This window comes from Epinephelus fuscoguttatus, linkage group LG14, assembly GCF_011397635.1.
Source record: "Epinephelus fuscoguttatus linkage group LG14, E.fuscoguttatus.final_Chr_v1".
Classification (NCBI taxonomy): Eukaryota; Metazoa; Chordata; class Actinopteri; order Perciformes; family Serranidae; genus Epinephelus; species Epinephelus fuscoguttatus.
Window position 1 is genome coordinate 38,866,911 of NC_064765.1, and position 144,179 is coordinate 39,011,089.

At 40.3% G+C, this 144,179-nt stretch overlaps 4 protein-coding genes across 9 annotated transcripts in view; 3 read left to right on the forward strand and 1 right to left on the reverse strand.

The window, feature by feature from the left end:
- LOC125900320 (uncharacterized) overlaps positions 1-10,907 on the forward strand; it is a 22,983-nt gene extending 12,076 nt beyond the window's left edge. The window contains exons 2-4 of the mRNA XM_049595220.1: positions 939-1,897; positions 3,964-4,015; positions 4,863-10,907. Coding sequence (XP_049451177.1) covers positions 939-1,897; positions 3,964-4,015; positions 4,863-5,626 — 1,775 coding nt within the window. The 3' untranslated portion in view covers positions 5,627-10,907. The remainder of the gene's footprint in view (positions 1-938; positions 1,898-3,963; positions 4,016-4,862) is intronic.
- A 4,426-nt stretch (positions 10,908-15,333) lies between these two features.
- Positions 15,334-52,230, forward strand: galcb (galactosylceramidase b). Of its 2 annotated transcripts, none has more exons than XM_049596267.1 (17): positions 15,334-15,525; positions 15,640-15,708; positions 15,793-15,856; positions 19,700-19,813; positions 25,428-25,567; positions 27,783-27,821; positions 28,036-28,163; positions 35,855-36,010; positions 37,113-37,237; positions 42,500-42,627; positions 42,959-43,048; positions 43,135-43,224; positions 43,311-43,455; positions 49,511-49,691; positions 49,856-50,019; positions 50,269-50,345; positions 50,946-52,230. In XM_049596267.1, the coding sequence occupies exons 1-17, from the start codon at positions 15,379-15,381 to the stop codon at positions 51,090-51,092; spliced, it is 2,004 nt and encodes a 667-aa protein (XP_049452224.1). In that variant the 5' UTR covers positions 15,334-15,378; the 3' UTR covers positions 51,093-52,230. The 2 variants fall into 2 exon arrangements, with proteins under 2 accessions (XP_049452224.1, XP_049452223.1); XM_049596266.1 differs by lacking the exon at positions 28,036-28,163 and adding an exon at positions 31,917-32,047.
- A 139-nt stretch (positions 52,231-52,369) lies between these two features.
- On the forward strand, positions 52,370-83,317 carry ak7b (adenylate kinase 7b). Of its 5 annotated transcripts, XM_049596254.1 has the most exons (18): positions 52,370-53,883; positions 54,097-54,261; positions 56,781-56,889; positions 61,276-61,370; positions 61,944-62,045; positions 62,126-62,209; positions 63,191-63,279; positions 63,474-63,564; positions 64,414-64,491; positions 66,211-66,360; positions 70,161-70,289; positions 70,410-70,515; positions 73,682-73,810; positions 73,923-73,988; positions 74,166-74,363; positions 74,745-74,965; positions 81,817-81,975; positions 82,070-83,315. In XM_049596254.1, exons 1-18 carry the CDS (start codon positions 53,737-53,739, stop codon positions 82,106-82,108), a joined length of 2,157 nt encoding a protein of 718 aa, XP_049452211.1. In that variant the 5' UTR covers positions 52,370-53,736; the 3' UTR covers positions 82,109-83,315. The 5 variants fall into 5 exon arrangements, with proteins under 5 accessions (XP_049452211.1, XP_049452214.1, XP_049452213.1 ...); XM_049596257.1 differs by lacking the exon at positions 70,161-70,289 and having other exon boundaries at positions 82,070-83,317; XM_049596256.1 differs by lacking the exon at positions 64,414-64,491 and having other exon boundaries at positions 82,070-83,316.
- A 40,162-nt stretch (positions 83,318-123,479) lies between these two features.
- si:dkey-288a3.2 (protein phosphatase 1 regulatory subunit 37) overlaps positions 123,480-144,179 on the reverse strand; it is a 111,858-nt gene continuing 91,158 nt past the window's right edge. The window contains exon 11 of the mRNA XM_049596302.1: positions 123,480-123,629. Within this exon, the coding sequence (XP_049452259.1) occupies positions 123,486-123,629 (144 nt within the window). The 3' untranslated portion in view covers positions 123,480-123,485. The remainder of the gene's footprint in view (positions 123,630-144,179) is intronic.

A 144,179-nucleotide genomic window follows, 5' to 3' on the forward strand; every position in this document is an offset into this window, starting at 1 on the left:
CCAAAAAGTTACACAATGAACACACCACAAAGATTACAGCCAGCAGTCAACCAGCACACAGTTCTGCGCCTGCGTGAGAGTAAATAACTCTCCACACCAGCAATTAGTCTGTATTTGTCATTCAAAAATGGACACCGGAAGACCGTCTTGACACTAGTTAGCACATTAACAACATAATCCAATGTTAAAACAATAGAGCATATTTATCGTGCACAAGTGAACAATACCACAAACCATCAGGAAACATTTTTAAAGAAAAATATTCTTACCATATACCCTCATTTGACTTTACTTTCCTCACTTTCTCTTCTTGTGTGCTGTACTGATCTGCCAGTCAGAGTGATTTCATTCACTGATTGGCTCCTCTGTCACCAACGCTGATTCAGTAGTCTGAATCAACCAAAAAAAAAAAAGCCGCCGGTGCCAACAACGGGCAATGGTGCAGGGCACACCCCACCGACTAAGGTGACAGATGCTCAACGATGGCTGAACATCAGCTTGGTGTGTCAAGGTCTTTACAGACTCAGATTCATAAATTTATCCTATGTGTGTCTTTTTTAATTATCTTTTTATTTTGCCTCGTGCTAATGTTATATCTTGTATGAAAGTCCTTTTGGGTCTTATGTGAAGGACTTAATGGCCTGTTGTTGAAATGTGCTATATAAATAAAACTTCCTTGCTGTATGCCAACAGATTCTCTGAGTAGAGAACATTTTTTGAAATGTTGGATCTTGGAACCTTTCCAGTCCTGTTGGATCAAATATGCATTGTCATCTGCCTTAACAAAGGCTGTTTATTCAGCCTTGTAACCTGAACGTGAGAGGTGATAAAATGAAGTCAGCTGAGAGCTTCTTTTTTTTTCCATCTGGAGTGTGCGCACATCCTCTCTGTTTGGCAACGCAGCTCTGAATGACAAACGGTATATTTCTGTCCAACAGGGTTCGGAGATGCCACATATCCAGATGAAAGGAGGATTGTTCTAGTCGGGAAGACCGGAGTGGGGAAGAGCGCTGCAGGAAACACCATCCTGGGGAGGGAAGCTTTTGAATCTGAGCTGTCGCCGGCTTCCTTGACGTCTGAATGCCAGAAAGCTAAGGGAGTTGTCGAAGGTCGAAAGGTTGCCGTCATCGACACTCCTGGGCTGTTTGACACTAATTTCAACCAAGAAGAAGTGTTAAAAAGGATCAAGATGTGCATCTCCCTGTCTGCTCCTGGTCCTCACGCCTTCCTGGTGGTTCTTCATCTGGGCAGGTTCACCCAGGAGGAGAAGGAAACAGTCAAGATGATTCAGACCACTTTTGGTGAAGATGCAGCTCATTTCACAATGGTGTTGTTCACACATGGAGACCAGCTGAGGAAGCAAACCATTGAAGGCTATATTTCAGAGAGTCCTGACCTACAAGCCCTCATTCGGAGGTGCAACCATCGGTATCATGTCTTTAACAATGAAATCAAAGACCCTGAACAAACCAGTCAGCTCCTGGACAAAATTGACAAGATGACGATGGCTAACGGTGGAGGCTTCTACACCAACGAAATGTTCATGAAAGCAGAATCAGCAATAGAGAAGGAGAAAGAGCGACTCCTGAAGGAGATGGAGGAGAAGAAGCAGAGAGAGTTGGATGAACTGAGAGCCAAATATGCAGGACGGGTCTACCGCAGGGAGGAGAAACGGCTGCATGTAAGATATGAGTGTGAAGCCAGAGCCCAAGCTGAAAGATCAAATGAATTTGTCGCTGCTCCAGTAATAGCTATAGCAACAGCCTGTGGTGCTGCTGTCGGAGGTGTGCTTGGAATTGCAGGAGGCCCGATTGGTGTTGCCATTGGAGTTGCTGCTGGAGCAGCTTTTGGAGCTGGCATTGGTGCACTTTCACTGAGAGTTTCAGATCGTTGCCATGTGCAATAAGAGCACATAAGATAAGGACTATACAGTTAATTAATGGTGTATAAAGTTGATTATTTTCCAGGAGAGATCTCGTCCTTTAGTCACATATAACCTGCAATTGTTTCTTACTCAACTCTTTCCATATATACAGTATATATTTATATACATTTATATATTTGCATTAAAGATGACTCTCATAATCACTTTTTGTTGATAGCTGAAATAGGTAGAGCTGATTTATTTGTCTTGACTATATAATATTGGGTAATATATATTATTGTACTTACCATGATGGATTGTGACTGATTGATTATACTTGTGTAGATTCTTAATAAATTGTATTAAATTGAATGTGGATTCTGTGCATTCATTTTTTATTTTTATTTTTTAATTCATTTGTAACAATAGATGATGAGACATAGAGTGCTCATTTTCAGGTTTTACTTTACATTTTGGGTTTCTACTAGAATATGTTAATATGGTTTGATATTAGATATATTCAAAAAATACTACTGTCTGTGGTGAAGCACTGCAGAGATGCAATATTCTGTAAGCTGACATGGAAGTTAGCGTCACTTGGGTTCCCTTCACAAAAAGCCAATGGGATTTTTCCACTGGATTTTGGATTACTGCTGAAAAAAACAACTGCGTCAGAAAAAGTTTATAATACTTACATGTTTTGTTTGAGATAATCTTTACAAATGAACACCACTTTTATGATTTTTGAAGCATAAATGCAATGGCTTAAAGTGAAAAATTAACATTAGGCTATACACAAACTACACCATGGTCGCATGACTAACGTCACCACACAACACATTTTCATCCCAAGTTGTCACATTTGTCAGTGGACTTTCACATCCACAAATTACACACTTGGTATCCTCTTGCATCTGCTGTTGACACTCCAGGATGCCGCAACCAAAGAATGTAAACAAAAGCACATGGTTAGATTTAGAAATAAACATCATGGTTTGGCATTACATTCATACAGGGAGCAAACATCGGGCTCCCAGCCTGATGCTGTCTGGTAGCTTTTGGCATCTCGTGTCTAATGCCGAAAGCAATGAAGGGACCGTATCTGATGACTCTGGAATGAGAACAAGCTGCAATACCACAACACAGCTGTAAAGCCGTGGTTGCCGTGATAACATTCTGTAGTCTCATTTAGCAAACTGTTATCAACCTTTTTCTAAGACGCATTAAAATTTTAAAATTCATGGTGGGGATTTACTGATAGGTTGTTGTGTTTTGGGAGTTTAACCAACAATTCATGAAAAAAAACCATTGACTTTGAGATGAGGTAACTGGGTGTGCTAAAATGCTAACTCATTTCCAGGTTTTAGGACTCATTCCTGGGGCAATATATGGACAGAATCATATTTAGCCTATGGGTTTATTATACGTGTGTGTGATGTAACGCTGCTGATCATATTTGGTCAGGTGTTATAATATACCTAATATACCTACCTATATATGACTACATGTCATCTTTGACACTGTGATGTCCATAACATCACATCAGCTGATGTGCTTGTAAAATAATGGTTCTCAATGAGTTACCTTGACAACACAGTATGTTTACATCGCTTTTGTAGACTACTCACCATCACAAGTCAGCTCAGCTGCTACATTTTCCCAGATGTTCTCTTTCTATCCATTTTCTTTATAATCTTTACTTTATTTGTCAGAGGTCACTATATTGTGAGCTCAGTATGCATATTGTTGTTTTACAGCATGAAGAGAATTATGACATTGATTTATGAAAAACGGGTGTCTGATCAGATGAGCAAAACTCTGGCTGGCTTGTTTTTATTGCCATCCAAAATTCATTGAAATTGAAACAATGGTGGGAAAAGAAACCCGCACTGCAACATAAAAAGTGTTGGATTCAGTGTACATGGGTTCACAGTGATGATCTCCTGAAACTGTCAGTATATTCTAAAAGTAGTACATGAGGCAGTCTGTGAAAAAAAATCATGTCCATCTTCCACACCTTCTCATCCAAAATTGTTACATTACCGTTTTGTCAGTGGCTGTCTACATGTGACGCGTTAGGTATTCTCCTGCATCTGCAGCTGACATTCTGGAACACCACAACCAATGCTGGGACGTCAGCACTGGGTGGTGGTTAGGTTTAGGCAACAAAAGTATATTCTTAATTTTACAAAAAAATAGTCAAAATTATAGTTTGGCTCAACATTCACACAGAAAGCAGACAATGGGCTCTTTGTTGGACCCATCCACCACCCTTCCCGGCCATCCTATAGGGACTTTCCAGCTCTTTATATTACGTTGTCACCGGCAGTGGTTCAATCTGACACTATCCATCTGCGTATCATACTGCTGTGACTGGTACCATCCGGCCATGTTACAAACTGATGCCACCCAGTGGTGTATCTGCGAAAGGCAGCTTTTGGCGTTGGTGTCTGACGATGAAATCACTGACAAAGCAGTGGTATTTGATGACCTCAGAATGAGAACGGGCTGGGTTGTAGACCCCTCCGCTCTGATTGGTTGTTTTTGTTCACATGCAGTGATGCCAGTAGAAATGCTACAAGGCAATAGAGTAGGCAGAGGAGTGATTTCTTCCAGAAATCTCATTTAGTGCTTTGTGCATAAGCAACAATTTCAGCAAATATGCAAAAACCTATTTTTTTTTTTTATAAAAGTTATCAGCTGCAGCTTTAAGGCTGCCTAATATGTATATTTTCAATTAGCCTACCTTAAATTAGAGCTACAAAAAATTGTATGCCTTGCTGTGAATTTTTTTTTTTTTATCTCCAAAGTACTGTGTCAATGGGTTTTCTACTGTATATAGCCTACTTTGAAATACAGATGATGATGATAATAATAATATGGGATTTGTTGCATAGTACAAATCTGCATCTACTGTAAGTTTGATGTTTTATGCAGTGCCAGTGGCAAAAGAACAAAAAGCTGAAAACAAGGTTGGTACTGTGCTTTATCTCTACAGGCTCTCGGAAGGAGAAGAAAAGTGATGAACTCCGAATCATTTTGGTGGGGAAGACAGGAGCAGGAAAGAGTGCAGCAGGAAACACCATCCTGGGGAGAGAAGCGTTCCAGTCTGAACTGTCTTCTTCTTCCTGGACAATTCAATGCAAGAGAGAAGATGGAGCAGTAGGCGGTCAAAAGGTTGCCGTCATCGACACTCCAGGACTGTTTGACACTAACTTCAGCGAAGATGAAGTGCTGAAGAAGATCCAGATGTGCATCTCTCTGTCTGCTCCTGGTCCTCACGCCTTCCTGGTGGTCCTTAAGCTGGGCAGGTTCACCAAGGAGGAGAAGGAAACCATCCAGATGATCCATAGTACCTTTGGTGAGGAGGCAGCGAAATACTCACTCGTGCTGTTCACACATGGAGACTATCTAAAGAAACAAACTATTGAAGGCTTTCTTTCAAAGAGTAAAGAGCTCAGAGAGCTCATAGAGGCATGCTACGGAAGATATCACGTCTTCAACAACCAAGTAAAAGACCAGGCACAGGTCGATCAGCTCCTGGAGAAAATTGTCACAATGACATTGGAGAACGGTGGAGAGCACTACACCACAAAGATGTTCAAGAGAGCAAAAAAGGCCTCAAAGAAAGAGAAGAAAAGACTTTCAAAGGAGCTGAAGGCAGCAGAACAGGAGAGGAGTCAAACCCTAAAGGCTGAGGTTGAAAGAGAAATTAAATTAGCACAAGGGTCAATGAAACACAACAAATGTCTTCTGCAGTAGGAGATGGAGGTATTCTGGTTATTCAGAAGCAGATGAATTTGGTGATCAGACATAGCTGAACTTTAGGACTGAAGGTCCTTTCATCTGCTGATTAAAAGTCACTTTTGCAAACCTACATACAGTCAGGAAGCTTTGGTCTAACTATGTCTGCAGGATTTCTTTGTACTCCATTTAGTGTAGCTGCATACACATTTACATGCTGAGTCATGGTGTGTTTAAAGGCGGTTTAGCAGCTGCAGTCAGATGTCGGGGAGTTTGATTTTTCACTTTTCCACCAAATCAGCTCTGGTTCTAGGTTCAGGTCCATTCAAGATTCTTGGAGCCTTGGAGTTTTCCAGTTATCCCACCTGTATTTCCACCAGTTTTGCGCAGAGCTATTGTAACCAAAAATAGGTCATCAATGGAGGACATTGCACAAAGCACACGGGAAGTAAACAGCAGCAAAATCACGTTACATTGATTACATGCAAACTTTAGTTCTGTTAGTACAGATATTTCTTTTTAACCCAAAAAAAACCAAGCATGGACCAACTATTAATAAGAAACTATTCAAAATTTGGTGCGTGAACCAGAACGGAACCAGTTCTATGATGGTAAGAAAGGGTTTTCACGAATTCTGTGCAAAACACTAAATCACATGCCGAGTCCTCAGAGTACAGCCAACTAATATTACCATAGCACCAGCTCAAATGTTACATTTGAACAATATTTCCCTGGAGAGCGGCAATGCAGCATGAATGCTAATGAACTCATTGCCAAACACATAATTGATTAAACAAACCCGTGGTAGAAACAGAGGGAGAAAATGAAAACTAATGCGATAAAGTACAGTCACAATGATCCTTTTGTGTACAGCCCAGTTCAGACCAAAGATTTGCAACAAAACAAGTTAAAACAGGCACAAAACCAGCCGCCCATGATTTGGCCATGTAAGTTGCAGGTCACACCATCAGCCGGCTTGAGTTGTGCTTACACCGGCCAGTTCACACCGCTGAAACTTTTCTCTGCAATATTATTAAACGATTTTGTCTTGTCACCAATCATTGGTCTGAACTGGGTTTAAGAATGCAGGTTCACTGTGAAGTCAACATTACTGTACTGCATTATTTATAAATTGCATTTAAATTCATGTTGCTATTTCTATAATTTTGAGGAAATTACCATTCTGTAGAGAATTAGTTAGTTTACATTATTATTTTACCATTTTATTTAGATTTGCAATAATTATCCAAATTTAGTGATGAACATACACTCAGAACATTTACATGCACAGTTAAGTCGAGCTATGTTTATAGCTCGACAAGGCTGTTTAATTGGACTACTGTCCTTGTCCCACTATACAAGCACAAGTGTGTCTGAGTTCACTATGATAGGTGGGGAAAATCAAAATGAAAGAGGCTGCTGCGTGCTGTAAAACAGCAGCCTGAACAATACTGAAGTTCTTAACTATATGATTGATTTAACTTCTCATACGGTATGGTTCTCAAAAGGAACATATCGGAGGATATCGACGACCTAAAAAAGTCGCTCGATTTCCTCACGGAAGAAGTTTCTGCTGTCCACAAACAACAACTTCATAAATAGAGCCAACAAAAAGGCTCTATTTAGCCAACTGCATGACCGCTGCTATTGATGTATGTATGTGAATTTTGAAATTTCAAAATCCCAACTTTCAGCATGAAAATGCGTTACTTGACCCTGTAATGCATTTTTATCCCAGCAGCAATAACAAATGGCTAAATGACAGGTGGACATTTCTGTTCACTTGAAGGGTCATGGATGGGATAAAAATGCATTACAGGTTCAAATAATGGTTTTTCATCCCAAACAGCTACAATTATAGATAATGTATTTACTAATAACTTGGAAGAAAATATGACTGGTGGATTACTAATAAATGATATAAGTGACCATCTGCCAGTGTTTGTTATTTATGACTGTGAATTTAAAATGATTAAGAAGGAAAATGTAACAAGACAGAGGAGAGTAAGAACGAAGGATATCCTTGAGGCATTGAGGTCTGAATTGCTGAGACAGGACTGGAGAAATGTATATGAAGTAGTGGATGCTGACTCTGCTTATGACTCTTTTTTAGGATACTTTCATGTCCATGTATGATAGAAGCTGTCCAATGCAACAAAGCAGCTATACAAGAACATCTTGTACAAGGAATTTATAAAACACAGAACTAGAGATAAAGAAACTAACTATAAAAGATATAAAAATAAACTGACTGATATTCTTAGAAAATGTAAGAAGGATTATTATAACAAAGTGCTAGAAAACTATCAGGGGCACATGGAATATATTAAAAATTCAATTATGAGAAATAAAAAAACTAGCTCCAACTTCTCAGATCATTTTATAGATAATGGTAAAACAATCACTGATAAAAAAGGATTTGGTGGATGACTTCAACAACTTCTTTGTGAATGTGGGGCCCCAACTGGCAAAGGAAATGAATCCTCCACAAGGGGGAGGTGTTGAAAAACTCCATGGAGCGAGGAATCCAGCCACCATCTTTTTGAGAGAGACAAATAGAGACAAAATGATTGATGTTGTCAATAAGTTTAAGAACAAAACATCCTTGGATTGGAATGGTCTCGATATGACTCTAACAAAGCAAGTAACTGACACTATTGTAGACCCCTTAACATACATCTGACAGCTTCATTGAAAAATATGAGTTGCTTACAGACAGTCAGTATGGTTTTAGAACCAACAGATCAACTGCCATGGCTTTAATGAATTTAGTGGAAGAGTAAACAAGTACAACTGACAGTAAGAAATATGCAATGGGTGTTTTTATTGATTTGAAGAAAGCGTTCGACACAATAAATCATGATATTCTAATACAAAAACTTGAAAGACATGGGATCAGAGGGGTGGGGTTAAATTGGTTAAAAAGTTACACTGAAAACAGAAAGCAGTTTGTGCAGGTGGGTGTTACAAAATCTTCTCTTTTAGATATTACTTGCGGTGCACCACAAGAGTCGATTTTAGGACCAAAATTGTTTATACTGTATATTAATGACATATGTAACGTTTCAAAAATATGAAATATTTTTGCTGATGACACAAATATTTTCTGTATAGGTGAGAACCTTCAGCAGTTAGAAGAGGCTGTCACAGCAGAATTGGGGAAGCTGAAGTTGTGGTTTGATGCAAATAAGTTATCATTAAACATAAAAAAAAAACAAATTTATGGTGTTTGGCAAAAGCAATAAACATCTGAATACTCCCGTTGAATTAATGATTGATAGTGTTAAATTGGAAAAAGTTAATGAGAACACATTTTTAGGAGTGATAATCGACCAAAATTTTACCTGGAAACCACATGTTAAGTATATCAGGTCCAAGTTAGCGCGCACTGTGGGGATATTATGCAAAACAAGGTACATTCTGAACAACAAATCATTGCAAACACTGTACTGTACACTCTTTTTACCATATCTGACTTATTGTGTTGAAGAATAGGGGAACACCTACAGAAGCAACCTACAGACAATATGCAACATGCAAAAGAGAGCAATAAGAATAGTGAATAATGTAGGATACCATGAACACACAAATGCACTGTTTTTAAAATCACAGACATTGAAATTTTGGGATTTGGTAGAATTCAAAACTGCACAAATTTTGTATAAAGCATGATATAATTTACTTCCTGGTAATATCCAAAAATGTTAAGTGATAGAAAAGGGGGATATGAGCTAAGAGGGAGATGGAATTTCAAACAACCGATGGTTCATACTACTCTGAAAAGCATGTGCGTATCTGTCTGTGGGGTGAAGCTGTGGAATAAGTTGCCTGACGAGATCAAAGAAAGTAAAAATCTGGTGCAATTCAAAAGGAAGTTTAAAAACATTATTCTGAAGAAGTATAGACATGATGGTAGGTAATCATGACTTATGGGACAAATGAATTGAATTTCTAGTATTATGTTTGGTATTAGCTGTGTATGTGTATGTATAGGTGGATGTGACTCAGCCAATATGACGAGCGCAAATTAATACACCAGAGCTGGAAGACCCACCTGCTGGTTCCCCGTGTACCAGTCAGCTACAACAGTACTGGAGAGAGAGTTATGCAAGAACAGGACAGTCGGCATTGCTCTGCAGTTGTAGGGGATGTGAATGTAAACACATCCAACAACATCAGCCAGATGTGTTGATCAGCGGTACGAGGAAAAAACAAACCTGAGTTGCGAAAGCAGAATGCTCTATGTTGTAGACATTGCATGTGTATAAATGGAAACACACTGAACATGATAAAGGTCAAGCGTACACTCAGGGGCGTTTCTAGGATGTGAAGACAATGAGGCTGAGCCCAGACCTCTGTTGGGGGTCCAGGGGATCTATTTAAATGTTGTTGTTTTTTATGCACTCTGTCACCTATACTCTTAACTACAAAAAAACAATCCTAATGTGATCCGTTTATTGTCATTGTGAATTAGAAATCAATCCACAGGCCACCAGCCACCCAAGGCCGTAAATTGAATATCACTGCCAAAAAACCATGGCAACAGCAAGCCTTTAACCTTCAGATAACATAATGCCAGAAATCACATCTACAAAAAAAGATATCCTCGATTATTTGTGGGTCCAAACAACAATAATAAATCAGGAAATTATGAGGAATGATAAATATATCTAACATGAATTCTTGTTTTTTCTTTTCTCTCTCTGTAGAAAGTTTGTGGCTGCCAATTATTCCTGCCAGAAGCTTAGTTAGTCAACTATTTTTATACATAAGGGGGAATATATGTATTTTTAAAATTAACATTCATTTTCAAGAATCACATCAACCTCTGCCAGACTTTCTGTGGGTTGCTGTGAGCCAGTCTATGTTGTGACCATATTTTCATGAGGTGTAATAAGGAAGGCAGTCACCAGGTGTCACTGCTGTAAACCTAAACAAAGTTGGAGCAGAAGAACAAATGAACTCAGCTTCTTTTTATCTGGAAATGATCATCACCTCACATATCATTCTCCTGTCAAAAATGAAACAACACAGAAAAGCAATTACAGCTGTTCAGAACATTTATTTGTAGTTGCCCCTGTTGTCCAATCTACTCTGTTAACTGATTGCTTTGATGAAGTTTTCTGTTTTAACCAGAATAAATACACAGCTGAACTGTTGGTTGTATCTGGAATCTTGGGATAAGGAGCATTATTGTTGTTCCTCCAATTCAGCACATGAACTGACTTGTCTCTGTAATCAATAAGCTTCACTTGAGTGGCATATTTGCAAGATTATAAATAAATGATACTTCTTGAAATTGAAATTTTAAAGTTTTTTGAAAATACAAATGCACATCCTATGTCTTTGTGACAATATGATACCATGTCAAACAAAAAATCTACAAAAATGCATTTACATACATGGATAAATTTTGTCCAGTTTAAAAGATTCACTCCAATTTAACATGTTGCCACAATGCAGCTGTCCATCAATCCATTCCATTTACCAGGTGATCTTATTCAGAGCCACAGAGGCCTTGTGCTGATATTTCAGCAGGCACTGCACAAGAGAGTGCAACTTTTTCTACATAAACAGTGATCTCAAATTTAAATGAATGAATGAACATTCTGGATCAATAAACACATTATCCAGGGTCCACATGACAGTGATAGTCCTGGATAAACATGAGCACTGCAATCTTACAAAAAAACAGTTTTGAATAGGCTGTTACAAAAGGAGGGAAAATGTGCCCTTAACAGGTCTTTGCAACTGGAAAATGACATTAACCTTACTCATAATTTTAAAGAACAATATTTTAGCCTATTGGCAAGCTTACTTGTTAGCAAAACCTACCTATTTAGCATGCTGACTTGCTAATATTCTGGTCTACTGGCAAGTTTTCCCATTAGCATAGCTAACCTAGTTAGTAAGCTAACTCGCTAATATTCTAGTCTAACTAACTTGTTTGTCAATTGTTTGGTCCATGATGTAATAGGTTAACCACAAACAAATCCAATACTAACAAGTTGAAAGGGGGCATATCTTTAGTTGAGTTTATTTCGATCAGCAAATAAACAGAACGAAAATATTCACACACAAAAAAAGGGTACATAAGGCTGACTGAAAGGGTTAAGGCTGAAGCTAAGTAGCTTATTAGATGCCCTAACCTTTATACCTTAAGTCATATATGTAAACATATATACAGTACATACATACATAGATGGGGCATTCTTCATTTTGTGCAAAGTGCTGTCCCTTAACAAAAAAACAACAAAAATGATATAATTGAGTAATCAGACATAGATATTTACAAAGATTATGTTATGACCTATTTAAACCCAGGACATTAAATGGAAAAGTGATAAGCTAAATAAATACAAAATCACCATTTACAGAGTACTTTCTATTGGAAAGTAGCTGTCCCCAACCCTGACCTCTAAAATTCAATTAATGTAAATAACACTTAAAACATTTTTCATATTTTTTTTCAAAAGTGTAATTTAAAACATCTTTGTGATTAAGTTTAAATACAAGTTGAAAGATTTAGATGTATTGTGGGATTAATTTTTAAATTAAGAAACTATGCCTAAAAAATTACTGTCCCTTGTTTTCAAGTCACTACCGAAACACAAGAGTTTAAATGCACTGGTTGAGTCTTGATTTTATCCACACCCCTGAATTTCTGAGAAGGGGGGTAGTACTGCACCCCCTCCCACATTGCTGCATGGTAAGTGACCAACTCCCATCATTTTTTAAATAAATGTCTTCCAAAGTCTGAAAATCAGTGTATAACTTTTAAAACTGTCACTACCGAACACATGTTGTCAATTATGTAAAAATTTGTTTTTCTCTGTGAACAAGTTTCGGTAGTGACATGATCATTTCGGTAGTGACAAAATGGAATGGTCAGTAGTTAAATCCCATAGTTTTGTGGTCCAAAGTCTTGCTCTTCTCTGCTCTGCTCTGCTCTACTCTACCCTGGTCTGCTCTACTCTGCTTTACTCTATACTCTACTCTTCTCTACTCTACTCTGCTTTACTCTATTCTGCTCTACTCTGCTCTATTCTGCTCTACTCTACTATACTCTGCTCTACTATACTATAATCTACTCTGCTCTGTTCCACTCTGCTCTACTTTGCACTACTCTGCTCTACTCTACTTTACTCTGCTCTACTATACTCTTCTCTACTATACTATGCTCTACTCTATTCTGCTCTACTCTACTCTAGTCTGCTCTACTCTATTCTGCTCTGCTCTACTCTGGTCTACTCTACTATATATTCTGCTCTACTTTGCTCTACTCTACTATACTCTGCTCTGCTATACTCTACTCTACTTTGCACTACTCTCCTCTACTCTACTATACTCTGCTCTAGTATACTCTACTTGGCTCTACTCTGCTCTACTATACTATACTATAATCTACTCTGCTCTGTTCTACTCTACTCTACTTTGCACTACTCTCCTCTACTCTACTATACTCTGCTCTAGTATACTCTACTTGGCTCTACTCTGCTCTACTCTACTATACTATAATCTACTCTGCTCTGTTCTACTCTGCTCTACTTTGCACTACTCTGCTCTACTCTGGTCTACTCTACTATATTCTGCTCTACTTTGCTCTACTCTACTATACTCTGCTCTGCTATACTCTGCTCTGCCACACCCCTATACTCTGCTCTACTATACTCTTCTCTACTCTACTCTACTCTACTATGCTCTGCTATACTCTATTCTGCTCTGCTATACTCTACTCTACTATACTCTGCTCTACTCTATTCAGCTCTGCTTTGTTCTACTCTACTATACTCTGCTCTACTCTACTATGCTCTGCTCTGCTATACTCTATACTCTGCTTTACTCTGGTCTACTCTACTCTACTTTACTCTGGTCTACTCTATAATCTACTCTACTCTTCTCTACTCTGCTCTATACTCTATTCTGCTCTACTCTGCTCTGTTCTACCGTGCTCTACTTTGCTCTACTCTACTATACTCTGCTCTACTCTACTTTGCTCTGCTCTGTTCTGTTCTACTCTGCTCTACTATACTCTGCTCTGCTTCACTCTGCTCTACTGTGCTCTACTCTACTATACTCTGCTCTACTCTGCTCTGCTCTACTCTACTATGCTCTGCTCTACTCTACTGTGCTGTGCTCTACTCTACTCTGGTCTACTCTACTCTATACTCTACTCTTCTCTACTCTATTCTGCTCTGCTCTGCTCTGTTCTACTCTGCTCTACTTTGTTCTATTCTAATACACTCTGCTCCACTATACTCTTCTCTACTATGCTCTGCTCTATTCTGCTCTGCTCTACTCTACTCTACTCTACTCTACTCTGCTCTGCTCTCTCAAAAATTAAATTGTTTTATTGACCACAAAACATGTGTCTTTGTCTTTGTAACATTCCCACCATAAGGCATACATTTGAGGAAATATGATGCAACCTTAAAAACAGAATAATGGTCACTACCGAAACAGGACTGCCACTACCGACACAGTGCAGTCACTACCGAAACACTGGGTGTTTTGTAAAAAATAAAGTATATTGAGTTATCAACTAAAGTATTATGATACTAATTGGTTACATTTATGTTCTGTTTCATCAGTTATTAACTCTGAAATCAATCTGATCAGCGTTATGCATTTTACAAAGAAAGATTGCATTTAGATTTTGAAGAATTCTATAATTTGAACTTCGAAAATTGTTAAAATCTTAATTTTTATAGATTTAATTGTGAAAACCTTCAGTCAAAATTTGTAAAAATTTAAATCTTTAGACAAGGGAAGAAACAAGCATAACAGGTTGATATATATTTTTTTGTATAATATAATACTATATGTTTCGGTAGTGACAAATTTTGGGAGAGGAAAAACATTCCAAAACAGTCTGAAAATACAATATAAAAATCTACAGTCATTTTACTAGATATGTGACCTTTACATATGGTACAATATATATAGGGACAAAGTTTTGGAAATAAAACATACAAAATTTCAAAATATTTCCAGCCTGACTTTGCACACATTCGGTAGAATGCCCCAGATACATACATGCATGCATCTACACACATATATAGTGCACATACTCATATACACACATATACATACACATATACACATACCTTCCTGCAGCTGAGAATCATCAGTCCACAGAGTCACCGGCAGCAGCCACAACTTGGAGCAGGTCAAACTCAGCAGTCTTTAATTAGCTGTCACCGTCTCTCAGGGCAACCACAACCTCAGTTCACTAGTTCTTTAAAGGTTTCAAAACTTCTAAATCGACAGGAACCTTTAGGTAACATCTTTGCTGGGATGGTTATCAATTTATATCTGCTCTTTTCAACTTGCATTCTTAGTAGACTTTATCACACAAAAGGCAAACTGTCATTGTAGTTATAACTGACAGTTACCAAACCATACATTTTCATGATTTGGTGTCCATTTAAAGATCGATTTTTTTAAAAGACATCTTAAAAGAAAATTTTGATCTTTCTTTTTAAGTGCTGTCATTTATTTTAAACTAACGTTAAACTGATTAAAATTAAGGAAAGAAGAAACTTGATAATTGGAAAGCTGAAGAATATATGTTTATCTGCATGTAATCTAATGAGATTTTTATTAGATTTTAGAATATTTATCTCAAAATCAGTAAGAGTTTGTTTTATTTTGTATGTATTGAGACCACGTGACCGCTCAGCAACGCTGTCATGTGACGTACAGAAGGAGTGAGCGTGCATAGCAGCCGCGCGCAGGCGTCCAAAGCTCCCAGTTTCGAGTTAAGCAGGATGGGGCACGGAGTGCTGGCTGTCACTGTTTTATTTCTCAGTTTGTCTTTCAGTTTGAGTTTCTCCTCTCCTCAGACTTATGTCCTGGACGATAACGAGGGCGTTGGGAGAGTTTTTGACGGAATTGGAGGTTTGAGCGGCGGAGGGGTGAGTTCAGTCAGTTTTTTTTATATCTACTTCCTGGTCCGACACTGTCCATAAGAGAACAGAATCTTTCTGTTATCGTTATTCATGTCACATTTTATTTGCTGCTTCCTCCAGGCGACGTCTCGTTTACTGGTCAATTACGCTGAGCCTTACCGCAGCCAGATATTAGACTACCTTTTTAAGGTATGATACGATGCAGGTCATACAGTTTTACTGAAAGTAACGTTACATGGGAACCAACTGGAAGAGTTTCTTTTTTGTCTTCAGCCAAACTTTGGAGCCTCTTTGCACATACTGAAGGTGGAGATTGGAGGAGACGCTCAAACTACTGGTGAGAGATATTTGATTGAACTACAAGTTAAAAAGTCTAAGGCCCCGATCACACAGAAAGCGTTTTACATGTTGGGCTGTACTGTACTGCTATTTTTTTTTTTTTTTTTTTTTTTAAAATGTATTTTACAATAATTAGTAGTTAGTTACTAAAATGGACAGGCAGATGGTACTTGCTGTAGCTGTGGTTGAAGGTGAGAGGCTGTCAGCAAATAGTTTGTTGGGCACAGGGAAACTGAGATCTTTGTGGGTACATGAGTCCCTAAAAAAGAGGGTGGATCAGAGGGCAGGGGCGTAAATATAGACAGTGCAGGCAGTGCGGTTGCACTGGGGCCCATGGAGTGGAGGGGCCCGACTGCTACCTGGCAATCTATAACAAATTATAAACTTATTGTACATAAACTATTTAAAAAATATATAATTTACCAATAAAAAACTATCAAGTTAAACTAATAATTTCCTATTTTCTTTTGTAGATTTGTCTTATACAGATATGTAATGATGATTGCTGTGTGATATGTATGTTAATATGTCCAATATCAAGTATCTGCAAGTGGATGTACTGTAAAAGCAGCAGTAAGACACACTGTTGCTAAAATATATGCACTTAAAACCATGTGTGTGTGTGTGTGTGTGTGTGTGTATGTGTGTGTGTGTATGTGTGTGTGCTTCATAACTTGTAATTAGGGCGTAATAGGGCCCCTCATAGTAGCGTGCACTGGGGCCCATTGTAACTACCTTACGCCACTGTCAGAGGGAGTACCACCAGTTGGTCCAGGATCTTCGCCTTCATAATGGCCGTTTCCAGGCATTTTTTAGGGTGACTCAGAGGTAGGGTTGCAACAGAGTGATATTTTCATGGTACGATAACCGTCTCAGATAATATCGCGGTTTCACGGTATCATGGTATTACAGAATTTATATTATCATCTGTCAGAATGACCCTTTAAGGCAGTGGTTCCTAACTGGTCCAGCCATTGTGTCCAGATTTCTCTTTTTTTCTTTCTGCTTTAAGAAATGAAAACAGAAGTATTATTTGTGGTTGAACAAATGTTTTTTTTTGCTATAATTAAAACTAGAAACCATTGGAACCAATGGAAATATGTGTAAAAAGTCTCCCTTTAAAAATAACTAAAATAAAAGGGAGATTCTCCGTCCAGTTGCATTTTTTCCCCCAATATCGTCGATAAGCAATTGTACACGGTATGATAACCATCAACTTTTATATCACGGTATATCTTGAAACTGTTATATCTCTGCAACCACACTTGGAGGCAGTTTGACAACCTGCTGTCTATTTTCAGGCCTAGCATAACAAAAATGAATAGCCTACTAACTGCAGGGAGTCCATTGGTCCTGCCAGGCGACTGAGCACCAGCACTTTTTCCTGCTTACCAACAGTTAACTTGTTGTTGTGACCACCACAGAAGGCCCGCCTCTCAAATCATCCGACTGGACAATGGGGAAAAAAGCGAAGATGACATGGGGTGCTTTTTGGCTCTGAGCTGAAGTTTTTTCTATTTGAGGAGTTCAGAGCGCTCCGGCAAAAACGTCAGGGGCCTAGAGTGCAGAATAGTGTTGCACGGTATACCGGTACTAAAATAGTACCGTGGTACTAGAATATTCCAAACGGTACTATACTGCATTTGGAAAATACCGGTACTTTGAAATTGATTCAATTCATTAATTTAGTTAATTTATTTTACTCAATTATGCACACAAACACCTTTCTTGTTCCTATTGGAGCACAGATTGCACAAGTGGTGTGTATGACAACACCTGTATCAACATCCGCAGCTGGCGCACATGAAAAAAGACAAGAGAAAGTCTGCCTCGCAAAGGGAGACAACACATACTTGATGGAACATTTGAGTTACCAAACCGTGACGTCCGTACCGAGGTACTGACCGAACCATGATTTTTTTTTGGTACCGTTACACCCCTACTATTTATTGTTCTAAAGGTTTGTAGCCAAAAGGACTTTTCCTTAGGAAAGGTACTGAAGAGATCGAAAAGTATTGAAATTCATATTGGTATTGGTACCGAAACAAAGATTTTGGTATCGTGACAACACTAGTGCAGAAATATGAGGCACATAGCAACGCAAACACAGTGAGCAAAAAGCTTCATTCTCATAAAAAAAAAAAAAAAAAACAACATACAAAACGCTGTCTCAAGCTGCCAAAACACTTTCTGTGTAATTTGGGCATTAAATCCAAAGACGTTTAATTTACAGCATTTTAAGATTGAGTTAAGTTGAAAATTCCCACATTTAAGGAGGTGGAAGCTGAAAAAAGTGTAAAAAATGCATTTTGACAATGAACTGATTGTTAAAATTGCCATTGTCAGTACCAACATTTAGTGGTGAATGTATTAACCTCTGGTGTTTTTAAATGTATCCTGAAATATGATGAGTACAAAGTGTCATTTTAAAAGAATATTAATTTAACAGTCAGATTATAATATGAAAAACAAATATAACATTACTTCAAAATGTCTAAAGTATTAAAACGTAAAGGTGGTGTTATGTCAGCTAGGGATGTGTTAGGAGTGATAGGGGGATTATAGTTCTTCTTTTCTTTTCCTTTTCCTTGTCTTTCATTTACGTTTTGGACTGGTTTCCACTGAGAAATAAAAGTATGGTTGAGCTATGTGTTTTTTTACGTCACGTCAGTGCGCACGCACCCTCTGGAGTTAGTTAATGAGGTGACAAGATTCAGGTGTGTGAGTGTGGCAGAGGAAAATGTTTGCAGCCATGCCATGAGGAGTTGCCCCGTTTGAATGCACCTAGCCTGCGTACCTGGTAGCTGGCCTACCTGTGTTATTTCTCGTGCCTGGCAAACTAGTCTGCTGTTCCGTTCTTTCCTGATCCCGTACAGGAGAGGGAGCGAGCAGAGAGGGAGAGAGAGCGGAGCGAGAGAAAGGGAGAGTAGTATGCAAGAGGGAAGGGGAGAGAGGTGTTTCAGCTTGAGTTGGCAAAGGTGGCAGCACGAGAGCAGAAGCTAGAGCTAGCGAGAGTGGCACTTGAACAGGAGAACTTGACTAGTCCTTAACAGATGAGAATCGAGAACTGGTTCCATATGAGAATCAATAGCAAACTGGACTCTGAATCCTATGCCTTTACGCTTATCAGTTGATTTTTTAAAAGCTGGCATGTCTCTCTGAAAACGGCGCATTGCAAAACAATAACCTCAAATGACTTATCTGCTGAAAACTTGCAACAAGAAAGAGTGATGGCGGAGAGGAGGAAAGGATCCATGTTGTTTTTTCTACTCTGTTTAATGTAGACTGTGTTTAGAATCAGTAAGGGAGTCGATGAAGAATCTGACTAATTAGCATAATCAAGAATGGCATTGGTATTAATTAAGTCTTTTTGATATCCATCTATCCCTACATATGACCTATTTTTTTTAACATGTTGGAATTGCAACTCAGAATCGATTAGAACCGGAATCAATAAGCATAATCGGAATTAGATTCAGAAATGATCAAATTCAAATGATGCCCAACCCTAAAGTCAGCACGCTGCATGTGTAAGAAAGACAATAGGTTAAATGTACTGTGGAGTATGGTGAATTAAAGATAATTTACAGTAGTGAACCAGAATTGTTTCCTTTCCAACTCATCCTGTGCTATCCATGTACAGAAGACAGGGCTCTAATAGTAAGCCAGATGTCATATAGTATAATGTAACTGTTTTGATATTCTGGTAGTATAGTATTTTGCATCAGGGCCATGGATAAACCCTGTATAACCCTTGTATCCATAGATGACATATTGAAAAATGAGTTAACTTTGCAATTCCCTGTCTCGTGCATTTCATTGGACTATTATGTTTTTCAAGATGGAACGGAGCCGTCACACATGCACTATGAGAATGATGGGAACTACTTCCGAGGGTACGAGTGGTGGCTGATGAAAGAGGCCAAGAAGAGGAATCCAAATATCACACTCATAGGTAAGAAGCACAATGTGGTTCCTTTTGCTCTGCACTCCAGGAAGTTCAAACAAACAGCTGGTAACGGTGCAGTTTGCAATTCTAATCCAATACAATTTTTGTCACATTTAGCAAATATTTTCTCACAGTCCGCTAGTTGTTCTGTGTTCACTGAAAGGAAATCTGGTTTTCATACACATACATAGCCCTGGCTCCATTAATAGGAAACAAATAAAGTGAGGTGATGCGCCTCAAGTGCCACTATGGGGGGCCCCCAGGGACATTATTCAGAATTACCTCTCTCTTTCTCTCTCACACACACACACACACACACACACACACACACACACACACACACGTGAAATGCTCTTACATACACTACTGAAACACTCTCACACACACTATCAGTATATGAGAGCATTTCACATGTGTGTGTAAGAGCATTTCAGTAGTATATGCGAGCGAATAATTTTTCAGTAGTGTGTGTGTGAGATCGTTTCAGTAGTGTATGTAAGAGCATTTCACATGTGTGTGTGAGAGGTAATTCTGAATAATGTCCCTGGGGGCCTCCCATATGCCGCTTCTAGCACACACTGTACATACTGCGCTGCAGCTTGTTAACAGATGACCACACAAAGTTATTACTACTTTTACTGAAAAACCTGTACTTACTTCATCTCTGCATTAGCTTAAAATTATGTGTGGACACCCATTAATTAAAGTTGATTTCTCACCTGAAGCGCTGAGCTCCAGAGCTATGACTCGCCAGGTAATATCTTTTGTCCATGGTCTTTATAATGGTAAATGGACTGCGCTTATATAGCGCTTTCTTAGTCTTTCGACCACTAAAAGTGCTTTTTACACTACGTGTCACATTTCACCAATCACAGACACAGTCACACACTGGGGGCTGAGGCTACCATACATGGCCAGACTAACTTTTTTTTAGTAGGAGCACTGTAGCACCTAACCGAAAATTTAAGGAGCACAAGCAAAAAATGTAGGGGCGCACCTTAAATAGTCCTGCAACGCAGTTATTCATATTTTTGGCTATATGCAGTCTATTGTATATTAACATAGAACATCACAGAGATTTATGGTTAGTGGGATGTGAGGATTAAAATAATATCAGTACAGATGTGAAGCCCTGACTATAGCTTTCTGATCTTAAAGGAATAGTTTGAAAAAAAAATACAAGACAACAGCTTTCATTAAAGGGATAGTTCGACATTTTGGCAAATTCGCCTATTGCCGTAATCCCTATATACCTATACCTATGAGTAGGTACATTACCTTTAATTGTCAGTGCGTGCTGTTCTGAGATGGGTGGAGCAGAGCTGCCCGCTGAAATGGAGGTGAGTGGTACAGGTCCCTCTCTCTCTCAAAACTAATCAAATACACCATCAAATGACTCCAAAACGCTCTAGTGGACAACACATGGCTTGTGCATTCCCCACGCTATGAAATAATAATGTATAATTAAGTAACATTACAACACATGAAGCAAATACTCGGAACTACTTTCTTGAGTAAACCACTGGGTGGAGTGACACAGTGCGCAGCTGAGACAGTGCCGTTGTTATTGCTTGTAGCCATTTGCGGTATTGTCAGCTGGACGCAGCAGAAGGTTTGAGGAAAGTTTACAAGTGTCTTTGTAAATCATGGTTTACACATGCATTGTAAAAGGTTGCAGTAACAAAATGCAAATGTTGTTGTGGTTATGTTATGGATAAGTGCTTGCCCAGAGCATATAGTGAAGTGACTGGCATTACTTCTCATTTGAGGCGTACTCTATATTTATATTGCACAGGTGTACCTAATAAAGTGGCCAGTAAGTCCCACATTTACACCACCGGCTCTGGGTCTCCCCTCAGTTCCTGGTTGCTCGGCAGCCTCAGCCTCTCTTCTTGCTCTCTCTTCTTCCAAAACCTGTAACTCTTCCTCTGTATATTCTGGCTTCTTCTCAACAAACTTGTTGTTTTGATGACGGGAGTAACTGCACTAAACATACGCTGTTTGAAATCACTCCGCCCAGCAAGTACTGTATGTCTGGAATGTAGTTCTGGCTCTGCATTTGACTTCAAAACAACTCTGTCTCGTAATATTACATTATTATTTCATAGCGTGGTGAATGTGTAAGCTACAAGTTGTCCACAAGAGCGTTTTGGAGTCATTTGGTGGTGTATTTGATTAGTTTTGAGGGAGAGAGGGACCTGTACCGTTCACCTCCATTTCAGCAGGCAGCTCTGCCCCACCAATCTCAGAACAGCAGGCACTTAAAGGTAATGTACCTACCCATATGACTATAGGGATTACGGCAATAGGCGAATTTGCCAAAATGTCGAACTATCCCTTTAATGAAAGCTGTTGTCTTGTATTTTTTTTCCTCTGAAAATATTAACCTTATAGTCAGACACAGTTTATTTAGCCTATGTAGTTTAGGTGCCAGGTCTGCTCAGCTGCTCTGCAGCAGCAAACTGATATAATGCTGATTTACATGAGAATTCGTGTAAAATGGAGATTGAACATGAACATAAATTGCAGAAAGCCTGTAAAGCATTTTAATAAATTAATCTACCATGATTAAAACAATTGGAGACTGAGAACAAACTGAAATGTGAGTCTGAATATTTTGATGAATCAACATCATATCGGACATCATCATCATATCTTGTTTCTTTGACTTTCTGTACGGACTGAAGGCTGCTGGAAACTGTTGGGAAACTGTCCGGATGAATCCAAATGTTCCCACTTCACTGCACTTGAAGACTTGCAGACTCTGAGGGCGCGTTCCTGGGAAGTCTGGGAGTGCTTAGGGATGTATGTATGTACACTTTATCTGAAAATGTACCTGAGGTAGATATACATATATATATATATATATATATGTATATCTACCTCAGGTACATTTTCAGATACCTCAGGTACACTTTATCTGAAAATGTACCTGAGGTAGATATACATATATATATATATATATATATATATATATATATATATATATATGTATATCTACCTGAGGTAGATATACAAATGTACCTGAGGTAGATATACATATATATATATATATATATGTATATCTACCTCAGGAACATTTTCAGATAAAGTGTTAGACTACACACAGACAGCTTTAATTTTAGTTAGCCCCGCTAGCGCTATGTGCTTGTGTAAACCGCGATTGTAAACCATAAAAGTGGTGAATAAGAGGCTGTGGACAGAGCAGATTGAAAATGGCTTTCTACATGCTGATCACGTGTATGGATAAAGTATTGGCTTTTTATTGACAGAGGTTTTATTGCACTTACTTACAGTAACTGTCGTCAACTCCAGTAATCTTGAAGTTTTACTACCTTCACTTCTGTTGTTTGACTTCACTCTGTTATGATTGTGTGTGTGTGTGTGTGTGTGTGTGTGTGTGTGTGTGTGTGTGTGTGTGTGTGTGGAGGAGGTCAGCCCTGACACACCGAGAACAAGAGAGAGGCTGCAGCATGATGACACATGAAACCAAAACTTAAAAAAGTAACGATAAGAACCAATAATGTCAGAGTTTACTATTATTACAGCCTTGATTAGATTTGACTCGGGCCATTTAATACGGCAATTGAATAGGCCTGCTGTAGAGGGACTGAAAATGCATTTTATAATTGTGGCTGCAGCAATGAAATAGGCTAAAAAATTGGCTGAAAATAACAAAAGAAGGTCTTCTAATGTAAGTAATACTCAGTTTATAGAGTTATAGTCCCATCCTTATTTACAAACGGCTGTAGCCTGTTATATAGAGATGTATGAATACATTTTTGTTTAGTCACAAAAAAGTCTATACATGGGATTTATATCTGGTTATCTACAGGAATAGATGAGTAGACACTATTCATCAACTTACAGGACATATGAATATGACAGCAGCTATAGTTGAACATTTCCATGGCAACAAGTAAAACAGTCTCAAGGGCTGTCTATCAGTTGCTTGCAGTCTCTGCCCTCGCAGACTTTGCGTGATGACAGTAGATACGTCAGATGACATACACCTGAAGTCAGTAAGGGCTCAGTCGGCAAGTCCAGAGGGTGGATATTTGGAATCAGCCTCCAGTCTGGAACCCTGCTACTCAGTAACCATTCACATGCACTCGTACACCGATTGAACAGGCATCGGGAGCAATTTGGGGTTTAGTATCTTGCCCAAGGATACCTCGACACAGTTTGCTCTTCCTCTGAGCCACAGCCATAATGTGGCATAATGTCAGGACTGTGGGTCGTTAAGGTTGACCTCAGCAACAAGTCTGTCCTCATCCTGGCTGGTACGTACAAGCAGAGAGCAAGTTGGGGAAAAGTGCATTTAATTCTGGGGGTGACAAGGCTGGAAATTGGATAGTGGTGTGAGGTGCCACTGGACAGCATGTTCAGGAGTGCTGACGCGTGTCTAGCCGCCACGGATTCTGGGATGGTACATTGAAAATGATAGGGGCGTATTTTTTGACTTACACCGTTGGTTGCTGGTGTGTTTTGGCCATGAAGGACCGCTGATTTGAGAAGTGTATTTGTTTGGATGTTTAGTTCAAATATCAACAGTCTTTCTCCAGAATCACAGACTTCACCTTTAAACCTATATGAATTAACATTAACTCAAAACGGTAAAACCAAAATTGTTTCAAAATGGAGGCTTTAAGGTTCCTGAGAACAGTAATTTCAGGTGTTACAGGTTTCTGTATGCACAACTTCACAGTTCTCCATGTCTGCCCAAATCACAGTACATTGCAAACCAGCTGGATTAGAGAGTTCATGAGATCACGCACACCCTAATTTGCTACATATAACCTGCCCTAAATAGAGTGTGCCAGTAAACCCGGAACTTTGTTAGTGCTTTTAGCACTTCCAGTTCTCTCATCTAAAAGTCAATGCGTTTTCTGAATGGGATTTGGTAAAAAACAAAAGCTTAAGCGAGTTTCAGGTTTTGTTCTACGACATAAAACACATCAGTAAATACCCTACTTGTGAATGTTGAAGCTTTTACGTGTCATAAAAAAGGCGGTTGCTAACAAGTTGCTCAATACGACTACAAACTCTGTCGGGGACATTAAACGTCATCACCCCCGAACAGGCGAGAGTGCTGGCAGTCCGCCATTACAGCATCTTATTTAGCTTAAACAGTCCGATTTCCCCATTATACAATATTTTTAAAATAAAGCGGCCAAAATCAGTTGAAAGCTTAGTGGCGGTGATGTCAAGAGTCATGCGATGTGGAGTAGTCATGTAGTCCTTTAAAGCCTAACCTTAGCTTTTTACTTCTGGCGATCGCATTTAAGCTTCAAATGCAGTATGAAAGGTGTTCATATGTGAAGATTATCTCGCTGAACAAAACCTGTAAGTATCATAGACTTGTGTTAGCCACAGAGCTTATTTTCTGACATAATCCAAAACGCAATGCAAAAATCACATTCACTTTCTCTTCTGGGAACCAGCGCTATGCTAAACTTCCGGGTTTTGACATCAGCCCTGGCACACTCTATAGCTTCCATGGTAGAATCAGTTTAGCCAAATGTATATTGGTGGACACATTTCTGTCATCACACGATATACATGGTACACAGTGCATCCTCAGCCTTGCATGTGTCTATTGGTGTATGTCTCCATGTAGGATTGCCCTGGGCGTTTCCTGGTTGGGTGGGCCACGGTAAGAACTGGCCCTATGATTACCCAGACATCACTGCAACATACGTGGTGAACTGGATCCTTGGTGCCAAGCAGTACCATGACCTGGACATTGACTATGTTGGGGTATGTACTCATTTACTCTGAATCTCATTCCTGTTCAGTCACCATGCTGTGTGTAGAACAGTAGAGCTGCCTTTATCATCAGAACTGCCCAAACCTTCACAGTGAACATTCTCTCTCTCTCTCTCTCTCTCTCTCTCTCTCTCTCGTTATGTATGATTGTGTCATATGGATTACTGTTGATTTATAATGTAGATCTGTTCTGTATGACATCTGTTGCACGTATGTCCGTGCTGGAAGAGGGATCCCTACTCAGTTGCTCTTCCTGACGTTTCTACTAGTGCTGCACGATTAATTTAATCGCAGTCGCAATCGCAATCGTGGTGTCAGGCTGTGCGATTACATAACCGCATAAAAGGCTGCAATTTGCGATTTAATGTAGGCTAAATAAATGATAACATATGTGCCTGTGAACGTGACTGCCTCTCCTGTAGTGTGTGGAGTTTGTTGACATCACGCCCACAAGCTATACTGGTGCATGCAGCCGGTGTGCACCAGTGACCAACACAGACGCTGAAGAAGAGCATGAGCTCGACCATGAACAGGCTGAGTTGGTGGCAAAAAAAACACGTCTGTTACACGGCGATACTTTGGATTCAGGTACGGCGACGTTGAACAGAAAGACGTGCCGTGTAAGTGTAAAAGTTAAAGTCGCCATGTCCCGTGGTAACACGACCAATCTATAACAACGCTTGAGACAGCACAGCACAGGGAAAAGTAGGAAGAGTGCATGCGAGAGAAAGCCGAGCCGTGTAACGTTAAAGACAAAGAGACAACTGAAAGCCGCCAGAGCCTCATAAAACAACATCCAAGCACAGTTAAGCAAACATTTGTAAGTGTCACAGGGAAATCATGGACTCCATAACAAATGAAAAAATTGAGCAACTTTGCTTGGGTTCGGCCCACTTGACATGCTGCTGTGTTGTGCTATGGCGCTGGAGTTTGTCATTTATGTGACAACGCCTGAACGCAACACAGGCTCGCTCCGCTGTGTGTACAGTTTATGTTTATGTTTATTTTATTGAAGAGGGGACAGTGCACATTAATTAACATGATCACTTAAGCCACGTAAATGTGCCAAATTTAGCCATACAGGCTAATTTTCATCTGCAGATGTGCTGTGCTGCTGTGTGAGCAGCGTGTTTGACTGTGCTCAGTCTGTTGATGGTCATTGACTCACTGTCTGTCCATAACAATAACTATGTCAGGTCAGTGCCCCCCTAATATAATGTAGGGGAAACAATGAATCAAGCAAAAAGACGATACCATTTATTTATTATATTTTATTGTAATTATATTGTAATCGCAATCGCAAATCACAATATTGTCCACCATAATCGCAATCGCACATTTTTATCAAATCATGCAGCACTAGTTTCTACCATTTTTTTCCCTGTTAAAGTTTTTTTGGGGGAGTTTTTTCTTATCTGCTGTGTTTCCTAAGGACAGAGGGATGTCGTATGCTGTAATTTGTGACATTGGGCTTTATAAATAAAATTGATTGATTGATTGATTGATTGATTATTTTCTATGTATGTTAGTACAGTATATAGATTAACATTCTGCTAGAGCATTGTTTTGAATTCAATTTCAATTTTATTTATAAAGCCCAGTATCACAAGTCACAATTTGCCTCAGAGGACTTTACAGCATATGATATCCCTGTCCTTGGACCTTCATAGTGGATAAGGAAAAACTCTTCCAAAAAAGCCTTTAACAGGGAAACAATGCTAGAAACCTCAGAAACCTGAATGAATTACTGTTATAGACTATAACATACCTGAGGTGGATGGGGTAATGGGAGATAAACTACGAGCTCAGTGGTCAGAAGTGGTGCATTTCTCTGACTTTATGTGATGCACTTTGACTACATGGTTCGAAAAACTATTATTATTATTATTATTATTATTATTATTATTATACTTGAAGCATTTTGCTCTCTCCTGTTATCCTAACTCAAAGGATTAGAACTATGAAAATACAACATGAGCTATAATAAGATGGAATAATCATAATTACAACTTTCTTAGTGACAGTGTTCCAGGTAAATGTAGGGGCTGTAAAGCAGGACAACTCTAACGAAGTTCAGTGGCATATAACCCTTTTGCATGAAAAAGTTGATTATGTAATGCCGATTAAGGGATTTGTTAGAGCTGCAGATTTTCAGTGAACTTTAACAGGTCTGCTATAAAACTAAAATTCATTTTCATTTCTTTAGATTTGGAATGAGCGAAACTATGACAGCAAGTACATCAAGGTAATCCTACCCTCCTATCTCTTAATGTTCCGTCATTGATATTACTGACAAATGTGCATAATGGATAGGCTTAGCCTAAACTGTAAATTTAAAGAGAAAAACAGCCACCAACATTGAGTTGTGCTCCATGTAAGGGAATGCAGTTTGACTTTCAGTGTTGAGATGGTTTTAAGTTTTAGCTGGGTTCCTCTGAGAGCATGTGTTTGTTGCCAAGGTGCTCCGGAACACGTTGGATAAAGTCGGTCTAACTGGTGTTGGCATCATCGCAGCAGATGGCGATTGGAGCATCGCTAGTTCTATGATCGCTGACCTGTACCTTAATGAATCTGTTGAGGTGATTGGGTAAGTATAGTTGGCTTGATGTCACACAAAACATGTAACAAAAAAATTCTTTTACATTATCGTTCTTTTGAGCCAATTGTAGTGCAATCACAATATAAAGGTGTGGGGCTTCACCATGTACTATAAGTTCACTGAAAGGCAGTTTGATCCCTGACAACTGATTGACTGAATCAATGCACAGATGGTGAGACATACCACTGCAACACTCCTCATCTAGCCATTTCTTCTTCTTCTCTGTGCTGCATTAAAACTGAATGTTTGTGGCTGTTTTTCTGCTTAAGAATGAAAAGAGACTTAAGAAGCTGCATACAGTACATGCATGTTCCATACGTAGTACACAGTTGTGCATGGGAAAGTGCTTTCCTATAAAGCATGCCATTTTTACCACTAAACATTTTGATGTATTAAACTGTACAGTATATTGCTGCCACCATGCAGATGAAAAAAACATTTTCACTGTTGCATTTTGTTCTTAAATGGTTTTGAAGCTGCACTAATCTTTTTTTTTATGTTGACATGAATCAACTTACTGTGTGTAATGTGAAGATGTCGCTAATGGTGACAAACCCACAGACTAATCACTGGGGCTAGGCAGAAAAATCAATATTCTGATAAATCTTTTGTCAGTTATCCAGTATTAATTTGTATTGTTGCATTATCCATCTTTGCATCTCTGCCTTTTCTCAGCCAACACTGTATGTGTATCATTTTATGTGGAAATAAGAGTCATTTCTATAAGCAATTCAGATAGCTGGCTACATTCGCTGTCTCCAGTCTTATAAACTATGACAGGTATAGGTACAATTTAAGCGTACGCCACAGTTAACAGGACTGTCATCAGGATGACTAGTAGCCAGGGCTGTCAGGTAGCAAATATAGCAGGCACATCTTTGTTAGGGTTGTTAGGCTCCAGACACTCCACAACCCCTAAGCAGTAACGGAAAGTGAAAGAATGAATGAAGGACTCTGCACAGTGATCTGTGCTCTTGTGTTTGGTGATAAGATGTTGTTTCTGGTTTTGAGAGGTGATGCCATGGTAGTGAATTAAACTGTGATTTACTTTGTCCGATCTGTCCCTGCAGTATAGCCGGGCAACAAAGCAGTTAGTCTTCTAACTAGACAGTGTGTTCAAAATTTAGCCTATAGGCTACCAATAAACTCTGAATTTTATGTTCAAATAACAAAAACTGTACTAACTTTGAAGTAATGTAAAAGTGATGTTTCCAGATTAAACACTGACAAGTGCTTCATGCAATACTGGGAGTTATCTGATGTAGGAATAGCAGTGATTAACCATTAATCTGTTAACCTCCTGGGTCTGGAGGGAGCTAGTTAGCGGTGCCGCTCATTCTGCAGTTTCAGCTAGTAACGCCATCCTAACCCAGCAGCTTTGCTGTGAAAACATTGTGCCCACCCTCCCCTCTACCCATGGGTTTGGTCTGGTGGGTAAGCAGCTCAACTTTGAGCTGCAAACGCCCTTTAGCGTTGTTAGCTATGTTATCACTGCTAGCTTGGTTGGCAGTGTTAGCATGGCTGGTGGTGCTAACATAGTTAACAATGCTAGAGAGGTTTTGCAGCTTAAAATGAAGTCCCTTACTCACCGAGGGTACCTAGGAAGGGCCAGAGGGTGACCACCATGTTTCCACGGCAACAGTGTTCCGCAACTGGGATGGTGTTACCAGTGGTAATTGTGAATGAGAGGTGCCGCTGACCAACTAGCCCCCACCTGACCCAGGCTGGTGTACAGTGCAGAGCAGCCAAGGCTAATGTTAGCTAACCAGTGGGGACTGGAGGTTGAGCAAGGGGCACCATGTTTTAAATGGATATATTAAGAGACCTGGATACAGCACTGGTGGAGGGGCCCCATTCATTCCTATAAAAGTTGCTCAGTGACGCATGAAGCCAAAGAAGCTCTATTGTAGTGGTATGAAATTAATTATTATGCTCAGCACAGCTTCTGCATCATTGGGCCCATTGAGCATGCGCACTAGAGACTTACAGCCACCAAGCATGGCTGAGCATGGCCAAGTGCGGCCGAACAGCCAACTCTTATCTCGGCTGACTTCCGGTTTAGTACTCCGCTAACTTGGATGGGGATAAAATTAATTGATTTTGTGGCTCTTTTAGACTTTCGAAATGTTATCGTATTGAAAGGACTAAATCTTGATAGTGAACAAGTCATTTTGTGAGGTTGGTGACGCACAAAAAAGATTCATAGACTTCTCTCTCATAGTCTGAGTCCATTGAAAATAGTCATTTTGGGCATCACGTGATAGGCCTGAGTAATTGCATTACCACTTTGTGGCCACTATAAAAAATTGCTTTAAAACCTGTCGCACTTACAAGGCTCAACATGTTTCACATGTTGATGCAGCTAGCCATCTGTCTGTCAGCAAAGCTAACAGAAAATAAAAGACATTTACATCACAAAACATTAATGCTTCACCACTTTTAAATAGCTAGCACTTTGAAATGCAGCACAAAACCTCACTGAATGAATGGAGCACCAAACTGAAATGACAGATCTCTTATATTTCACGTCATTTTGCCTTTTTTTTTTTCTTAAAAATTAACCAGTTAATTACCGGTTAATGGGTGTGAGGCTATAGAAGGCAAATTTAAAACTGACATCCCTAATCTGATGTATTTTGATAATCAAGAATCAGTTGAACTGATACTGAAATCAGTCAAATTGGGACTTTCTGAATTGAATTGAGTTGAATTAGGCGATAACTCTTCTCCACTCCACAAAGTGTTTTAGCCACGTAATATGGCTACTCTTGCGTTTAAGAAAAGGTAAAAAATAGCAGAGTAGTCTTCTGAGGAGGAGGTCTTTCCAGGTTCAAAAAAGGTTCCAAATTTATTTACATGAACAAAAATATTCTCCATGGTTGACTTCACACAATGACCAAAACAAAAAACTTAATTTAGTGGTAGATAAACTGTCTCACTCCTTACTCCTTCAACACAGAAGGCAGACAGAAGGGAAACCCAGCTGCCCTCTCTCCCTAATCACAGGAGGAGGATGGCCTGACTAGGAGGAGGGCCGTGAGCAGCAGAGAACAATCATAATAAATCATAATTTATCTGCAAATATATGATCTACAACTTTCAATAATTAATCAGCATTATCATCAGCATTATTTTGATTTACCATTTTCCAAAAAATTGATAAATAATATGAATAGGCTTCAACATCTCGCCTAGGTCATTGTTTTGGTTTTACAGCCCATTAACACTATTGTCATAATCTTAATTTCCAGTTGTGGCAGGCAGCTGTTTTCTTTAAAAAGCCCTGATAAACTTATTGTACACCACCTGCCCAAATGGCAGACACAGAGACTTGCTGGTGAATATAATGGAGCAGTTAGCAGCCAAAGAGACAGATCATTTTCTCAAGAGTTGATGGAAACCAAACCAGGAGTGTGAATATTGAATATACTTTTGTCAGCTGTCAAATGAATTAATACATTTTAGTATTACTCTGTGTCTGCTACATGTGTGAATAGTCAGCTGTTTACAAACATGTTAGCCATATCAACTTAATAAGATGATAATATAGCAGATGTGTTTTCAGCTTGTTTAGCTTCTCCAATGGAGACAAAAAAATAATTTAGTGCAGCTTTAAAGACAGTCTCACCCCCCGCCCCCGCCCCAAAGTTTCAGTTTTTCATGGTTGCAGCAAATACTGTGAAGTCTGTATTTTCTTCTGCTCTCTCTTTGTCTCTCTGTGACTGTCACTGGCTGTACCAGCTGCTGCGATACACTCTTGATAAGAGTGGTCTGGAGAGTGTCAGGATCATAGCCAGTGACAACCTGTGGGAGCCCATTGTCCTGTCTCTGCTTCTAGATTCCGAGCTCAGCGGGGCTGTAGACGTGATAGGGTACGATCATCCTCTGTGAATGACGTTTGCATGCACAGCCTCTGTTGCCAGTTGATATAACAACAATGAAACAGTCAATGAAACTGAGCTAATAACATGGTGATACATACACAAGTGTGTGTGTGTGTGTGTGTGTATATATATGCATTATGTAGGTAAAGTATGTATATATGTATATATATATATATATGTATATATATATACACATATATATATATACACATATATATATATACACACATATATATATATATATATATATATCTATATATGTGTGGATATATATATATATAGATAGATATATATATATATATATATATATATAGATATATATATATATATATATATATATGTATATATATATATATATATATACATATATATATATATATATATACACATATATATATATACACACATATATATATATATATATATATGTGTATATATATATATGTGTATATATATATATATATATATGTATATATATATATATATATATACATATATATATATATATATGTATATGTATATATATATATGTATATGTATATATATATATATATATATATATATATATATTCTAGTTTCTTCAAAATAGCCACCCTTTGCTCTGATTACTGCTTTGCACACTCTTGGCATTCTCTCGATGAGCTTCAAGAGGTAGTCACCTGAAATGCTTTTCCAACAGTCTTGAAGGAGTTCCCAGAGGTGCACTTGTTGGTCCCTTTGCCTTCACTCTGCGGTCCAGCTCACCCCAAACCTTCTCGAGTGGGTTCAGGTCCGGTGACTGTGGAGGCCAGGTCATCTGCCGCAGCACTCCATCACTCTCCTTCTTGGTCAAATAGCCCTTACACAGCCTGGAGGTGTGTTTGGGGTCACTGTCCTGTTGAAAAATAAATGATTGTCCAACTAAACGCAAACCGGATGGGATGGCATGTCGCTGCAGGATGCTGTGGTAGCCATGCTGGTTCAGTGTGCCTTCAATTTTGAATAAATCCCCAACAGTGTCACCAGCAAAACACCCCCACACCATCACACCTCCTCCTCCATGCTTCACAGTGGGAACCAGGCATGTGGAATCCATCCGTTCACCTTTTCTGCGTCTCACAAAGACACGGCGGTTGGAACCAAAGATCTCAAATTTGGACTCATCAGACCAAAGCACAGATTTCCACTGGTCTAATGTCCATTCCTTGTGTTTCTTGGCCCAGACAAATCTCTTCTGCTTGTTGCCTCTCCTTAGCAGTGGTTTCCTAGCAGCTATTTGACCATGAAGGCCTGATTCGCGCAGTCTCCTCTTAACAGTTGTTCTAGAGATGGGTCTGCTGCTAGAACTCTGTGTGGCATTCATCTGGTCTCTGATCTGAGCTGCTGTTAACTTGCGATTTCTGAGGCTGGTGACTCGGATGAACTTATCCTCAGAAGCAGAGGTGACTCTTGGTCTTCCTTTCCTGGGTCGGTCCCCATGTGTGCCAGTTTCGTTGTAGTGCTTGATGGTTTTTGCGACTCCACTTGGGGACACATTTAAAGTTTTTGCAATTTTCCAGACTGACTGACCTTCATTTCTTAAAGTAATGATGGCCACTGGTTTTTCTTTAGTTAGCTGATTGGTTCTTGCCATAATATGAATTTTAACAGTTGTCCAATAGGGCTGTCGGCTGTGTATTAACCTGACTTCTGCACAACACAACTGATGGTCCCAACCCCATTGATAAAGCAAGAAATTCCACTAATTAACCCTGATAAGGCACACCTGTGAAGTGGAAACCATTTCAGGTGACTACCTCTTGAAGCTCATGGAGAGAATGCCAAGAGTGTGCAAAGCAGTAATCAGAGCAAAGGGTGGCTATTTTGAAGAAACTAGAATATAAAACATGTTTCCAGTTATTTCACCTTTTTTTGTTAAGTACATAACTCCACATGTGTTCATTCATAGTTTTGATGCCTTCAGTGAGAATCTACAATGTAAATAGTCATGAAAATAAAGAAAACGCATTGAATGAGAAGGTGTGTCCAAACTTTTGGCCTGTACTGTGTATATATATATATAGCTGCTCAGCTGCTAGTGAGGGGAGGGGCTGTACCTGCCGTCTGCAGCGTGCTGTGTTCACTTCACTAAATATTTCCAAAGAGCGCTTTTTCCCTTATCATTTTTGACCAAAACTGGCTGCTCTGATCGTCCTGCAGCTGCGCTGGCCATATTACAGCAACAGAAATGTGTGCATGCATGCGCAGCGACGATAACAAGCCGGGTTGCAGCAAGGGCTCTGTGCCTGCCAGATGCTGCCAGACGCTGCCTGCAATTTAGTTTAATTACCTTTAAATTATAAAATGTGAATGTATTAAATTGTTAGTTATTATATTTGTATTATGTTGATTTTAATACAAATATAAAAATATTTATTGTAGTACAAATCTGAATGGAAGATAGACAGATACCTAGCAAAACAGAGATACATTTAATTCCTGTTAACTATGGACTTTACATAAGCAAAATATCATTCATTCATTTCCTAAAAAACTAATTAGGATGGACTATAATATGGTGGCTAACAAACTGCATTTCCAAAACACATGGCAGACACAAAAAACTCCACAAGCATGTTACCAGAAGACACTAGTATAAAGTCACCACAAAACTGCATTTTTTTGAAGACTAGTCTTAATCAACATCAACTTAATCAACATTCTGAATTGAACGCAACATTTTCTCCACCGCTGGTGATGTAAGAATTAAACAAGTGTGCCTAGCCTCCTTAGTTATGTTGAGAGTTGCACATGTGCAGTGCCTTACATCAAGGATGTACAGATCGGGTGGTGACAGGCCTGTTTCATTATCAGCATCCGTTGATGCTTACTTCCGTTGTGGCCTCTTCATTTATGATGTGGCTTCTACATTTGTGTTTTCTGTTCATACACTTGTGTCCTTCAAATTTGCAAAGGGTCTTGGATATGACGTTTATTCCATATGTACAGGCCACGCTGAAAATAACACATTTTGATTCTAGATACTGTATTTTCACTTTCCCAGAAGATTATCCAAAGGCACTGGACAGAGGTGTTTTGTAGATTCCATAGCAGTTATTTCTTTGGGGGAAAAATCATCCTAAAAAGGCATAAAATTAAGGCTTTACAGCTTTACTGACTCCATAACAAAAAAGATAGATTTTACATATTGACTCAAGTCCCCTCTTTGCTTGTACAAGTTAAGTTTAAGTTTAAGTTTATTTCCTTTATTAATCCCCCTGAGGGGAAATTCAATGTTTTTCACTCTTGCTTGTCAATTACACACAGGTCCGAAAGACACACACATGCACAAACAGGACCTATACATGCACAAATTGGAGAGATGTCAGAGTGAGGGGGCTGCCCTTGGTGAGGCGACACAGGTCCCCGCTTGAATATGATGCAGCGACATACACACTCCTTCATGGATGTGAATAAAGTGTCTGGCTCCTGTGAACATTATTGAAGTTAAAATGAATGATTTAAAATGTAAGATTTGCAGGAAATGTCACCCAAGCCTGCATGACCATGCAAGTTACAGTAGACCACAGACATGACACCAAATATCAACCTGGAAAACTTAGGTCTCTCATTTTGATAAAAGTCAACTCTTATGCTCGAAATGACACTGACTTACAAAAATTACTGCTTATAAGTTGTGTGTGTGTGTTTGTGTGTGTGTGTGTGTGTGTGTGTGTGCACGCGCGCGCGCACATTTGACACATAGATGTTTGTAGACCTCAGTTATTTTCTTCTCATAATGACCTTGACCTTGTGTGTTGTATGTGTGATGTACAGGGCCCATTACCCAGGCACCAACACAGTAAAGGACGCCCTAAAGACACAGAAGAAGCTGTGGTCTTCAGAGGACTACAGCACTTTCAATGATGAGGTGGGGGGAGGCTGCTGGGCTCGCATCCTCAATCAGAACTATGTCAATGGACTAATGACTGCGTGAGTAAATGCATAAGCAATACTTTGTAGTAAAGTAATGTCCATTTTTGAGCATATGAGTTTATTTCATTTGGATTGTAGCAAATCTTTTTTTTTTTGCTTAACCTTTTCTAGGGATTTTTTTTTCTGTGTCTGAATTCTGCGTTTGATGTTTTTAGCACATTTTGTCATCAGAAAAAAAAACTTTAATGAATATCGATGAATTTGATGTAATACAATGTTGCACTATGTTTTTTAATCAAATACAGTATTTCAATACAGTTAAAAAACAAAACATTCCATTCTTTTGTGAAACAAAGTGCTTCACATCTGAGCTTCACGTTGCTGTGCTCTAAATATAGCCCTTAGTGTTCCTCAGTTTTCTCATCAAAGAATTGTCCCTCACAGTTTAGCAGGGTCTCTGAATTTATAAGGGATGCAGGTAACATATTTTGAATTCCTGCAGATATAATCCAAATGTTTGCATTTTCATTCATGTATTTTTTTGGTGTTAACACCTTATTTTGAAAAGTGTACGTAATCATTTGTGTATCCTGGGCTGTTTCAATGCATTTACAGATGGTTTGACAGTGGAGGTAGGAGTGAGGGCCAGCTTGATGCAGAAACATCAGATGCTCCCTAAGGATGACCTGAGGACCACAGGAGGTTTTGAGCTAGTTAAGCTGATGGAGTTAAAACTGTAGTCAAGCTAACATTAGATGACACTCACATCTCTGCTGTCAAACCAGTGTTGAAGTCGGAGACAGACCCAGGCAGAGCAGAGCGAAGTCTCGGAGAGTAGAGCAAACATGGCCAATTAGCTGGCTGATTGTATTCACTGCCCAGACAGAATTTTGCAAGGCCCTAACCCACCACACAGCTACGAGAGGCAAAGCAGGAGAGGGCTCTTGTCGCTGCTAGTTCTCCAGCGTCGGTTTGGTGTGTCTGAGCCTTTACACCTGGAAGAGCAGATTCTATTTCTATTGTCAAATTCTGAGATTCTGTCCATGTTTTCCGCATTGCGGAAATTATAGGGCCCTATGACTGTACCTATGCAGGGTAAGCTTAGCCTAGTAGTGCTTCTGTCCAGCTGCATTGTTAATGACTATGATTCTTCTCCCAGCACCATTTCCTGGAATCTGATCGCAAGCTACTATGAGGAGCTGCCATTCGGCAGAGATGGGCTGATGACAGCTGAGGAGCCCTGGAGCGGCAATTATGTGGTGGAGTCCCCTATCTGGATCACAGGTTAAACACGTTTATAAAACAAAATTACAATAAGACATATCTTTGTTGTCTTTGTCTTTGTTTATCATAAATGTTGCTTGTTCACCCAAAGCTGTTGTTAGAGAGGGGTTAGTGTGCATACAGATGTGGCAAATAAAAAGGATAACTTTCACTTGTGTAGTTCACTCCAAAAAGAAAAGGAGGAAATATTGTGTAGAAAAGTAAAGTACAAAATCTATTCAACAAAATAACAGGCTCTGACTGGCAAGGTCTGAAGATAACTAAGGTATTCTTAAGGTCAATTTTCAGTTGCACTGGGGGCCAGAGGAAAGAGGCCTTTATTTATGTGAATAGAAAAATAAAGTTCTGAGATATTGTAGGACGGTTAGCTTAAAATTTAATGTTGAAACGGGGGGGGGGGGGGGGGGGTATTTAAAACTGGACAAAAAAAAGCCTTCAATGTATGCTCAGTATAAAAGCATATTGGTGAAAGCTTTAGGGCTGTAGTCAACCAAAGAAAATCTTGGTCGACTGAAGTCTTACATAATCTTCAACTAATCGATTAGTCGTGGGCAAAAAAAATAATCTGCAAGTTATTTTTACTTCTGCAGTGGTGTGTCTGTGTCACTCTGCAGTTACACCTCCAAAACACTAGTCGGCAGTGGAGGACTCTGTTAAGTGCTGTAAAGTTTAGGTGTACACAAGTACGCAACTTGGCTTCACTATACATCGCAGCATTGACAGACAAACACTTGTCTTTATCTGGACACATATCCCTCACCAATACAACATGCTAACGTTATTAGCACAAGTCTATGGCATTTTACATTGTATAAATTAGCCTAGCGTCTAGCGAGAATGAGAATGAGAATGAGAGACATCCCTCAATTGGGACCCACGGTACAATACCAGTGAAAGTATCATGGTTCTGAGTAGTATCAGGATACCACAGTGAAAATGAGGCAGATGTGCCTTTTGTCATTGATAAAAAGATAAATCACTTTTCTATAATACATCAATGGAATAAATTACTTATTGACTTATTCATACTTCAAAAACAGCATCAATAAGTGATGAACATAGGGGGGATCAAAATAAAATAAAAAAATAAAATAAAAATCAACCAGCCACCCTCCTACCCTGACAAGTCCCTTCATAAGTAACGAACAGTCCCTAAAGTTTCTCCTCTGACACGCCACATACTGTGTGCCGCCATGGCTCAGCTGTTCAGGTACTTTTGGGCAGTCATGACAACAAGTTATTCACCTGGAGCTGGACTTCTTTGCCGGTAAGCCGTTATAATGTGCTGCCGTATTTGACAGGAATACGTATTCCTGTCCGTCACTGTGACCCCCGTTCAACCCACAACCGGCGGGATTCGGCGTTACTGTTTATCGCCACACCGCTGACATTTTACTCTGTCCGTCGCCGCACGCTGTTTGATTGCGTTATCAAAACACGCCGCTATTATGGGTCCATGTCATTGGTCCGACAGCCCATTGGTTCGACATCCCATTAGTCCAACTGACCGCGGTGCTGAACGGCTCGCGGCAGGCGTATGGTGCGCCACGACCGGCTCTGGGTCAGCTGGGAAAGGCTTGAGGCGGAGCAGGCTCACGGCTTATGTGTTTGTCACTTTCTTTTTCATTTTAACCCACACCATGATCTTTTCCTGACCCTAACCAAGTGTTTTTGTGCCTAAACCTAACCAGACCTTAACCACAGGGCATCATGATGATTTCAGAACGGACTTCGGAACAATGGGTTTAATATGGTCGAACAATGGGCTGTCGAACCAGTGGGCAGTTCCCGCTATTATTCGGCCTTGCTTTTCACTTATTCTACCGAATACTGAATGTGTGTTTTTTTGCAATATTCGGCTGAATATATTCGGTGCATCCCTAAATAGGAGCCTTCCCCCACTCCCCACTCCCCTCACCACTGCTCTCCTCACTCAAAAATGTTTTGAAGGAGCAGCAGCAACGGCAATAATTTAGCAGCAGCGCCGCTGCTAAAAGAATGTAGCGGAAACACTGCTTTATAAATAAGATTGATTGATTGATTACAATCAGATTGTAATCACATGAAGGTTCAGGTGTAAATGCACCCGAAAGGCACTGAGGGCAGATTGTGATCTGACTGGCCAAACCACCTCAGGAGGCGGTCAGTGACACATTGTGGCCACATTGAACCCAAGTGTAAACGAAATTGTGTTGGTAATCCACATACAAGAACTACATGGGTGGCCCTCTGTGTGCTGGTTTCTCTCTCATCTGATGCTAACCCTGTTGTGGTGTCTCCCTCATCTGCAATCTATATTCCTGTCAGTCACTGTCTTTACAACCAGAGAGGCCTGCTTTATGCTCTTGACCTTGCTGTTGCCTTCTAAATCTTCCTGACTGGCTCTGATATATATAACAAAGAAAACTTAAGACCTACGTACTTTTTACCTATGTACTTTTTTTTTTTTTTTTTAATGGTAAAAACATTTTTTTATTTTTATCATAAGAACGGTTGACAGGTGGGATTGGGGGCCATTTGGACTATGTTTGGTAGTTTGAGTTGTACAGGGCAATCAAATCTCAGTGTGGACACTAGAGAGATACAGTAATACCAATTGCAAATGTAAGCAGGTTAAATCACATCTCAATACAATCTGTATATAGGATGCATTGTAATGTAAGGTGTAAGGGCGTCAGAGCTATACCAGTGTTGTAACCTATGCAAAGTGAGAGAAGACCATCCTACCATGCCATATTAGGTACAGGGATGAGATCTGACTTAGTGTCATCATACCTCAGGGCTGAGTGATTTGGGGGTCAAGTTTGGACAAGGTGGATGTTAAAGCAAACCTGAAAGTACTATCAGCAAATTCAAACCGAGTCTGAAATAGGTCAGCAACTAAGCATTTTCTTAATACCATGGAAACAGGACTTCAGCATGTCTGTAAGTCTGTTTTGAGAGCACACTGTGAATTTAATGATAATTAATGTTGTGTTTAAAATTTGGAAATTTGCCCAACAAAATTTCCAATTATTTGTAATTATTCATGGATTGACTAGAGACACCATCAAGGGTACTGATGGAGAGGGTTGGAACTTTAGTTCCTCCAGTGGAGAAATTCGCAGTTTCAGTTTAGGTTGAATGAAAGAGCGATTTCGGATTCAAAAGGTTGTGCTGTAGGGGTTAAAATCAGTCTGCCGATCTGAAAAGTCCACCACTGCAGTTGGGGCATGGGAGTACATGACTGCGTCATCTGTGTACAGATGGTACTAATACAGGGCTCAACAATAAGGATTGCCTGATTGCCCGGGGCAAGTAAAACTCACGGTCGGGCATGTAAACTAACAACTCACTTACCCGATCGGGCAAGTTGCTAAAAATAGTAAAAGTTAATAACTAATTGATAAAATAAATGTATTTTAAAACATGCTCCTTCTGCTCTGATGCAGCGGTCTCTCTGCCTGAAGTCACAGGCACAGCTGTGTAACAATGTCCTGCTCACAGCCCCCATTGATATTATTTTGCGCGACGGACGCTTCATATAATAACATAACAATATACTATTTATGGTGTTATGCCATCGTGTCATTTCTGTCTCTACATGGTCAGGCGTTAACAATTCTCCTCTGCTCTCTGTATCACGCACAGCGTAGTTCCACCACACACACAGGTGAGCACGCTAGAGTGGCTCGGGCCGCATTTTCCTGACCAAACCTGACCCCGAGCCCAGTGCGCAAAATTATAGACGGAGAACGATTGACAAATTTTTCACTTTAAGCACACAGTCATTTTTGTTTAGGAATTAAGCTACAATACATGACATATGTTGTTTTAATTAATAAATACAGTGTAAATAAAGATTACATAACATAAAAATAACTGCAGTCTTTGTTGTTTGATAGCAGCTTAAATTAAACAATTTTTATAGGGCAAGTAAAAACTGACTTCGGGCAAGTAGATCTCTGACCAACTTGCCCGACTGGGCAAGTGGAAAAAAAACCTTAGCGTTGAACCCTGTAATAGAATTTAAACTTACCATGTTGTTAACATGAAATACTAGAACAAAAGCAAGGATACCAAAACTGTTCCTTGTGGATCACCCTTCTTCACAATGACTTGGTCGGACATGACATTGCCATGTTTAACGATGTGTGAATAGCTAGTCAGATAACTGTGGAACCACTATGCCGCTAAGCATCAAATGCCAGCACTAAGCAAGGCATTAATGAGTAGTGGATGGTCCACAGTATCAAAACCTTAATAAGGTCTGTAAACAGAAACACACGTGAGTTTGTTGTCTACAGCCTCTTTGAAATTATCTGTCACTTTCAAAATGCTATGCTTTGATTGGAAGCAGGATTGCTTGTCATTTAAATTATTATATGAGAATATGCCATTTCCAATGGATAGCAACTATTGATTCTGAGACTTTTGAGAGGACAGAGATTGGACATTGGCCAGTCTTTGTTTTAGGCAGTGGTGTATTATAAGCTTGTTTCCAATTAACTGGAAGCTGATGAAGTTAATGTGGTTGATTGGCTTCACAATGACCAGCGCAGCAGTTTTTTAGGGTGCTTTCACACCTGTAGTTGGGTTCATTTCATTTGATAATTGTTGCATTATAGTTTTGGTTCGGTTATGAGATCACAGACAGATTTCACCATCAGCAGATGGATTTATTATTGGTTTAGCTGTCGAAATCCTGCTAAAATCACATATCTGCTATCATAAAGTCTTGTGGTTGGTTCATTTTCTTTCACACCACAAACGAACTGCTTCAGAGTCCATTTGGAAGTGGACCCACCTTTTCAAACGGCCTTGGTTCGGTTGTTTGGTCCGCACCAGGATTCAACTGACAGCCTTCACACCAGCCCAAACAAACCGTACCAACCACGTAAATGGACCTGAGTTCATTTTAACCAAATCAAACAGGTTAGATGTGAAAGCACCCTAACTAAGAGGTCCAGGCCATAAGGCCGGGGTCCCTTTTTTGGGTCAGTGATATTTTACACATGAAAAACATCAGGAATTTGGAAAGCTTCAAAATCAAATGAAAGAGCAGAGGTTGAGGACGTACTTGATGATGTGAAGCACTCTAAAGAATCAGCTGGGATTGAAGGACATTGCTGATCAAAAATAAGACCTGCCTTCTCAAAATAACCGTTATAGGCATTTAACTGTCACGTATGTCTGTAATGGAGATATTTTCCAGTTTTCAATACATAAGAAATGGTTTAATAAATAAACATGACAGTTTTGCACTGTATTTTTATCTTCTAGCCCACACCACACAGTTCACCCAGCCAGGATGGACCTACTTGCAGACTGTTGGTCATCTGGCACAAGGTGGAAGTTACGTAGCCCTGACTGACAAGAAAGGAAACCTCACTGTTGTCATAGAAACCATGGCAAGTTGGCAAGCTCTTCTGTTTTGATTCTTTACTTTTTTCTTCTGATGTTTAAATTTTACCTTCTAGTTTTGTAATTTTAAATCCTAATTTATAAATGATCTCATACAGTTTGTCAGTATGTAGCTGCATAGAATTTTGAAAGAACAGTGAAACCAATACTATTTTAGATGTCAGTGTTGAAATTAATCTTAGCCGTCATGTTTTAAGCTGCTGCGGGGCCTCTGGTATTATTTTCATCACATACACTAACAAAGTTTATACTGCTGTGTTCAAATGAAAACACAGACTAAAGACATAGATGAATGTGTTCTTCCCATTTCCTCTACAGACTCACAATCATTCAGTGTGCGTAAGACCTCCTCTCCCTCCCTTCAATGTGACATCCCAGAGTGCAACTTTCCAGCTGGAGGGATCCTTTGTAAGTTCCTCTAAGGTCTGCATCTCACTGTTAAAAGTTAGCGAGTGATTCTTTTTGTTTTATTATAGGTTATTTATTTTTCCTAGGCTTCCATTAAGGAACTCCAAGTATGGCGGTCACAGTTTAACTTCAAAACAAAAAAGCCCTCCTTCTTTGAGAAACTAACTCCACTAAAGGTAAAAGAGGCAGTTTTAAAAGATTCAAGTGGAAAGATTCTTTAAGATTATCATTTACTTATTTTATGTGTTTTTGATGATTTCAGGTTTTGAATGGATCATTCACCTTAAACCTGGCTGAAGATGAGGTGTACACATTAACCACGATGTCAACAGGACAGAAGGGCAGTTACCCTGACCCGCCTCCCTCTACCCGCTTCCCCAAAGTCTACAAGGACAACTTCAATGTTCGTAAGTGTGGCATGCACAGAACCAAATTATTTACAAGTTTGGTCATTGAATTCTTGAAATAATACACAATTCTGGGAGGTGTTTACCAGACAAGAAAATGATTAATAAAAAATATATATATATATATTTTAACAAATAATGATTTATTAAAATAATCGAACCAGAGAAATAAACCCTTTTGGAAAATGTTATTAATATAGAAATAATTTAACTCATGTTGCAAGGTTTCATACAGAAATCAGTCAATGAAAAGTCCCAAAAAAGTCATTAAATGATAAGACGGGGCCACAGTGGAAACCATGAGCTTTCTCAAAGTTGCTTTTGTTATCATCTTTATGTAATTCTTGTATTTCCCCATGTACTCTGTACTGATTTTGTAGAAGCATTAAATTACAAAATGCTGTGGGGTGGCAGTAGCTCAGGTTGAAGTGCCCGTCAGACCAAGTATGGAGTGTGGACTAGTAGTGGGAGAGGTGCCACTTTGCCTCCTGGTCACCGTCAAGGATTTCGGGCCTGTGCGTACATTAAAACAGAGTGAAATAGGGCTGGGCGATAGATCGATTTTATCGATTAATTCGAATTTGTAGTTTAGGTCGATTTGTTTTAATGAAAATGGAGTTTCTCTTTAAAATCCGCCACCGACGCACCCCGCTGGGCTCCCGTAGTTCAGAGTGGGCTAAGCCTTCCCCCAAGAAAGGGAATGAGTTCTTCAGCACTCTTGTGTGCTCACCTGTGTCTGTGTGTGTGCTCACCTGTGTCTGTGCTCTTGCTAACAGTGGACTTCCACGTCGTTACATACTCACAAACAGGGGACGTGACGGTCAACGGGACAATTTTTAAGTCCCCTCTTGGTCATGCTTTAAATCATGATAAAATCATGTCTAAACCCCTCTGGTGAATTTTTATAAATTTTGCCAAGGGGGACCTGAAGGTGTGTGAGTGTTTAAGTGCATACTCAGCAGTGCCTCTGCTGGCTGGAGCCAGGATTTTAACGCCTCAGTCACACACGTCGCTTTTTAACACTCCCCATAGTGTGAATGGCTTGCAGCCACAGAAAGTCTATTAGTATGTAAATGGCCTATTAACTTGGTGAAGCAACTAGTGCCCTGAAACATGATTTTTTACATTATGTTTTTGTAACAAAATATAAAGGCTAAGCTTTGATGGAAGTTTTATGCTCAACACTATTAAAATAAAGGGCTACCCAAAAGGCAGCACAATATTTATGAATCTAAAAAGGATGAAAAATAGAAAAAACAAAACAAAAAACAATTATGTATGAAATGGCCAGCTGTAATCCTTTCCTTTCACCTTTAATTAATAACTAAAAACTAATTTTGTGCTCACTCTACACACATAGGATTATACTTTATGAAACAGCACAAGTCCACTATTTGCTGGCAAAGAATGACACAAGTTCCCTCTTGGATAGCATAGAGTGATAATCACACTCCAGCATGGATGAATTAAAGAAATTAGTCAAAGTAGCAATACTTATGAGAAAGATATAAAAATCTCTACATAATAGCCTCTTGAACCATGATATGTTTTAATTTTGTAACAAATCATTAAGGCCCAACTTTGGTGAATTTGTTTACTAACTACTTTCAAGCTTTAGATGATATTAAAATAAGGGGGCATCCAGAGGACAGCAGAATAGTTAACAATTTTTAAAAAACAAAGGAAAAAAACAACCACAATAATGATAGAAATAAAATAGCCAGGCTTCAGACTTTTTATTAGGGATGCACCGAAATGAAAATTTGTGGCCGAAGCCGAATAATATTAAGCGCTTGGCCGAATACCGAATATCGTTGTTTAGTTTTTCATTAGTTTTTGCAGATGAACCCCCTCCAGATTAGTGTTGTCATGGTACCAAAATTAGGACCCACTGTGTGATACCAATGAAAATATTATGGTTCTGAGTAGTATCAGGATACCACAGCGAAAATGAGGCAGATGTGCTTTTGTCATTTATAAAAAGATAAATCACTTTTCTATAATACATCAATGATATTTCAGTGGAATAAATTACTTACTGACTTATTCATACTTCAAAAACAGCATCAATAAGTGATGAACATAGGGGGGATCAAAATAAAATAAATAAATAAAATAAAAATCAACCAGCCACCCTCCTCCCCTTCGTAAGTAACGAACAGTCCCTAAAGTGCGGTGATGTTTGCAGGCCGTGAAAGGCTCGTTTCTCCTCTGACCTATCACGTACGGTCTGTGTTCGGTTGGCTCAGCTGTTCAGGTACTTCTGGGCAGTCCACACACCAAGAAGAGGATATTATTGGAGCTGACTTCTCCGTCACCCGGTAAGCCGATGGCCGCCGTAATTGACAGGAATGCATTACTGTCTGTGTCTGTGACCCCCGTTCAACCCACAATCGGTGGGATTCGCCTTTTGTTTCTGCTGCTGGTTGAAATCTGTAGGCTGCTCGCACAGCGTGCTGAATGATTTAAGCCTGTTTTGCTCGCTCAAAACTATTTTTAGTCGCAAATGCGAGTGCCGTGACAGGCGGATCACCACACTGCTGATATTTTACTCCGCCCGTCAAGGCACACTGTTTGATTGCGTTATCAAAACACGCCGCTATTATTCAGCCTTGCTTTTAACTTATTCCACCAAATACCGAATGTGTGGTTTTTTGCAATATTCGGCCGAATATATTCGGTTACGGAATATTCGGTGCATCCCTACTTTTTATCAGACTTTTAGTGGACATCAGAGGGGACATTTAAAATTTGTCAGTCAAAAGGAAAGCCCTCCTCTTCCCAGTTTTCCCAAGACACTGGATGTCAATCAACTCAATTTTTGAAAGTGACTTTGTGCTGACCTACAACCACAGGATAACAGAATAAATACTAAAAAATCAAAAGAAAGGAAAGGTTTTTTTTAAGCAGTATTTATAAGAACACGCTTTGTTTTGTACATATAGGATTATACTTTATGAAACAACAGGTCTACAACAAGTCCACTATTTGCTGGCACAGAATGACACAAGTTCCCTCTTGGATAGCATAGAGCGATAATCACACTCCAGCATGGATGAATTAAAAAGTCAAGTCAAATTAACAATACGTATGAGAAAGAAATAAAATTCTCAACATAATACCCTCTTGAACCATGATATGTTTTATTTTTGTAACAAATCATGAAGGCCCAACTTTGGTGAATACCCTTTACTAGCTGATTTCAAGCTTTAGACTATATTAAACTGAAGGGCCATCCAGAGAGCAGCAGAATAATAATCAGAATAAAGAAAACAACTAGTACAACTTTTATCAGACTTTAAGTGGACATCAGAGTGGACCTATAAAACTTCTCAGTCAAAAAGGAAAACCTTCCTCTTCCTATGTTTCACAAGCACTAGATGTCAATTAAGTCATTTTTTGAAAGTGACTTTGTGCTTAACCCAAACCTATAGGATAATAGAATAAGTACTTAAAAATCTGAAGAAAGGAAGACTTAAAAAAGCTGTATTTATAGGAATACACTTTGTTTTGTATTTGTATGTTTGTATTTGTATGAATTGTGTATACAATGAATTTTCTGGAAAATACACATTATGTAGAAATCTTGCATGAATCTATCTTGAAGAGAAAAACTAATCTATTTGGATATGAATCACAGATCCGATCCCATATTGTACACAAAAATTAGATATTTACACTAACTGCTAATGCCTCTCTCAGATCCATCATAAAAAGACCTCATAGGGTGCTGAAATATTCAGTGTCTCGATGGAGTTAACCTTAATCCTCTCTCAGAATCAAAAAAACAGGATGCAGACCTTTAAAGAAGACTTCATGTATGGAATCTTGTTGTGAAGTTTGACTCTATAACAAAAAGATAGATTTTACATATTGACTCAAGTCCCCTCTTTGCTTGTACAAAACGACACAGGTCCCCACTTGAATATGATGCAGCGACATACACACTCTTTTATGGATGTGAATAAAGTGTCTGGCTCCTGTGAACATTATTGAAGTTAAAATGAATGATTTAAGATGTAAGATTTGCAGGAAATGTCACCCAAGCCTGCATGACCATGCAAGTTCAAGTATCAACCTGGAAATCTTAGGTCTCTCATTTTGATAAAAGTCAACTCTTATGCTTGAAATGACACAGACTTACAAAAATTACTGCTTAAAAGTTGTGTGTGTGTGTGTGTGTGTGTGTGTGTGTGTGTGTGTGTGTGTGTGTGTGTGTGAGCGTGCGCACGCATCGTGGCCGAACTCCACCGTGCGCGACACAGAGAAGGGAGGAGGATTGTAAATGCACACCATGTAGAGACAGAAATGACATGCCATTGTGTAAATAAGATAAATAACATAAGGCTATTGAGTTTGTTTAATAAAAGGACAGGGTATAGACCTGTCCTATAGGAAAGGTAACCTTAAATGACCTCTGTTGTGATCTGGCGCTATATAGAAAATAAAATTAAAGTTACAATGTGTAATTTACGTGGTTGTTTATTAGCAAATATCAACTATTGCTTTCATAAATATATATTTACTAAAGTGTAATGCAACTCACATTCAAATGGAAGCTTTCTCATAGGCTTAGAATGATTTCTCTATATATACATAGGCAGGGAGCGGTATGCTGGAGGCTACCCTCTTGCGTCGCAATATTTGAATACAGTGGCCGAAAGAGATATACGCGCTTCGCCTTTCGCTTTTACCTTGAACTTGCCGTCACTGGAGACAGTTAAAGTGAAGCTCAATCCGGGGTGCTTCTGCATGAACCTGCTTTGTACTTATATGATTCCTATAATGTACATGTTTTGCCCCGTAAGAGGGAAACCACGCCACCAAATAAAAGAAAAAGATCAGATAAGCGAGGACAGGACAAAACGCAAGTGAATATCAGCGTTGCTTATTCCAGGTGGAAAAAACTCCTGTGGAAGAACACTCTGGAGACGCATATATTATAATCGTACAAACCTATATTTGCCGCACTGTGCTGTGACTATCACATAAAACATGTTATTTTAGCATTACTGTGCTAATGTTTGCTCGTGTTACCAAAACAATTAGAGATAAAACACTCCTAACATAACGTTATATCTCATAGGTAACCTATATGTCACTGCTAAGCTATAACATATTGTAGCGTCCGCCAGGATGTGTGGAAAGGATGACGCAGTTATTCGGCAAACCACCGTTTATTACTGAACAGTACAGTTAATCATGCCAAAACAACCAACAAACAAGAACTTAGCTGTAACTCCAACTGTGCACTCCTGCTCTCTCCTCCAGCTCGCCAGCACCCGCACTCACACAGTTTTCATCCCTGTCACACTCGCACCCCGCCCCCCTACCTTTACTCATTCAATCCCAAACATGCCATTAACTCACAGAACATTGACATTATAACAGAACATTTATTGCAGGGTCGCTACAATATCGTAGCATGGTTTAGATTCCTAAATAAATATTCTCCTCATCGCTAGATAAGCCTGCTCCTGAAAAACTTGAAAAACTCGTGGATGATGCCATCTCTTTCTACGCTAGGCTTTCTGTCCTACGAGGCCACCGTCACTTACCCAACGGAAGGGGTGAGCGAGTGAGCGTGAGTGAGCCCTGCAATCTAGAATTTGACCACTGATGTCACTGTTACTCAACATTTTTACACACTGAGGCTTTAACTTGGGGCGCCCCCCCCAATATAATGGTAGGGGAAACACTGCCTTATGATAAGAAAGGGGCCCGGTGGAGAACAATCACGGATGCAGTCGCAATGTATATTGCAAGCGATATGATGCTCATATACACTGTGGAAAAGCTGGGGTTTATTCACATGCGGAAAGTTTTGGACCCCAGGTACATGCTACCAGGCCGCAAATATTTTTCTGAAAATTGATTTTAAGTGGGGGAGGGTCGATTTAAACTGTGAATCGGATTTGTTATGAAAAAAATCAGAGATTTTTTTTTCTTTTTTTTTTTTAGGCCATATCGCCCAGCCCTAGAGTGAAAACGTTGAATTTCCCCTGGAGGATTAATAAAGTCCATCTTCTCCATTTCTGTATCTGACCCTCTGTAGGAGACCCTCCTTTCTCAGAGGCTCCACACTTTGCTGACCAGACGGGAGTGTTTGAATACTATATCAACATGACTGACCCTGGACCTCACGTCTTCACCTTACGACAGGTTCTGACTGAGAGACCCATCACATGGGCGGCTGATGCCGACCAGACCATCAGTGTCATAGGCGACTATCAGTGGTGAGGTGATGGTACCTTAAAGTACCTCATAGTGTTCACTTTCAGCACCGGTGTCCCACTAAGAGAATGTAACTTGGCAAATACCTATACTTACTTAACTGTTCTAAAGCCCAGGTGTGTGCCAGCTATCTATTCAACCTAACAACACCCTGTTGTTTCTCCAGGCAGAACCTGACACTTACATGTGATGTCTTCATGGAGAGCATTAAGACTGGTGGTGTGTTCATAGCAGCCAGGGTGGATAAAGGAGGCCAGTCAATCCGCAGTGCTAAGGGAGTCTTCTACTGGGTGTTTGCAGATGGCACATACAAAGTTACCAATGACCTTGGTCAGTATTATCACCCTCTTCATCAAGACATTTGTTATTATGGAGACCAAAAATGAAGAAATATGTAAAGAGAGAAGTGCTATTGTGACATTTAAAGAATAAGGCAGGCGATAATGTATGTTTTTTATTTGCCACAAATCCCATAAAAAGACCAAACCAGCAATGTGTTTTTTACATGGTCAATTAGGTGTTATTGCTGTACCACTGATCACTGTGCCAGACTGATTTGTTCTCTTCTTTTGTCAACAGCTGGACAAACTGTACTCGCAGAGGGACAGTCTGGTACCCGAGCATATGGTTGGCACACCTTATCACTCACTGTGCATGTAAGTGTAGACACAAGGTCTTTAATGTCTGGAAAGGTTTTTTACTGACACTGTTATTTGTCCTATTCAAACCTATGGCTTTTGGCAAGTTGATATGACGAGCTATGGAACCCAGACAGAATAGCAGCTTGACTGAATGGAAATACTCTGCAGTTCAGGACATTTAGATAAGATTAGATATAATTTGATTAGATCAGAATTCCACATAGCAGCCTTTTTACTATCAGCAGATTTACTGACAATGAAAATAATAGTTGTAGTCCAACATGAGAGTGTTGTAGAAAGTTAAAGGTTTTATAGACAACTGAGAGCCTTGGTTGATTGAGCAGGACGCAATAAAGTCCCATTAATAAGGAAACATAAACATGTTTCTAAGCAAACAATCTTGCTTAATCTCCATAGACTGACTTGGGTGTTTCTCTGTAGGAGCTGAGTGCACCTGTAGTGATGGTTGTTAATGTTGGTTACAATGTAATCACAAGGTAACTGAACCTCTCAACCACATGCATGTGACTGACTGTCAGATGAGCCAGCAGATAAAGAGATACACTGTGTAAGTTTGTGCAGTAAATGTGTCACTGTGCTCCCTCTCTCCTGCAGGGTCAGTATGCATCAGGGATGCTTAATGGATACCCGCTGTGGAAGAATGCTGTAGTACTGACACCAAAGAATGGCTGGGCTGCTATAGGGACACACTCCTTTGAACTGGCTCAGTTTGATAACTTTGCTGTGGCAGCAGAATATTGATTCCACTGTGAAATAATGATTTACACTGTGCACTGGATATTGTGATTAATTTATTAATACTTAGGTGTGCTAAATGATCAGATTGTTTTTTCTGTGAAGTTATTAAAAGTCTTGGGCACAAAAGAAGTTAATTTGGCTTCAACATTCACTAACCTAGGTACTCTATCTGATGAAATTGTGAACATTTGTTGGGGTGCAGGGTAGAACCTTCATAATCATGCTCCCTAACTGAGGCCAAGTACACTGATATGGCCATAAGAGATTCAAGGGTGTCCTTGAGTCTACATCACATCAAACTGTGGCCAGGTCTTGTGTATTAAAATCATAGATTGTACATGAAGCCTGTGGTTAAGATAGATAATGGATCTGGGACCTGTGTGTAGGGTTCATGCTGGGATATAGTCTTCAGTACCCAAGACTCTGGTAAGGCTGCTTTGCATTGATGCAAATAGTGGATTAAAGTTAAATTTTTTATGACGGGTGTCAAACATACAGCCAGAACCAGCCCACCAAAGGGTCCAGTCCAGTCCACTGGATGACTTTGCACACCTAACATCGGTGCACTTGTGAAGGCTAATAGGTGTCAGACCAGAATGCAGTTCTCTGTAAAAACAATGAATACTTATTGTGGTCATATTGAAAGATACTCAACACTGGGCAAAATGTTGTCAATCAGCAGCTTCAGTGCAAAAGAATCTGTTTTAGACTTCTATCTTTAAGCAGTATTAGCTGAACCCTATGGCTAATGCACTGCCAAAACTTTAGATATGTAAATGGTTTGTAAGTTGGGATAACTGAACCTGTTTCCTCAATAGCTTCCACAGTTTGGTGATGCCAGTATGACTACACGGGAGGAAAAATGTATGTGAAGATGCATATGTGATGACAGTGAGTAGTAGACTGACTGAATGTGGAACAATTGAGATACAGTGTTGAAATTTTTCTTGAGATCTCAGGGTGTTCATCATTAGTTCTATACATGGATAGACATTTTATACTTATGTACGCTAAAAGAAAGGGAGACATCTTGAGATGTTGTTATTTAAAGATTATTATGGAATGATTTCACTTGCGACCCACTGCAGATTATCTTTGGCTGTAATATGGCTCATGGAATAAAATTAGTTTGACAGCCCTGCATTATGTGCATTACTGTGATCAGGGATGGGCAGTATTTCTATTACTTGTATTTAAAATACATATTTCAATTACATTTGAGTATTTTGTAATTTGTATTTGATAAGGCCGATAAAAAGCAAATGTAATTTGTAACAAAATACTTTTGAGTGGAGTAATTTTGTATTTAAAATACTCAAAATACCTTCTCCACGAATCAAAATAAATAAATAATAGGCTACAAATTCTTATAATATTGGATGTAACAATATTTTTTTTACTTTTTTAAAAAATATTTTATATGTTTTTTTTTTTAAACTTGCCATTCAATGACCTAGTGGTCTGTTTTACTGGACTGTGCATAACATAGAAAATTGTATGTTGTGGTTGATGCTTGGGATGAGTATGCTACAAATGAATTGCCTTATGTGGGATCAATGAAGTTGTCGAATCTAAATCTGAATTAACAAATAATATTTTAGGCTACCTTACATGTCCCTAGCTTTTTTTTCTCTTTAAAAGTTGAACACAGGGCTCCAAAGGCTCCGAGTTAGACAGCAAACAAGTTAACTAGCTACAGCAGCTACAGTATCTTGCTGCTGTTTAGTGAGACCGTTGGTGGACGGTTCACAGCACAGCTAGACTAGACTGACTTGCCAGGCATGCTGCTCACGTGGATGGACCCACACTACCAGTAGACTACCTTGCTGCTCTCTTCTTCCAAGTTCAACAGATTGTCAAGGTAAATATTTTATCTGAGTGTGACTAGCCTCGCTCACCAGACCTTTCTCAAAAAAAGAAAGTTTGTGTGACAGATGTCAACTGGCTTGATGCATGATTTATGTTTGGGTCTGGCTACTGTATCAATACATGGTGATGATAGGACTGTTTGAGTTATTCACGAAAAGCTTTGTGGACCGACCAACCAACAGAGTGACCTGTAGAGTTGTGGGAGCTGCTAAAAAGAAAAAGAAAAAAAGTATTTTCTGTATTTGAAAATACAAAATACATGTATTCTGATACATTTGCTGGCACCAGTGTTTTGTATTTTATTTTGATACATTTATTTGAGGAGTGTTTTGTGTTTTGTATCAAAATACATTTTGATGTATTTTTGCCCATCTCTGACTGTGATAAACTGATGCTACATGGAGACATACATATTTCACACGATGTCTCTGTTAGTGTTTCCACCTCTACCCGACAGTAACAGATTTTTTTAAGATTGTTATTTGAGAGTATAGTACTATAGTACTTCAGCATGAAGGGGGAGAGAGGGGAGTGACATGCAGCGAGGGGCTGCAGGCTTGAATCGAACTCACAGCCGCTGCGGCAAGGATATCGCCTTTGTGTAGGCTATGGGATGCCTGCCTGCCCTACCCTACTGGACGCCCCAGAAACAGATTTTAAATTGTCATTTTGCAAACAATCTGCCGGGCAGTTTGTTTGAGATCTCTGCACTTCCGGATGCTGTCGAGCGGAGACGCTTCGCTTATCGGCAGGTGTTTTGCGCGAGAGGGCCAGCTCCATGGTAACGGGACACCAACTAACTGCACTTGCTAAAGGTTGTAGACGGGCTACAATGGCGGAGACGAGGATAGAGAAACTCAGACACCCACCTAAAAGAGTTTTTATCAACAACATCGACTCATACGCTTCTAAATGTATCGCCAAGGTAAATATATTTCACTGTGAAATGTCAGAATTCAGTAGCAGCTGTGTTAGTGTTAATGTGAGTCAGTTAGTAACGTTAATTAGGCTACCAGTCATTGGAAGGTTTGTAGCTTAACAGTTAACATAGCAGGAAATTGAGGTAGCTAGATTTTGCACATGCTGGTGTGAGCAGCTTTGGTCAGCAACATAACTGACGTCTCCATGTCGTTTGCAGTTTTTGTGTGAATGTGTGGTTGGGGCAACTGTTGATCCTGATGGACAGGTGGACACTATGGAGGACACAGTAGTGACCCACAGCAGAGCACGAGCTTTTCACATTGTTGGAACTGTCTCTGACAGATGTGATGAGGACAGACCGTATGTCCTGGAGGAGTATTTCGTAAGTGCTAGACAAAAGGCTGTGCTGTAACTATATAATGATACTGTGAGTTAGCCACTGCAAATTAACATTATTAATCTACTTAAAGGGGCACTATGTCCATTTTCAGAATTTGTACGTTATTCCTATGGTTTAAAATATCCCAAAAATATTTGTAAACATGAGCAGTTCTCCCAGGTCCAAAATCTAGAGTGCTGAAACTCAAATTTGTCATGTCATAGGGCATTAGCTACTGACTGTTGAGTCGTGGTCCAAAAGTGGGTCGTGGGTCCATTCTGAATGGACCGCAAGTGATGCACAGATGGTTTTTGTAATCTTATTTATTTTGCACACATAAGAGATTTAAAAGAAAACCAAATTAAAGGATAAAAATAAATGTGTCAGGAGAGGTCAAGAAGCCAACAGGCTTATACGAGGGACCGCACCTTTCTGTCAAAAGAGGCATACACAGATAAACTTCATGAATTAGGTGAAATGACCATTTCCTTTTCATTTTTTTTTTTTGAAAGATGATGAGCTCATAACAATATGTCTTTCAGCATTCCATATTTGCACACCACGATATCTGAGGGAAAACTGGTCGTGTTTAGTTTTATAAAAAGGAAGATGAAGATAATCAACCTGTCTAGTAGTATAAGAATGAAATTGGGAATTTAACATGAAATTTTTTTTTTAAAAGAAGATGGTAAAGGACAGGGTGAAAACATGTATTTATATATAAAAACACATATCTGATGAATATTGATGTTGTACACAGACATGCTATTCAGTTTTTTGAAGAGAGGGGCAGAGGGATCTGTTGTTAGAAAAAGTTGACAATCGTACAAAACGCTTCTCCTGCAAGTAAAGTTTATGAAGGTTTGGAGGGGTAAGTGTTTGCCCGAACAATATTACCATAAATTAAATAAGGATAAATCATGGTATAATATAAGGTCAGTAAACAACATACATTTATAAACCTTCGAAGTTTGCTGACGATCCCAAGTGACTTCACAATTTTTGTATGAATGAAATTAATGTTTTTTTCCAATTCAAATTCTCATCCACTTGGATCCCCAAGAATTGAATGTAAGACACTTGAGAAATTTTATTTCCCTCTATCGAAACTCCAGCATGATCCCTCTGATATCTCTTACCTCTACCTACAAAGATTATAAAATTGGACTTTTCACATTTAATGAGAGCTTATTAATTTTAAACCATCTTGCATTTGTGTTGTTTATTTGGGTGTGTAGGTCACTGTGTGACAAAATCATGTTCGTATCACCAGCAAACAAAAGAGGTAGTGAAGCTTTACAAGCTGATGAAAAGTCATTAATGTAAATAAGGAATAATAAAGGTCCTAATACAGATCCTTGTGGTAATCCACATGTTATATTAACAGTGGTAGATGCACAACCATTCCTTACTACATACTGCTCTCTCTCACCCATGTAACTAATTAGCCACTTAAGTGTGTCACCTTGAAAACCATAAAATTGTAATTTAGCAAACAAAATATCATGATTAACAGTATCAAATGCTTTGGATAAGTCTAAAAAAAATACCTAGACAATAGTTGTTAATATCAGTAGCTGCCTGTATGTTGTCAATGAGCTGTAAAAGTGCCATATAAGTAGAACTGTGCTTTCTAAATCTATATTGATGTTCGTGTAAGCTATTATTTTCTTGTAAATGTTTTAATACTCCACTGTAAATTAACTTCTCAAGGATTTTTGAAAAACAAGGTAAAATGGATATAGGTTGATAGTTTGTGAAATTGCTTTGATCACCAGTTTTAAACAATGGTACAATTTTTGCCTTTTTTTTTTTAGCTCTTTGGGAACAACACCGGTTGCCAAAGATCGGCCTAGAATATGGGTGAGAGGTTCCAGTATGTAGTCTGACACTTCCTTTACTAGTTTTAATGTCTTTATTTTGAAGTAGGGCCTACAGCAAATTTCTCAATCTAAGCTTTTATTTTGAAATGCTGTTCCCTGGTGTAGAGTCAGCCAATAACAGACAGCTACTTATTAGAGACAGCAAATTAGTTTGATGACATGGCCAAACAAAAGTATGACACAGCTGAATATATTTAACTGTGTGGACCTTAAACTAATGACTAAGGAGAAATCTGGACCTTGTTGATGGACCAGTTGGGAACCATCGTTACAGGGTGTAAAGTCTGGAGCTGCTCCACAGACAATGAATAGTGAAATATGTTGTAGATGACACAGAGCAGCTAGGGGAATGTTCTGTTCTATTTGGATACATTTTCTGTTTCAGGACTGAGAACACTACAATAGAATGAAGCTCATTTGGGTATAAAAAGGAAAACAAACATTCATTGTCTATGGAGCAGGTCCAGATTGTATACTATGCCATCACAGGGAGAGTAGTTTATGTTTGCTTATATTGATTTAACTTTCTTTGGCCATTGAAATAACATATTGGAATTCCTAGGAGGTGTTCCCCTTTAAGATAAAGTTCAAATCAATGACTTCTGACATGTCTCCTTTTATTTCCTGTTTATATGAAAGCAACTGAACAGAGATGAACTACTTTCAAAACTGATGGACTGTGATGTAGTAATCTACAACATTACCCAGCATGCTGAGCAGGTGGAGGAAGCCCTCTGGGCTGTCTCAGGTCAGTGGTTGTCAGTCTCTGTTGGGTGGTTGGTAGGGTTACAGGTTGGTCATTCATTTGTTCTCTTCAGACTGTTCATACACATTATGTTGAATGTCTTTAACTACATCTACAGTATCTATGGACTGTTCTTTACTTATCAGAGGAAGGGGGTAGCTGAGGTGTGACTTTTCTTTTGTAATTTGACCTTCCCCGGAGAAGCTGAAAAAAGCCTTGGTTTTTCACTTCTGTTGTGCATGTTGGTTAGTTTGTGCAAATGGTTAAATTGTTGCCAAATTTAAAATGAAACATAGAATAAAATGATTTTGATGAAATATCACTATTTTAGGCTCAGATTTGGTATTTATTTATTTATTTATTGACAGAAGCCCTCATTACACATGATGTGTTCAAGGACTGTCAGAAATTTGAAAATCCAACAATAATTTCTGTTCTGTTTAATGAACAGTCCCTTACCATGCTGACTGCATTAAGAACTCTTCTGGTAGGCCACCATTACCATGTCATCGATACCAGTAGACACTCTGGGCAAGGTACCCATTACTTTTGAAATTATTTTCCAGTAGTATCACATGAATATTTTCTCATAATGCTACTCACAGATACAGCCCCATGGGAGACTCTCTGTCTGCTCTCAGAACTACTACAGTAAATACTAATATCAAGACATCAGTCTCAACTAGGGCTGAAAGATAAGGGAAAATTATTATTTATTTAGACTAATGTTGCGATTGTGATTAAGTATGAGATTAAAAAAAGTTCCTTCTCTTCTGCATAATTCACTATACACAAGCAATAAACCATATGACCAACACAACATTGAATACAATCAACATATAAACTGCTCTTTCATTTAAGCCAGGCCTGCGTATTATGAAATGAAATGAATTAAAGCTACTCTTACCTTTCTTGCATTTCACACAGCACTTCGAAAGAATTTGAACATTAACATTTGAACACATTTTAAAACAAAAGTCAAAGTCAGTGATGACTGATGAGTTTTAGAATAAGGTTACAGTGCTAATGTTAGATAGTAGCAATAATGTTACTAATAAGTGGAAACGCACAAGGAAGATAACGTTAATGTTTCACAGGCTACGCTACAGTAGGCTAACGTTAGCAATTAGCAACTGGATGCTGTGTCGTCATATAATGTCCTGCACAGTCAAATGCAACCCTGGAGTTTTGAAACTTATCTGGGATCAGTGATGACTGATGAGTTTTATAATATAACATAAATGCTAACGTTATATAGTACTGATGACTGGCAACAAACAAGGAAGATAACACAGAGGCTCAGGCAACGTTAGGCTACAGTAGGCTAACTTTTAGCAACTGAATGCTGTGTTGTCATGTATAACGTTGTAGCCTATGTTACATTAGAGACAAACTAAAAATACCTGTCCAGCAGAAACTCTGCGACCATCTCGGCCCTTTTTATCTCAAGATGAAGCTGCATCAGTCTTCGCCATCACTCGAAAGCAGAGCCGGGAGGTGTTACACAAGCGGTTACGTCAGTTGGAGGCCTCCACATGTGGAAGACAGACAGGACGCTCGGCCAATCATTGCATTCGGTCCAAATGCAATGATTGGTCGGAGTTTTCTTAGAATCGTGAGAATGGTATAATTATGAGTTTTTAGTTCTGGTGGAATTCATTTACATTTTAAATTTCCAGAAAGGTCAATGTTGCTTTAATACATTATTTGATGTGAATATGCATATCTTTATTTAACTATTGAATTGTAGTCTGAGTGGGCAGAAGTTCGCTGCATAGATCAGCCTCTCATTGGGCGGAACGAGCCACCCGCTGAAGTCCCGCCCTACCACCTCTGGTTGTGTAGCAGTTTTCAACTGTTTTCAACACGTCCTTTTCTAACTTTTGCGGTGTTTGATCTTGTTCGCGTCCTGTAGGCGATATTTTTGTGGGCGTGTTACACCAAAACCTGTTTCCCCCCGGCAATATTTTTTCCGTTGCTGTGGCACCGCCCAGAATGATTGTGATTGGTTGAAAGAAATACAAGCAGCCGGGGCGTTTTTTCCTCCAATCTTAAAGTAAGAGTCGGCCCAGCCAGACCTTTCTTTTCTTGAGAAAGGTCTGGTGAGCGAGACTAACTGAATTGTAAAAACCTTCAATCACAGTAGAATATATAAACTTTTAACTTCAAGTCTTGTTAACATATAATATGTTAACATATAACATACAACAAGTTAACAAGGCATTTGTGGCATTTTCAAAGTTGTTTTCTTCTTATCTTATTCGCATGTCAGGTGGAATGTAGGGCAGTGTTCCAGCCCTCTGGTTGGTAACATTGTGAAGCATTAAAAAAACTTTTGTTTTTTCATCACAGCTTTTGCAGTTTGAAAATTGCATTCTCTTACATTGCAATGTGGATTTGAATGTGATTAATCATTTGGCCCCAGTACCAAAAACCACATCTGTGTCTAATATCGCACCATGTTGGGCCCCCTTCTCCAAGGTTGAGAAAGTGACCTAAAATGCTGTCTACTACTGTATCAGTACTTTCTGTTCTGTTTAGTAACATATTATCCGTGGATAAAATGTGAAAATAATATGTAAGTTTTAACTGTGTGATTTCATGTTTTTTATGCGTCCACACTGGTGATAGCCATGGCCGGAGACACTATTTTTTTGGGCTGTCTGTCAGTCCATCCATACATCCCACTGTACGTATTTACGTTCCATACTTGTGAACAAAATATCTTAAGAACGTCTCAAGGGAATTTCTTCACATTTGGCCCAAATGTTAAGTTGGACTCAACAATGAACTGTGAACTGTAAGAGAAACTTGACTGGTGCAATGAGGCATGCAACAGCGGGACCTGTAATTCTACTTTTACCTTTAAGAAGGACCTCTTAACCTAACATTGCCCCAAAAGAAAGTCTGCATATCTGCATTTTTATTTAAGCAGTATATTACAGAGAGGTGGTCTGCAGCCTACACATGACCCAGTCTCTGAACCAATCGATTGTCAGTCTGAACACAGTAAGCCTTTGGGGGGCAGGTGGCAGTTATTTCAAGAGATCCTGTGTAGCCAGCATATATCTGGGACGAAACTTCCTCTTCTGTGTACCGGTCATTTCCACTAATCTCGATAAATAGATCTCTGCTTATAAAAGCAGATACATCTTTCAAAAAGGTAATATAAAGCTAACTCATTGTCAGATGATAGCTAATGCATTCTAAGATTGTATTTGAGCTAGGGATGCACCGAATAATTGATAACCGAATATATTCGGCCGAATATTGCAAAAAACCACACATTCGGTATTTGGTGGAATAAGTTAAAAGCAAGGCTGAATAATAGCGGCGTGTTTTGATAACGCAATCAAACAGTGTGCTGTGACGGGCGGAGTAAAATGTCAGCAGTGTGGTGATCCGCCTGTCACGGCACTCGCATTTGCGACTAAAAATAGTTTTGAGCGAGCAAAATAGGCTTAAATCATTCAGCACGCTGTGCGAGCAGCCTACAGATTTCAACCAGCAGCAGAAACGAAAGGCAAATCCCACCGATTGTCGGTTGAACGGGAGTCACAGACACAGACAGTCAATTACGGCGGCCATCGGCTTACCGGCGACGGATAAGTCGGCTCCAATAATATCCTCTTCTTGGCGTGTGGACCAGAAGTACCTGAACAGCTGAGCCAACCGAACACAGGTATGTGACGTGTCAGAGGAGAAACGAGCCTTTCACGGCCCACAAACCTCACCGCACTTTAGGGACTGTTCGTTACTTATGAAGGGGAGGAGGGTGGCTGGTTGATTTTTATTTTATTCATTTATTTTATTTTGATCCCCACTATGTTAATCACTCATTGATGCTGTTTTTGAAGTATGAATAAGTCAGTAAGTAATTTATTCCATTGAAATATCATTGATGTATTATAGAAAAGTGATTTATCTTTTTATAAATGACAAAAGGCACATCTGCCTCATTTTCGCTGTGGTATCCTGATACTACTCAGAACCATAATATTTTCATTGGTATCATACAGTGGGTCCTAATTTTGGTACCGTGACAACACTAATCTGGAGGGGGTTCATCTGCAAACAACGATATTCGGTATTCAGTACTTGGTATTCAGCCAAGCGTTTAATATTATTCGGCTTCAGCCACAAATTTTCATTTCGGTGCATCCCTAATTTGAGCCAATGCTCAATCCACACAGCCTGTAATCTGCCATTCAGATATGACTGACAATACTACACTTGGACGACATATGGAATCCTGAACACTTCCGATATCAAAATCCTGTCCTGTCAACATGCAGATATCTCTTTACAGACATTACTCATTGTTAGAAAAAAACATATAAGAATACCACAGTTAATCAGGTAATGATTCCTCTTGTGTTGTATTTATAGCTCTCCATAATGAAATGAGCCATTTCTCTGGACCGAAGATGTTCATCCTTGTCTCCACAGTGATGACCTGGGCGTGCAGCAAGCCAGTCAATCATGTAAGTGGATACATACAGTACAATATACAATTCCCTTTTATTCACTTATCACATATTGTACGTATAGGCCTTAGGACTGGAATGTATTTGTGCATTTATTTCATTTGCTGTTGATTAGTCCCATCATGTAGTTTATAACATGTCAAACATAACTGCCCATCACAGAACATTTTCTTTAATTACCGTTTTTGTCTGACCATCAGCAAATTACCTAACGTGTTAAACTTACAACAGAGTGAAGGAGAGAGGTGCAGCAGATCTGATTCCTCTTTTGCTATTTGTATTAGATAAATTGATGAGCGGAATTGTTAAATACCTCATTATATATACTGTTAATAATATTAGAAAATAAATAAATACATAAATTAAATAAAAGTTATTATATCAGTCATGATTATTTTTTATTTCATGTGAATTAAAAATATAATTTATCTGTGAGTGTATAAAATTTGTTTTTATTGTAACCCCAATGAATTACAGCTAATTTTGACAATGTCCCGGCTCAGTTCACTCATCAGCTCTGTTGATACTGTTGTCAGTAGCATTCCTGTTGCTGCCTGTGTTGTGTAACAGGATGTCCCATTCACTGATGAGATCTTCTGGAGAAGAAGAGCACATCCCAATTTTAAGCCACACATTGACCTGGAGAGGAGGGTGGTCAAAATGGGCAAAACTGTGAGTTTCACATTACTTTATATTTTGTATTGGAGACGTGATTGTCACGTATGGCCTTGTCACATGGCTGTTGCTTTCAGAACAGGACATTGTTCTCAACATACGTGGTGGCGTCAGGACTTCAGTACGGGATGGGAGAACAGACCTTCCACTTCTTTTTCAAGGTGAGGCTTGAAGACAACTGGAGATTGTTGCTGTAAATGTCAACAGGACCCATTTTATCTTTACACTATACAGACATCTCTATTTATCACTGAAGCTAAAAGTTTGATTTGGAGAAAGACTTTAAGAAACTCTGCTTTCAGTGTTGACATGGAGACAGATAATACAGAGTTTTTGGTTTGTTACATCAGTGTGTGCGCCGTTATCTCCTTTGTGAGGTGACATTTCATGCAATGGCCGAAGTGGTCAGAATAGTGCTGATTCTGTCCTTTCTAACAGGACTTTTTACATGTTTACACATGAATGTGCAATTATTCTTCCACTTTACTGAGGTACAGAGGCGTCAGAATTCACTACAGAGGTCACTGCTCCTGGAAGCCTTCTGGTAATAGCTTTTTTTCAGGCTTCTTTAGTGTTTTCATGACAGATTTTTAGTAACAGTGTGTATGGAGGGGATTTTTTTTTTTTTTTTGAAAAAGAAGGAGTGAAAAACCCAGTTTACAGAAGTACCTGTGTCCATGTGGATTAGGCCTAAATCCCAACAGGCATCACCATCCTCAGACCCCAATCACATAGACAGCATTTCTGAATTAAGCTTTTTGCTCACTGTTTTTGTGTTGCTACGCACCTCACGTTTTGAAACACTCTGAACTAGAGTTGAAAAAACTTCAACTCAGAGCGGAAGAGCTCCCCATGTCATCTCCGCTTCTTTCCCATTGTCCAGTCGGATGATTTGAGAGGCAGATTACTGTCAAATTAATAAAATAAAAAGAATATATAAAAGTAAACGGTAGATTGATTACACAGGAAGGTTATGGTAAGGAAGTGATGGAGTGGTTGTCTGGCAACAATAAAAGGCACAGCAAAGGTTTTTTAATGGTGGCATTCAATTTTTAGAAAAAATGCAGTGCACCTTGTGTTTTGAAACCTGCAAAAGGCTTTCTGTGTGAGATATAATTATTTGAAATAATCTGTATTATTAGACATCATGGCTGGGACAAGAACAGGAAATACCTGTCTTTGGAGACGGCAACAACATCGTGCCTACGATTCACATCAACGACCTGGCATGGTAGGACAAACAATTATTAGTACTATTTTTTTTCTTAATAGCTTCTTTTGACAGCTATGAGGTTATAGATTGCACAGTGCCCTGTACTACTAAAGGCTTTACAAAACCAGACCCAGATTGACTTAAAGTGGTGACATTGATATCTAAAGGAAATATACATGTGCTTTAAACAATGTGATTTCTTTGTGTTTAAGTGTGATTCAGAATGTGATAGAACGTCAGCCCAAGCCGTATTACCTGTTAGCTGTGGATAATTCCAACAATACCATGGAGGACATTGTGAAGGTGTGTGGAGCAACTAATCAAGAAATCTTCTGCCAAAGACACAAGCCTCGTCAGTGGGTTGAAAATGGAATAAAGCCTGTTATGTAAAAACAAAAAAAAATATATTTAAGAATTATTGATCAATTTATAGCCCAATTGTACACAAACAAAGCAATGAGTATGTCCCAAATCCAACACTTCTGCTAGTATACTTCAATGCAGTACACTGTACACTACATACTTCTTGCACGGTGCACTAATCTCTTCCTCTTGTTTGTCGCGTTATCGCCAACATATAACCACTATCTCAGCCCACACATAAACCAAATTGTCGCCATAACATCAGTGTTGATTAAAATGTACTGCTGTAGCTCAGAACAAGCTAGCTAGTGAATGCTAATGTAAGCTAGCAAGCTAACGTTAGCTCTCGCATTATTGTTTTAAATACCAAATCATTACAGACCCAACAAACATTACTGACAGCTTCTATTTGACATGTCCTGACAAGCACCTCGTTGTCTCCAGCCACCATGTCAAAAGTTGAGAAGTTTGTAATGTAGCCTCTGCGACATCACAAAGATGGTAACTGTTGAGGGTGACAGGTGTCCATCATTCCACACTCACCTTTTGGACCGTTTTGAGTGCGCCAGCCCTACACTGCATTTTCCTGTACTATACAGTGTGATCCCACCTTGCACACTTGTGCCCTCAAAATACTAACTGTTTAGTACAGAAGTATGAGGTTTGAGACACACTGTAGGTCTCAGGTCTTATAACACTATTGATACAGTATACTCGCCCTTGTTAAATAAATGCTTGATATGTTCCCTATATGCAGATATAATGATATGTGAGCTCTTTCTCTACTAGACAGTTGCCTCTTCACTTGGACCAGGGAAGATCCAGAAAAGGCCATTCGAGGAAGCCTTCCTAACACAAGACTTGAGTGTATGTTGTACCTGTTTAAATTGTTCTTCAATTAAAGCCCGGACTATTATTTAATTAAATCACTGAAGTCAACAAGCTTATATTTGGGACAGAAGTCTATATGGGTAAGGCCTTTAATTCCTTTTAAACTTAACTGTTAAGATGGGGAACATGATCAAATTGTTTATTTTAACCAATATAGATATATATATATATTACATGTATAAGAACTGGCTTTGAATAATATATCAGTTATTAATCATAAATTTGATCTAGCTCAGGGCATCAGAGAGAGAGTGTTATGACACTCATTTTACAGCAATCGAGGATTACAGCACTTGGCGCACTGACAACACCACTGTATTCCGTTAAAACAAAATTCACAACGTGGATTAATTTTTATGAAAAACCCCTTTGATTCTTTTGATTGGCGGACTCTTACAGACTCAAGGAATATGAATAAATTACAGAGTAATCTAGGAATGGACACATTCTGACTGTATGACAGCTTCAGAGGTAGGCAGTCACCACTTGTTCTTTCGTCATGGCGGTATATCTGAATGAATTACAGTCTTCTCTGGTGCTCACGGTTTTGCTAAAAAGAACTGAATGATTGAATCATGGAGAATCTAACCGAGCTAACAAAGTGTAACATCTCCATGTTAAACAAAGTTTAAATATTTTTATTTGTATGTGCAATTTGAACACGTAACAAATGTTAGCTCGAGTGGGTAGCCAACAACTGCTTTTATACATCCATAGAACTTCTATAAAAATGAACTGCTTGGCAACCAGACCAGATGTCTAATTGAGACAGGTGTTTATTTTTCTAAATGTGTAGCCACACCGGCCAAGTAAAAGGAACGAGGCGTTTAATTAGGACGAGGCTTTTAGTTGGTTTTACGGTATTTTACTGCAGTGCTCAGGAGAGTTTGTTTTTATGTCACAGATTACACTGAACTTTTTACAGTCTTACCTCACTATTGCTTACAAAGCCTTAAAAACTAGATGGACATACATCTTGTGTGTGTGCTGCTGGAGCTTGACTTGGGACATTATTAGCTTAGCTTAGCATGAAGCCTTGAAGCAAGCTTAGCTGAAAACTTGGCTCTGTCCAATGTTTAAAGATACACCCATCAACAATCCTTAAGATACCAGCAACACATTTTATGTGGTTAGTTTAATCTACAAAACAAAATGAAAAAATGTTTTTGCTTTTTGGGGCTTTTGGAACATTTTCTTGACAAACAACAGCTGAGCACAGTGACTGTGTTTAGCTTTCTGGAGTCTGAACATCACAGTAAGATGGCCAGATTTGGTGCCAGTGTGCCTAAAAAGAGACCAAAACTTGCGCTCTCTGACCATATCTGGCAACTTGCCATGTAGCAGGAGTTTATCAAGAAACAGTTCCAGCCCTAAAACCCTAATGTTTTATTTTTTTTATTTCTGTTTGTGTACAGATCAGTCAAAAGAAACAGAACATGTTAGCTGTAGAGTTGGTAGATCAACTTTGGTTGTTGGTAGAAATTTGGACAGAGCCAGGCTGGTTGTTTCTCCCTGCCTCCAGTCTGTGTGCCTAGGATGGCTAAACACGTCCTGACTCTGTACTGAACGCAGACATGAGTCTGATATCCATCTTGTCATCTCACTTTAGGAAAAAAAAGTAGTGAATAAGATTTATATCCCAAAATGGTGAATCATTCCTTTAAGATCTATTGACCTGTTGTTTCCCCTTGACAGGTAATGGAAATTGATTCCTTGCTGGTCAACCTACACATGGAGGCTGTCCATCTCAAGGAACTGTACTCTATCAGCTGGTTGTGCGAGTCTGGACTGGTGGAGAACATAGACCTGGTGGTAGAGGAGTACAAGCAGACCAGAGGACTACTGGTAGGTCCCAAAGCAAAAATCAGAAACATGTCCTTATCCAAAGAATACATGTGTTACAAACAAGAACTCACTACTGTGCAGCAGTGAGTCTGGACTAGGCATTTTGTGGAGGAACAAGAGATACAGGAGGATCCGTTGGCAGAACTGCCTCATGGTCTGGGACTGATTTGACCACATGTATTTTGTAGTGTAAACACTAAGATGTCCTGATGTGTCTTCAAAAAGGACTATGTCCTCACTGCAGGTGGTTGTTGTGGTGAAACTGTGATGATGCTCTATAACTTGCCCATTTTACTAATAGTTGGATGCAGTGTTGCTTAACTGTCCATCGTTGAGTCCTGGAAGGAGATGTGTGGAATTCTGCTGACAAATATCTCCAGCTGTGCTGATAAAACCACTAACATGATGAGCAAGCGGTTAGCACACCAAGAATGTGGACTTAATGTTTTTGTGTGGGGCCCTTTGACCTTCTATCCTAAGTAACATAGACAGTAACAAAATCTGAACACAGTTGGTCAGCTGGAGATGCATGATAGACCTAGGTGTGAAAGAAGATGTGTCTCGGCTGTCCACTTGTGTTCGGATCACCAAAACACAATTTAACACCAGGTGTTAACAGGCTCTTAGAAATCACGTGTCTCTAATCCACACAGCACAATGTCTGCCTGACTAGGCATTAGTATATTTTTTCTGCATCACCCAGGGCTCAAACTTACAACTATAGGGCCGTTTCATAGTTGACACAAAGGCACGCAGGCGCTACCGCATTGTGGCGCATCGAGATGCATTGGCCGCCATGATCCGTGCTTGTGTGTCAAAATGTGTTGTCCATTTTTTTGATACGCAACGCGTGTAATACCATGCGTTGCCAGCGGGGGTGATAATGCAAGCGACGTACTTGAAATTAACTGCCTTTTTGTTATTCACAGAAGAAGCAGGTATGAAATATGGCGGGTGAGTAGGAAAAACTGTGCGACCTTGTACAGGCACACCCACATTTATATGACTGTTCTAGTACTCTAATAAAATCGCAGTAGAAAATGCATGGAGAGAGATAGCGATGGCAATGGGAAAGAGCATCGAAACCGTAAAAAAAGATTGGAAGAACGCGAGGGACAAATTCGCACGTGCACACAAGAAGTGGAAGAAGGCCTGCAAAAGTGGTGTGGGGTAGATGGCAGGGGTTAAAGTTCTCCGGCACAGGGCTGGATGTGGGGAAGTTTCTGTCCGGCACGGGCAGAAGTGATCTGCAGTGCGAGCATTTCACTCGCATTGGCCCCTAAAAATATATGTGCGAACTGGGAAAATGATTTAGGCGCACAGTGTGCGAGTAAACACAACCTACTGTTTACCATAATCGGCATCGGGCGATTTGTTATCGATAACCGATCAAATAAATGTATTTTAAAACTCTCCCTGCCTGCAGTCCCCACTGCACTGGGCTTTGTAACAATGTCCCGCCGACAGCAATCTCTGATTGGTTACACGGCACAAGTGATAGCCAATTAACACTGATGCCTGTGCATGCTTTCACGTCATGTCACATTGAGACACAGAGCTCAGAAGGAGCAGGAGAGGCTCCGGAAAGCCAGCGGTAATTTTGAAGGTAAGGTAACAGAAACCAGACAGAAACGAAAGTTGCAATAAAAATCCTCTATGCTGAAGTTTTAAAGTCACCACCATAACATTACATGATCCATTTCAATGATGACATGCTTGCCCAGAGGCGAAATTTCGACGTAACTGCCTATTTAATTCACATCAAGTGCAAACAGCCTAATTGATTTAGCTTCTAAAAATTAATAAAACCAAGGCAAAAAAGAGATGTAGGAGCTATAAGTCAAAAAGTCTGGTAACCAATGAAAGTTTAATCTTTATTATAAACTCATTATGCTATAAAAGTTTAATCTGAAAAGTAACTACTAAAGCTATAATCTTTTTGTTCGTTTTGTTCCTTTGCAACACATACATTTCTATTTCTTCATTTTGTGACTGCAACACCAAGCCCCCAGCTCTGGAAAAGATTTAGGATTTCAGGCACACAAATCTTCCGTGCTCCACATTTCAGGCACCAAATTTTTTCTTGCTTTAACCCCTGAGATGGGTTTTGGGTACCCTCAGATTTTAAAGTGGCTAAACTGGATGAATGAGCACATAAAACATAGGACCAATGGGTTTCGGTATTTAGGCTAGACTACGGTAATCAGTCAGTAGTACAAGGTGTGATATTGTCATAAATTACATTTTTGACATACAGTTCTGAAATTTACCACACTACTTCAGCCTTGGCATGGACTTTTTTTCCATGAATATTGGAGATATATTTAGTGAGAATTTGCAGTACCTGTTTGCACGAAAACGTTTTGATGCACTGTGGCTCAATTTCTGATATTTCAAAATCTGGCTGGATCGTTTGTGGAGGATGGTCTGAGGATGCAGTGTAGCCAATTTGGTGAGTGAAAAATGTGAGAGATAGGTTTAGTTAGTTTTACAGTTTTCAGATGACGGACATCATAATTCCTGCAGGTCGGAGCATCTGAACATTTCTGCTCAGATGGGGCTACGTTTTGGTGAAAGTTGCAAAGTCGTAGCATGTACGACTAATTTGCTGTGTACAGATGCTGTACTGCCATCATCAGGACTGTTGAAGAGTTTTAGTTGAGGAACTTTGGTATAGGACTGGCCCTTCGTACAAAGGTTTTTTTTTTTCTGCATGGGAGGCCAAATTCAATCAATCAATCAATCAATCAATCAATCATATATCCATCACATGAAATCACACAAAGTGCATCCCAGAGCTGCCGGCCCCTAATGAAATGGTTTACTATGTCAAAACAGGACTTGACGCTAGCTTTTTTCCCAAGGAGCACATGTGCTCCTAAGTTGAAAAGGTAAGGAGCGCACAAAGAACTTTAGGGGCACAATGTAAATTGATCAAATAATGTGTTTTACAAGCAAAATTATTTAATTAATTTGTATACAAAATGTACAGAAAGGTAAAATCATCAAGTTTTGAAAAAGTTTTGCAATTTAATTTTGTCTTTAATGTTATTATCTTACATATATTATCTTTGCAATATGATTATCTTATATAATGTTATTACTATCCTAAAACATTCTCCAGGTCCTTTGAAACTCTGCAGGGCATTGCGCGGCACCCTCTCGTTGCTCAGCTCGGCGGCAGAGCAGTGCGCTCTTGCGCCGCAGTAGCACATACACAATGAATGGGTTCATCGGCGGAGGTCTGCGCTTTGCGCGCTCTGTGTGAAAAGGGCTTTATCTCCACCCAGCCGAGAGCCTGGCCGTGGAGAACGGTCCCTAACTGCGGGGAGAACGGGGCAGGCTTCCCTGTAGGTCCGCCGCTTCCTCCACACTTTGACTTATTTCCACGCTGCTGACAGTGGGACTATATTCATTGTGCCAACAGTGGCTTAGAAAACCGCCCATAACCGTGTCACACAGGGAAGAGGGAAGAGGGAAGGCGGCTGGAGTTCCTCCAACATTTGCGGTTAGATTATCATATTTTTTTATTGACAAAAATATAGGCTGCTTCGGCTGATTTTTTTATGCGCACATGTGCCCCTAAATATTTTTTACAGTTCGCACCCACCTATTTTTAGTCACAAATACGAGTGAAAGGCTCACATTGTCGAGCCCTGTCAAAATATCATAGACATAGAGTTGCAACTTTCCCATATGTCTGAAAGTTGTTGTTGTTGTAATAATTGTAATAATATGATGACAGTTTTCTTGGTTCTTATTATGTTGCACTTGATAATCCATGAAAGTGTTCTCTGCAGCCCATCCGTCTGTGTGTCCTGGGTCCTCCTGCAGTGGGAAAGAGCACATTGTCCAGACAGATCTGTAAATACTATAAACTCCATCACATCACATTGAAGGAGATCATCTCAGGCACAATCTCACAACTGGTGAGCTTCTCCTGAGGCACACAGACACATGTGCCATTATTAACCTGACACAAATAGACATACATTTCCTGTGCCTGTCTTTTAATGCCCCTACAATTCCATTTCTGTCCTCATCTTTAGGAAGATAAAGTGAAGAATGCTGATCCAGGTGCAGAGAATGAGGACTCTGCAGCAGAGACCAAGGAGCTGCTCAACAGCCTGAAGGACAGTATGGAGCAGTACGGAGGTACACAATGTGACAGCCAGGGTTTACCTGCTTAGTACTACTCTGATACACCTCCAGAAACACCCACTCTGTTCATTGTTCTCACTTATTAGTCCTTGGTTCACGTCAACATTCAATATCCTTCTTACATATTCACTGGCTTTAAGTTTGGAGAGAGCAGGGCAGAGGAGAGACGTCGGGCGGAGCAAAATGCTCATTGCACCATGGTGAAGAAAAGTATAGCCATCTAATCCCTCATATTGTTCTTCTTTTACTCAGTAGCTATCAACAACTGTCCCTCACATCAACAGGCTGTCATTTCCCTGGAATCAATCTCGACACATCTTATTACCTGCCAGTCTTCTCAACCACTTATGACGGGTTAACACTACACGATATCAGCCTGATTATAGCTCAACGCAGCATCGTACAGTGTCAGCTCGGATTGTGAAGGACAATTAGGGCTGACCCAAAAAATTCAAAGCTTCGTTCGATGGCACGGGATTCGATTGTGGAAAAAAAAACCCTGAATATTCTGCCTTTTTTTCTTTCGTTTTTTAGGGGGACCTTGAACGCAAAACACCATCTCAGACAAGGAAATAGAAAGCCCGACGTGCAATGAATGGAGACCTGTTATCCTGCTTGAACACAGACAACTAAATTCTTTCAACAATGTGACTCAAAATAATGATAAAATAGATTTTATTGATGTAAAATAATATGCTGATGGTGACATTTTCTACTGGTCCGCTGCGCTCTGAGTCTGGTGTCATGCTGCTCTGAGTCGCGCATCTGTCTGCTTGTGCTGCAGTGCGCGCCGAGGGTTTTAATTTTTAGTGTTAAATCAAAAGTTAAACACTAACACTAGTTAAACACTTATCAGCAACCATGTTTTTTTGTTTGTGAATATTTTTATCTTAATTCTAGGGTTGCAAGAAACTACCTTTCTGCCATAATTTGTAAGTTATTAACTTTTTTGGACTTTTTTTCGCTCAGCGCTCAGAGGGGGTATATGCAGAGAATGTGGGACCTGTGGATATTTCAAAACCCACAATCAAGACTAACTAAGAAACATCTGGTAGCACAGTGTTCGAACATCCACAACCGCCAACTACCATCAAAACTAGAGATCAAGCCCCAGTAGATACAAACAGCCTCAGTGTAAGAGCAGCTGACCTGAGAAGGAAGATGGTGAGCAAATTGGAAACCTGGAGCCTACCACGAATCCCGAAGCTGAATTGCCAAGTAACTTCAGACGATGAGAAGATGTGATTGCTGCCCTAAATACCATCCCTACAAGGACCATCAATGAGACCAACAAGCTGATTCACAGTACAGCAACAGTAATCCTGGAGATGCTTGGATACAACACGGACATGGTACATCAAAATCAGTATCCTCCATGGAAGAGATGGCTGGAGGCCAAGATAAAGAAAGGCAACACAGAGAGAAGTTAGCTAACTAGCAGAGATAGAAAGAGGAAACATGGTGAATAAAGGGGTACCAAGGAAATGCAACAAGCTCTACATTCCTAAAGCACTTGAAACTGCCAAACAAAGACTAACAGCTCTGGCCACCCGGCTGAAGAGATTCACCAAAGACGTAGAAGCCAGGAGAATAAACTGGATGTTTTCCACTGAACCAGCCAATAGCCAGTTGCTATATGTGTGTGTGTGTGTGTGTGTATATATATATATATATATATATATATATATATATGTGTGTGTGTATATATATATATATATATATATATATATATACATATGTACATATACGTTACCATGTTTATATAAATGTATGCATATATGTATACATTTATATAAACATAGCAACTCAACTTTGCGTTGAACTGTGCAAATCAAACTGAATTTAACTTTCTCTGTCTGTAAACAACCCAGCTGGCACTAGATGTCAATATAAAGTCAGAGAGAAGTTGGCTTACATCAGATTACCATTGAATTTAGCTGGAATGAAATTCAGGTTGACGATCATTTAAATGTTGGTTTTTTTTAATGCTTAGATTTTAAAATGGCTATAGGCAGTGTTTTCATGTCAACAATGCAATGAGAACAAGAGAAAATGAGAACAATGTGAATGTGAAAGGTGTCACTGTAGTGACGAACCTACAGAATGATGAGCTGATCTGCACATCCTTGATGGAGCTTCATAGTGACCCTCAGATCATTGTTTAGCTGTCATGCCCACAACTTTTCCCTCATAGTGTCTTTTTCAACCTTAGCAGGCAGCTGCTTGCAGAGAAATAGCTGTAAAAATGCCCACTGAACACACCCGCTCAGCCTCAAACAGCACACAGACAGTCAGAGACTAGCTGGTGAATCCTGGAATGGCGGTAGTGTTAACAAGTGGTCATACATAGGCATCGAATTTAATACAAACCATGAAATTAGGCATAACAGCTCTAAAAATAAGCTGGAAAGTGGCCCTTACATTAAAGGGGCACTCTCTTCATTTTCTATTCAGTTACTTGCAGGGTCTGAAATGAACTTTATGACTTGTCAACCAAGGTGGCTGGTAGATGAAAAGCCCTTTTAAGATTTACTTGCCAGTGAAAAATCTACCCTCATTTGGCACCTGGCAGATGTTAATTTTGGACCCTGATTAGAATTCAAAAATGTCTTTGTGGGCTCTGGAGGAGCTTTGACTGAAGCTTTCTTCTGCTGTTGTCTGACTTCACACTGTTATGGTTGTGTGTCTGCGTGTGTGTGTGTGTGTGTGTGTGTGTGTGTGTGTGTGTGTGTGTGTGGAGGAGGTCAGCATGCAGAATACAGGAGAGAATCTGTAGCATTATGATACAGGCTCAGAAGGTAGAGTGGGTGAACCACCAGTATGTGAATGTGTATGTGAATGGGTGAATGTGACTCGTAGTGTAAAAAGTGCTTTGAGTGGTCAGATGACTAGAAAGGTGTTATATAAGTGCATGTCCATTTACCATTCTTTACATAGCTTGGGATTTTAAAAAGTATTTGCATAATCTTTAACAGAAAGCCTGAGTTACAAGATGGGGTCAGAGACATCAACCAGGCCAGCTTGGCCCATACAAGGGGCTAAAGGTCTTTATATTTCGGACTCTGCTGCTTTGATTTTATTGAAGTGCAATATTAAATCAGTGGAATGTCCTTTTAAGATGAATTTGCCACAATGTAATGTCCCCTTCTTTGTCTGTCAGGTCTTTGGGATGACCCGCTGTTGGTGAAGGTGGTAAAGGAGAAACTGATGTCTAACCCATGCAGAAACCAGGGTTTTGTTCTTGACGGCTTTCCCAAGACATGTGAACAAGCTAAAGAGCTCTTCTACTGTGAGTCACTGACACATGGCTCCTACTGCACCACTGCTTACACTCAGTATCACATGGATACATACAATACGAACGTAAACATCTTTATGTTTTCTTTTTATCTCTTTTTTAGCTGAAGAACATGAAACAGAAGATGGAACATCCCAGATTTCCTTATGCAGCAAGAAGATAATGCCAGGTCTCTGTAGTGGTGTTGACACTGTTGCATGTTACCCCGCAGCAGGAGGACAAGATACAAATATTTTACTCTGAACAAAAAGCAAATTTTCAGTAACTGCAAACATATCCATAAAGCCTGAGTCTTTGAGTGTGCATTGTCGTAGCATTTGTAACAGTGTCCTTGTGTGTGCCACAGAGTTTGTTTTGTGCCTGGATGCGTCAGATGCCTTCCTGAAGGATCGAGTGATGAACCTGCCTGAGAGGCTGGTACAGGAGCTAAATTACAGGCAGGAGCACTTCCTACGACGACTGGCCAGATACAGAGAGAACAACGTGGAAGATGAAACTGTTGTCAACTACTTTGATGAGCTGGACATCAGCCTTCTGTTCCTGGGTAATCCATGAAGCATGACTACATCCTTCGTCTAGGGATATATGATAGGGAAGGGTCTGTTGGTTTAGCTGTATGGTCAGCACTGCCACAACTTGTTGCTGATGAGGGGCAGAAAATAGATAGATAAGCCAGTCCAAAACAGTCAGTTCTAAATACAGATGTCTGTGCAGTTGCCACTGCACTGTCTGGCCGTGTAGTTTCCTGCTGTGAGCGGTGTCTCCCAGTCCCTACTGGACCACCTGACGTCCCCGTCTGGACTGGGTCTTTAACGGACCAGGCGCCAGCATCCAGCTGAGCCCGGTCCTGCTTCATCCAGTCACTGACCGCTGATATTTTCATCATATGGTCAAACCCTTCTGTGTTTCCTGTCATCCTCTCCAGAGATCACCAGTAGCCATGAGCCTGACTGCCTGCTGCTGATGCAGAAGATCTTTGACACGGTGGGCCAGCCCAGAAACTACGGCCCCAGCAGCCAGGAGGTGGAGGAAGGGGAGAGGAGGAAGGCTGAAGAGAGGATGAGGAGAGAGGCCCAGGAGAAAGCTGAGGAGGAGAGGTGGGAGGCAGAGGAGGCCAAACAAGGCGCTGCGCACTGGGAACAGTGGGTAGGTACTGGGAGGACTGGGTAGGCACTGGGAGGAGTGGTAGGCACTGGGAGGAGTGGGTAGACACTGGGAGGAGTGGATAGGCACTGGGAGGAGAGCTGAGATTCGGTTGTCTGAAAGTTGTTTTTGCTTCACAAATCAACTTTCAAACACATCTGCTGTAGGGGTGTAACGATCCATCGATCTGGATCGATAAATTCATTCAGTGATCAACAATCCAGTATCATCCATGCAAAGAGTAAACATTGATCCATATCATCTGTAGGATAGCCTTTCTTCAGAAATTCTGTGCCACCATCAAACAGCAACAGGCAAATGGCAAGCAGCCAAGAGAGATAATTAGGATATCGTTATGAATTTGGGAATAAATCAGCAGTGTGGAAATATTTTCAGTAATAGAGAAAACATGGGACAACAGACAAAGCACATGCCGTATGTAAACAGTGACATTACGAGAGAAAACACAACGTACCTGCCTGGCATCTCACTCCATTAATTTGTCACTGCAGCAAGATTAGCTGCTTTGTTTTAACAATGTTGGGTTATAAAACGTACATGCAGGCTGAAATTCAACCATGCTGTTCTGTGGGGAGATGCATTGACTTAAACCAATGGTGAGTAACAAAAATAATGTTACATGTAGTTTATTAAAGCAACACAATGGAGGATTGCGCTTTTTACCTCACGGGGTCCCCCTACAGGCGAAAAGACGGTATTGTCTGTTACAACTGTCGCAAAAATCTTTCTGTGCGTGCATTTGTTGACAAGCCAACGATACCGGTGAACTTCCTGAGGCTGGCCGTGTTATGCACGATCATCATGTCTTCAGAACAGGTAAAGTAGCCCTATGGCACTTTGTACATACATGATTAGGCTGATTGCTTTATTTATTTATTTATTCATTTTCGAAACTCAGAAATGAGTTGCTCTCTACATGTCAGGGCACGCGCACACACACACACACACACACACACACACACACACACACACACACACACGTCAGTCAGACAACAGCAGAGAGGCCGCGATGCAGATGAAGGGAATATAACTTCAAGATTACTCTAATTAATGACAACTACGCTTGTTACTGTGAGTAAGTGTGATAAAACCTCTGCCAGCCAAGCCAATACTTTATCAATACATGTGATCAGCATGTAGAAAGCCATATTTCAATCTGCTCTGTCCGCAGTGTCTCATTCACCGCTATTATGATTTACGTTCACAGTTGACACAAGCACATCACGCTTGCGGTGCCAACAGCAAACTGTTAAAGACAAACTAAAACGAAAGCTGTCTGTATGTAGGCTAACACTTTGTCTTAAAATGTACCTGAGGCAGCCGACCTTCAGACAGTGAGTCTCCTAAGTAGAGGGTAACAGCAGTAACAGCGCCAGGTAACCATCGGTCGGGCATCCCTCCTCCTCTTTCAGCTCTCGCCAGCGTGTGGAAGCCAGGCCAATATTAATCCTTGTTCGAGCTCTTGTTTTGTTGCTCTTCCGTTTTCTTTTCTTTGTCTCCTCAGACAACACCTTCACCTTCTTCCTTTTCTTTGTCGCTTCAGCCATGTCAACCACGTCTAACTTTGTTCACCTTGGTTCGGCTAGGCTACTCTAAAGAGAGGGGGGGATATGACGAGGAGGGGAATATGATGTATGCCATAAAGCAGACAAATTTTGTAGTCTTTTTTGAGCGTGTTTTCCGACCCGAACCCCGAAACTGCATAGTGCCAGTGCAAGTGAAACAGGCACTCTCAAGCAATGACGGAGGTATCATCCAACCTACTGTGAGTTGATGTACCATCACAAGGATCTTGGATGTATATTTTGAGGGCTCAAAAACTCCATTGTGTTGCTTTAAGCTATGAGTAGAGTGGTGCTTAAAGTAAAAATGAATGACTAGCTAAAAACAATTATTTTGTTTATGAACCTTTACAGTTATTACTGAGCTGAATTTGTGGCTTTTGTTAAGTGATGTTGTTGTGAGTTCATGTTTGATGGCTGTTTGGAGAAGTTTGCCTTCAGGGCTTTAAGCCAGAAAGAATTGCAGTTTGAAAACATTTCTTCCAGAAAGGTCTTTCTGACAGAAAGCTCTGAAGGTTAACTTTTCCCATGTGCTGTTTTACTTTACTGCACTTATTGTTTATGTGTTGTTTTTATCTTTTATGGCCAAAAGTAAAAAAGAAAGGGCTGGCAGTTTCTTCTGTAACAGACTGAAATCGTATCGCGGCAGACTATAGCCCCATTTCCACCAAGCAGTCTAGTACGGTTCAGTTCAGTATATATTTCTTCCGTTTAGACTGTGAAAAGTTGTGGATGTTACCAATGGAAATGTTCCTTACTGTCCCCATTGCCTGAGGAGGACTAAATTCACAAACCCGCTATTTTTAAATATCCCATGGAGAGAGAGTCTCTCACTGCAGCCTGTTATTATGTTCTGAAAATGTTGGCGTGCAGCCTTGATGATAAATGAGGTGAAGACTTCCCTCGAGAGCTTTATGAAGCAGTGAGTGACGACAAGCTTGCCCATATTTAAGAGTACTGTTTGCAGTGGAAACGCTAAACGGATCTAGGGTCTAGGTACCATGTCTGAAGGGTTACTTTTGGTTCCAACGTACCATACTGAAAGTGTTTGACGGAAACAAGGCTTTTGTAATATTGGCAAATATCATATTGTTTTCCAAAGAATCGATTTAATGTGGTATTGTGATGAAACTAGTGATTTACACCCCTAGGCTGCTGTTATTACAGAGGTCTATTAGAGATTAGACTGTGTTCCAGTAATTGTTTTGGTCTGTCTGTCCCTCTGTACAGTGTCCACAGTCAATATAGAAAAGAGACATTTCATGTCACACTTCATAGCTCCACTAGAGACAGGGGCATCAGCATAAAACAAGCACTTCCTGTTAAGTCAACAGAAGCTCTTTTCCTGCAACCAAGGCCCTGTGTTCCATCGTGAGACTGACCCATGCTGAACTTGTTTACACCAAAGCTGACAATACAACACAAGATGGAATAATTAGATTCAGGTCAGGTTGTGTGTTGCATTGAAAAAAAAAATCCTAACTCAAAGGTCAGCTTACTAGCTTTGGATGCATCCAATGTACTCAGGCTCCTGGGCCTGTTTGTCAGGTACAGATGTGACACACTGTCACACACATGAACTGTAGTACCAAACAGTGGCGGTGTGTATGACATGTCAAGTGTGTGGGTCTCTCTCTTCATTGCATATGCATTTAAGGGAGGATCTGGCTAACAATAGACACGTTAACAGAGTTTTAAATGAGACCAGGTGTAAACAGAGCACAGATGGGATTTACACAAGGAAAGCTGTAGTGGGGAAAAAAGCATGAATTAAACATAGACATATGTACCTGAAAACAAATTATTAGAATGAAAAGCTATTAGGCTATTATTAATGAACGCAATATGTGATTACTGTGATACAAACTACAGGTGGACGAGGAGTTTTAATTTGTGTTCATCGAACTTGAATTGAAACTTTTAATCCTCAGTGAGTTGCAACTTTTCTTTGGTAGTTAAGACACTGAAGTGAATGTTTGGCTACATTAACTCAGCATTAACATCCATATTAACACCATCTCGTCCAGCCATATTAACACCTGCTGCATCCACCCTCTCTGTGTCTCCTTTCCATCTCCACTGGTTGTGGTACCTTGTCTTTGATTTGTTTTATTGTATCATTCCATCTCTTTTTATGTCTCCGTACTGGTGAAAGCCGTGGCCGAAGGCATTATGTTTTCGTGTTGTCCGTCTTTCCTTTCCTTTCCTATTAGGACTTCCGCCAAGGAGGTTATGTTTTCGCTGGCGTTGGTCTGTTTGTCTGCAAAATAACTCAAAAAGTTAAGAACGGATTTTGATGAAATTTTCAGGAAAGGTGGATAATGGGACAAGGAACAGATGATAAAATTTTGGTGGTGATCGGTTGAAGCAAAGTGGATAAAATAATAAAAAATAAAGTCTATCGTCTGACAGCCTCAGCAGCAATTCCAATTTCCAAAGACGGTGAAAATAGCGCCATCTAGTGGCCGGAAAGCACGTCTTGTTCTACTTGCTAAATATTGTTGTAATTCTAAAGTTGAAATGAATTTTCTGGGAAAAAAAAGAAAGTGAAAAATACAAAATAACATATTATATTCTGTGTTGGTACAAAATAAAAACAAAATAAATACACCACAGTGTGTCCATGGTGAAGGCATATATAACCTAATAATGATAGTGATGCAAATAACCTAATTGTGATGCAGGCTGCAAAATTTGACACAGAGGGGGAAGGAATATCACCTACTTGGCGGAGGTCTGCACTCTCTGAGTGCTTTTCTAGTTATGGATCCATCATTCAATCAATCAATCAATCAATCAATCAATCAGACTTTATTTATATAGCACTTTTCATACGAAGAAGCAGTAACACAATGTGCTTCACAAAATAAAACAGTAAAACAAGGACCTCCCACATATACACACATGCAGAGAGAGAGAGAGAGAGAGAGAGAGAGAGAGAGAATAAATAAATAAATGACATTATAATAAATCTCAGTAAAATAAAAACAGGATTATATATATACATATATATATATATATATATATATATGTATGTATATATATATATACATATATATATATATATATATTTATATTAAAAGCCAGGTTAAAAAGATAGGTCTTGAGTTTGCTTTTAAAAATTTCATCATTCTCTGCTGCCCTCAGGTCTTCAGGAAGGTTGTTACAGAGGTGCGGTCCATAGTAATAAAAGGCTGCCTCACTCTGTTTTTTTTTTTTTTTTTTAACTTTCAGGATAATTAAAAGGCCACTACCAGAAGACCTGAGGGTTCTAGAGGGTTCATAGGTTAAAAGCAAATCTGATAAATAGGAAGGCCCAAGACCATTAAGTGCTTTATAAACCAACCAACCACCATTAGCACTTGCCTAAGCATAGCTATTCTTCCTGGGGTCCATCACACCCAATACATCCAACATAATACAAATCATACACATCTACATACAATACGCATACAGTAGCCACAACAAACACACAATAGTTCACAAACATTTAGAATCAGGTACAGTATAGAAAACACCTTTCAGAAATCTATACTTTCCAGTATTTAACATTTCATGAGTAACAATTATCAAGGGTTTATTTTTCACAGATTTTTCCTTTCCCATAATGAAAAATTTCCTACCCCATAGATGTGAATTTTGGTGGTCAAGGGTCAAAGGTCAAGGTTGCTGTGACCTTTCCTCCATGTCATTCTTGTGAATGCAATACCTCAAAAATACCTTAAGGGGATTTCTTCAAATTTGGCACAAACGTTTACTTGGACACAGCAATTAACTGATTACATTTTGGTGGTCAAAGGTTTAAGTCACTGTTACCTTATCTGTCTTGTTTTTGTGAATGCAGTATTTCAAGAACACCATGAGGAAATTTACTCAAATTTGTTCAGTCCACTTGGACTCAAGAATAAACTGATCTGAAATTTGTGGTCAAAGGTCAAATGTCAAGGTCAGTGTGACCTCACAAAATATGATTGTGAGTTTCCAGAGGGGTCATTGGTTTTGTTTTTGTGGTCCAACCTTTGCATTGAGTCTGACCTGGTCACATTCCGAAGTTGTCGAAACTGGTGCTTGGTCAGTAACTTCCAGCATCAGACACTGAAGAAAAAAGCTGTCCTTTCATGTAGGCATGATACGCGGGCAGCTGCTGTTATAGTGTCATGGCACCAGGCGTGCGAGGGGATGGTGGATGGGTCTAACAGTCACTGACCTTTACCTGCGAGGCCGGTGTTCGCTTCCCGTAAGATTGTAAAGCCAAACCCTGTTCTTTTTTCTAAACCCAATCATGTGCCTATGTGTTGGTAAAACGTAACCATGTGTGTTTGTTGTTGAAGGAAAAAATGTAAATTTGCGGTGTTGTACCAACATAGTGTGTTCATTTTGAAAGAGACTGTATGCAGTTTCCTGTGAAAACAGAAGTGTATTCTGAAAACAGACAATGCATGTAACAGGCTGAAGTTGACATGGCATCCCAGAACATCAACAACCAATTTACCCAGGGTACCTTGCACGTAGTTTTGCATGCTTTGTGTTTTTTGTTGTGTGCTGGTGCCTTTGAGATATCTGGTTGTTAGTGATTGGTCGGATCCTCCAGGGGACACATACTTAGAGACATGGGTCCACTGTAGCGTTGAGTGGAGTATAACGAGAAAAAGTTAAGTTATCAGAGGAAAAAGGTCAGCACACATTAGCAGGGGCTCGGTTGGTGGCTCGTCTCCAAATGCCAAATAGCATTGGAAAAACAGATTTTTTAAAGAATGTGAAACTGCTTTATTCATAGTTTTCACCGGTTTAAATTAACGATTCCGTTTGTTTTGGAGAGGATAATTCGGCTTATGGCGAAAACCTCCTAAATGTCTGGATCAGAAATAAAGCGAGCACATATTAAGTTATCAGAGAAAATAGATGAGGGCACATTAGATGCTGGGTAAGTGGGCTGTCTGTCACGAGCTAAACAGTGTCAGAGAAACACTGATTTGTAACGTGAAACTGCTTTATTCTGTCTTTTTGCTGATTTAAATAACCGGGTCCATTTGTTGTGGAGAGGAAGAGACCTCTGTGAAGAATTTGGCTTCCAGAAAAAAACTCCTAAACAATGAACACTGAAGGAACTCTTACCTGGAGAAGTTTCCACTGGTTGCAATCTGCAGTCCTTACCACTAGATGTCACTAAATCCCTCTAAATGTTACACACTGGCTCTTTAGTTTTAAAGTGTGATGCAGGAGTATGTTTGATATGTTTGTATATTAACTTGAATGTGTTACTTGTGTCAGACCAAAGTTTTGGAGGAGGTGAGGCAGCAGGAGGAGGAGCTACTGGAGGCCCAGACAGTCTCTATGAGGAACTACCTGATGGAGTATGTCATGCCCACTCTGACCCAGGGCCTGATCGAATGCTGCATGGCCCAACCACAGGACCCCGTGGACTTCCTGGTATTACCCTCAGAACAGCTTATTACCTCACTGTTATCATCTGCCTACACTTGATTTGAATTGTGACCATCTTTTTTGGTTTGTCTCGTTCCAGGCGGAGTTCTTGATAAAGAGCAATCCCTTTAACTACTAAAAGTGGAGGTCAATTCTTCTTGTTGCACCTACACATTATGCAAATACAACACAGGAAAACTGAAATAAAACTGTTATTTTTTTCTCCCCTAATTGTCCTGAGCTCTTTAGTATATTAGGGACTGAAGTCATTACATGCAGCATTTCTATTAGAGGAAAACCTCCTGGAGTCTCTTAAACTTGTCACAGTATTTCAGCCATCACATGCCAAGTGTCCCTCGGTTCATGCTGGGAATTTGATTAGGTCTGATTTGTAAGTGTCCCATTCTCCTGCCCCTGTTGTATTTACACAAAGCTTTGTTTGGGCTCTTGTGTGCCGGCCATTACTTAAAAGCCCCCTAAAACAGCAGATGAAAGTGTGCATGAAGCCAAAAGCTAATTAGGAAGTTAATTTGCGTAATGAACTTGGTAAACTCCAAAGTAGACACGCTCGGGTCATAATTGCTTTGATTTGGCTTCTGATATTCAGGAAGGATAAATGTTACAAATGGCAGCTAATTTGTGTGTCTCTCATGTTGCCACTCGTGAATCCAAAGTGTACATAATTGGTTGCGACAGAACACCAAATTATTTCATTGTACATACTTAATCACCACATGGGGAAATTAGTTCAGTTTATTTGGGAAACATTGTGACGCAAGCCACTGCAGGACAATTTGACTGCACCATCTGTACAAACACAACATGGAGAGTTTCCTGAAAGTGAAACGCAGCTTTTAATGGTAAATATGGAGGTATACAATACCCTAATACTCTCATGTGATCTGAAACATGGGCTAGATATTTTATTTTCTACCTTAGTAAACAGAAGATCTTGACATTTGATTATTAGTGTCTCTTCCCCTGCAAAGAAGATTTGCACAAGCACACGTGTCACAAAATAAGCTGGTGCACAAAACAGCAACTCTGTATTAACTTTCACTTTCATAGTTTGGATTATTTGGACCAAACCAGGACAAAAAAAAAAACACATTGCTTCCTTTTAACTCTGGTACATTTCCTATTCACAATAAATCTTAACAAACAAACCAAGGAATCAAATGGACTGACAGGTATCTTATTGATCAGACAATTGAAATGACTCATCCTGAATCATTTGCTCTACATGGACCTGTTAACGAAAATTAATTTCCAGTGACTGACAGCAGGCCTTGCTACACTATTCTGAATTATTCAGTGGTGGAGGAACAACAGAGATGTTTTACTTAGGTAAAAGTAATACCACATTGAAAAAAAAAAAATCCATTTCAAGTAAAAGTCTTGTATTCAGAATCTGAAGCCCAATATCACAAATCACAATTTGCCTCAGAGGGCTTCATAGCATACAATATAATATATATATAATAAATTTACAGTATACATTCAGAGAGACAGAGACAGAGAGAGATGCAAGGCAAACAGTAATGACACTAGCTACAATAACATTAATTTGTGTAAAAATATAATAATAATAATGATAATAATAATAATAATAATGATAACGTGATGATAATAGTATTTTGGTATTTTATATGTTATGTGTATATGTATTAACATATGTTAGTATATGTATGTGACAATAATGGTAATATGTGTATAATAATAGTACAATTATGACTAATAAAAATAACAGCAGTAGTAGGAGGCATCAGGCAGGACCATGGCAGCAGTGTAACCACAACCCACCATCCAGGCATAGCTGCAATTCGAGAGAACCTGCGAGCCAATGGAGCACAAAGGCTCTGCAGAACAAGCTGAATTAGAGACATGCATTAATGGGACACAAATTGTTAGCAGATGAAGAAGAACCAACTTTTCAAAATCTGTGTGTGAGAGAGAGAGAAGGAGCTCAGTGTATCATAGTAGGCAGACTAGGCCTTTATCAACCTAACTAGGGACTGGTCCAAGGCAAGCCAGGGCCAGCCCTAACTATAAGCTTTATTAAACAGTCCCTCCAGAAAATTATGATTTTGCAATCGCAATAATTAACACAAATTCAAAGAAAGTCTGCAATATTTGCGGGGGCTTGCAATTTTTCAGAACTCCCGCGATTTTTCCACATTTTTCCACATTTTCCGGCCGACCAGAAGTCGTCATGCACACGACGTTATTTGAAACGTCATCAAATGCGCTAATGGCATTGCAGTATGGAGAAACGCTCTGAAGATGTAGCTTACATGTTGTTTTACAGTCACATTGTGTGGTTTGAGAGCTACAATATTCACTCAGGATTTTTTGCAACATTATTGGAGTCCATGTTTTGAAACTAATTAAATAAACCTGAAGAGAACTATAAAAAAACCCATTTGCAGCTATTTTTGTAATATTCAGTATAATTATTATAGAGGAGGTAGTAATTAAAAAAAATATATATATATATATATATTTTTCTCCTTTTGTCATTTGCCGCAATTTCCCGCAAAAAAATCACATAAAAATGCTGAAATTTTTATCGCAATTTCTGACAAAATTGGCCACAAATTCAAGGTTTTTTTGCCACGAGATCCTGGAGGGACTGATTAAAGAGGAAAGTCTAATCTTAAATGTGGAGACGGTGTCTGCCTCCCAGACCAAAACAGGAAGATGATTCCACAGAAGAGGAGCCTGATAGCTGAAGGTTCTGGCTCCCTTTCTACTTTTGGAGACTTTGGGAACCACAGGTAACCCTGCATTCTCAGAGTGCAGTGATTTGGTGAGATAATAGGGCACTATGAGCTCTCTAAGACATGACAGAGCCTGAGATACAAGTAAAAGTACTTGTGATGCCATGGCCCAATCCAGCATGTCATGCTTATTAAATAGGCTACCGTAGACTAGATGGATGATGTGACAGCCTCCCAAAAGTGTAGCCCAGCATCTTGATCAACCCCTGGTGGCTGGCTGCACTTTTAAGTCATAAACCCAGCCCCTTTCGTGTTAGCAGATAGGACATGGGTCAAACTATAAACTCAAAGTATGAATAAAATAAATATTTTCATAAGATGGTTTCTGCCATTTTAGGTAGTTGTTATCACACTGATTCCTGTTCAAGTTTTCATTTTCCTGATAAGAATACTTATATAAGTCTTATAAGAATACTTTATTCAACAAAAAATTGTACAAAAACATCAGCTAAAAAAGAACCAAACAACAATACATGAAAGCTGAAAACATCAATTACAATGAAAGATGAGTGACATTCTACAAAAGCTGAAAGTTAAATAATTATAATAAATATAAAGTATAATCATAATTACAATATATTATGATTATGAAATATTTATAATATCAGTACACACATACTTAAAAATCTTATGAATAGCGCTGTCAAGCGATAAAAAAAAAAAAATCTAATTAATCACATGTTCTGTAATGAATCAATCTAAATGAATCGCATACATCAATTTTCAAATCAATTTTGGCAGATGTGTCATAGTGAAGCTGTTGGATTTTGGACACAATTGTCCCCCTGCCCTCTACCACCCAAACTTACCTGCAGTCCACTTCAATCCATTTTGCAAGGGAGTTATAGTGAGTCACAGGTAGACTTACTCAGTTTGCGACTGAATGCCTGGTCGCCTGGTTCTCCAATGGTACAAAATTCCTTACTGCAGAAATTGCAGAGAATGGTGCTCCTATCACCAGTTCCATCTAGGTGTTTTTTAAATGCAAATGTTCCATTCACAGGGCCAAGCAGCGTTGTCTCATCTGCCTCCATCCTGTGACAAAGCCACTGTGGCCTTCAATGACGCATAGGATCAAAGGGCACCATTAACTGATTAATCACACGTTATTTTTTTCTGTGATTAATTCATCAAAATTAATGTGTTATTTTCACAGCCTTAATTATATTTCAGTAAGAATGGACATCAGAAAACAAAACAAACAAAAAACAATGTAATATTCTAAAAACCTGTTATTTTATATAATTATTTATAAGAGTTAAATTCAATCAAGAAAAGATGGAACCTGAGAATTTCTGTTTATGAATAAAAAATGTACCCAATAAAATAAACAAATGAACAACATAGTTCAGAGATGTGTTACTCGTACCATCATAGTAACAGATTATATCTTTAACAGTAAAACAATAAGTGACATTAGTAACACTGAAAACATGAGAACTTAAGTCAGACCAATTTATTCTACACTGAAAGAATAAATGGAATGAGGTTTCACCAGTCTGTCTGCAAAACATCTACATATCTGGAAATTTTACAATTCATCAGAGAGATTTTATGCAAAACTTTGAAATAAACTTAAAGGTAAAAGCCATGTGTATGCCAGGTAATGTCTTCCAAATGTGAGTTCCAGTTAAATTTCCCTCTGGGGGTGATTTTGTTTTTATTTTGGAAAATTTGACGAATTTGTCAGTTATTATTTTATGTGAAATATGTTGATACCACCAAAGTAATGCAAATGGATTATCTGGGATGTTTCCTTTACCCAAACATAAGTGACCTCTATTGAGATGGGTTAAACCTGAAGCAATGGCTTTGATTACAGAATTTCTTCAAAAGGAATTGGAAAGTTGTGTCTTGTAATAAGAAGCTCATAGGATAATATACAGCCATGTTTATAACAAATTGACAGAACGTTAACAATATTTCTTCGGAACCACTTTGGATAAAAAGGAGATTTGTCCCTAATAGTTACATAATCACTATTATTGGAGTTTCATGAGGAGAAAAATTGTGGACAAGGCTTTGATTAGTTACTTGATGCTATAAAAAGGAGGTTTGCCATCATTGATTGATAGCTGTGTGTGCCACCAGTGAATGGGCAGGAACTTTGTACCCCGGAGGTAGCTACTGCAGACTCTGGCTCCAAATGACATCACTAGCACAAGATGGCAGCAGCTGTATCACAGATATTTTGGCTTCATTTTTGTACAGTGGAAGGAAGTGGAGATGCACTGTCCATCTTTATATACAGTCTTTGTTATATACTGTTTATTACTAGAATCTTATTCCTGATTAGCAGCATTAACAACATAGATACTACGGTACTAAAAAGTAACAAGTAACTGTATCTGTTAAATAAATTTAGTGGAGTAAAGAGCAGGAGCAGGAATGTAATGGAGTAAAACCACAAATTATTTAAAATTTAAGTGCTTCAAAACTGCACTTAAAGGGAAATTTCGGTTTATTTCAACCCGTCTCCTATCATCATAAATTTGTTTCAAGTGATTAGTGACATAGAAATAATAGTTAGCATGTTAGCCGTTAGCCTAGATACAGCCGGGGCACATAGTAGTAGTTTTCCACTGTCAGTGAACTTGCTGGACCATGCGAACACAGCCTTCCTCTTTCATTTGTTCAACAATGCATACCACACATATCCAAAAACCTGTTGATATCCAAGTCTTTCATATTGTATAAAAGAAGGAGTGTGTTTCTACTTCCAACCAGAAATGTGGGCTTTTCTTTTGGGCATGCATGTCTACCACAGCCTCCAAATTGTTGGCGAGTTGGTTTGTGTACAGTGTTTCCATGACAAAGCACAGAGCCTGCTGAAAACAGGCAAAAGGCTGTGTATCACAAACTGCAGTAAAAAAAAAAAGCCCGCTGCATATGAGATGCAAATTCTGAATGCTGAATTTACAGGCCCAAAGAATGCTCCTAAAACCCAAACAGTAGTGCCATATCACACGTCGTAATCTGAAAATGCTACATTTGGAAAAAAGGCCTAATTTGGAATTTTAAATATGCTGTTTATATGACCCCTATTGAATTCAGAATATTGTCACATCGGGAATAATAGTGGAATATTAGTGTGCATATAAGCATCCTCACTGACTTGGAGCATTAGCCATGACAGACAATAAACATAATTTTAGTAAGGGAAAGATACTGTTCAGTCACCATGTTTTATTCACATTCACACATGAGAAACTGATAAATGCATGAAGTGGTACACAAAATCCTGTAGTTAGTTTACTTGATGCCACAGCCAAACCCCACCAGCTTGGAAGCAGACCAAGACTGTTTGTTTCAGGCGGTTTCTGTCATGGTGATGTTTGTTTTGGTGTTTGGTTTTGTGTTTGGGGTTGTTCTGTGCTCTTTTCCCCCTCCCTCTTTCTGTTTTTTCTCCCTGTACCAGATTATCCTGTTGCAGTCGGTAACTATGAGTCCCTGATGATTCCCTTGTTCACCAGAGCTTCTTGTGACTTACATGAGCTTCTTTGAGTTTTTGTTATTTATTTAGATTTTTTTCTTGTGTATAGTTTTCCAGTGTGTCTTGCCTGCAGTCTCCAGTGCTACTGTTGGTGCTCAGTCTCTGTGGATCTCCTGGACAATTTTCCACCTCACCTGCAACGCCAGTCAGCCCTCAGCCACCACCTCTAGCCTCTTGCCTTTTTTCTTTGAGACAGTATTCTTTCAATAAACACCCCAAGAACTGTCCTTGCCTCTGCCTCTGCATTTTTAGGATAACCACAACAAAACTTAAAACCTAACAGAATAATCTGGCCAAAACATGGACCCCGCAGAGACAGATAGATTATGGCAACCTTTGTCGACGCAAGGCGCTCATGTTGCCCAACTCGAAAGAGTAATCCATGATCACCTCACCAGTGTTTCCCAGATTGGAGGTCGCTTGGATCAGGTCGTCACCCGGATCTCCACTTCGGCTTCTCCGGTCGATCCACAGGCCTCTTCTGCTCCACCAGCTCCACCTGCGGCTCCTTCCATCTCTCCAACCCAGCCTTTCCCATAAACCCTACATCCCCACTCAGGTGAGTTAGGGACATGTAGCCAGTTTTTGCACCAGTGTTCCCTAGTGTTTGATCAGCAGCCCCAGACTTATGCTACTGATAGATCTAAGATAGCCTTTATCATGAGTCTATTTTCTGACCAGGCATTCTCTTGGGCTTTAGCCGTCTCCTCCAATAATTCCGTTACCACTCAGTCTTATCACACCTTTGTCAGTGAGATGCGGAAAGTGTTTGATCACCCAGGTCAGGGCAAAGAAGCCAGTAATCGGCTCCTTTCCCTCCGCCAGGGCTCAGCTCCGGTCTTCCAATATGCCATTGATTTCTGCATTCTCGCAGCCGAGAGTGGTTGGGATGAGACCACTTTACAAAGTGTTTTCCTTAAGGGGGAAGACGAATTAGCTGCATGAGATGAGACCCAGTCCCTAGAGGAACTGATTTCCTTAGCCATCTGACTAGATAACCGGCTACAGGAGAGGCATAGGGAAAGGGCAGGAAGACAGGGTGTCCCGCAGAGTCCGGCACAGGCTCTGCATTTACTGTGGCCAGTCCGGCCATTTCCTCTCATCCTGCCCCCAGCTGCCAAAAGAGCAGGCCCATCAGCCGCCGGTGGGGAGCTGATGAGCTGTACCACTATGCTCAGGTGTCCTCAGAACTCTTTACCATTGGAAGTTCTAGTTGACTGTGGAGCCGATGACAATTTTATTGACTCTGAACTGTGTTCTCAAGCAAATGTGCCCACAGACACTCTCCCTGAGCCAAGAGATGTTCTTGCCCTTAATGGACCGTTACTTGCTCATGTCACTCACTGTACTGCTCCCCTGTCCCTCCAGCTCTCAGGTAACCACCATGAAGTCATTTTGCTAGTTGTTATTCTTACCTGCATCTCCTTGTAGTCCTCGGTCTCCCCTGGCTCAAGTTACACAACCCCCATATTGACTGGTCCACATCACCCATCTCTAACTGGAGTACATTTTGCCGCTCTCATTGTTTACAGTTAGCTACTCCCTCTAGTGTCCTTTCACCTCCAGTGCCACCCAAACCCATAGACTTGTCTAACATTCCCCCAGTTTATCACGACCTCCAGGAGGTGTTCAACAAAGACAGAGCCCTCTTACTGCCTCCTCATCGACCCTATGATTGTTCTATTGAGTTACTCCCTGGCGCCCCTCTTCCATCTAGAATGCTTTACAATTTAGCCAAGCCTGAAAAGGAATCCATGGAGCAGTACATCACAGACTCCCTAGCTGCAGGTCTCATCTGTCCTTCCTCCTCACCTGTTGGGGCAGGTTTTTCTTCTTTGGGAAGAGGGACAAATCTTTGCATCCATGCGTAGACTACAGGGGCCTTAACAATATAACTGTCATAAATAAGTACCCACTTCCACTTATACGTAGATTCCGCTTTTGGTCCCCTGCACCAGTCCACTGTTTTCTCTAAACTAGATCTCCGCAACGCCTATCACTTCATCAGGATCAAGGAGGGAGACGAGTGGAAAATGGCTTTCAACACCCCACTCGGCCACTTCGAGTATTTGGTCATGCCATTCAGCTTAACCAACACCCCAGCCGTCTTCCAAGCACTCATTAATGATGTGTTGCGAGACATGCGTAACAGGTTTGTGTTTGTCTACTTGGATGACATTTTGAGTTTTTCTAGAGACATTGATGAACATATGCAACATGTGAGACTGGTGTTAAAAAGACTGTTAGAGAACAGACTCTTTGTTAAGGCAGAGAAATGCAAATTTCATGTCACCTCAGTCAGTTTCTTAGGGTTTGTGGTGGAGAAGGGACAGTTGAAGGCGGACCCTGCCAAGGTTCAGGCTGTGGCCGAGTGGCCTGTTCCTTCCAATGTCATGGTGATGTTTGTTTTGGTGTTTGGTTTTGTGTTTGGGGTTGTTCTGTGCTGAGCAGGGCCTTCACTACAAGGCACACGTGGTGCTCATCAGTAATCATTCCTGCCATTAAAGCCTGATCAAGACACCACTCCTGTGCCAGATTATCCCCTTGCATTCTGTAACTATGAGTCCTTAATGATTCCCTTGTTCACCAGAGCTTCTTGTGACATACATGAGCTTCATTGAGTTTTTGGTATTAAGAGTTTTCCAGTGTGCCTTGCCTGCAGTCTCCAGTGCTACTGTTTTTCTGGTGCTCAGTCTCTGTGGATCTCCTGGACAATTTGCCACCTCACCTGCAGCACCAGTCAGCCCTCAGCCACCACCTCCAGCCTCTTGCCTTTTTTCTTTGAGACAGTATTCTTTCAATAAACACCCCAAGAACTGTCCTTGCCTCTGCCTCTGCATTTTAGGATCCAAACACCAAAACTTAAAACCTAACAGTCTCAGTCTAGTTGTTTAGTACACGCCAGAGTTTGATTGACAGCTTTCATACCAGCTGACAAAAAAAATGAATTGAACCAAAACAATCAAAGTAACCTAAAAGCAGCTATTATCAAGTATTATGAGGGGGCCAAGAGGGCAGGTCTGTATCTATCTTGTATCCTGTATGTGGGATTGCAAGGAGTTTTGAATGCAATAATCTCACCCGAGGAAAGATCCTAGAGCAGTCTCAGCAGCACCTGTACCTGAGCAAGCAGAGAAGGTCTACCTGAACACATCTCATCCACTTTCAGTGGAATTCCAGAGGCTCCCTTCTGGTTGCTGATACGGATATCCTAATATTAGAACCAACTGACTAAAAAGGCATTTGTTCCTATAGCAATAATCTGCAAAATAAGTCTTGTTTATTTATTGACATATTGTTATTATGGACTTTTGTTGTTGTCTTGTTATGTGTTTTAAATGTGTTGTTATGTTTATCTGACAGCTGCAGTTAATACTTACTTTTCAAATTAAAATTTTACATTTAAAAAACATTTGAAAAGAAAAATATAATACAAAAGGGACTGTCGCCTCACAGCAAGAGGTTTGCATGTTCTCCCCATGTCAGCATGGGTTCTCTCCAGGCACTCCGGCTTCCTCCCACAGTCCAAAGACATGCAGATTGGGGACTAGGTTAATTGGTAACTCTAAATTGTCCGTAGGTGTGAATGTGAGCGTGAATGGTTGTTTGTCTCTATGTGTCAGCCCTGCGATAGTCTGGCGACCTGTCCAGGGTGTACCCTGCCTCTCGCCCGATGTCAGCTGGGATAGGCTCCAGCCCCCCCGCGACCCTCAAGAGGATGAAGCAGTTAGAAGATGAATGAATGAATGAATATAATACAAAACCCCTTACTGTCTACAGATTAAATGTAAACTTGGAAACACATTGGCATGGTCTTTTTAAATCTTAAGTTTCGAATGCAGAACATGTCAACCCCACACCACATTGTGATAACTGGCTATAAATAGACAGTGACTTTTTGCAATAAATCGGCCTATTTGTTAGTAAAATAACAGACGTATAGGCTAATGCATATAATATTTTACATTCAAAGCAGCAGACAAAAAACATACACACTAACAATCATATGTAAAATAGTTGTAGCGTAAATGCATTAGTTAATACTAACCCTCATCTTCATCCATCTTCTAACCGCTTCATCCTCTGGAGGGTCGCGGGGGGCTGGAGCCTATCCCAGCTGACACTGGGCGAGAGGCAGGGTACACCCTGGACAGGTCGCCAGACTATCGCAGGGCTGACACATAGAGACAAACTAATACTAACCTATATAATAATAAATAATAAGCACTGTGCTCAGTATTTAAAATTAATTAACAATATAACCTGTGTCAAATCCACCTCAGGGCACCACGCTGGTAGCCAGTTAATAGTCTGAAAAATGAAAGGTTTATTACACTAAACTAAACAAAATAACTATACCCCACACTCACTCAACTTATCTTTTTTTTTTAAACAGCTTACGCTCGAACCTTTTAGTTTAGTACAATACAATAACAAAAGTTTTGCGTATTGAATTGACTTGAGATAATACCAGCAACATGCACCCTTGCCACTGATAGCTTCATATTAATTTGCATTTTGTCTTCTTTAAAAAGCCATGATGAATGCACTGGCTATATTTTCCCTTTCTCCTTAATTTGATCTCAGCAGGAAGTGTAAACACATAAGCTGTACCTATTCCAGATAAGCAGATGCGTTAACAGTCCCTGTTGGTTCAGTTTCTGTGGTTCCTGCACCAAAATCACATAATAAAGCTTCCTATGATAGCTATATGTTAGCTCATTATCCCTTTATTAATGCACATTTAATTTTGCATTAAACAGTTTCTTTTGTGCTTTGTTTCGTATCTGAGTTCAGAGTGTGTGTGTGCGTGCGTGCGTGTGTGTGCGTGCGTGTGAGAGTGTGAGAGAGAGGGAGAGAGGGGCCACATCTTCAAATGTATGGGGTAGTAACAGTTCAGGTTGGGCATTTGTCTCTGAATCATCCATCCCTGCCCTCTGTGACACTTTCCATGCCACCTCCTGACTCAGAGCTCAGAGCTCTCTGTGACAATTTAAAACTCAAGTCACCATCACTACCTAATAAATTAATAAAATAGTCAAAAACACAACACAATGTCTGTGTTGCAAATGTTTTCTCAGCAGGATTTCAAAACATGTTTTCAGTTTTCAGAGACATAACCTTTGGAAACAGGATGCTCCAAGCCAAATATGACCTTTGACCTTTAGACGAGACTTCCGCTAAACTCCTGGTCTGGTTTGATTTCATTTCTAGAGCTGACACATGCCCCAGTCGCCCCAGTGTTTTACTAGCAGTCTTGTGCCACCAGGTGGCAGTCTTAGATCATCTATTAGCCATCAGGAGTGGATCACTCTCACTGAAAAGTTGATTATTATGGGATTTCTCTGTGTTCTTACGCTCTCGACAATCTGCAATGAGATGTTTTTATTGCTTTTAGTAAATGTACAATTTAGGATGTAAGGTAGCAACCATCCACACTGAACTCTGGCCAGCTGTGGCTGAACAAAAGGCAGGTGAAGTTGGGTAATGTGAATGTTTCTGTAGGTTGTGCTCTTTCTTGCTTCAGTGGATATCATTGGTCACTATGACAGCCCAGTGCTTGTGCTTTTTTCCATATATTATACTGTAGAAACATAAAATGATGGACCTCCTGTAGCTCAGCACTTCACAACACAACAGAAACAAAGTTTGACAAAAAGTGGAAAAGCTCTCATGAACTGAGTCTCTCATACATCAGAGCAGCTGCAGACAGACATTTTCTTATTTCTTAAAAGTGTGCCTTGATTAATCGTCCCTTTACAACCTCTGTGGACATCCTACATGATAAACTCACTGTCCGTTCAGGTCACCCACAATGGAGCTTTTCCTCTGTAGGAACAGTAGTACAATGTTTCCTGTGGCTCTGGAGGGGAAAATAACCCTGATAATGTCATCACAGCAGATTACCTTAGTTTGAATCTTCCTGTAAGGTCCATTTGTTAACACATCTGTAACTTTCTTTCTTTCTGAGCACCTAAGGGCTCCTCGTCCATGTTGGCTGAAAAACCGAGGCTGAAACATTCTTTTCTCTCAATAGATGCATTACGGGAATTGTAGGATCCAGTGTTTTGAAACACAATTCATTGAGGTCCACATGGACATCCAGCAGCATGGACTGGAAGTACAGAATGTACATGTAGACTACCTGTGTAAAGCTGTGCGCCGCTGCAGGATATTATTAACACCCTGTGAACGCCCATGTCTGTTCACAGTGGCAAAGGAAATTCTCAGAGCTTTAAATTTAGTAGAGGTAGTATTAACGCATTGTAGAAATACTGTTACAGGTAAATGGAGCTGCACTTGCACAGCACCTTTCTAGTCTTTTGACCACTCAAAGCACTTTTTTCCTCCTACATTGGGGGGATCGAACCACAGATTTTCCAATCAGTGGACAACCCACTGTACCTACTGAGCCACAGCTGCCCCAGTTAAATTTAACTTCAGGATAAGTACATAAGGATTAGCATCAAAATATACTAAAAGCATTAAATTCAGATGGGAGTGACATCTGAACAACTGGACCCAGGCCTCTATAGTATAGATTAAGACTGGGGGAACAAAAGATACTGTGTGAAGGAGGGCAGGCTGTCCTGTTCATTTACAAGTATGGGTACCGTGAATCTATATGTAGATTGTCAGTTAGGTAGAGTAATTGTCAGAAAAAAAGAATAAATTAAAGATGGAAAAGGAGGGAGAAGAAATGACAATAAAAAAGGAAAAATATTGATCAAAATGAAGAATAATAGATAAGTCTGAGAAGAAAAGGGGAAAAAGAAATAAATGTATATACATATATACACAGTTCTAATGAAAGTAACTACAGCGACAACATTAATTATACTGCCATTATCATCACCACCGTCACCCTTATTTCTTGGGGATGTGGATAGTGGAGGGGTCATAGCCCCAATTTTTCATTCATTCATTCATTCATTCATGTAGATGAAATGCTGGCCTGGCCGCACCCCAGACTCTTGTGGAGGAGGCTGGTCAGTGGAAGGACACATCCCATCTCCCATCCTGAACAGCCTCCAGACGCTCTAGGCTTCTGAACGCAAGTCTGGAGGGATGGGACGAGAGGAGGAGAATGGGAAACAAAGGAGAAAGAGAGAAAGAAAAGGAAAGGCTCGCTGTGTAGGAAAACAAATTAGCGCTGTACTAACAAAGGTCTAGCTCGCCACAACAAGAACATCGCACTCAAAGTAGTTAAGCATATTCAATGAAGTTGATGAACTTGCTTGATTGTTGCAATTTTTTGGGTTGTACCCACATGGTTGAGTGCAGTCAAAAAAATTCAGTTTGGATAAAAACATCAGCCAAAAAAAGGCAATGTAATATAAAATATTAATAATTAAAATATGGATAAAATAATAAAAAAAATATGGGGAAAGGAAAAAAAATCATGGTGATTTAAAAAACCTAGAGAGAACACCCAACAATGATCAGGTAAGAAAGGGAGAGAGAACACAGATCAACAACATAAAATACAAGAAAGGAAAATAAGAAATGAACAATAAAAAATATGCTGACATTAATAATAATAACAATAAGAATAAAAGGGGGGTGATAGACTTGGATCCCCCTTTTGGGACAAAACATTGGAGGGAGAGAAAGATGAACAGGAGTGTATATTTCTACACATTAGGTTTGTGTAATACAGACCAAATCACCATGAAATCACACTAACAACAACCACTTCTAGTTGATTTCAATTGCGGAGATATGTAAAATCTGCAAACTTGTTGATTTCTGTCGTCATTTTTAGCTGTAACTGTGATGTTAGAAGATATATAATTAAACACTGTAGTCCGACCTATGTTTCTGCTGTGCTTATTTAATGCAGTTTGTTGGGGTTGAGCAACTCCAGTGTTCTGCTGAGTAGAATTACTGTTTCTGTCAATGGAGTCTGGTGGTATGATATTTGATATTATGGCTTTAATTCTTGGTCAGAAAAGGCTGTCAGACTGCAAGGTAAAACGGTGAAAATATTCTTAATATAGTGTACACTTAAACTGATATAAATTAGATGTTTTTTAGTTGGCTAAAAACTAACCAATTGATGAAGTGTTTGCTCAGATCTGTTTGATTTTATGTGTGTGATGCAGAGGTTGTCTAGAGTCTAAGTTATTGTCAATCAGGCTATTCTCACAACTGTACATTGTACATTTTCCTGTGAAAAGCAGTGCACCCAAATTCAGACATAATCCATGTATTTTGAAAGGCTGCGATCACATAACCAATGCGCTGACGGAAGTAAACAAGGAAGCTGTCCCAAATACTTTTAAGGAGGCAGGTTGGGGTGGCGGATGGGTCACATGTATTTTTGCCTGTGACTTTCCCCTGGAGTCGGGTGTTTGGATCCATGTGAACTCTGAGTAAACTTTTAATTTGAGTGAAACAGAATGCTGAGCTCATGTTATAAGGATGGTCTTACCAGGCTAGAGATTTCTGGCTCAGAGTATGAGAGGTGGTGGTTAGCATTGTCGCCTCACACCAAGAGGGTTCCTGGATCAAACCCTGGGGTGGGGTAGCCTTTCTGTGTGGAGTTTGTATGTTCTCCCTGTGTCAGCGTGGGTTTTCTCCGGGTACTCTGGCTTCCTCACCGCAGTCCAGATGCAGACATGGACAAGTGGTTACAGAAAATGAATGAAAATGAATGAATGGGGGCGTCTGTAGCTTAGTGGATAGAGCAGGTGCCCCATGTACAAGGCTGTTGCCTCAGCGGCCCGGGTTCGACTCCAGCCTGTGGCCCCTTGCTGCATGTCATTCCCTCTCTCTCCCCCTCCCCTCACACTTAGCTGTCCTATCAATTAAAGGCAACAATGCCCCAAAAAATATCTTTAAAAAAGAAAATGAATGAATGATTAAAATAATTCAACCACAAAGCAGCAGGTCCTCATAGTTAAGAAGCTGGCACCATGACATGCATTTGATCATTACATGAAAAATAACTTTAATGACTATCAAAATAGTTGCCAATGAATTGTCTTACAATCAAGTAATCATTTCAGCTGCACTTGTATATTTCTTATGTTTTTTGGGCAAAAAAGTTTTCAAATAACTGTGGTGGAGTAAAAAGTACAATATTTCCATCTTAAGTGTAGTGGAGTAGAAGTAGAAAATGGCAAATTTGTACTTTAGTACAGTACTTGTTAAATTCCACTACTGGTCAGCAGAGGGATGCCTAGTCACTGAAATTACAGTAATTGGGATCAATGGACCAACAGTATTTTTATTTAGCCCTGAAGTGTAATAATCCAAGGTTTTCTTCAAACGTTTCATATGATATAACAAAGTAAATAGAAATTGTGGTTGTGAACAAAAATAAGAAAAGATTTGTTAGTATCTTGCTTCTTGCAAGAGGCCCAATGTGTATTTTCCTTTTTGCTCAGTTTAATCCAGTAGCTCTACTCCTTAGATCATCTCAAAAATCAGTTAACTGAACGTCAGTGGAATGTAGTGTTGTGTTTATTAATGAACTGACCAGTTGCCTTTATACTGCGACAGGACCGCATCACATGGCAGTGAGAACCTTTAACATGTTGCTTCAGATGATATATGTTCCTTCATCATGAGTAATACAAGCCATCATCTGTAGTAAGCCATGTATGTAAGTGTGTGGCAACATCTGGACAGAATCCACTCTCACTGATGCTGGTCACTGTTCCCTAACACCCCTTAATCCACACACACACACACACACACACACACACACACACACACACACACACACAGAATCAAGCAGACACATGCATGCTCACACATACAGAACTGACAAACATTGACAACCTGGCTGACGGTCAAATACACACACACACACACACACACACACACACACACACACCTACACTTACACTTACACAGTCTTAAAAGTACAAACTCAGACCCAAAAAGACAAAGACACACTTTTTAGAGACAGAATAACACATACACCGAACTGCTGGTTTAAGTTGTTAGTGCCCCAAACACACACACACACACACATCCCCAAAAATCCTGCCACCAGCCTCGTTCTGAGCACTCGGAGAGGGAAAATGTGTTTTGTTGCTTAGGAACAGTTTGCCTTGCATCTCGGCAGGGGGTCTCCTTTTGAATATCATTATGTCCCCCTCGATTGGGGAGGACGACACGTTTTTCTTTTCTGCCAATATTTATCTTCGGCTCCACTCGCTCTCCGGAGGCCCACAAAAACGTTTTCATTGATTAAAGGCAGTGGAAAGCAGATTCCGCCGCCAGACGCCTCACCTCTTTTAATGTAAATTTATCAAAACGGCTGCACGGAACTGTGGCAGGTGTCAAGGTTAGGAGCGGCAGCGTTTTGCTTTTCTTTGGGTAGAAGCCTGGGGAGGGGAAGAGGATGGTTATTAGGATTAAATAAATGTATGGCTGTTTGAGAGCCTTCACCTGAAAATACACTGCTACTGCAATACGGAGCAAGACTGATCAAAACTCATGCATACATACTCAATCATACATTCAGGCTGACCATGGCCAGATTATGGGTAAATACACAATGTGAGCACAATGTAAACTTCAATGCAGGACTCTTTAAAAGCAGTGTCCAACATAACATTTTTCTCCTCAGGATTTTACTGGCTCCTCTTACATTTTCACCGGCCCGGCAGCCAATACATGAATATATATATATATATATGTATATATGTATATAGATAGATAGATAGATAGATCCCCTAGGGGATTAATAAAGTATATAAAATTAAAAATTAAATTTAAAAAAAAAAAATTAAATTAAATTAGTGCATAATTTTGGTGACTTAATACACATAAGATGTCAACAGTAAAGTTCCCTTTATTTTTTTTTTCCTTTAGGTATTGTGATGTTGACATACAAAACTGTACAAACTTGAGACCATCTTGTGGAGATCACTCCAGCTGTGATACAGCTGTCCACTTCATAAACCTTTGAACTGTGGAATAGAAATTGTCTGCCAGTCCCTACATTGGTATTGTTGCTTTTTTAATCTAACTTTTTGGAGAATCGTAAAATGCTTCGTATCCCTAAAAACTATACAACTGAAGTTTAAAGGTTATATAAGTCGTAACAGCCATAGTAATTGATAATATTATTTAAATTGTCTTTAAAGACAATTATATAAAAATCAGACATGTTTTTTCATGATATTATACAAAATAAAAACACGAAACATATTGTTCCAAAAGATTTTTAAATGTAGAAACATAAAGAGAATATTTCTTCACACTCCATAAGTTTTTTGAACTATGTACATTGTTTACTTTTTGAGATATGCTCATTTTTAAGAGCAGAGTGTGAGGGTGTCCATTTATTCCTCCACAGTACGTCTTCACCACACATAACATAGCACAGTGATGGCCCCTTTCCTTCTTACTAACCCCGTATGCCCAGCACCCTTGCTCATCTTCCATACTTGCTACCCAGTGGCGCCGTATAGGGGGGAAAGTTAGGACAATTCCAAAAATAGGTATATATAGTATAAATATAGTAATAAAGTTAATGATCTCTTTGTTTTTACTTGTTTTTGGCAGTAAAAGTTAAATATCCCCACTGACCAAAAAGTAAACATCCATATTGACTGACCACCCCTCTGTATCTGCATGAAATGGTTTGGTCCTGCCTTAGCGCACTGATGGTGATGGTGCCTAGTAGCAGTCAGCGGTTGCACTAGAATGCTACGCTCATCATCATGCTACCTAGTACTAAAAGAAAATCCGGTTTTCAAAAAAGGAAAGAGAGAAAGGAGAGAGAGGAGAGGCAAAAGAAAGGATGTCAACATGTGACCCAGTTTTTCTCCAAGAAAGGTGGGTAGCCTATAGCCTGTGGGTCCTATTTAGATGGTCTAAAGCGGATGGCGGAGGGCGCAGTTGTCATTTTCATGCCCTGCGCCCTCGTCATCTAACTAGCAAATGAACTTGCGCTTCTCTGGGTGTGTTGGTCTAAAACTGAGGAGTGGTCAGGCACAGTCATGGTGCGTTGCTAGTTAGATGACATAAAAAGCAAATGCGCCAGTGACCAACAAAAACCTGGTCTAAAGTCAACGGCGCAGTATTTTGCTGTTAAACAAGTTAGTAATGTGCGTCTATAGGCTGGTGCACAACGCACGTGCACTCTGCTCAGACACACACGGAGCAGCCACACATATGCAAAAGATAACAAATAAAAATATGATTACAGTGTGAAAGGTTATTATTGTGCACATTAAAATATTTATCAGAAACACGTCTTAATGGTCAGTCATTAATCAGAATGATCTAATCGCAGTAATAATGATCATCATAATCCGGGAGGTCCAAGCTGCAGTGTCCGAATATACGGAACTGCGAGCAGACCTCCACGGGCTGATGATGCATAGCCTGTAAAACGAACTTGTCTTTCCCAATTGAATTGTGATCATGTTGGCATGTAAATCACAAAATCAAAGATGTGAAAACGTTTGATAAACTTTATTTTGACATAAACACAACAATAACCAGCTTCTGTGAACTAAAAACGTAAACTTATAGCCCTACAAGTAGGCTACAAATGTATATGTAAAAAAAAGCTTTTAGAACGTAAAAATGAAGATCATCTTGTCAGGAGGAGGAGGAGGAGGAGGAGGATGACCCCAGCTCCGCAGCCAGCGCGCAGCCAGACCAGACGGGCTGGGTGCAGCCACGGGACCAGCCCTTCCTGCACCTTCAGGCGGGGGGGTTCAGGATGCTGGAGAGGGAGCTGGGCTCTCTAACCTCCCGGGTTAAAATAAAATAAATTGAATAATTTACAATTTGTTGACAGCGTTTCTCTCATGCACGCGCACTCTCTCTTTCTCTCTCGCTGTCTCACTCTGTTTCTTTTCTTTTGACTTTTCTAAGATGACAGATGCTGAATATATACTCCCTATCTGATGCTGTGGCTATTTGTGGCCGGCTGAGAGGGATGTGAACTTATTAGATTGCAGCTGTGTTAAACAACTCAGGTTGGGTTTCCATTACGCATGCCAAACGTGCCAAACGGTGCCAATCCCCTTTGATCTGTCATCAGATGTGACGGGACAGTTGATACACAGATACATTTATCGTCTCCTCAGCTGTAAAACGCTCACTCTTTCCAGTTGGTAGGTCCGCCATCTAACTAGCTCTCCGCTGTGCGCCTCTTTTAAAGGGAATGGGAGGTGACACTCTGATTGGCTTATTGAATGATACGCCCAAAACACACCCATGACTAATTCACAGAGTAAGTCCAACCCTTTTAGACTGTCTGCCATGGCGCCCAGTCTGAAAACGCGCTGTCTAACTAGCAAAGCACCAGGCATGCAGCGCTTTGTGTTTTAGACCATCTAAATAGGGCCCTGTGAGTGGTAGAAATGAACCTGTTAGCTTAATGTCCATAGTGAAATAAGCTAGCTACAGACTAGTGTTAGCCTACAATTCACTCCTTTTTAACCTACATTTAATCAGTGCAGGTAAATGTTTAGCAAGATATTCATATTAAATCAGGTGTCCCTGCCCCTTTTACCAGACTCAACAACAGATGAGTCAAAATCAGCAGCCCTCTCTCCCCATAACTTTACTCCTCCCTGTCCCAGTGAAGAAGGTTAGCAACATTGTGTTGAATGACATGCCAGTTAGCATCATTGCAGGAAGTCTGTGGGAATTTCTCTCTCTCTTGCTCTTTTTTACCATTACATCAAAGAAAACAAAATATTTTTTGACAGAAATTCAAACAAATAAAATAAAATAAAAAATAAAATTATTTTTCCACATAATGATTATTATGAAACAAAAACAGCCTACAACTGTCTGTACTGGATGCTGGACAGTTGGAAACATTAAGTAGCCTAACTCAGCCTGTATTAAAGTTACAGGCAATATTAAAATAACCCAGTTAATAATAATAATAATAATAATACATTTTATTTAAAGGAGCCTTTCAAAGCCCTCAAGGTCACCTTACAGAACAAGTAACAGACAATTAAATTTAAAAGGGGTAAAAGACACATCAAACATCAACACAATAAAAATGTGAAATCTGCAGCAGAGCAATGGCAATTCCATGGGAAAGGCCTGTTTAAAAAGGTGGGTTTTCAGGTGGGATTTGAAAATGGATAATGAGACAATGTTCCTGATGTCGGGAGGGAGGGATTTCCAGAGGCGGGGGCAGAGCGGCTGAAGGCTCTGGACCCCATGGTGGACAGACAGGCAGAGGGCACAATGAGGCTGATGGAAGAGGCCGACCTGAGTATCCAGGACTGAGTGTTGATGTGAAGGAGGTCAGAGAGGTATGGGGGAGCAAGGTTATGGATGGCCTGGAAAGTTTGGAGCAGAATTTTAAAGTCCATGTGGTATTTGACCGGAAGCCAGTGAAGTTGTTGTAGGATAGGTGTGATGTGATTGATGGATGGAGTTCTGGTGATGATACGGGCGGCAGAGTTCTGAACCAATTAGAGCTTATGGATGGCCTTGTGGGGGAGACCAAAGAGAAGGGAGTTGCAGTAATCCAGGTGGGATGTAACCAGAGTGTGGACCATGATGGCAGCGCTGTTGGGGCTGAGGGACGGACAGAGACGATTAATATTGTGTAGATGGAAATAGGCTGACTGGGTAATGTTATTGATGTGGGTTTGGAATGACAGAGTGCTGTCAAGGATGACACCCAGACTCAAAAAAGAGGAGCTGTCAATTGTGATGGTGAAAACTGGGAGTGTTAGTGAGGGTGGATTTAGAGCCAACGGAGAGAATCTCGGTTTTGTCACTGTTGAGTTTTAGGAGATTTGAAGAAAACCAGAATTTGATTTCCTGTAAACAGTCACAGAAAGAGGGTGGGAAGGTGGAGGTGGATTTGGTGGAAAGGTAGAGCTGAGTGTCGTCTTTGTAACAGTGGAAATAGATATTGAATTTATGGAATATATGACCAAGAGGGAGGAGATAGATGATAAACAGGATGGGACCGAGGACAGAGCCTTGGGGAACACCTGAGGAGAGGGGAGATGGCTGGGATGTGAAGGTTTTCAACTGAATGAACTGAGTGTGGCCAGAGAGATAGGATTTGAACCAGTCCAGGGGTGTAACAGATATACCAGTTGATGCTAACCTGTCGAGGAGGATGAGGTCTGAGATGGTGTCAAAGGCTGCGCTCAAGTCAAGGAGGATGAGGATGGTTAGTAGTTCGAGTCAGCTGCCATCAGGAGGTCGTTGATGATTTTTAGGAGCTGTCTCTGTGCTGTGTCCTCTGACGTGGGCGGGAACCAGACTGGAACTGCTCATAAAGGTTATTGTTATGGAGATGTGCATGAACCTGAGATGCCACTGCTTTTTCCAGGATTTTAGAGACAAATGTTAAGTTAGAGATCGGACGAAGGTTATTGGAGTTATCGGGATCTGAACAAGGTTTCTTGAGTATCGGTGTTACAGAAGCAGATTTGAGAGATGATGGAACAGAGCCAGAGGTGAGGGAGGAGTGGATGATGGCAGTTATCAGGGGAAATAGAGAGGGGAGGCAGGCAGTGACTAAGGAAGTTGGCAGGGGGTCAAGCTGACAAGTAGATTTTTTTGATTTCAGAATGAGGTCCGAAATGACAGCAGCAGAGGGCAGTTGGAAGCTTGAGAACGATTGAGAGAGGGGGACATGGAAAAACAGAGGAGACTGATTGCAGGAGGTGTGAGGAGTCAGTTACTGTGGATATTCATTATTTTTGCGTTGAAAAATGTCATTAGTGAGTTGCAGTAATCTGTAGAATAGAAATGTGGAGGAAAAGAGTCCAGAGGGTGCAGTGTGTTATTTAGCACTGAGAACAGGGCCCTAGTGTTCCCATCACCAGCACTGATTAGTCCTGCATAATACTGGGATTTGACTGAGGAGAGGGTGCCTTTATAGTGAAGGATGTGAGTGTGGTACATTTGCTTGTGAACAGAGAGTCCGGTTTTCTTGTAAAGCCGCTCTAGTTACGTCCTTTGGCTTTGAGTTGTCGTAGATGAGGTGAAAACTAGAGAGCAGAGTGGGTGAATGACACAGATTAAGTTTTTACAGGAGCAAGTGAGTTCAGCAGAGTATGGAGACCATCATTGTAGTGGGTAACCAGTTGATCAGGAGTGCGGGAGTAGCTGATACTGGGGAGACTGTCAATACCTGTAGTGAGAGCTGCTGAATTAATGTTTTTGATACTGCAGAATGAAATAAGTTGTGACTGTTTAATTGTGAACAGTGTTAAGCTAGTGTTGAATGATATTAGCATGTGATCAGAGATGGGAAGATCATCAGCAGAACAGTTAAAAGGAGTGACACCAGAGCAGCAGACCAGATCCAAAATACGTCCTTTAGCGTGGGTAGGGAAATCAATATACTGTTTTAATCCAAAACTGTCCAGGCAAGATGTAAAATCCTTGGTAAGAACCTGATTGATGTTGTCCATATGAATATTATAAATCACCAAGCAGAATTACATTGGAGGAGAGTGAGCAGATGTGAGTGACAAAAGTCATTAAATGAAGCAGAAAAGTCATTAATGAAATCCTTGTTAGGTTTGGGTGGGTGATAAATAGTGACTAAAACAGTTGGAGTTGGACCATTCAGTTGGAGAGCAAAAGTTTCAAATGACAGATATGCTGGCATTTTAACAGGCACAGATCAACGATACTGTGGCATACAGATTAGACTCTCTAAAAGCAGATCAGGAGCTTGGATTTCTTCGCCGGCCTGTGACAACAACCGACTGTGTGACAGGAGGCAGAAGAGGGGCAAGCTGGGGGGGGGTCCGGGCTAGGCTAGCAGCGAACCCGCATCGACCAGCAGTCCCCACCATTCTCCTGGCAAACGTACGATCGCTGGACAACAAACTGGACATTATATGTCTGTGGGGGTCTGCCAAGCATGAGTGACAGCTGTGTTTTTGTTTTTACTGAGACATGGCTCAACACCAACACTCCGGACTCCGCCGTTCAACTCAAGTGGCTAATGTGCCACCGCGCAGACAGGACTCTTGCCAAGGGAGGAAAGTCTAGAGGCAGCAGAGTGTATATATCAGTTACACATGGTGCCGCAATGCTGTGGTGGTTTATAAACACTGTTCACCGCATGTGGAGTTTATTATCATCAAGTGTTCTATCTGCCGAGGGAATTTACATTGATCCGCTGGTCGCTGTTTGCCAACAAGAGGAATAAACACTCTGGACTTGGCATACTCTAACCACAGAGGCACTTACAGGGCATTCCCCCTCCTCCACATCGGCTTCTCTGACCATCTCACTGTTGTGCTAAAACCAGCATACAGGCCCAAGGTGAAAGTCAGCAAACCTCCTGCTCCTGACTGCTCCTGATATAAGCCACAATAGCTGTATCATCATTATCATCAGTATTTTTGTATGTGGCAGTTATCTGAGTTATACTTTAAGTCCCCTGTGTAGAGTGTGAACACGAATGGTGCTAAAACAGTTCCCTGTGAAGCACTAGTGCTGCTTCTGACCATCCCAGAGACACAGCTTCCAAACCCGACATACTGAGGCCACTCTGTCAGGTAGTCTGTAATCCAGGAGGTCGGGAAGCAACCTACTCCCATCCCCTCCAACCGGTCTCTCAGTATGGGCAGCTGGATAGTATTAAAAGCACATGAAATGTCAAGGAAAAGGATCCTCACACAACACCCTGGCTCCTCCAAGTAGGTGTAGGCCCGGTGCAGCATGTTAAGAATCCCATCTTCTACTCCCATGTGCTCCTGATAGGCAAACTGGAGGGGGGTCAACTGCATCAGTGACCTCTGACCTCAGGAAACGCAGGACCAAGCACTCCAGAGTCTTCATAATGTGTGATGCCAAGGGCATCGGTCGGTAGTCATTTAAATCACTTAAACCTGGTGGCTACAGTAAAACCTGCACTGCTGCCTGAACTATGCTGTAGTAAGCCCCAGTGGCATGAGAGATTACACTCTAACAGGCACATTTGTGGGGCTTCTAGTAGAGTTTGTTCAGGCCACTTATTTTAAGTACTTTTTTTCAAAAAGGCAATACCAAGGAGCAGTAGCATAGAACATGCAAAAATCTGCCCACTTTATTTCTACTTTTCCAACATTTGTTATCAAGGCTTAAGTTCATTTCAAACAGTTTGAAGGTTGTAAATTTAAGCAATATCACAGGAGAGGGAGTGCTGTTGTAATATGTATATGTATATGTAATATGTAAGTGGTGTTGCCGTAAGGAGCTAACCTGACAGAGAATTGGGACACCACTTCCCCTCACGTGAACACGCAAAACCAAGGGGAAGGGCCAAGACAAGGGCTAAGGGGAAGAAATGGAATTGGTCCGAGGTCTGTAAGGGCTTAGGGCTTAGGGATCCATTTGGGATTGCTGACATGAATGATTCGGAGTGATTCATGTATAGTCCCACTGCTGTTATGCTTTGTATCAGCACTCATGGAATGCCTCTTGTTCAATCAAATTGCTTAGTCAGAACTAACATTTGTATAATAATATTGATATAAAATATGTACATCAACATTATTTATTTACATGTTATTATTATGATTATCATTATGTACTAGGGATACACGGTAATATCAGTCCGTCATCGGTACTGGATGATATTCGGAATCAGCCAACATGCTTTTTCTTAATTTGCACAATGAATGCATATTACATACAGTGAGAAGCATTCTATTTAATCTCTCCATCTGCTGGTGGGCCATCACGGTAAGAGTATGTATGAATAATATGATATATATTCCACTACAGAAGAGACCTGAAGATCACTAAAATTCAGTGGGAAAGAAGTGGACATCAGCCAAATAAGTTGTTTTATATTGGCAAAGTGGATAAAAAAAAATCCAATATTGTGCATCCGTATTACATACAACTTGTTACATCCCTTTTAGCCCTGCCTGCATTTAGGATCACATCCTGCCATAAGTCTTCCGGCTTTTTTTTTTAATGTTCAAAAAGATTTGCAAAATTGTCCTCACACACATAGAAACACATTATCTTTTGCAGTTGTTTACCCGTGTCACATTTCCAGTTGTGTCATTTCCTCCCACTGTGTCACTTCCTGTCGTAACTCTTGAGCTCCTTCATCATGAAACAAACAGACTCCCATTGAGGGCGCTGACATTTCTTCACATCTCCACATTCAGCAGCAGTTCCACAGCCTTTGTGAACGAGCCAGATTTGGATTTCATTGGGAGTATACATGAAGCCTTAACTCGCCTGCTCCCCACTTCCACTCCTGTCGTCTGTTTCACAAAAGTTGGCACAGCCACAAGAGCCCTGCAGAAGTGATCCCCTCCTCCTACTCAGTCCCTGTTTCCACACTAATGAATGGGCATGTGCCATTCCAACAAGAACACCAACATTAGAGAGGAAGAGGAGCAGTCTGCTTCCTCTTCTCCACTAATGAGTACCAGCAGCTACTTGGCTTTTATCAAAGGACGATGTCTTCAGCAAGCAGTCAGCACAATGCTGACATACATTCATCTTTGTCCATACAACAAGGGTGTAGGTTTGCATATGAATGGTGGGATTTTGGGAGGACACAATTGTCCTAACCAATATTTGATCAAACTCTTTTGCATTATCCTCGTTCTAACAATGTGCACAACGATATTAGCCAAATCACATCTGGTATTGATACAGTAAGAGACAGTGCAACATATTTTTCAATACAAGATGATCATTTTTTATGCCTGATCAAAAGTGTTTCCTGTTCATTTTGGTATTCTACTTCTGATGAAGAGCAGCGCACAGCCGCTTAAACTTTGTCTTATTCAGAGAGAGTGTCTGTCAGACAGTCTGAAGGAGGTACTATCATATCAGCAGAGCAAGAATGTAATACACAGCGGACTACAGAGCAAGTTGTTTTTTTCTTGAAACATCGTGACTAATTTTTCATTAAACAGGCTGTTCTCGCAAATTTTTCGTATGTGTTCCTACAGTGCACCCAAATTCATACATATCCCACATATTTTGAAAGGCTGCGGTTATGTGACCAATGCGCTGAAGGCACTGAACAGGCAAGCCATCCCAAGTACTAGTAAGAAGGCAGGTTGGGGTTGTGGATGGGTCACCTCAGTCGCATATTTGGATCCTTGTGAAATTTGAGTGAACTTTGAGTCATTTTAAGGAACGTCCTCACCATGTTTCTTTTCCTCAACCTAACCTCAGTAACTTTACTTGCCTAAACCTAACCTCCATATCTTTACATTCATTACGTAAGTTACGTCATAACATCTTTTATAGGGCGTGAATTCATAGGATATCATACAAACTGTTCTTTGAGAATATGTTGCATTAAATTATTTATTTTCATAATATTACATTTTTCCCTCAACATATCATAACTTTATTCTCAACTTCTCAGAGAGCACAGATATGTGGAATATGTTTTGAATGTGCAGAAGGTTTTGAACATGAGCAGAAGTCTTGCTGAGACATGTCAGCTATTAAAGTCCAGGGGTTTTAATTAAATTGAATTAATTTATCATTTATGTGAAAAGGTGCCAAATGCACAATAAAACAGGTAAATTTTCCCAAACCAAACCCCAGAGGAGGAAGGAAAAGTAAGCGATGCCTACATCTGTGTTGACTCAGCAGAGATAACATCGAACCCCGCCGAAGGACCGTTCCAATGTCAAGGATCCTTCCCAATATCACAGAGGACAGAGTCCTTCTTTCAGAGGAATTCCAAGGATGCTTGTGTGTATCCTCAGTGGGTATAAAATTCCCACAATACTTTGCACACAATTTGCTGGAAGTGAAGGCAGGGCCTCTTCAATGAAATTTGCGCTGGCGGAGCTTGGCAGGATTTAGATAAATATGTCATTTATTTGAATTAATGTCTCCAGGAGTTTTTATCATACAAGCGTGAAAAAAATATATTGACAGAAACCCCATAATTTACACTTTCCAATGTGTCCACTGCCGAATTATGACATTTTTAAAATGTTTAGATAAACATAAAAGTTTTTAAATTAATCATTTACAGCGGAGAGTGTCCACCTCCCCTCCTCCCCCCACTATTCACATGATAACGACATGATTCATGCTTTCATTCTGTCAGCTTCAATTGGTGTATTTTTCAGGGGAATCCCAGTGAGAGCGGCCAGAGTAAATACATTGGAATATCCAGCAGGTCAAAGCATCACTCATTTGTTTGACTTGAACATAATTTAGAAGATCACACCGCAGTATCATGTACAGGCAGCGCTTCAGCTGTTTCAGAGCATTGCAGCTCATCTGTTCATATTATTGTAGCAGAGTATGTGGTGACACACACATAAAATAAGGAACACTTTGGAATCACAGTATGATTCTGTGTGAGAGTCTGTGTATATACAGATCAGACCAGAGATTCACCCAGGACAAAATTGTTTTAGAACATTGCAAGGAAAAGTTACAGTCATGTAAACTGGCCTGTCTAAGCTTGACTAAAGCTGGCTGATGGTGTCACCTGTGACTCAGCTTGTCAAGTCACCACCGGCTGGTTTTAGAGCATATAACGGGTCACCTTTTTCAACAGCCTAAGCTGGTGCAGTCAGTTACAGACTGTCCACAGACAGCATGTTCACTTGCTGCAGCGTTCTCTGACAACAGCCCTCTATCACCCTTGAGCCTGAGCCTAAGTCATTGACATCCCTGCAGCTGTTAATACATATGCAGGTCTCCATCCTGTCAATCTTAATTATCATTTAGAACTTTTTCAGCTGTCTTTATTTCAGTATTCCATTTGCTCTTAAGTATGATTCAGAAATACATTTTTTAAATGTCACGTGACTGAAAATACTGGTTACATTTGTTTAAAATAGTACAACATTAGAGTGTGCCAAAATTATCACAGTACCCTGAAACCTCCTTAGTCTGCTGAAGGGTTAATGACGTACTTCCTTGGAAGTATGCATCCTACCAAGGAAGGATCCTTGACTTTGAGAAACACCAACAGTCTCAGGCTTTTGTTTGATATCTAGTGTTGGCGAAAATGTTGCACATTTCTGATCTGTTGTTTATGCAGTTAGCTTGTTTACTGTATTGTGTGAATGCCGCTGTCACACTAAACCTGCTGAACCCCTTTAAACCCCTTGATTTGACTGACATAATTCTGAATCGTGTACAGCTCTGATTATTTTCCATTATATTTTCAATTGTCAACATGGCACATTTATGCTGTGATATCATTAAAATGAAAGCTATGTCCTTGCTATACAACATGATGTATACACAGTATGTCTTTTACCAATGAGAGTTAATTCATTGTTTTGGAATTGTATGTTGGTATGGTCCCCAAATGAGTTTGAGCACCTTTGACCTTTTTTAAAGTGCTATATGTAGGTGCACATGGGAGAAGTTTTCCTTGTAGACTTTCTCCAAGAAAGCCCTGTCTAGCAGAAATCTCTCTCTCATTTTAACCCAAACCACGACTTTTTCCCAACCTTAACCAAGACATTCCTTTCTGGTAGAAAGCCCACAAGGAAAATTCCTCCCCACTGCCATTCAGGTAAAATAGTCCCCAAGATCTACACTGTTCATGGAACTTGGTGTGCATATTCAGGCACTTCATGAGTGATGATGCAAAATTGGCACTTTTAGATTTTAAGTTTTTACACAAAGAACATCAGTATCTAATGTGCAGATTGGCGTTAAAATTACTAAGCACATTCAAGCTCCCCAGAGGATGTGCCCATTTACATGGCAAGACAGTGTTGGTTGGTCAAGCTTCAGTTCACTACGTATCGAAAACCAGTGGATGGACTGTCTGAAATTTAGTTCAGACATTCACGTTCCCCTCAGGATGAAAAGTAATGATTTGATGATCTTCTGACTTTCATTAAGTGTCATCATCAGGTTAAATTTTAATTTGTCTTTAGTTTATGACCAAACACCTGCAAATGTAAATGTTTTTGCCAATTCAGTATTATGAGAAATGCGACTAGCAAGTATCTCACTATCACTATCCTCATATTGTAAGAAACTACAAATTATATTCAGTTTCAAAATAAACATAAAAAATGGAAATCTGACATTCGTGCTCTGGAAACATGGGACTGGGCGATAAATCGATTCATCAGTTACTCTGAATTCATAGTGTAGGAAAATGTGTAAAAATTTCACATTAATTTGGTTAATTATGGTAATTATGGCTCCACTCCTGCACCTGGGCCCCTGTAGTTTAGCCCCCCTGTCATCCAAAGAAGTTTATTTCTCTTCTGACACCCACACAGCAGTATCAGCATGGTGGCGTGTGCTAGGAAGACATGAGAAGAGTTCATTCCCTATCTTCAGTCATCTGGAACTGGTTCAGTTTTGCAGCATCCGACCTTGAGCAAACCACTGTCCACTGTAAAGCTTTTCTTAACTCTGTGGCAACTCAATCAATCAATCAGTCAATCAATCAATTTTATTTATAAAGCCCAATATCACAAATCACAATTTGCCTCACAGGGCTTTACAGCATACAACATCCCTCTGGCCTTTGGACCCTCGCAGCAGATAAGGAAAACTCCCCAAAAAAACCCTTTAACAGGGGGGAAAAACGGTAGAAACCTCAGGAAGAGCAACTGAGGAGGGATCCCTCATCCAGGACGGACAGACGTGCAATAGATGTCATACAGAACAACAACTAAAGGAAGCAGCCTGACTAATCTATTTCACAATATCAAACAGAGGCAACCAACCAAGCAGGAGGAGTTCACGGCACTATAAACTTAAAAAGACAGCGACAACTCCACAACAACACTAAAAAGCAGGCGACATTAGCAGAATCATTTTCCCATAGTACCCTATATGATAAGAAAGGGTCCTGTCGGGAGAACATTACAGATGTAGTCACTCTGAACACTGAGAAAGAATTGGTGCCCATATATACAGTCAAAAGCCTGGGTTCATCCACATGTTGAATACAGTTGACCCCAAGCCCAAAGTATTATGCTGAAGTTGCCCTGCCCTGTACTGTACCTCTACCAACATAACATATATATCCATCCATCCATCCATCCATCCATCCATTTGTGTTTCATTTTCAGGAATACAACATACATATTTTTTTCAAGAGGCACATTTTATTTATCTTATCTTATCTATCTATCTATCTATCTATCTATCTATCTATCTATATATATATATATACACCCAACTCCTTGCTCCATGGGTTAAACCCCTAGTACATAAGATGAACAACTGTACCAATACCTGGTTTTTCACTCTGAATGAATATTATAATGAAACTATGGGAAAAAACTCTGAGAGAGACAGAGGAAATTATAGACCTGATGATGATAAGATTAACTTATGGTGTTGTTAAATTATCCAGGAGGAATTCAAAGTATGGAAAAATACTCCTGAAACCACTTTGCAGGTCTGTAGCAAATGTTTCACAATGTTGGTTGTTCCATCCAACACAATTGTGGTTATATTTAACTGTTGCCCTAGGGACTGTTGTTTGGGCTATAGGGTTTTAGTCTCATTGCATTTCATTGGTTTAAGCTCCCACTGAATAACTAATAAACAAAGCCTTGTAACCAAGGCCAAGTAAACACACAACTATTGTCTTTACTGCAAAATATTAAGGTAAAATTAGTAACATTAGCCAACAAATGAAAGATCTAGGTTAAATTAGTGTGTTAAGATTTGGGAGTAGTAACTGTAAAGCTGAAAACTTACAGAGAAAAATGCAGAGTTTGGGTTAAGAGAACTGATGAGGTCCTCACTTGTAGTGAGGACACTTGTGTTCAACGACAAAAGTGTGTGTGTGTGCAGCGGGAGGGGGATCAGAGGAGAAACAGAAAGCACCCAGAGAACGCTGCGAGGGGCGGATTGGCCCCCACCGGGCCTGGGCCTCAGGACGGATGGATGGAGGGATTGTGTTGACAAGGGGGAAAGACAAAGTGGGGGAGGAGGAGGAGAGGCAGCCACACATTCAGCAGGGAGGCTGAGAGCATCGGCCAGAAACTCATCAAAGCAGTGGAAACACCTCCAACAGCCCTGCAACAGCAGGACCCATGTGTATGTGTGTGTGAGGTGGATGCTCATATTTTAGGGAGCCAGTGGTGTGTGTTTGTGTGCGTGTGTGTGTGTGAGCTTGGAGAAGTGGAGGATGCTTTTGGGTGATGAATGGGAGTGTTGTAGGAGGCTTCGTTCAACCATTGTTCATTAGTAAAGTACACAACTGTCCTGCCTAATTGCTCAGCCATAATGTCAGACTGCGATGAGTGATTACAACCAGTGCTGACCTATTCCTTCCATCAGAGCAGAGCAAAACTTCACCTTATCATTCCCCACAGGGACAACATACTGTGTGCATGCACTATAGCCTAGTCTGCCTTTTTTCTAAGATATAGAAACACTTTCTTTATTGCAAAATGTGAATTATTACATCTTCAATTTGATCCTCAAGTCATTTTGTTGACTTATGGGTACACAGGATGTCATGTGATGTAAAAATGACAAAGGAGTATGATGTTAAGATTTGTTGCTACAAGCAGTTTGTCTGTCCATCCAGCAATTTCTGTCCAGATAGGTATTATATCTGGTATGAATATATTCATTGTTCTCAGATGGTGATTCCAAATGGTTTTGTTTACCATCAGGCCAAATGTTCCCCTTCATCATGATACGGCACCTTAAAAGATAATGGCCCAGTGGCCACTAAATTTGTTATGGTCACAAAAGGATAAAGCTTTTTGGCTAGCCATCACTTTTCTTCTAGCACGACCATCAGGTCTTGTACAAATGGAATATTCTACTTTATGGATTGCCATGAAATCTTCCAAATCAATTTCCTCTGGTGCCACCATCAGGAGAAACCTTACATTTTAGCTTCACAAGTTCTAAAAATAGGAAAATTGTCATCATGTTGTTCCCTCTATCCGACACTTTAATATTCTGTGAGGAGGAAGCCTCTGGGGTAAGTGTCTAAATGTCTGCGATCCAACTATTTCAGGCCAATGGATTATTCATTTCATCTTGACATATTGCGGGGGTGTAATGAACATTATCACTGTTAAATGTAAATCTAAGCATGCTATATATACACTGTATGTCTGTCATATCCACCTACCTCATGTATATAAAGCAACCATATTCATTCCAACACCCGTATTACGCCTTACAAATTTCATTGCTGTTTTTTGAATAAATACATAAAATATATTTTCAAAAAAGTTGGGAGGGTGAGTAAATCTTAGATAAAAACAGAATGCAATGCTTCATAAAGCCTAATATTCACAACACATTCTCATTCCAACCTTGTCACATATCAACGTTTAGTCATGGATCTTCCACGTCCAGATATGACGTGCAAGGCACCCTGGGTACATTGGTTGTTGACGTTCTGAGGTGCAGTGTCAACTTCTGCCTGTTACATGCATTGTCTGTTCTTTTAGCTCTGCTTTACAGGAAATGTACAATTTGCAGACAGTCTCTTTAAAAATAAACACACTATGTCGGTACAACACCGCAAATTGATGTTTTTTGTTTTCTTCAACAATCGCACGTGGTTACGTTTAGCCAACAGACGTATGTGGTTGGGTTGAGGCAAAAAAGCACATGGTTGGACTTAGAATAAAAGAACATGGTTTGGCTTTGAACACTGGCCTCCTGGGTGAATGTTGTTGCTGTTTTTTTAATGGTGTTTATTGGACCCAACCACCCCTTTTGGGCTTTTGCCCCCTTAGCTCACATTTCGCCCTCATGCTGCCGGGCCAACTGAGTATCATGCTGTCATGAAAGGATGGCTTTTTTGTCAGTGTCTAATGCCAGAATTCACTGACCAAGCGCCAGTATTCGACAACTTAGAAGTGAGACCAGGTTTATATTAAATTTAATACAGCACATAGACATGATGTTGAATGTTAAAACTGATTTACTTTATTGGTTTTTGTAAATATACACGTATTTTGTAATTGATGCCTGCAACATGTTTCAAAAAAGATGGGATGGCATAACAGAAGACTCTAAAAGATTAAAGTATCATGTTGTTCACAAGCAAAGATAACCACTTTGTGAAAACTTGTGTGGGCAAACAGTCCAACACTTTGAGAACTTTCTCATATCACAGTTGCAAAAAATTTTGAGATTTCACCATCCACAATCCATAATGTCATCAAAAAAATCAGAGAATCTGGAGAAATCTCTGCATGTAAGGGGTGAGGCTGAAAAACTTTGGAAACCATGATAAAATGGCTCCAGCAGATTCCAGGTACAACATCTGAGGTCTCTGTCCAGCAGAGTGCAGTCCTAGGAACAGCTACAGTATGGTACTACATCCTGGTTCATCTTCTGCCTGTCTACAAACCTCTGGTGCAGAGAGAACCAGCAACCACCCGCACTGTGAAGGGGTGGTCTGAGAAGGCCGAGGAGGCCCTGAAAGACTGCTTCGAGACCACTGTGTGGGAGGTACTCAGCGATTCCCATGGGGAGGACATTGACAGTATGACATCATGCATTACGGACTACATAAACTTCTGTGTGGAAAGCACCGTACCCACCAGGACTGTACGCTGCTTCTCCAACAGCAAACCCTGGATTACTCCAGAGTTAAAAACTAAAACTCTTCTGAAGGAGAAGCAGAGAGCTTTTAACTCTGGAAACAAGGAGGAGCAGAAGGCCGTGCAGAAGGAGCTATGGAGAAACATCAGGCAAGGAAAGGAAGGATTTAAAAAGAAGATGGAGGAACAGCTGCAGCAGAGCAATGTCAGCGGAGTCTGGAGAGGTCTGAAAACCATCTCAGGATACAAACAACCAGACTCCCAGGCCAGAGGCGACCAGCAGTGGGTAAATGATCTGAATCTGTTCTTCAATAGATTTGATCAGTCTGCCCCTCCCCTGGCCCAGACATCACGGCTGCAACCCCCCTCATCCTCACCTTCACCTTCTCCCCCACCTACACTCCTGGCACACTGCTTCGACACCTCCGCCACCCCCGCTCCCCCGGACATCTCACCAACCCCCACCCCCCAGCACACAGACCCCCTGCTCCAGCTTGTCCTTCACTACCTGTCAGGTGAAAGATCAGCTGAGGAAGATAAAGACGAGGAAGGCTGCGGGTCCAGACGGCATCAGCTCCAGGCTCCTGAAGTCCTGCGCAGACCAACTGTGCAGGATAGTTGAAACCATCTTCAACCTGAGTCTGAGGCTGGGAAGAGTACCACAGCTGTGGAAGACATCCTGCGTGGTACCGGTGCCCAAGACTCCATAACCCAAGGACTTCAGCAGCTTCAGACCAGTGGCATTAACATCACACCTCTGGACTCTGGAGCGCCTGGTCCTGTCTCGTCTCCGCCCCGCAGTAGGCCCTTCAGTGGACCCGCTGCAGTTTGCCTACCAGCCTGGCATTGGGGTGGACGACACCGTCATCTTCCTCCTGCATAGAGCTCTTTCTCACCTGGAGAAGCCTGGAAGCTCTGTGAGAATCATGTTTTTTGATTTCTCCAGCGCTTTCAACACCATACAGCCTGCGCTTCTGAGGGACAAACTGGAGCACATAGGGGTGGCTAATCACCTCACATCCTGGATCCTGGACTACCTCACGGACCGGCCGCAGTATGTCAGGACCCAGGATTGTGTATCGGACTTGGTTGTCCGCAGTACGGGGGGCCCGCAGGGGATGGTGCTGGCACTGTTCCTCTTCACCCTCTACACTGCAGACTTTTCATACGACACCCCCACCTGTCATCTGCAGGAGTTCTCTGACGACTCTGCCATAGTCGGCCTCATCACAGATGGGGACGACAGGGAGTACAGAGAACTGAACCAGGACTTTGTGGACTGGTGCCTGAGGAACCACCTTCAGATCAACGCAGGGAAAACCAAAGAGCTGATGGTGGATTTCCGCAGGCACAGACTCCTCCCCCAACACCGGTGAACATCCAGGGAAAGGACATTGAGATGGTGACATCTTATAAATACCTGGGTGTTCATCTTAACAATAAACTGGACTGGACTAATCACATAACAGCACTGTACAGGAAAGGCCAAAGCAGACTCTACCTGCTGAGGCGGCTCAGGTCTTTTGGAGTGCAGGGGGCGCTCCTGAAGACCTTCTTTGACACTGTGGTGGCATCAGCCATCTTTTACTGAGTGGTCTGCTGGGGCAGCAGCATCTCGGCTGCAGATAGGAAGAGGCTGGACAAGCTGATCAAGAAGGCCAGCTCTGTCCTGGGATGCTCTCTGGACTCTGTGCAGGTGGTGGGAGAAAGTCATCTCTGAGGACTAATGACTCCCATCCTCTGCAGGAGGAGATAAAAGCTCTGGAGAGCTCCTTCAGTGATAGACTGATTCACCCAAAGTGTGTGAAGGAATGCTATCGCAGGTCCTTCCTGCCTGCTGCTGTCAGGCAGACCACAGCAGTCTGCTGTTTTTGCACATACAATCACTTGCACCTATCTTATCTTATCTTACTGCATGGAACCCTATATACACACACACACACACACACACACACATATATATATGTGTGTGTGTGTGTGTATATGTATATATATATATATATATATATATACACACATATACATAGTACTATTCTACTATACTATATATATATATATATATATATATATATATATATAGTATAGTAGAATAGTACCCTGGAAATCCAGAGTTCTCGCAAGAGCACAATTTGCATTTGCTCAGTCACTCTTGCAATCAGTAATGATGCTCGTTACCCATGCAGTTGGAGCTGAGCTGCACCAATCACATCGGTGTATCTGATATAGGCGGGCCAGAGGCGAGCTAAACAGATGACGACAGCGCTGCGACGACGAAGTCCGGAATCAGTCAGTACACTGGATGAACACCAGTTGTTTGAAATGGCTTTGGTAATCCAAACATCTTTCCTTTGCAAGAAGGACGTTTTTGCTGTTTTGCCGACCAGCAAGAGTCTAATCTACCAGTTAGCTGCGCTGGTAGCACTCTGGATACGTCACCCCGTGTATTATTCTAATTGGTTGTAGTGTTATCCAATTGCGTGCAGTGATATTTTCAAATGCATGCTTGGTGCCGCCCCTCGAGTTGGGCCATTTGCATTACTCATAGCCAGACCCTAAATCTTTCTAGATTTGGGTCTGGATTTTCAGGCTAGTACAATAGTACTATCTATCTATCTGTCTGTCTATCTATCTATCTATCTATCTAAAAAAAAAAATGTGTGCAAGCATGGACAAAACTTAGATAGACAGATAGATAGATGGATAGATAGATAGATAGATAGATAGATAGATAGATAGATAGATAGATATTTCTCCAGCCTTTTTGTGTGGTGTGTGTGTGTGTGTGTATGTGCTGATACTCATGCCTTGCCTTCACTCCTTCCCAACTATGATAAAGTAGACCTGGTCTCGTCATGGACGCTGCCCTACTCCCACTGCCCAGGCATCTGCCTCCTCTGTCTCTGCCATCAGGACTGGATCAGGTTCAGATCACCCAGGCTTCAGGGAGGGTTATCGAGGGGGTTGAGGGATCCAATGAGTGGGCTTTGGGTTGGGCTTGAAACCAGTCCTGGGGCCACTTTGGGTGGAGCAGAGGGAGGTTGGGAGGCTGCCATGCCCACATGGGTTATGATAGAAGAGGTTGAAGAAGAGTAGGAGGTGGATGAAGGCAAGGAGCTGACATCAGGTGAGGTTGGGGGTGGGAAGTGAGGGGGTTGAGTCACATGCTGCTGTCAGTCTGCTTCCATGCACAGAAAAATCACACCATTCTCCAATTCTGGCTTGGGGGCAGTGGAGTGTCATCTGAGAGGTTGTGTGGATCGTATGCGTGTGTGTGTGTGTGTGTGTGTGTGTGTGTGTGTGCGTGTATGTGTGAGATCCCACAGAGGAAAGGCAGAGATCTCCCCTGCTAAATCCACTCGTCTGATTTCATCTGTCAATCACTGGATCTTTTACAAGTCCTGTGTTGGTGGAGGGGAGGCAGTGCAGGCTGCTGTGGATGTGTTTGTCATGACAGTGATGAAACTGATACTGTCACATCCAGCACAGCAGATCACAGCACACAGGCCCACTTTATCTGCTCACAACTTAGTTTGATGCCCTGCAGCCTTCAGGCCATAGCAGGAGCTACAGATCTGTAGGGGCTGCAGGTACACTAACTGAAATCTCACTGCAGACTCTCTGCACGTCTGTCAGTACTACAGGCATTACAACTTAACATACACAAAATGAGCCTCATTTGAGCTTAACTTGTACATACAAACTAATTGATCATTTCTGAGGGTAAGTGTTTTTTTAAACCTTCTGTCAATATGTTTCAAAGCGCTTTGTTCTTGTTTAATAGAAACTAGAATTACTGCCTTGTAGTCGTATGACTCTGCAAACCAGTCAAGTTGCACTTTTTCCATCCATGTCTGTAAAACCATGCATTCTTTACACACATCTCCCCCCAGCAGCACAGATCTAAACAATAGGCATAGTTTCAAGATTGCCACCCAAGAAGAGTGTCACCAATTCAGTATCTGATATTTCCCCTTCTGTTCCTAAGATATAACCTTAAATAATGGCTAGAAAAGTGCTTTTGTATAACATTATGATGTCACAGTGAAGTTGACCTTTGACCTTTTGGATATAAAATGTTATCACTTCATCATTTTATAGTATTAGACAGATTAGAGAATGTTTTCTTGAGTCATGGCCAAAAGCATGTTTTGTGAGGACAAATTGACAGTTACTTTTGACCTTCGACCACCAAATTCCAGTGTTGGGCAGTAGTGTCACTATAAATAGCAATGTTACTAACTTGACTGCATTTTTCAGTAGCGTGGCGGTAACGTCACTAGTTTCTGAGTCAAATAGCTTTTCAGTAGTAAAGTTAATTTATTGACTGAGTAGCGCTGTAGCGTCCACAAAAGTTACAAGCTCTTTTTCCCAGGAAAAACTCGGAAGTGCAGCAGACTGTTTTTCTGCAGAGGTCTGGTGTTTTTGAGACATCGCATTCACAAAAATAAGATGGATGCAAGGTCACCTTGACCTTAGACCACCCAAATCTAATCAGTTCACCATTAAGTCCAAGTGAAAGTTTGTGCCAAATTTGGAAAAATTTCCTCACGGTTTTCTTGAGATATTGCCTTGACAAGAATGAGACAGGCAAGGTCACTGTGACCTTTGACCACCAAAGTCTAATCAGTTCATGGTTGAGTCCAAATGGACATTTATGCCAAACTGGAGGAAAGTTTCTAGAGATATTGCATTCACAACGATGGGATGTAGAGACGTGCGGACGGACAACCCAAAAACATAATGCCTCTTGCCATGGTTATTGCCAGTGCTGAGTCAAAAAAGAGCCCAGCTGGTTCCACCTTTTGGTCACGTTACGCTTTAATGTTGTGAAATACGTTACTGTTTATGGCACGCTTGAAAAATGTGCAGCTGCAAATTTTAAGGTGGAACGTTTACTTGTATTGTTACTCAACGCATGAGTGGACGATGGGAATCCATTAGCACACCTTAAATTTCAATATGACAACTTTGACCAGTCCATTAGTTTTTATTGTCTCTCTTGGATGACATACACTTTAAGTAATAAGTGGATCCTCAAGTGTATTAATATTGTTGTGTTAATATTTATATTAATTTTGACTGGATTATGTGAACTGCATATATTCTAATCCTCACTTGGAGAAAAAAAAAAAGCATAACAGAGCATCATTCCTGTGGGCTCCGGCAACACTAAACCCCTGTGCTTGCCTGAGTAGGACTAAGTGCACAAACCTGCAATTTTTTAATATCCCATTGAGAGAGACTCTCAATGCAGTCTGTTCTATTTTGTTTTGAAAATGTTGGTGTGCAACCCCATTCTGTGGACTAAAAATGGAGTGCAGACTTCATCTGTGTCACCGCTGATGAGGAAATACAACGAGTGCTGGATGGCAGTGAGTGACAACAACCCCACCCACTTTAAGATACTGTTTGTGGTGGAAACGCTAAATGAACCTAGGGTCTAGGTACCATGTTTGAAGGATTACTTTTGGTTCCAGAGGTAATATACCTAAAGTGCTTGAGGAAAACAGGGCCTAACAAGCAGAAACTGTAATTTAGCAGGGACGTTGATGTCACTGTAGCATTTGATACTTAACATAATTCCTTTTGGAGGACAAACATAGGTTTAAAGTTATATTCATTTATTATGATTGGTCATTAGACATGCAATAATATATATATTATATAATATAATATGTACAGATCTTAAATGTGCGTATAACTCACGTAAAACTTATACACAGAAGAACAGACACAATAAATATACGAGATTAGATTTGATCATAAACATACATCACAGAGAAGATAACAGGTGTACAGCTGTGTCTCTGAGCCTTAGTAAGAATGTTGTGTCCTTCTGTTCTTCACAGTTTGAACTGAGTTCAGCTCTGTGTAGTCTGTACTGAGAAAGTCCTATAGTTTAGTAGATGGACAACATTACCAGAGATGGGGACTCGAGTCATTGTGACTTGGACTCGAGTCGATTCGAGTCGCTGTTTTGATGACTTGTGACTTGACTTGACAAAAAATAAAAGACTTGAGACTTGACTCGGACTTGGAAGTTAAAGACTCGGGACTTGACTTGAATGACTTGAGTGTTATTCACATCATGTTGTCGGTTAGAATATAAAATTAATAAATTAATTTGAAAAATAATGTTGATTACCCGGTAGGAGCGCAGGCTGAGAATGGCGTTGTCATGACTGGATCACTACCCTGTCAATCAGTCATGCCCTCTCTACGTACCTTACGTGTTTATTGGAGAAACAGGCCCTCTTATATCAGATAGGCATCAACATGTCAGCGGGAGGGGTACCGAGAGTCATCGTCTTCGGCTTTTGGAATTACCATTATTACGACAAAAGACGAACAGCACAGTGCAAGACATGCGGCATAAACATCTCGGACAGCCTGGCAACAACTTCAAACTTTGTTCGTCATTTGAAGAGCCATTCTGCCCAGTAAGTGCTTGTCAATTACAATCTGGTTAGTCGGTAGTTAGCTAACGGTGGGTCGGTTTGGTGGAACTTGTTTTTAAATTTATTTGCTAACATTAACTCCAGAAAACGTGAGCGAACATTCCGACCGGTTCATCACAAGAACGGCTGTACATTTTATGAACGAGCAACACAGGGTTAAATGAGCTAAATGGGTGATTTTGGCCGCTGCCTTGGTTAGCGTGTGTGTGTGTGTGTGGGTGTGGGTGTGGGTGGAGGGGGTGGGGGGGGTGGGGGGGGTGGGGGGGTCGTCCATGCAAAGTAAACATTGCAGCGATGAAGTCAGTGTTTACTGACAGTTACTTATATCTTGTCTTTTCACTTTATTAAGATCAGATTCTGTAGGTAAAATTACAATAATAAGGTGACTTGACTTGGACTTCACCTGTTACAGGACTTGACTTGACTTGACTTGACATAACCTGTGACTTGACTTGACTTGACTTGCCCAAGAAAAAATGACTTGGGAATTACTTGAGACTTGAAGGTTAAGACTTGAGACTTACTTGAGACTTGCACATGTGTGACTTGGTCCCATCTCTGAACATTACCCACCAAACAGCCTGTTACACATCTTGTGTGTAGGCTCAACCCAGCAGTTTGTACAAACATGCAGACCTCCTGACACACACCTCTGTTTACTATAGCTGTATACACTGTGCTCAGCTGGTTCACATTGTGTTGCTGTTGAACGTCTGCCTGCCTGTTCTTCTCAGCTGATTAATGCAGATGGAACTGAGTTCATGGCTGCTACTTCTGTCAGAGTAATGACACCCCCCCCCCCCCCACACACACACACCTCTGAGGAGTGTCTTGCAATGCATCACTGTGATGATGGAACACAAGCAAACAGGGATTTGCGACACAGACAAACACACGCACAGACACACACACAGACACAGACACACATAGACATAGCTGTAGTGTGGTGCTGTAGGAGGAGAGGGTGTGATGGTGGGGGAGTTCAGGGGGTGGGGGTGGGGAGGGCAGTTCTCTTCATTTCTAGGTGATTCACGTTTGAAGTGGGCTTGCAAAATTGCTTTATGGAAAGTGTCGAGCGGCTCGGCGGGAACATTAAGCTGGAAGCAGCGGGGAGGCTGGCGTTTCATTAGGGAGCTCTACTCCGCTTTTATTACCCAGATTTGGAGTTTTATGGTTATCATTATTTGCGATAGAATTATTATTCGCATATATCTGCTAGTCAGCTGTTTGGGTTTGGGACACTGGGACACCGACTGTATGACTGAATCCATGAGTGGTTTCTCAGGTGATCTGTTCATAGTTAGCCATTTTTCCTCCTCTGTGTGTGCATGTGTGTATGTATGTGCATGTGAGCTCAGGCTGTAGTCATGCTGTCAGCTCCTCCATCAGCCTCGGCGGGTAAAGCCTCCATGGCGTGGCGGGAGTGGCTGGCGTTGGCAAGGCAGTGCTGGGTGATCTCTGACTGAAGCCTCATCTGCGTCTCCATCAGAAACTCATCCTGTTGATCATACACAAAAACACAACCATCAAAATCTTCAACAGGCACCAAGATCAACATCGTGCCAAAATACTCAAGAAGGGGCCATTCCATATGAGTTCTCTGAGATATAAAAGAGAGAGGATTCTCTTTTCTTTCAAAACCATGATAACTCACCCTCCTTCTAACTGATTTGTGTAAAGGGCACTCTATGCTCCTATTGGTCTATAGGAATTTCAAATTTCAAAAATTAAAGGTGAGCATGCCTGAACTATCACTGAGAAACCCTCTTTATACAAAAAACTGTGTGCAAACAACTATGATAAGCACAGGTGGTCGAAGATGAAGCAGGACGTGTGTCTGAAGACTTTGATCAGTGTTTAAAGTAGACAGTTGGGGTAACAATTTACCTTTACTTTCACTTCTGAATTAGTCTGACTAACCTGGGGTCTTAATATAACACAGAAAAATGATCCCAATGAGTTCTGTGCAGTGTGTACAGATTTAAAGTTAGGGAAAAATAGGGCACTGGTCCTTTGACCCATCTACCATCCCAACCTACATGGACCGTCCTTGTCTTTATACTCCCTATGGGGTCGTGACATTAACCACCTCCCATTATGTGATGTTGTTGAACCAGGAAATGTGTGTGTCCGCCACAACAAAAGGTCATAAGTTTCCAGTGGCACTGTTGGTGCCCCAAGTAATGTGTTGTGAAGAGGTTGTGGTCATTTCATGTATTTTCATGAGACCAGATTGGTTTCTTTCAAACACTTCCTGTTCCAAAGTTATCAAATACTACCACTTGGTCAATGATTTCGTATCCTTTCATGGTGGTATGGTGCATTGTCAGGCAGCATCAGTTAATTTTGCCATCAGACTGTGTCAATTTGAAATGCCACCGGACAACAGTGTAACTTAAGGAGCTGAAGAGTCCTGATCTGGTGAGTGGGAGGGGAGATGAACGGGTCCAATGATACCAAATGTGTTTGCTTTCCATGTTTGTTTTCTTCTAAACCTAACTATGTGAGTTTGTTGCACAATGAAATACATGTACATTTGATGTGTTTTACTGATGTAAGTTTATTTTGAAAAAGAATATATGCTTCTAATAAGCAGATCCTGTACATTTCCCATGATATCTGAAGTGTATTTTGAAAAGACATAAAGCATGTAACAGGCATAAATTGACAGGGTGTCCCAGAATGTCAACAACAGACACACCAAGGATACCATATGTAGAAGTGAAAGTCCACTGATTGAACAGTGATATGTGATGAATTGGGAGTGAGAATGTTGTTTCTTCCACTATGGAACTTCTTTTTAGTGATGTCACGGAGGAACTCTGCATTAGCTTTTTTTGCATATACATCATACAGTACAAAGGTGTGCTGTCCAGATGGAGGGCAGGCTACTGGGGGCAAAGACTACCAGTACTGCTCAAATGAGAAACAGCAGTAGGTGTGGATCAAAAATATCCATCTTTGGTCTGAAGGAGTGGAGTCAACTAATGTCAAGCGTAAATGTTTAAGTGTTAATCATGCCTCAATCTTGATGCAATTACAAAGTGCTGTGAAAACCCCTCCGTGTTTTAGCAACGAACCAGATTTGTAACAGTTTGCTGGCTAATATGCTACCTGCAAAATACCGTAATTACTGTTGTGACATGTTAAAAGCTTTATTTTTCTTTAAAGGGCGCATATTTACATTTTTATATATGGAGAAAATGAGTGTGAACCAGCTGTATTGTTCATTTTGTAATTCATTTGGTATTTTAGAATACATTTATCATCATTGTTATGCTGTCAGCCAAGGTTGGTTAAAAACAGTGTTCATGAAGAAGTGTGAGAAAACGTTAAAATGTGAAGATAACAACCATAACCTTAATACAGATTTTAAGGTGTAAGAGAATTCATTTTGAATTGTATTTCAGTTCATGATTTAAAAACAAGCCTGTAAGAATTCATAGTTTAAGATTTGTAATCATAAATAATGGTTAAGAAATTTAGTAATCATCATTTCATGGTTAAAAAGCTAAAAACAATTCATAATTCATTTATTATGAATTAAAAACATTCTATGAATTGATGTGAGTTGAAGCTATTGCTATTACGGGACTATGTCATATGGTAATATCTTTTTCTGAGAAAATCAGATATAATCTGAGATACGGCCATTAGTGATTGAAATGTTATGACTGTAAACAGTAAGGGTTATATATTGTTATGCAGGTCAAAGACAGAAGGTCGAAGGCTGAAGGTGCACTAAAAGCTCGCCAGCTGAAACCAGGTCTACTGTCAGCGCAGGTTTCCAGCACATATATGTATCTCTATATCGACTGTCCCGTCACATCTGATGTCAGATCAAAGGGGATTGGCACTGTTTGGCACGTTTGGCACGCGTAATGGAAACCCAACCTGATTTGATTAACACAGCTGCAAACTAATGAGTTCACATTAGGGATGGGTCACGATTTTCGAATTTTCGAATAGTCGTTTTATTTTGAAAAATCAATTTTTTTAATGCGACTATTACTATTCGCCGTCTTATTCCCCCCCCTTTATTTGACATGCAATTCAGCTCCTAACCGCACGAGGGCAGTATAGGATTGCTACAGCGGTGTGAGATGGGCTACCAGCTAGTTTGATGCTCTTCTACAAACAGGAGAAACATGCAGAGACTACTACAGTCATAGAAAAGTTCCGTGTGGAACAACTTAGACAAAATAAACGAAAATGAGGTGCAGTGCAAACTCTGTGAGGCAAAGCTTGCGTATCACAAGTCTACAACAAGTATGCACAGTCATTTGAGAGCGAGGCACGCAGGAGGCGGCGAGGGACCGTACGGCCGGGCTCGGCGGTGCGACACATCTGCAGCGCGAGTCCTGTAGCAGCTCGCCCCCCTGTTAATCAATTCCAGCGGCTCCACAGGCAACCCCTGTCTGCCGTGCGACAACTCTCTATTTTACGTGGCTCTTCTATTTTTGTCACGCTACGCTCCCCTACGCGACCCTCCAGCAGATAAAAAGTACATGAAATCGTGTGCTAAATGTGCACAATGTGTTTTTCAATGAATAAACCATTATCAGAGGTGATATATGATGACTTTTTTTCTTCATGCATTTACCCATGTTTATCTGTGACATTGTGTAAATGTCCGTGGCAGACATTTGAAAGCGAGTAGATGACAAACAGTACAGTAAACTTGTAGATGACTCAAATACATGTAATCACTTAGGTGGGAAATGCTTTAACATTTCATGCAGCCTCTCGGCTCAGCAAACGGTAAACAACCCCACTGGCTTCTCTACGTGTCGCTTCCATACGCAGTCAGTGGAGCCCCAATGAATACGCCGTGATGCTACGCTGACGTGATGCTTTGCAGCCGGTGGAGCCTGGCCGTAATGATGAATGGATCTCTGTGTGCGTGGCTCCGGGGGGGATTATTCGAAAAATCGTCAAATAGTTACCATGATTTTCGAATAGTGTTTTTGCTTGTGCTGCCCATCCCTAGTTCACATCCCTAGCCAACCACAAACAGCCACAGCATCAGATAGAGAGTATATATTCAGCACCTGTCATCTTAGAAAAGTCAAAAGAAAAGAAACAGAGTGAGACTGCGAGAGAAAAAGAGAGAGCACGCGCACGAGAGAAACGCAACATTGATTTACGATTGTGGTGACCTCCTCCCAGGCTACCTTTGCATCACCAGCCCGTGGACACTGCAAGCTTGGACCTCTTGGACCAAAACATCAGTTTCCTCCTGGGAGAAGTTTGGCCGTCTGACGCTGCTGCTCTCTTCTGCCATGGTGAATCGAGTAAACTCTCATGTGAGAGAGAGGGGCTCATTTGCTTGGTGTGATGTGTGTAAAACCCACTCCACGCCTTCTCTCCTCCCTCTTTCCGACTTGCACAGGTAGGATGGACGGAGGTGGGAAAGAGGAGTAGCTGCGCCAGCGCGCACGGTGTGCCAAACTTGCAAAATCCGCCTGGCCACACCCAGTTGGCGAAGCGCAGGTGCACTGCGCCTCAGTCTTGCCCGGTCTGCGAAACTAGAGGCCAGTGTATGGATTTATCTCTTCCTACCCTCCATCTGAATTATGTTTGTCTTAATAGTCACATGTTTGCACTATCCTATTCACGTGGTAAGTTTAATGTTATTATTACAAATAGTATTTGGATGGCAGTAACCATACAAATTAGATCTAGGTGTTGTTCTCAAGTAAGGTCATTATGTAATTAAAACCCAAATGGTTCATGCCACTGGGATCATGAATATACTCAAATAATTCTATCACAGTCAGCTCATCATATTATAGATCATCTTGTGCATGGTTGTCAATTTGTCCTGAAGGTGGCACTAGCACAAAAGCTCATGGAGTGTATAAGTTGGAAAGTGTTTATCCTCTGATGGGAATATTATGCATCAATTCCATGGCAGCCTGCCCATTAGATATCAACCAATTAATCAACCACTCACTCACTCAATCAATCAATCAATCAATCAATCAATCAATCAATCAGTGTTTACATTTGAAAACCTTGACCTGGCTAATTAGCAGCTAGCTAACAGAAGTCCGCAAAATCAGAGTTTATAGACTGGTGGGTTGACCAAAGTCAACTACAAAAGTCACCACCAAGATTTACAAAGCAGACACGAGAGAGACTAAATTTAGCACAAATTTAGCGCAAGTGACAGAAAGGCAATTTGAAGTCCCCGCACCACACTGCAATAACACATTTCTTGTGTTATTGTATTATTCATCCTCTGGGGAAGATGAATGTCAGACAGACTGACTGAAATCGCCAACCTTTGGTATAGCAAACTCTCCCCCTGTGATCTTCGTACACCTCAGACCTCATTTATCTGTGATGCTCATTTCACTCCAGAAGTTCCTTTGGGACTATACTGTGGTATACTTTTATGGTGCCTACTTTCAACCTATCTCTACTTCAGTTAGTGACTTCCTACAATTGGGCAAGCTTGAAAGAATGTGCCTTATGGCTCCTTACATTTGTATTCCCAGTTATTCACAGACAAAAATAAAAAAAAAAAACTCTGAACAATATAAAAATCAGACCATAGCTGCACAATTTTGCCAAACTAAATGTGAATGAGAGGATATGAAGAAGAGAGGAATGGAGAAGTGACAGAAGAGACAAATGAAAGGATGGAGAATGAAAGGACAGAGCAGAGGACAGGCAGTGTGCTGACTACCGGCTTGCTGCTGGTCGCCAGAATCACTGATGCACTTTCCCGCCTCATAAATTATCACTGTGATGACGGGTGTGATGCTGTCAGGAAAGCCCAGCATCCCAAAAACCAACAGCAGCAGCAGCAGCAGGTCTGGACGGCAGCTCAAGCCAGCCTCTCCTTCTCCTGTCATCACTCTCTGCTTTGTCTTTTTAAACACATGGTAATAGATTATGACGCCAAGACCAGCAACTAAAAAAAATAAATAACATTTTGATAGCAGTTGAAAATGCACACTTAGCAAAGGGAAAGAAGCCTGAGTGGACCTAAGGTGCGATAAACATTTGCCACCATCATTCAAACACCTGTCAATCAAGCAAACACCCTGAAACATATTTCTCTTTAAATATCTACTATATAATAATATTTATCATCCTATATTCTTAAATAATAAACAAACAAATAACCATGTAGTGTGAAAGAGGTCAGACGTTTTGTAGGTGAGATTGAAAATGGGGACATTAACTTCCTGTGCCAGAGCCAGGAAAATGGCAATGAAAACAATCACAACAGTGGATGGAATAAATGTAGGTATAAAGATTTTTGTTGCTTGATTTCAATAAATCACAACACCTAAATCTACATGCTCCTTCAGATGTAGAGAAAAAATGTTATTTCTTCTGGCAATGGCTACCAGAAGTTAGATGTTGACTGCTGTTCTAAAGTTTGGCATGTTGGCCATCGGCATCTTGGTTTTTTGGAACCAGAAGTGATGAAAGCCTGCCGCGAGAGAAGTGTGGATTTGCAGCTGTGGCTCAGGGGTAGAGCAGGTCATCCAATAATCTGAAGAATTTGATCCCCAGCTCCTCCAGTTTGTATGTTGAAGTATCCTTGAGCAAGATACTGAATCTCTACCTGCTCACATTGGCTGTTCCATTGCTGTGTTAAAAAACTGAGTAGCAGGTGGCACCTTGTATGGTAGCCTCGGCCACCAGTGTATGAATGTGTGTGTGAATGGGTGAATGTGATTCGTAGTGTAAAAAGTGCTTTGAGTAGTCAGTCAAAGTAGTCAGATGACAGGAAAGGTGCTATACAAGGGCAGGTACTCACAGAATGCAGCGACCATACACTGCAGACCGCCTCTCCACTAGGCAGCCCTGCCCTTAAATATGCTTAACTTTGGGCCTCAGTAAAATGTGAACAGGAGAGTTATATAAACATTTGCCTCCTGTACAGTTGTCATCAATGTTGAAATAAGCCATAGGGACATTTTTTTTTATACCAGAATGTGAACATGTCTATTTCTGCTGTAAAGTTGGACATTTTAACATGGTGGTCTATGGGGATTGACTCTGTGTTGGAGCCAGCCTCAAGTGGACATTTGATGAACTGCAGTTTTTGGCACTTCTGGCTTCATTTCTCAGCCTTGGACGTTACTGCTAGGGTTGGACAAATTTCACTTTCCTCAGGCATAGTTTGCTTTGCAGTGCAGAAGCAGAAGCGCGGACTGATCTATCCCAAAAAGCAGCTCCCAATCAGCTGTAGGATGTTTGGAAGAATTTCAGACATCAGAAGCTTTGGTTGGCTGTGACCAGGCTTACGCACAGAGGCAGAGCCACAAGTCGATTCCCCAAGGTTAGTGCTTTTTATCCCACTCAATCATAAAGTGTATGCCCAGCTAGTTTGTTGGTGCTGCTACCTTGCTAACTTGTGTATATGTGTATGTGAAAGAGCGGGGGAAAGAGAGGGAGACCAGGGAGGTAGTTAAACTTGGACTGACCCATTTTTTTTTGCATTAGTTGACTCTTAAGCTCTTTTTGGCACATCTGCCTCTACACTAAAATGTAAAATGCATTTGCTTAAATATACAATATTTCATAAATGATGTATTTGGAAAGCAATTTGGAACAAACATAGTATAAGCACTGGTTGCCAGTAACCTGCCCAAATAATCTGTTTTATGGGAAATGTATTTCTTTAGCAAACAGTATTAAATTGGTCATAAGTGTGAATGTGAGTGTGAATGGTTGTCTGTCTCTCTGTGATAGTCTGGCAACCTGTCCAGGGTGTACCCTAGGAAATGAATGTCTCTACATTATTGTGAACCATACCTCCGCTAGTAAACAAACTTCTACCTGCCTGCAGCCCTGGAGCTTTCAAACAAATCTTTATTGACAACTGTCAAGAGCCAGAACAGTCTGTAGTGGCAGAAGAACCATTTTATTGTCTATTATACACGCTGAGTGTGTGCACTCAGGTCGTGGCTTGTCGTGGCACAGTGTGAGCACATAAATTATGAGCTTTGGCTTTACATCGTAGATGATTTACTCATACAGAGGGAGTTGAGGTTAAACAATACCATTATTTAAATGGGCTCAAATCATACAGTGTATACCCAGCTTAACATATTTGCCATAATAACTTGAGTTTATAGTTTTCAGCTGGATCCATCGCCGTCAAGTGGATAAAAAATGACAACCACCCAACTCAATGAATGTATCCATCCATCCATCCACTATCAACATCAATCTGAGACTAATGAATATAAAATGTACATAACAACTCAAAGACATTAAAATATTAACTTTTTAAAAATGGACTGACGTGTGTAATAATTCTCAGTAGAGGATTTGTGATGGGAAGGGTGCATGTCATTATTAACTAACTATATATATATATATATTTATATATATATATATATATATATATATATATATATATATATATATATATATATATATATGTGGTAACCTAAAATAAAAATTATAATAGATTGAAGATTCATTCGTGTGTAATAATTCTCAGTAGAGGATTTGTGATGGAAAGGGTGCATGTCATTATTAACTGACTATATATATATGCAGTAACCTAAAATAAAAATTATAATAGATTGAAGATTCATTCATTTTTGCAGCATAAAGCTACGGCTTCTGCCTTCCTTCTTCAAATCATTTGTTATAATTTTTTTTAAGAAAAAGACTGAAGTTAAAATAAAAATCCCTCTGTGGGAGCCCCGACCCCCCATGTTGTGAAACACTGCCATCTTCCCTTTCTGTTATTAATAATAATTGGCTATTTCTTAACAGTAATAAAACCCCTCCAGCTGCCTTAAAAATGAACCTTTCTCTTAACAAAATACAAATTCTCAACTTTCGAGCTGCAGCATGCTCATCTCTATTCTCCTCCCTCCCTTACTCCCTCCTTTCTGTTCACCTCCCCCTCCTCCCTTCAGTGGCAGCAGTCTGCAGCAGAGCAGTTAATAAAGAGATTGATTATCGGCCTGTCAGGAAGTGACAGTTGGACAGGGCTGCTCTGCGTGAATGACAGAGGGCACGCTCACCACGCAGCAGCCCGCCTGACACACACACACACACACTCTTTCTCACAGACACTCACACACACACACACACACACACACACACACACACACAGATGCTTTTGCCAACACCGGGGGTAGGTGAGGTGGTGGAGGAGGAAGATGTGGGGGGCTGGATGGGTGAGAGGTAGGCATGTGGAGAACAGCAATGCAACCTTCTGCTGGTGGAAGTTTGGAGGTTTTTCCTAGTGTGTGTGTGTGTGTGTGGGGGGGGGGGGGGGGTGAGAGGGGGAGTCAGAGTTCACAGCCACTGCCTTCTGGAGAGAGAAAAAAGAGGGATGCCAATGATGCTATACAACGGAGCCAAAAGGGTCAAAGAGACTCAGGAACACAAGTTCACCCACACACACACACACACACACACACACACACACACACACACACACACTCTGTCCACACCAAACTACCAGAGATAGTTCTGAGCTGTGTAGTGGTTTTGGTGTAGTGGCAATAGTTGAATTTGCTGATCATGTTACCTGCTGAGGATGTTTACCTATATCATTTATTTATCTGTTTATTTTAAAAGCCTCTATAAAACAATGAACATGTGTTTCGGAACGTCCCAAGTACTCGCAAATGACTCTTTATTATCACAATCTAAGAGAAGGACTCTGTCAGCTCTGTCTCCAAAATATATACAACTAATTTCATGCAGCAAGTACATTTGAAGGAAATGTTACGAGTGAGTTATATTTTCTGTTACATAATGAGGGAATGTTGCTCATTAACGTAGTTGGCAAGTCACAAAAATGCTGACACCAAACGTATCAGCTAATATATTTAAAGACAACAGATCTCATTTGTTTAATCTCAAGTTAGGCAATTTTGTAACACACTGTCCACTCATAGTGACTGCAGCATTGTTTTCTGTCATCATCTTTAATATATATATATTTTTTTTCTATTTATTACTTGTCGTTCCACTAATGTCATTAACCTTCTTTCATACCCTTGTGATCTGCAATATACATAGGCAAAACCAGCTGCCAATTCCGGAGCAGAATCAACAAGCAAGTTCTATTCACAGAGCTGATCTAAAACCTCCTCTAGTTAGACACTTCCAGTAGGCCAAACATTCAGCCACTGTATTCAGTTTCTGTGGCACTGTTGTTAACCTCAGCCACAGACATACAGATCTGGAAACAAACCTCCTGCAGTGTGAAAGTAGATGATCTCTCTTCTCAAAACTGAACAGCCTTTAGGTCTGAATGAAACACTTAATCTGTCTTGTTTTTTATAGGCATCTGCATGTACCAGCATGGCCTTGTTGGACATACTTTGTCATATTTTGTCCTTTCTTTTCTATCATTTTGTGTTTAGTTGTGTTTTTTTGTAAATTTGTATGTTTTGCTATCACATACTGGTGTTTGAGGATGTTGTGAATAGTGATTGAAGTTGACCTTTTGAAGACCACCATTATATCCTAACAGACATTTGTGTGAAATTTTGTCATAATTAGCATATGTACTTTTGTGGCAAAAACATGTTTTGTGAGGACACAGTGACCATAACGTTTGACCTTCTCCCTTCAAATTTTAATCAGTTCATTCATGATTCCAAGTGAACATTTCTACCATTCCTACCTACCTACCTTGTTCACAGTGACCTTGACCTTTGACCTTTATACACCAAATTCTAATGAGTTCATCCTTGATTCAAAGTGAATGTTTGTGTCAGATTTGAAGAAATTCTGTCAAGGCATTCTCAAGATATTGCATTCACGAGAATGAGACGAATGCAAGGTCACAGTGACATTGACCTCTGACCACCAATTTGTGAGTGCAAGTGGATGTTTGTGCCAATTTTAGAGATTCCCTTAATGTGTTTTTGAGATACCATATTCAAAAGGGTGCGACAAATAAGTTCACAGTGGCCTTGACCTTTGATCATTTACACCAAATTGTAATCAGTTCATCATTGACTTCAAGTGGATATTTGTGCAAAATTTGAAAAATTTCCCTAATCTTTTTGAGCTATTGTCCATCCATCTTCTAACCACTTCATCTTCTTGAGGGTCGCGGGGGGGCTGGAGCCTATCCCAGCTGACATCGGGCGAGAGGCAGGGTACACCCTGGACAGGTCGCCAGACTATCACAGGGCTGACACATAGAGACAAACAACCATTCACGCTCATATTCACACCTATGGACAATTTAGAGTTACCAATTAACCTAGTCTCCAATCTGCATGTCTTTGGACTGTGGGAGGAAGCCGGAGTGCCCGGAGAGAACCCATGCTGACATGGGGAGAACATGCAAACCTCTTGCTGTGAGGCGACAGTGCTAACCACCACACCACCGTGCTGCCTTGAGCTAGAAGAAAAAAAGAAAAAACGTGATTTACAGACAGATGGAAAATGTGAAAACATAATGCCTCCAGCCACGGCTATTACAGGTTATACTGTTGGCACTTTTCTGGAGATATTCTTAATTGATTAATTGTATTGATATGTTTTTTTGTTTTGTTTATGTTTTTTGTTTTTTAAATTAATGTGTATGTAGGCTCTTGATCTTCACTAAAATTCATTTTGTAATTAAGTTCTCTCTGTTGTGGCAGTGTGACTTTAAGTTATCGTCTGCTGTTTAACTATCTAATTTGTGTCCCTTCTTAGTTCACACTGTGCAAGGGTGACCAAACTATTCACTCTGTAAAGTAACTATACTTTTATACAGATAACCTTAAAACATGAGAAGTAACAGCTTTAAACAGAAACTGTAACTTTTCAAAGGATTAAAGAAGATATAGCACGATGTCTCTCTTACAAAGGAATGAATTGAATTAATACGCAGTAAAACTTATTCTGCGCACAGAACTTCATACGGTACAACAAAAGCATGTGGTTGCGTTTAGGAAAAAAGAACAGGGTTTGACTTTCCAATCTTACGGGACGCGAACACACACACACACACACACACACACACACACACACACACACACTCATATATACATGCACAAACAATGCCATTATACCTGGCCTTCTATAGCATCAGTGGCAACAGGCAAAAGCTTATCTGCCACCTCTCCCACCTAGGAGTTGGTGATTTTCCTTGTCTGTGTGTCATCAAATCCCTTGTGTGAAGCCAAACCTGCAATTAATGTATCTACTAACAACTACTGTGTGTGTATCAAAGTCTGATACAACTTCTTCCTCTGGGTTTGTTGTATGCAGTATGTTTTGGGGTATATCAAGGGTATCAAAAAAGTAATCAGGTGCATCCTAAAGTCCTCAAACATGTTCATAAAATGAAAATTCTAATGCACAAAATCCATGATGGCTGACTTCCTGTAAGGAGGGGGAAAAAGAATTTCCACCTCTCAATCATCTGTAGAAACCAATGAGCTTGAAGTTGAGAGCCACAGACAGGGTAGGAAAGTCAAAAGGTACTGAGAGCTTAACATATACACTGGCCTTTTTTGTGTGTGTTTAAAATTTAGCAATTTAGACCCCTCACACAGACTATGGCCTTAGTTTGGACATGGGTTTTGAGCAGTTTACTCAAGGAGTGATTTTTCTTTTTTAGACTGTTTCATTTATACCTAACCACTGATTTTCACCTGGTAGGCCGGTAAAATAAAAAACTAATAATAAAAAATAAAAAAAACTACATTGGTACAACACCGCAAATCATTTCGTACAAACGCACGTGGTTACGTTTTGCCAACACACAATACAATTGGGTTTAGGGAACAGGGTTTGGCTTTGCAATCCTACAGAGAGCAAACACCGGCCTCCCAGGTGAAACTCAGTGGTTCTTGGACCCATCCACTACGTCTGCCATCCACCCTACTCAGACTTCTGCCACCTTAGCTGTCGTTGTGGTCTAGCCTTGTTTCCCCCTGCCGCTGGGTGCCACCTCACAATAACAGTGACTGGCCATCTATCATGCCGACATGAAAGGACAGCTTTTTTCTCTGCGTCTGATGCCAGAAGTCACTGACAAAGCACCAGTTTTCAACGACTTCGTGAGTGGGACCAGGTTGGACTTGAGGGTAAGGAGCTCTGGACCTCATTGTTTTCCCGGTTTGTAGACATTTTTGGCTGCTGTTCATCCTCTTTGAGTTAGCTGTTAACTGCTAGCAGCTACTTTTTAAATCTTCTGCAGTGGGTCACACGCATAACCAGAGTTGAGTAAGGGTTACTTTAAAAGTAATCAAAGTACTTTACCGCATTACTTTTTAAAAAGGTAACCAGTTACTTTACTGCGTTACTCCCTGAGTAAAGTAACTCAAGTACTTTAAAAGTACTTCCAACGTTACTCCCTGAGAAAAGTAACTCAAGCACTTTTAAAGTACTTTTGAGTATTCTACATTTCCTATTGGGCAATGGACCACAGGGTGCTAAGCCTACATTTTTTTGTCTCCAAAATTAAAGTTATAGACCACTCACCCTTCATTGAGATCCAATTCTCCCATCACAGCCGTCACTTTGACCAGTAGAAACACACAACGATCTGCTGCCATAGACAACTATATGACAACAATACCCCAGCATTTTTAATATTTCCTCTAGGGATGTTACCACACAGAGTAAAAGGGGAAATGATGGTGTGAAACAGCAGAGGCACTTTGTCAACCCGCTGAGTTAACGTTACTGTCATTAGCATCAAGCTAGCAAACAATGGTACATCCTCACGGTCGGACATAAAGTAATAACATTAACAAATAGCGGCGGGGCTTTTACTCACCACAACTGCAGAGGCTCCCAGCTTCATTTGAAACAAACTACATTATAGACAGTCTGTTATTTATTAATCCCTCTGCGTGTTTATATATTTACTTTTTATCCGCTCCGTTGTCTTTATAAAGTTAACACATCCCACCGTCATTTCAGACTCAATACTTCTTGAAGTTGTTTCAAATTAAAAGCCCTTTATAACCTCGGCTGAGAGAATCCCTCCATTTTCTAAATAGGCTTTTATTGGGAAACATTTGTAGGAACTTGGTTGTGGAGGATACAGGAGCTTGAATGTTTACATACGGTATTTCAAATGAAGCTCCTGCCATCTGCTGACGCTTTTAGGTGACTACAACAACATGTCGGCTGGCACATGAACACACACAGTGACTGAAATAATAGTAAAAGTAATAAAAATAGGACAAGAATAACCCGATGACATCACACACGTCGTGAAAGATGACCGGGGATAATTGGTGTGTACCATCGTGTAGTGTGTCAAGTCTGTCGACCAAGTCACAGCACGATTTTATGACTCCACAATCGTGTAATGTGACATAGTGACTTTCAGAACGGGCAGAAAAGTTGTGTAGTGTGTATCAGACATAATGCAAGTCCTGAGTCTGACCAGTCTGTCAGCGAGTCCTCCTCCACCTTTTTTTAGACTCCACCGTAGACAACGGCAGCATTTCTCCGACCACCGCTCGCAGCATTTCTAGCGAGCCACAAGCTCCATGGCTTCTTTCAGACTGATAGGTTTAACGTTATCTCCGTTATCAGAACCAAATGACAGCCGTTGCTGTTTCAGAGCTGAAGGACCAGCGTTCTAAAAGTAACGGAAGTAACTGATGGCATGTAGAAAATGTACTCAAGTATTTGATTACTCAAACAGCAAACTAACATGTTAGACTACTTGTTACTGCAAAAAGTAATCAAAGTACTCTAACGCATTACTTTATAACTGTTACTTTGTAAAGTGTTATACCCAACTCTGTGCATAAGATGTTGTCAAAAGGTTACACCCATGCCACCCATGATCCCATCCTGCTGGCTGTCCGATTCATACTACCTCCGATGCCGCCTTAAAGGCAAGACAACTCTGTCCCCCCTTTCCAGGACTGTACCTTTTATACAGTGAGGTGGCATACCAGTGTGATATTCCTGCCTTGAGGAGGCAGTGTAAAAGGGGCAAGGGTTAGAATGAGTCAGGGGGCCCAGAGTTCACGAGAAATAAAGATATTTATTGTGTCTAACCTCTTTTTAAAATTTTCATTATCAGTATTTTTAATTTGACTGTGTTTAAGAGGAAAGCCTTTAATGAGGACAGACATTTATAATCATCAATCTGACATTCTACTGAATTCAGCTGAGTTCATTTGGCCTTCATTTGGCCATTGTCGCTGCTTCTTGATGTGTTTCACCCCTTGCTCCCAGCTGTGCTCCTTGCATTAAAAAAAGGTTTATTTGCAGAGTGTCCCACTTTATTTCCCATGTTCTTATAATTTTGGCTTTCTATTAATAATAATAATTTACTACCTGATTCCTTCTTGTACATTTTGATGTGAAAAATCACTGTACTTCTCATGGGAAAGTCTTGCTGTAGAATCTTACTTCATAGGATAGAGGTGCCAGACTTTCAGCAAAGCAAAACTAATTTACTGATTTCACTAACACACACACACTCTGTCCCCTCATCCACACTACATTTTTTTGCACTTGATCAGCAAGTGGAACAATCAATACCTCTTGTGGACTGCTGAGCCTCGTATCAAGATGTTTTTTTTTTTTATCCCCCCCCCCCCATCTTTCACACCCAGAGAGAAGAAACAAGAGTGGGGGTGTAGGAGGAGGAAGAGGAGGAGGGCGGGGGGGCGGAGGGTTGGGGGGTGGGCGAGACGCAGATGGACAAGTGCTTTTACGGCTGAGTCTTCCTCTGGCTCAGTGCCATGGCCACAGACTCTCTTTGTTTGCCCGGCTACTAAACTAATAGAGATGAAGGCAGGTTCCTGCTGGCCCTGATTTAGAAAATCATTAAGGAATATAAACACACATGGGAGCGGGTGCGTGCGTGCGCGCGCGCACACACACACACACACACACACACACACACACACACACACACACAGATAAACACATATATTTACATCTACACATGTAAATATTTCAATGTCTGCTTTCTGCAACATCAGTTCAGAATACAACTCCAAATGACACACACACACCTACACACACTTCCACACTTTCTGTCAGTGCTGAAATTCCAAACTAACTGTTGTTTCCCGACTCGGGGCCAGGGGGAACTCCCTCTCTGTCACCACACAATTATGTCTTTCTCCACACTCTCCTCCATTTTCTGCTATGTCAAAATTCTAACGTGTGTGTCAAGAGCCCCAGTTGACTGGTTGTTACGTGTGTGTGTGTGTGTGTGTTTGCCATCACTATATTACTTTATATACTTTGATTCCCAGGAAAATTTAAAAAGGAAAGATTCATTGTTTTCCTAAACTGACATTAAAGGTTTAATCCCGAATGTTCTAACCATATAAATATCGGGTCTATTCATCTATACACATGGTAATAGATAGCCTATAATGATAGAATGAATATAATTTTTTTTGCATTTTTGTGTTGCACAACTGATGTGAGGAATTGTTGTTAAAGCAGCAGTTGTGAGACATTTACCCTGTCATGAGGAGCCACATATCTCTTGCTTCATGTTTAGGCGTCAATAGAGAAACCACTGCTTTAAAGATTCAGTCTTGTTAAAGTACTTTCTGACTTCCCTACTCTGTCTGTAGCTCTCTGCTCCAAGGCTGTTAGTTCCTACAGAAGACATACATCTTTAAAACAGCTCATGAATACATGGTTTCTTATCAACAAAAAAAAGAAGAAGAAGAAGAAAAAAAAAGTCACTTCCTAAAACAGCCGGTTACTGTAATTTCATCAAATGTTACTCATACAGAGGGAAATAGGGCATTTGTTGGGGACTATTTTCAGTGGCAGCTTAATCCACATTTGGTACCCCTGTGAGAATATGTGTTAGCAGGTTGGTGTACGTGATATTGAGTCAGAGTAAACTGTAGTGTGTAATGAAGGAGTGTGTGTCTCGTTGATGTGCTTTAATCATTTTAGATGACGTGGAGCTCTATGGCACAGAGGAAGAAAATATATGTCAGGCTCCGGCACACACAACACTTAATAGTAGATCGCCCATTTTTGTAAATTGTGATAAAACCTTATTTTTTTGTGTTTTTGATTTTACTTGAGCAGCATTCCCATCTTTTTGGAGAAAAAGTATATATATATATATATATACACACACACACACACACACACACACACACACACACACACACACACACATTGATCATTTTAGAATTGGTCAACGCTGTGAATTCTTGTCTGGGACACAGTTTCGTTTCACAGGGCACGTTTGGAAATGAAAAAAAAATGAAAGCTGGTCAAGACATTTATAAATCATATTAATTTTATACAAATGAATCCTTTTAAAATAATGCCTTGCCTCAGAAATAGATTTGTGTGCTGATAAGTTCAGATTTATTTATCTGTTTTGTGAGGACATGATTTATTCCAGTTCTCAAGAATGGGTGAGATACATTCATAATTGGTTTGATCAGAGATCATCCTTTAACATTACCCAGAAACAGAAATAACCTCAGGTGTTGTCTTCTGTCAGTCCCTGAATTAACGACAAAGGACGATTACTCTTCCAGTGTCTTGAATTTTGTTAATGGGGTTACAGTTTGTCTTTATGTTTTCCTAGTCTATCAAACAAGGACGACTATTGATCAACAGACCAAAACAGACCCCCCACCCCACCCCCACCCCCCACCACACAAAAAAAAGAAGGGAAAAAAAGGTAAACATTGATGGAAAAGTACTCAGATGTTTATACAAATAAAAGTATCAGTAAACTGTGAAAACATCGAAAAATACAAGATACAGATATATTGTCCAAAGAATAAATAATAAAATAAAATAATAAAAGCAGAGCGATCTCTTTTATAAATACATTTAAAGACATACATATATAATTTTGTAACTGGTTGGGTTAATATTGTATTTTAATAGATTTAGGGTGCATGTGCATTTTTAATCTGCAAAGTTACTAGTACCTAAAGCTGTCAAATCAATGTAGTGCAGTAAAAAGTACAATATTTCCCTGAAGTGGAAGTTTAAAGCAGCACAAAATGGATATAAGTAAGGTACCTGAAAATTGTGCTCAAGTACAGTACAGTACTTGAGTAAATGTACTTCAAAATCATTCCACTTTCCACTCAGTTAGCAACAATACACAGTGAGTAAGGCTCAAGACAGACAACAAGATGGCAGCAGAAGACAGCAAGTCCCTTAATGTTCACAGGTCTGAGTATGAACAGGCAGGCCGGGTCTCCTTCTCTGCAGCTGTGGTCAACACTGAACCCTAATTTCAACAACAACAACACATCTGATCAGGTTGTGTGTAAATCAGGTTCTGATTTAAAAAAGTCTGCCCCCTTCCTCCTTGCCTGATGTCTCCATGTGGGATCAACCTCTCGCTCTCTCTCTCTCTCTCTCTCTCTCTCTTTCTCTCTTCTCAACATTAGTTAAGATGGCTGCACGGTGGCTGCCGGGAAGGAGCATTTAAAGCTCTCCGAGGTGCAGGCAGCTTAAACTAGCTCATTTGTTAGCTCAGCATTCCCAAAGACAACCTTACAAATAGAGCCACTGTCCAATTATTATTAGCTTGGAGGTAGGAAACAACGGTTCCAATCTGTTCTCCTGGCTCAGGACGGAGTAACACACACTGAAAGGTCAGCACGGTCAGACAGTCACTGACACAGGATGAGGTGTGTGTTCAGTACGTTGAATGAAGTGAACAGATAAAGTCATAGAGAGGGAAGGAGATGGTCTTTGTCAAATGTGAACATGTTCAGGTTCAGAGGCAGATCAGTTTTAACATTTACACACACACACACACACACACACGTACACACACACACACACACACGTACACACACATGCGTGAAGCATTACAATACTTGTGCCTAAACCAGGGCTCAGCGAGCATTAAAATGTGTTCATGAAAAAATGAAAAAAGAAGAAAACAGCATATGGAAGCCCCAGCAGAGACATTCTTATTTCTATCTGTGAAAATTCATTACAGATTCTCACAATGAGTGTGTGTGAGAATTTGCTGTTTGTTCTCATCTCAGGCTAAACAAAGGCACATGTGCTCATTTTCAGAGCGGGATGCGGCACGGCCTGATTTCAAAGGCACAACTTGAGAGACGACAGACAGCTATTTACAATATTTATACATTTAGGATGCTGATACTATGCATATTACATGTCTGTCTTCCACTGTGTGTGTGTGTGTGTGTGTGTGCGCGCGATTGTGTGTGTTTTAGAGAGACAACGGTAGGGAAGGGAAGCGCTGATGTAAAAAGGTTACTTTGGAAATTCTCTGATAATTGGTGCCTTAAAAGGAGCTCATTTTTAACTATGTCACCACGACTGCTCGATGACAATTAATCTGTTTGCGGCTGCTTCCTTGGCATCTGTGCCAATTACTTTATATGCTAATATATGTAAATGACATCTCAGATGCCAGTTTCAAGTGTTATGCGAGTGGCGTATTGTGTCTTTTTTTAAAGTCATATTGTTGAGGCTGATCAACAATGCGAGTGCTTTAAATTTGGAGGTGTGTAAGTTATTGATTTCCTCCCCGGCTCAGTGTTTTCTCATAAACACTGCAACCGACACATTTACTGGCTCACATATGATACATTTCAAATGAATTTCAGGATTTGTCTTTTTGTTTTTTCCCCTGAATTTGTCTCTTGTCAGGATGAAAAAGCCTTAAAATAAAAAATGAATTCATACAAAGTATAACAGCACAGTTTGTACATATTATATAAACACAATGTGCAAAGCAAAAAATGAAGGAACAGTGTCTGAGCAGGTTTGGCAGAGTAGTTTTTCTGTATTTATGGTCCGAGAAAGTGATCACACTGACAATGCCGTATGACATATTCAAAACTCTGCAAAATGTGACTTTTCATGTTTCACTTTTTTTAATGTAATATAAGCAATATTGAGAACCACCCTCCAGAGATTAGCTAGGTTCAGGTTTTGGTCAGAGTTTTACTTCCTTTTATGATTTTAAAATATCCAAGAGTCCAAATGGTTCACAATTTTTAATCTTTTTTTTTTTTTTTTTTTTTTTTTTTAGTGTCAGAGCTCTCTGCTTGGCAGGCCACAGTTCAGAATAGAGGTATAGAGGTATATTTTTTTATTTTAACCCTTTCTGTTTAGCATATATTAACAGTGTGAAAGACCTTTACACTTTCTACCACTCCATGATGCAGCTGAAATCAATCAATCAATCAATCAATTTTATTTATAAAGCCCAATATCACAAATCACAATTTGCCTCACAGGGCTTTACAGCATACGACATCCCTCTGTCCTTAAGACCCTCACAGCGGATAAGGAAAAACTCCCCAAAAAAAACCCTTTAACGGGGAAAAAAAAAACGGAAGCAGTGGTGTTGTTAGGCCTGGGTGTCCCAGGCTTCAGCCCGGTTTATGAATAGCCCCAGATGAAAATAGGCTGTATATATATATAAAAAAAAATATGAATATGCCTTAAAAAACACAAAAGCCCCAGCTCTAATAACGTGTCACTTTGTTCAATAAAGCCCCAGAAAATACTATGATATTGTTGATCAAAAACACAAGTTTTGGGTCCTCTGTGTCATTCAAACATCACATTTTGTGTGAACGCATGCAAGAGAGAGTGCACTGGCAATCACTTTTATTTTGCAGCTGGTAACAGTGGAGCTCATTTTAAATGCTTTATGCTGGGTAATTTCATCTATAATATTTCTATTAATAATCTTAAGTTTTAAAAGTAACTAAAGCTGTCAAATAAATGTAGTGGAGTGAAAACACACTGTTTTCCTCTGAGATGTAGAGGAGAAGAATAAAGGAGCATAAAATGACAATACTCAAGTACAAGTATCTCAAAATTCTCTAAACTTTAATGAAAGCAGTTGCAAAGTATTCTGTTTCTACTCAATACTAATTAATAACAACTTGTATTTTTAACATTCCAATTCATCATTTATCCAGAAAATGAAATAAAACAAATAAACAACTGTTTTTAAGGGTAATAAGATGCCAGAGTACATTTTAAAAAGCATCAAAATAGAGCTTATACATAAAATTTATTTGTCAATAACTATATCTCTTTCTATGCAGCATTCATAACTGGTGTATACAGAATTAACAAATACCTGATATCATAGTATTTTATATTGTAT

Bases quoted from the DNA above. Each gene is read 5' to 3' on its own strand.
- galcb (XM_049596266.1), top strand. From the start codon at position 15,379: ATGGGGCACGGAGTGCTGGCTGTCACTGTTTTATTTCTCAGTTTGTCT. The intron at 15,709-15,792 runs GTATGATACGAT...TTTTGTCTTCAG, and splicing joins TATTAGACTACCTTTTTAAG to CCAAACTTTGGAGCCTCTTT. The intron at 43,456-49,510 runs GTAAGTGTGGCA...GACCCTCTGTAG, and splicing joins CAAGGACAACTTCAATGTTC to GAGACCCTCCTTTCTCAGAG.
- ak7b (XM_049596254.1), top strand. From the start codon at position 53,737: ATGGTAACGGGACACCAACTAACTGCACTTGCTAAAGGTTGTAGACGG. The intron at 53,884-54,096 runs GTAAATATATTT...TGTCGTTTGCAG, and splicing joins CTTCTAAATGTATCGCCAAG to TTTTTGTGTGAATGTGTGGT. The intron at 74,966-81,816 runs GTAGGTACTGGG...TACTTGTGTCAG, and splicing joins CTGCGCACTGGGAACAGTGG to ACCAAAGTTTTGGAGGAGGT.